The sequence below is a fragment of the Natrix helvetica genome (assembly GCF_964273705.1).
Source record: "Natrix helvetica genome assembly, chromosome: 3".
NCBI lineage: Eukaryota > Metazoa > Chordata > Lepidosauria > Squamata > Natricidae > Natrix > Natrix helvetica.
Genome location: NC_138549.1, coordinates 84,740,997 through 84,885,175, shown reverse-complemented (window position 1 = coordinate 84,885,175; position 144,179 = coordinate 84,740,997). Strand labels below are relative to the sequence as shown.

Genomic DNA, 144,179 nt, shown 5'->3' with positions numbered 1-144,179 from the left:
TTATTATAAGGCTACAGTATCAGACCCTTGCAAGTCTGAATGCACTTTCTCCCTCCCTCCCTTTTTCTTCCTGAGGGCCATGTCTGAGAAGCTTTCTCAAATTACATTTCTGCCCCTGGTTCAGATTTCTCTTATCTGGCTGTTGCCTTGCTTATGACTCTTCCTCTTTTTCCTCAAGGTTCTTTCTACTGTACTCAAGGGTGAGCTTCAAAAATTGTAGCTGCCCCATTGCTGGGTGGGCATGGCCACGGTGGACATGGTCTAGTCGGCCTCCTGCATCATAGCTGGGGGGCTTTTTTCACCCTCCCCAGGCTCTGGAGGCTTTCCTCGAGCCTCTGGGAGGGTGAAAACTGCTTCCCCCGGGCTCCTGAGGCCCTCCAGGGGCCGGAAACAGGTCTGTTTCCAAACTTCCAGAACCTCTTGTAGGTCCGTTTTTTCCCCCTCCCTGGGCTTCCATGTGGGCCCTGCACTTACCGGGCATGATGAACGAGCCGCTTGGAGACTCCTGGGAGGAGTGGGAGGGTGGGGCGGGGTGATGTGGCCAGCCAGGGGTGGCATTTGGGGAGGTTCACCAAACTGGGCAGAATCCTAGTTAGAGGTTCGCCTGAACCTATGCAAACCGCCAGCAGCCCACTGTAACTGTCATCTATCTGTGCTGCACCAAATGTGTGGGTAGTTTCTTAAAGTTCTGACTAAGAAGTCCCAAAGCTGAATTGAGAGACACTAGTCTAACATCACCCAACTGAGACATGAACTTCTCTGAATCAAATCTAAGGCATTAATGATTTCTACTGGCTCTCTTACTTCCGATATCTACAGTAGGAGTCACTGACTTGCATTTTCAGCCTTAATAGCAATCAATGTAGCAGCAAAGGTTTGTGCTGTAGAATATTTTGCATGAATATGGAGTTGAAGGTATTGGGATAACGAAGATGGGTTGCTGAATCTAGTATAAGTGGTATATGATATAAGAAAGCATGCATGAGAATAAATGAATTGCTTAGGGAATTGTTCAATATTTAATAGAAAGACTAGCATAAATTGGTTGCTTACTGTATTTATTCTGCCCCACCTTGTAGGGAAGTTGGGTGACATAAAAATTTAATAAATAATTTTGTTAAAAAAAAATACTAAATCCTTTGATGATATCAGAGGTATATTGACAGAGGATATAAATAAATGTGCAATTTTAGTATACATATATTAGGCTGTTGGTTGAGAAATGAATGATCTGCGGCAAATATTAGATTGTATGATGCAACTACACAGATAAAGAGTAACTGAAAATTAATGTATCAAAGTCCAAGAAAGTTGGGTTTGACAGGGAAAATAAAAGGTGTGATTGTAAGCTCAATGATGAAAATCTCTAACAATAGATGAATTTGGACACCTTAGTAGAAAAGAAATTGGTAAATATATGTCTATTGCAGTCAATGAGTAACAAAAGATGCCAAAATGGCTTTGTATAAAAGTATCTTTCTGCCCACATTTTTATGTAGAAGCAAGAACTAGTATACTTGGGAAAATATAAAATAAGATGAATTTCACTTAGAATGAGTTACCTTAAAAGCATGCCTGGTAAAATAGGAAAATATAGCATCAGTAATGAATGGGTAGTGAATGAGTAGGAATTCAACAGAAAACAGATAGACTAGTACTAACTGTGATGATTTGGTCATATAGAGACAACGAATGGGGACTGAATTGCAAAATAAGTATATAAAGGAAAAGTGACGAAGTCAAGTGGATGGGTTAAATCAAAAGTCATCACTAGATAAACTCAGTGACTGTCAAAAAGAGGTGAGAAAATTACAGAACAAAAAGCAGTGTATGAAGAGGGCTATAAGGGTGATAGAAGGATGATTTACAAAGTCAGAGAGGCATGGAAAAGTATACTGATTGATGGCGACACCAACTGTATCTAGTTGTATTTCCATTTCTTTCTTCTCATGCCTTATTTTCTTTGGCTTATTATTTCTTTCTTCTTTTCTGCTCTCTGCATAAAGTTGCTTCCCTTCCAAAAATGCCATGGCTGTTATCTGGCCTCATTGATCAGATAATACTCTACTCAGAAGTAGAAAGTTTTCAGGTAAAGATTCAAGGATGTAGCTATTACCAAAAAGTTAGTTTTATGGCAGCCACTAAAAAATTTGCGAGTGTAAAAATCCAGCAACTGCAAAGGGCAAGCCATGAATATGGCAGAATCAAAATTCAAATTACGAATCTCTTTTTCCCATCCATCCTTTACAGGAAAAGGCATCTTGCTTTAGCGTGGGATGAGTGGTTGACATTTGTAAATTGTTACTATAATGGACTACTACCTGCTCTCAGGATCTGGTTTGTTAACCTAATTCAATCTGGCCTTTACAGGTACCCAGGTGGTGGAATGTGCACCTGTAGGAACAGGAGCAGAGACTTTTGGCAACATACAGCTTTCTCAAAGAGAGGCCCAGATTAAAAGACTGCACAGTCCCACAGGCGTGTGAGGGTGAGTGTGTTCAGGGTAGGTACCTAGAATCTTACAGGATATTTCTAGGAGATAGGAAAGTTATAGCTTTAGTTTGTCAACATTCTGTCCATTAGGTGTGAGCCAAGGATTCCCAACCTGGGGTGCCTGAAATTCCAATGGTTTCAAGATGCAATTTCAGCAAGTGCAAGCATTAATCAAACATTTCCTAGGGATGTGGACCATAGAAAAGGTTGGGAGCTACTGATATAAGCAAATAAAGTCCAATTGGATCTCGCTGTTTTGCTGTCCATGAGCTTGGGCCTGACATCAATCTTGTCAAACTAAAGCTATAACTTTCTAGTATATAAAGTTATATTCTGAGAAATTCTAGCTGCTCTCCCTTTCTGCTCCTCCAGGCGCACATTCCATCACAACGAGATAGGTGCAGGTGCAGATATAGGTATAGGAGCTTTAACAATCTAGGTTCCTTCAACTTAAGTTCTTCTGCCAATTCCATAAAATTATGCCAACATAGCCAATTGCTCCCATAAAACCACTGTAAACCCCACCCAGCACATGCCCTCTGTTTGATTAGATGGAAATCCAAAACAACAAGGTCTCTGGGGTCCATTTTAAAGAGCAACAAACTTTTCATCACATGTTTTCATGAATGAATGAATTAATTAATTCCAAGATGGTGACGCCAGTGGCAGCCTCAGTAAAATGCTCTCTATTACTATAACTTTGTTGCTTGTATCTGTACGATTTATATTGTTTTGTTTAGTTTCCTAGCAGGATTTATGTTGATTCCATCCCTAAGCGTGGTATCCTATGATATATAATGAATGTATTTTTATGATGACTATGATCATGATTTATCACTTATAGCTTTTATGTACAATGAGAGCTTACGCACCAGCGGTGGGATTCATTTACCTTCTCTATTGGTTCACAAATGTGAGCGCACACACTGCATCTGTGCATGCGCAGTGCTCGCGCATTACATTGGGGCACAAGGGCAAAGCCTGCCGCAGCTGCCACTACCGGTTTGCCTGAACCGGAGAGAAATTACACAAATTCCTTGTGTAATCACACTTGGCCAATAAAGAATTCTACTCTACTCTACTCTACTCTACTCTACTCTACTCTACTCTACTCTACTCTACTCTACTCTACTCTACTCTACTCTATTCTCCCATTGACCTCATCAGATACAGGGAGTACAGGATGAAAATGCACCAGTAGTATCAGTTTGGTTGCTAATCATCAATAAATGCTGATGCATGTAAAATCTAGACTTGATCTCTTAGGTAGGTATATATTCAAGTATAGGTGTACAGTATTTCCCACAGAGAGTATCTCACAATAAGATACCTTTTTTAAAAACCAATTTTTCACAGAGATGGGAAAAATATAAAAACATTTAATAGGAGCAGTTGTTCTTGTCTTCCGAGCCCATCCTCGAATGAGAATACAGTATATTTTTCAACATTATATCTCAATTAGGAAGGAAGACAGGAAAAGGAATCGAAAAAAGGTTGTGGGTTTTTTTTTCTAGAAAATGCACATAAATTGGTATTTTAAAAAATAAAATAAAATTGAACAAGTTCCTATCTTTTGTTAAGTATTAAAAATCCATTATTTTGCCATGTGACCTCACTGATAAAATAGAAAGTTACATGCTGTTATCAAATATACATAATTACAAGGAAAGATACGAGGCCAAGAAGATGGAAAGCTTATTAACCAAGCCTTTTTCTTTGTTCAACTACCTCAGTGCCATGCTTTTATTAGTCATCTCCATTATTCAAGTAGTAAGAACACCTTGAAAGGTGAATTCCTTCAGTAATTGCTGTTCTCATGGGGGGGGGAAGGGGAGTCGGTACCATTAAAGTCAGCATTTGCAGTTGAGGTTTGCATCCTCCCTTGTATAGTAGCAACTGCTTTTAACTAGGTCTTCTTTTCTCTGGTATTCCATACCTCATCATATTGAAATACTTTGACCTGATCACATACAGGAACTGAAAACTCCTGTATGAATGAAACTTTCTTTTGTTTTTTCTTTTCAGATGGGAGGCAGTGGAGAATTTCCCTATGATTCTTGCACTTTTCATCAGTAATAAATGCTCCAAACCAGAGGTGGTATTCAGTCAGTTCGGACTGGTTTGGGCAAACCGGTAGCGTCAATGACCAGCTGGTCCCGCCCATCCACACCCGCCCTATGCTGTCCTTTATTTCCTGCTTTCTAGCTTATCTCAATCATGTGGCACAGCTGACTCCGCCACCCCTCACTGTCCTACTTACCCAGGGACGTGCGGTCAGGGGAGGCAGAGCCTCACCTCTCTTCATGAAATAATAGTATTTAATATTATATACTATATATATATAATATTATAATATTATATACATCCGTCCGGCTGCGCCCGGGAGCTGCGAAAGCAGAAATGTTGTCGGCGCTCCCGGATGACGAAGGCACAAAAGCGACGGGATGAGATGAGAACCTTCCTGCCTCTGCTGGATTTTGCGCGCTCCTCGCAACTGCAATATGCAGTCGCGAGGAGCGTGCAAAGTCCAGCAGAGGCAGGAAGGTTCTCATCGTTCCCCAGTCACTTTCGAGGACTGCGGAGCGCGAGCTGGCGGAGCACGCTCAGGAAGGCGGGGAATGGGATCACGTGTGCTGGAGGGTGAGGCAGCCTGAGCCTCCAGCACACGTGGTCCCATTCCCCACCTTCCTGATGACGTCACCAGCCTCACCAGCCATAAACCTCACCGCACGTCACTGTACTTACCGTTGCTGACTTGGAAGGTAAGCAGCTGAGCTTCTAAATGCTCCATTTTCAGCACTGCCCTCAATGCATGCACAAAGCATGCGCTCATCTAACCGGTTGTTAAACTGGCAGCATCCCACCACTGCTCCAAACCATTCATGAACCCACACTCTTTATTTTGAAATGTGCTCTTTTCTTTTCCCTCCCAATGGATTATTGGGGGGGGGCAGTGGGGAGGAGAGAATTTCAATGATGTGAGAACCATCTTGGAGGGAACAGGAACTCTTGCTAGGGTTATCCCTGATGGCATGATCAAAAGAGGAAGGATAAAGCTAAGGTTAATTCATAAGTTAAGGCAGGATGAGATTCTGCCTCATGAAGGAAAACAATCTGCTTATGTGAAGGAAGTTCAAAGTTAAATCCAGGAGAAGGCAATAACAAATCAAGAAAACTGTGTGGATAGAGTTGAAACATTTAGATAAATGGGCATGAGACTATACAAAGAAATCAAATGGCGATGTATCCCCCCCAAAAAAAACATGTGCGCAATTATAATGCAATAAATAGCAAGGTCATGTCTAGTGGAATTAGTCTATATCCCCCGGAGATTAATGTTATGTTAAATAAACAGTGGCAGAGAATATTGAAGAACTGTACCGCAAATTGCAAAGGGGGCTAAATGTAATATCTAGGAAGGAAGCGAGTGTACTAAAAAGTGACTTGGATGCAAAAGATGGAGAAATACAGCTAGGTTTCAGTTGGGTGAACAAAATAAACCGAGAGACAGTTCAGTAGAGTTTGTCAAAGAGATTGTTTCATCCATTGCTAACACCTATTTCATGCAGTATAAACACATAATTTAGATTTGGATAACATTGGAGTCAAATGTAGTACATGACAGGAAAGAGAAGATGGAAAAGGGCAAGCCAATCAGCCAAAATACTTTAATGTGGAGACTGTGGAAATTCTTAGTGTCAAATCTATTGGTTAAATTTAGAAATTTAAAGAGAGCAAGTATGCCAACAAAATTTGATTTGGAGGGTATATAATCAAAACAGAAAATCAATTCAGCATATTGAAGCAAGATAAACAAACAACTAGTCCTTTCAGATCACCTGGGTAAAGCAAAGGATAAAAGCTTTGGACAACAACAACAAATGTTTATAACAAGCAGACACAGATTTTGAACCACAAGGAAGAAAGGACAAGGAAAGTGAGCTTTTCAAGTGTATTTATAGAACTATCTAATCTAAAGCAAATGTGGTGAAAAGATGTACTGAAAACGTTTACAAACGGAATGAAAGAATGACAAAAATATTTAAGAGAATACATTTAGGAACCAACTTCACTAGAAAATGAGATACAGTAGGCCGTAAACCAGCTGTTAGCTAGGATTGTACCCAGAGTGAAATCTGATTCTCATGCTGATAAGGAGGCTAAATAGCCATTTTGTAAACAGTGTCCAGATGCAGGACTCCTATAAAACAGACTGGCTTACTCCCAATTTTATTACACTAGGACAAAAAAGAGTACAAGAATCAAACTGTTTTGATTTGCCTATATGCAGATTCCTCATTTGAAAAGGAAGTACTCCACAGAATGTTTGTGTTCCGGCTTTAACTATTTTTCCCTAATAAATCTTCCTAATCTGAATTCAGGGAGGGCTTTTCTCTGGATCGATTATTTCCAGTCCTGATTGCTGCTACAAAGCCTGACAACCAGTTGTGGATGAAATATGCACTGAACTGTTTAACACTGCAGTTGAAGAAGCTGTTAAAATGCTTCCAACCTTGTGATAACAAGCATGCGACAAAAGTGTGTGATCTGGACGTTGGAAAAGGTCGGTGTATATACCAATCCTAAAGAAAGAGAAATGCTACAAAATGAGCAAATCTTCAGAACGTTACATTAATACTTCCTATAAGGAAAGGTTTTTTCCAAGTCTCACAAAGAATGGACACAGACGGACAATGAACTTTTCTTTAAATTTTAGCTTAAAGGAAAGGGATACAAGATCAAATATCTAGAATATCTAGAATAAGATGGGTATTAAAGAGAGCAAGAGAATTGGCAAGTTTCCCTTCACTTTATTGGCTACCCACAGGGGTGTCAAAGTGGCGGCCTGTAGGCCGGATGCGTCACATGCAGGCCACGCCCACCCCAGCTCCGCAAAGGGGAAAACGTTGCGAAACATCACATGACGGCAACGTGATGCCACAAGTTTGACACCAGTGGGCTACCACAAGGCCTTGATTATGCATATGATGCAACACCTCACTATTCTAAGTGCTACGTTATTCATGCTGGCTGAGGAATTCTGGGAGTTGGTTCAGACATCTTAAAATGCCAGGGTTGAGAAACACTGATTTAGAAAAACAGTGATTCATTTAGATCAGGGGTGTGTAACCTTTGGCAACTTTAAGACTTGTGGACATCAGGCTGGTTGGGGAATTCTGGGAGTTAATATCCATAAGTCTTAAAGTTGCCAAGGTTGGATACTTCTTATTTAGAGAAACCCAAGGATTCCTATTGTCCCCAAACCTGTTTAACTTATATGGTAAATATAAGCATGGTAGAATTGGAAGAATAGACACTGGGAACAATAGAGGATGAAATATTGTACTAATATTTTGAGATATGCAGATGATACTACTTCCAAAGCCAAAATTTTAAAAAGACTTAAAAATCTCACTATAAAAACATAAAGTGAAAAATCTGGATTGATCTTAAATAAGAGTTTAGTGAACATACAATTGACAGGAAAGGAGATGATAATTTTATTTGGAAGGCTCAAGAAAAGATAAAAATTGATAAAAACATTACAGAGAGATTGATCCTACAGAAGATGACAAATTTAAACAAAATCACAAAGGATAAAATTATCTCTGTGACAACAAAGATCAGAAGAGCTAATGCATTTGTTTCTGGTAGGAATGAAAATAAATAAGAGAAAGAAGATAGATACTTCTGAATTATAGATTTGGCAAGGTTGCTAAGAATTCCATTGATTATAAGAATAACTGATCAGCTGGCCTCGAAACAAAGAAAAGGGTTCTCTTGCAGTGATGACCAGCTAGCAAAAATTCACATACTTTTTGCATGTGTTAAAAGTGGATCATGGAGAAGAAAAAAATCATTACACTCATAATTTTAAAAAGTGCTTAGAAGGCTGAGGGAAGTAGACGAAAGGGAAAACAATGGATAAGGTGGATAAACTGAATCAAAGAGATTATTTATTTATTTACTTAACACATTTTGAAACTGCATTATCACAAAATGTCCTGGAAAGGGCTGTAGATTCTTTTTTTAGTACAACAGTTCAAAACTCAGTTGCAAATATTTTTATTTCAAAATTCAGTTTTTAAACCCATACAGTCATTTTCTGTCAGGCACAAGGAAACAGCAAATTCATGAATTGGCCAAACCAGTTTCTTTATTGTTGATCACTTATATTACAAGAATCTTGTCAGACCTCCGACATTCCCTTGGGAACCAGTAGATAAGACTTCATTAGTCTGGTCTATGATGTGGCTTCCCATGGAGCAACTCCATGCTGGCACACCTCTATACTTCCAGCTTCCCTTGAGCTGGTGATTCCACCACATCTTCAAATTTAAATCAGGCTAAATGTGAAGTTAAAACTGGTGTGGGGGGACGGGGACCCACAATCCAATCCAGCTTCAGACATAGAAGCTCAATGGGCAATTTTGGATCCATTACTATTTATCAGTCCAACCTCACCCACAAACCTATTACTATGAAAATAAGATTGGAGAAAGAAATGTAAATTATTGAAAAAAGTGGAATATAAATTTTAAACCACCACCACCATCACTTATACATGGCTTAACAAAAGGAACAGCAAGTTGATATTTTACTTTCCCACTGAAGTGGTACCTATTTATCTACTTGCATTTGCATGCTTTTGAACTGCTTGTTTCGTAGGAGCTGAGGCAAGGACAGGAGCATGGTGCTCATGGTTTTCCAACTGACAACCCTAGCATCTCAACCACTAAGCTAACGCGCTTCCCCATTAGTATAGTGTACTTAAACTCATTCTATGGCACAATTCAGTTCTTCTGGCCTGGGATCCTGAATGAATATGTGCTTCTAAGAATTTTGCACCCTGAAACCCAGCAGGGAACTTATAAACGTATATTCCTCTGAACATAAAGGAAAGTATAGTCATTTGAATGCACATCATTCTGTTGTCCTTGTATTTATAAGCATATTCAGTTTAATACATTTATAAAGCCGTTATCGATCAAACACCTACAGAGGCAAAGACCTAACCCTAACCTTTATGCCTCAGAAAGTTGGGCATGGAACTTGTATATGTACTCTCAGCCTACCATTGTTCGTACTAGTGGAATATTTGCAGTGTACTTATAAACTGGTACTTTTAGGGTTATCAACACCTCGAGGTAAAGCCAGATCAGGAAACTGACTTACATGAACTCTGTCTTATTGATACAGGCTATAAGAACAGACTCTTGCAAACCTGATTGTGTCAGCCACAAGCAACCAGAATCCATAAGCAAAGCAATTTCTTTACTGATGGTAACCTACAACCTGACCAGACTGACTGTATTCCCATGTGAACAGTGAAGGGCTTCACTAGTCCATCCTATATTGCTTCCTCCCCACAAAGCAGCTCCATAATGCTACGCCTCTTAACCTCTCCTCTCTTTTTAGCTGGTTATTGTGATTTACCTCCCTTCACTCTGATATTCTAGTGAACCGGAGAGATGCCTACCTTCTGAATGCTATCTCATTTTCCAGGACATAAAGAATGTTTCATCCCTCTTTGTTTATCTATGCATTCCTGTTTATTTCCATCTGGAGAATCAGGGAGGTAAGAGCTTAAAATCAAGAATTCCTGCAGGTGAATACATCAGGATGAGCTAACAGGCTTCTAAGCCTGGGACGATCCTTCCAATACTCTATTGATGTATTTAACTATCTATCAACCTGCCTGTCTATTTATCTGCAACTAGTTCCCTATTGCAGTAGAGCAGGGGTGTCCAAACTTGGGAACTTTAAGACTTGTGGACTTCAACTCCCAGAATTCCCCAGCCAGCTGGCTGGGGAATTCTGGGAGTTGAAGTCCACAAGTCTTAAATTTCCCAAGTTTGGACACCCCTGCAGTAGAGAAAGGAAAGCTTCTCCCATGACTCCATGCTGCTATACAAGCCTATTCTGTCAAAGGCGGTTTGCCGTATTTTTCGGAGTATAAGATACACCAGAGTATAAGCCGCACCAAGAAAAAGCAAACGTTTTTGCACTCTGCAGACCTCCCAAAAATGGCCCGTTTTTTGTCCAAAAAAAAGGGTAGTCATAGCCTTTAAGAGGCTTGTAGAGTGTTCCTGGGGCCGGAGGGGGGGGCAAAAACGAGCAAAAAACGGTCCATTTTTTGTGAAAATAGGAGGGTTTTTGTCAAAAAAAGGGGGGCATGCATAGCCTTTAGGAAGCTTGTAGAGTGCTCCTAGGGGCTGGGGGAGCAAAAACAAGCAAAAAATGGCCCACTTTTAGCTCATTTTTGCCCTCCCCAGCCCCCAGGAGCACTCTGGAAGCCTCCTAAAGGGTATGCACCACCATTTTTGCAAAGGGGGTAGGGTTTCGGAAGGCCAAAAATTCAGTGTATAAGACGCACCGAGATTGTCACACTCTTTTTTGAGGGAAAAAGCTGTGTCTTATACTCTAAAAAATACGGTATGTGTTTGTTGTTTGTTTGTTTGTTTGTGTGTTTGTTTGTTTGTTTGTTTGTTTAAACATGTTATTCACATATATTATTCACATTTATTTATTCTATATTGACCAGTTTGAAAGCATGATTTACTATTCTCTTTCTTGTTTTAAAGTACAATATAACAATGGGTTTTTTAAAAGAAGTTTTAAGAGATGATCTTTAAAGTGCATGCAAAGTATGTAAGCTAAGCATATCTATTCCCCTACATCATAAGGAGCAACCTATTTTAATATATCCAAAGCACCCATGGAATCATTCACTGCTATATTGCAAATGCCTCCTCATCCTTGAGACCCAGCAGTTCAATTTCCCTTCTTGCTAGGCTTTCAAACAATGAATATGTCTGAGCGACGAGATTGCCATGTTATTGTCAATCCTGTAATACATAGCCTTGTACACCAGAAATCAGTATGGAACACTGCACTCCTGTAACTTTTTACAGCCTTTAAATTGCCAGTCTTCTGACTACATTTCTTCAAACAATATTACCATCTGAGTGATATCAATCAAACCATCCTGCCCTTTCACGTCAGGATTCACAGAGCCGGGGCCACTTGACTGAATTCTGATTACCTCTGTATTCAGAGGAAAATAAATGTGATTTGAAAAAGAGATCCTAGCCAGGAGTTGTATTTAATGAAAGCACTACTGATTGGAAGGAGAATAATGCCTAAAATATTATATTGGGAAGCACAGGTATTTCTGTAGGGAAGTTGTTTTGTCAGGTGATATATTATGAGGCTGTTCTTCAATTGCTGCAGCTTTGAGACACAGAATATCAGGACAATAATAAAAGTGAAGCAATTTAACTTCTGGTTTCAGTTTTGATCTGATAGGAGTTAAACCAGCTTATAAATCTTCAATACGCTACTGGTTCTCCTGGGAAATAGCCAAACGCGCAATTCCCCTCCCCTCTACTTTTCTACTATGCTGTGATAGCTTAGATCCAATCATTCATATCTAAGGTATATATACCCTCAGCTAAACATTTGCTGAAGCATGACCTCAAAAGAGATAAACTGATCTTAGGATAACATTTGAAGTTTGAACTATGCCTTTCTTCTTCAAAAGTATCCTAGCAGCTAGGTAGTCAGAGTTTATCCAGGAGTACAGGATGACTATCAGATCTATGCCGCAGAGCCTCGGATGGCCACTAGATGACAGCAGAAAGTCAAGAGTTACAGTACTGTCTTTAGGCTGCCATCTATTGGTCATTTGGCACTCAGATTTTACAGTCCCAGCAATAAGCATGAGAAAAATGCTGATGATATTGCCCTAAAACAATTAGAGCAGCACGGTATTTCTGTATAGAGGTAGTTCTCAACTTACAACCTTTCATTTAAAGATTATTTAAAGTTATGAAGGTACTGAAAAGTGATTTACGACCAGACCTCGTACTGACCACCATTATTGGTCATGTGATCAAAACTTAAGCACTTGGCAATCAGCATGTATTTACAACAATTGCAGCATCCTGGGGTCATGGGATCATCATTTGTGACCTTCCCAGGGCTTCCAATAAAAATCAATGGGGGAAGCTAGAATGGCTTAATAACCATATAATTCATTTAATGACCATAGCAAAGGGGTTGTAAAATCAGGCGTGACTCTCTTAATATCCATATTGCATAGCCTCAGACATTCAGGTGTCAATTGTATTCATAAGTTGAGGACTACCTGTGTAATCCATTATGTATCTATCAAAACATCTCAAAATAGTACACAAAACAAGATCAAAATATTACATTACAAAATAATACATTTAAGAAATTCAATTAAAATACTTGAAATCAAAGAACCACTACAACAAATTCTGAATCAAAACATGCAGACAAGGCTGTTTCCTCTCTTTGAACATTTAGCTTTGAGATAAATTTCTTGTACTCAACAGAAAAGTAGAGGTATTAGAAACTGCCGGTAAAAGCATTTCAGCAAATATACTTATTTATCTTTTTTAAAATATATATATATTATTGAATTTTAATAGTTTTTAGCTCTGTAGTTTCTAAAAACAGGCAAGTATCAATTTGGTTATCCAAGCATCACTTAAGGTAAAGATTAAAAAATCATGACAGTACATTAGGATTTATCTAGAATACTAATGTGTTTCTCAACCTCAGCAATTTCAAAATGTATGGACTTCAACTCCCAGAATTCCCTAGCTAGCAAGTTGGGGGTGAAGTGTGGGAAATAAAGTCTACACATCTTAAAAATTACGTTGAGAAACATTGCTTTAGAAAAAAACAAAATGGTTTGAATATAATAAATTTACACTGCATCAGATACTGAATCAGCATATTCTATTAGTTTATGGATGATAGCAAGCAGACTCGCCATGAAACCAAAATTTGATTTTATAATACATTCAGCATATCACTGCAGCATTCTTAAACACCATCCCATTCACACCATTAAGGTACACATCTTAAACATCTGAAAATGTGCCCAGGAATACAGCTTGAAAACTATGAGTCCTTCTCAAATCTGAGGCTCCAACATACAGCTGGACAACAACACCCAGCGTCCTGGCTTAACATGGATACGAAATGAGGTGGCCAACAACGTTGTGATTTTGCATCTTCCAGTGGCTGTTCCCTTTCCAAAGTACTAAAGGGCAGGAAGGAAATATAGTTTTAGAAATTTATAAAATATGCAGCAATTGATCTTGACTGGGCTACTGAATGTTCATTTACTACTGTCATAAACCCAGTTTTAGAACTCTTCTATCCTTCTGTAATTAAATTCACTTTCAGTGAGTCTAGGTCCTCCAGACTGATTAAAATGTAGCTGTCATCATCACAGTTTTTCTGATGAGCTTTCCCCACCCCCAAGCTTTTCCTAGCTGCATTCTCCTTCCATTGCTGCTGCTAATAACCAAAATATTCTAGACACACTACTGCAAATTAACTCCTCCCTTTGATGGCTCATTTTTCTAGGAGTGACATATGTCACAAGGCATCTTGAATTCCCTAAACTCTCCTTTCTTTTTCCCAAGCAGGAAATACATCTTTCTGCCCTTCTAGGCAACCTCCAATCCCTGATGGCATACAGAATTAATTTTCATCAAATCCGTCTTCAGAACCACCAAAGTAACTCAGCTTTCCCTTTAAAGGTCATAGCTCCTCAAAAACAATCAACTCATCTCAGATATGAAGGGGGGGGGGGGGAATAGAAGGTCTTTTCTGAAAACAAACCTGTTTTAATTCCAAGTTTCTCAAGGTAAACTGGTTTCTCCTTTCTATCTAAATTAATCACCCAGGAGGCATTTTTCAAAAAGATACAACATTTTATGAACTTTCTGGGCAGGAGCTTTTCCTTTTTGTCTGTAATTTCCTGTCTTGATATTATTTGGTATCTAGAGTTAAATGCAATGCAGTGCCACTCACCATTCAAAAAGCCACAATATTTTTGGTTCATAGTATAGAAAGTCAAGCGGTGGGGGGGGGGGGATCAGAAAGACTCTTCACCAACAATCAACACCCAGATGAGCAGAGATTAACACCAAGATTAACACTCAGTGAACAATCAGGAAATAAACAATACCCAAAACCAAGAAACTACCAACTCAGACAAACAAGCTAACAGCAAACCTCAGTCTAATCAAGGAACCATCAAGAACACTTCCACCAACGCTGAAGTCACTAGTATATAAAAAGGGAGCAAACCCCACTTCCTTTTAGCACTGATGGTGTTATCTAGCTGGTAATGAAACATCTGCAAGAAAACATCCAAGCTCAGAGATCACCACTATACGTATTCTTTTTGGTTCATAGATTATTGTTCATAGTTAGATTTTTGATGTGTCTAGGAATTTCAGCAATCCAGGCCACAGAAGAAAATTTACTAAACCAAACAATGACATTCAGAATACCAGAGGAATTGTTTTTCTGAAGACTTGGTATATATTTAATTATTGATTGATTTGATTGATCTTTTATCCTGCTTTTTTATTATTTTTATAAATAACTCAAGGCAAGCAAACATACCTAATACTACTTACTCCTTTTTTCTCCACAGCAACCCCATGAGGTAGGATGTGCTAAGAGTAACTGACTAGGTTACTGGTGGGGTTCAAAATTTTTTACTACCAGTTCTGTGGGCATGGCTTGGTGGGCATGGTTGGTGGGCATGGCAGGGGAAGGATACTGCAAAATCCCCCTTTTCTCTCGATCAGCTAGGACTCGGGAGGCAGAGAATACATGGGGGGCAGTCAGAGGTGGTATTTATGGTTCTCCAAACTACTCAAAATTTCCACTATTGGTTCTCCAGAACTGGTCAGAACCTGCTGAATACCACTGGACTAGGGCAAAATCATCCAGCTGGCTTTCATAGTCTCCTGATTTCTAGACCAGTACCTTAACCGTTAGGTCAAACTGGGTTTCTTTGCTGTTTTTCTTTTCCAATCTATATTTGCAACCTATATTGCCAGGATATTATTAATCAAGACTAAGTATGCCTTTTCCTCAAAAAGGTGCATATGCATCAATATACTTTAGTATCCCCTGATACATTCATTCACCATTAGTCCTGACAGAATGGGAAATAATATGAAACCACAACTCAATATATGCCAAGGAACACAAGTAGGCCTCATTATTCGCCCTTCATTTTTAAAAATTTGCAAACTATGTACATATAATTATGCATCTATTAGAAGGAAATGTACATGAGAATGCACTTGTTTGTGTGCAAAAAAAGGAGTCTTGGGAAAATTTCTTGTAAGTTATAAATTGGGGATACTCTATGCAAACATACAAGTTTTTTTGCAGATTTTTAAAAAATTCACAAATTGGTTTCGAAACCAGATGGCAGTCATTTGGGATGATAAGAAAGACAAATTAAGATATACCAAATTTCATTCATGTATTTGTTATTCAGATTAATAGGTCATTTAAGTAGCAAACTGATTTATCTGCCTCAACCATTTCTGTAGGAAGACAATAAATTCATTCAAAACAGCTGCCCAAATCTGATAAAATTAATGTTCTAACCTCCTAATACACCTACCTTATCCTCTGAGGAGAAATTCAAGCTAGTTCTTGCTGGATGCATTCATTTATACATTTGTTTGCCTAAAAGATTTATATGGCAACCCATCTTAATGTTAACCGGATCATGGAGTAATAGGGATTGTATCCAGTATTTGGGGGAAACACCAAGTTAGGGAGAGCTGCCATAAATTTTGTATTTAGAATAATAGAGTTGGAAGGAACCTTGGAGATCTTCTAGTCCAACCCCCTGCTTGAGCAGAAGACCCTATACCTTTTCAGACAAACGTTTGTTGAGTCTCTTTTTGAAGGACACCAGTGATGAAGCACCCACAACTCCTGAAGGCAAGCTATTCCATTGGTTGATTGCTCTCACCACTAAGAAATTTCTCCTTAGTCCTAGGTTGCTTCTCCCCTTGGTTAGTTTCCATCTATTGTTTCTTGTTTACCTTTTGGTGCTTTGGAAAAAAATTGTTTGACACCCCCTTCATCTTTGTAGGATCACCTTAAATGTTGGAATACTGCTATTATATCTCCCCTTGACTAAGATGAATGCTTTTTGCTTTTATTCTAAAAAGCCTCTCCATTTTGTCATATTGATATGTTTAGGAATAATATGGATGCCCCTTCTAAATACATTGATTGGAATCCAACCAATTGGCTGAATTGGATTGCTAAAAAAAAGGTGAAAAAGTATAAAGTATACAGTGAACAGAAGGTATGGTTTCTACTTTAGACCCAGTAAGGAAAGAAGAGGGGTGGGGGTGAGAATCAGAAGAGAGAGAGTAGGACATAAAGAACTAAAGATATTAAGAGGAAAATCATCCTGAAACCTACGTCCCTTCTTTGGACAAATTCATGTATTTGTTATTTGAAACCCCACAAAAACCTGTTCTGCACACTTGTCCATCATCCGGCAAAAATTTAAAAATAAAATAAAAATAATTTTAAAAAATATTAATTAAAAAGAAAACAAAAATGAAAACTCGAAGAGCATACCCAACAGACCGTAGGTCTTTTTCTGCAATCAGTTTTCTATGTTTCCACTCCAAACCACTTTGATAAAACAAGCCTCATCAATATGTGACAAGGAAGTGATGTTATAAGCATCAAAAAATCCTTTGATTGTGGCACTAAGTGTTAAGAAAATCTTTTATAAGATTGCTTGTACAGCCTTTCACTCTTTTGCCTAAACCGACAGTCATTTTAAAATGCTATTTTTTTTATCCCACTAACTCTGATATTATTACAAATAGTATAATATCCAACTCTTCCAACTATACTTGAAGTATTTAACTGAACATCAGGTCCCAAAGCAAAGTACAAAGTACTTTTAATTGTTTAAAAGTATAGAGCCTATCTGATTTTGACCAATATAATACTGTAATGATGCTATAGTATTTCTTGATAACTTGATGCTTCAATGTCAGTTTTACCTGAGAATTCAAAGAATTACATAACAGTCTATCTAACAGGTTTTGGAGGATATCATAGATCTATAAGCACTATAGATGGCACTTTCCCCCAACGAGGTTAGCCAAAATGTTTCCTGGGTTATCCCCACTGTGCTGGAAATGTGGAAGAAGGGATGGCACATTCTACCACGTTTGGTGGTCCTGTATTGAGGCCATGAAATACTGGAAAAAGATTCAAAATTGACTAAGAGAGGTTACCGGGGCAAATATGGAATGGAAACCCGAGATTTTTTTACTAAGCATAAAACTAGAAAACATGAGTAAATCTATATGGCATTTGAGCCTACATATAATTGTGGCCGCAAGAATAACCTATGCGCAATTTTGGAAATCTACTACCTTACTATCGGAAGATGTTATAATTAAAAAGATTTATGAATGTGCAGAAATGGACAGAATGACGGGTTGGCTGAGGGACAAACGGAACATTATCTTAGCTGGAATTTATGGTATATGTGGGCGACAAAGAGAACAACGGGGACTTAAAACTGGAAAAGTTAAATAGCAGCTGTTAACAATGGGTACTAAAAGTGAATGTGGGTATTGTAATAGATCCCTGAACTTTGTAACAAGATGATGCTGGTTAGAAACTAAAAAATGAGGAAGAAAAGAATGTTAGGCTGTGAACGACTGTCACCGGGGGGGGGGGTGTATGTTTAAAGCTGTATTTGTATGTCTTATTAAAAAGAAAATGTAAAACCAAAAAAAAATAGAGTCTATAAGCACTTTGAAAACAAGTAGAAGTCAGCATAAATTTAGGAAGAATTAGTCTTGTCAGATCTTACATTTGATCGAGAAATTTTTGCTTTTGTTCTTTTGATCAATAAAATATCTTTAAACAAAAAAGCTTGGACATCTCATAGTGGGGGGCACATATTCTATCAATTCTCCACAAGAGCACCTCCCAAAAAATCAAAGATTAAAAACAGAAGAAGATGAAAGTAAGGCTTTATTTGATGTCATAGCTCTCTTCATGTCCATAGATCCAGAACTAGCAAAAGAATCAATGGGAGCACAATTATACAACAGACCTGACCTAGCCAAATACACTAAGATCAAAATGCCCAGAATCGTGGACCTCATCAACCTCTGCCTCATTACTTACTTTCAGTTTGGTCAACAAATATGTCAACAAGTCAGAGGAATGTGCATGGGATCACCATCTTCAGAATTCATAGCAGAGACCACAATGCAAAATCTAGAAGCTATAGTACATGCAACTAGTGGTGGGATGCAACTGGTTTAACAACCAATTTGGTGAACGAACGCACGCGCACTTTGCAAGTGTGCCTGCCTAATATGTGCAGCATTGAAAAACCGCTCATTGTAAGCTTAAAAACTTACCTTCTATGTCAGCGCCGGTGAGTAAAACAGCTGATGCCAGCAATCTGCTGTGCCGCGCAAATCAGCTGAGCTAAAAAAGCAGGGAAATATAGGACAGGAAAGAGCAGGGGCAGCTAGGACGGTCGAACTATTCACCCGAACCGGTCCGCACCGGCTGAACCACACCCCTACATGCAACCAAAAACATGGATCCAATATGTATACAATACCTTTGCCATAATAACAAATGTGTAACGGCAATTGGAAAGACTTGGGGAGACAAAGTGAAGAGATGCCACCTAGAGAACCGAAGAGACAATGTAGCCCACAGTTGAACAGTGGGTGGAACAAGAGGCTGAGAAAGGATCCTCTCTAATTTCTTGGATGGCAAAGGAGATAGGAGAATTGTACTCTCAGCTTGCGAGATTCTGTTAATGTAGTTTTGCAATGAAGTAGAAATAGCTTATCTGGTTCTACATCCTGTCTGATCTACCTAGTAAGACAGACAAAAAAGAATGACTAGAGAAGACACATGAAACAATCAGCAACATCTTCAAAGAAATAATATTCACAAGAGAAGAAGTGAACAACACCACACTAGCTGTCCTGGGTCTCCTCAGCAGCAGCAGAAACTATGACAATTAGAAACACAAATCTATCAGAAATAATATACATTAACCAATGTATTACCAAAATAGAAGCCCAATTTCCCATAATAGGAGCTATGAAAGAATATTATTCAGATGAGCACATTTGCACTGCAGCAACCTGGAACACCAGAAAAAGGAAACAGACCATCTATTCAACATCTTCCAACAAAATGGTTACCCATACAATTTTATCAAAATGTATCTGACCTCTCAACATACTACAACACAACCAACAGAGTAACATTTCCATACATCAAAAATACACCAGAAACAACCAACAGACTATCACAAGGCATCACCATAGTACACAAACCAACTAAAGCCTTCCAAAACATCTTATGTAAACCAAAAGACCCAGTAGTCCAAAAGGAAATACTATATAGGACAGGCAGGGAGAATACTAGCAAAGCACATCTGTGAATACTAACTAGCAGTCAGAAGACATGAAAACTTTATCTCACAGCACATGGACAGATTCGACCACAGTTTCAATTGGGAAACTATGAGCATCCTAGACTAAGGGAAACCCAAAAACAGTAGGGAATTCCTGAAAGCTTGGCATTCAGACAAATCAGCCATCAATAGATACATAAAAAATCCTCTGCAAAAGAGACAACCAAAAGCTAAGAAGGAACTTCTTGCGACTGATTTGATGAAATGGGAAAACCTGCAACTATCAATGTTAGGAAGAATCTCTACAATTAAAATGAACATTTTACCCAGAATTCTATACCTGTTCCAGACAATTCCAATTAGATTGGGCAAGGACTTTTTTGAAGATCTAAATAAAATAGTCTTGAAGTTTATTTGGCAAGGGAAAAAAACAAGAATAAAACTTAAATTGCTACAAGATGCTAGAATAAGAGGAGGATTGGGCCTACCTGACTGGGAGTTATATTATCAAGCAACAAACCTGATGTGGATTAAGAAGTGGGTAACACTAAAAAATTTCAGATTATTGAATGTAGAAGGTCATGATTTATTGTTGGGATGGCATGCTTTTTTATGGTATAAGGGAACTAAAGCACATGGTTATTTTAGAAGACATTATATAAGGGAGGCCTTGTTATTAAACTGGGAAAAGGTTAAAAGATTACACTACTTAAAAACTCCAGCCTGGATATCAACTATTGAAGCATTTTCATATCCAATAATACATAAAAAGGAACCCTCAGTAAGATATGTTGAAATATTGAATACAGAGGGTGAACTCAAATCTATTCAAGAGTTGAAACAAGAAGGAATAGAAATGAATTGGTATTCATATTTACAGATACAATCTAGATATAAGAAGATAGAAAATCAATAGGTCTTTACAATGAAATGACTGAGTAAGATAAATTTTTAATAGGTACTGATGAAAAAGTAATTTAAAAACTATATGGATATTTAATAGAGACTAAATTACAAGAGGAACAAGTTAAAGAAACTATGATAGCTTGGGGAAAAAACTTTGGGTATGGGATAGATTTAGAAAAATGGCAGAAATTGTGGTGTCAAAATTATAAAATGACAATGTCAACTGCATAGAGAGAAAATTTGTATGATGTTTTACAGGTGGCATCTATCCCCAATGAGAATTGCAAGAATGTCCAAGAATAAATCGGAAAAGTGTTGGAAATGTCCTCAGATACCGGGTTCATACTACCACATGTGGTGGACTTGTATTGAAACTAAAAGATACTGGACTAAAATCCACATGTGGTTGGAGAAAATGATACACAAACACATAGACCTCAGAAATCTTTTTACTGGGAATCATACCAGAAATTTACAACAAAGACTTAAAATATTTGATTGTAAACGTTTTAACAGCAGCTAGAATTGTATTTGCAAAAAACTGGAAAAACGAAATGATACCAAAACAGGTATCGAAAGATAATGGAGTGCGCTGAAATGAGCAAATTGACATTTGAAATTAGAGAACAAGAAGACGAGCAATTTTATAAGATATGGGATTTGTTTTATCAGTGGCTAGAAAAAAGAGCCTGGACATGAAAAATGTTTTACTTATGTTTTAATTGAAGGAGAAAAGTGAGAATACAATAATGTTGTTAAATAGACTAATAACGATACAATGTTTTAATTGAAGGAGAAAAGCGAAAATATAATAATGTTGTTAGATTAATAATAATACAATCAAACACTGACATAAATATGAATAATTTAGAAACGTTTGTTATAAAATGAAGGACAAAGATAATAAATGAATTAATGTACATTTGATAGAGGATTGGTAATATAATATATAACTCTAAGTGCATACAATAAAGATATCCTGTTGAAAATAGTGATAGATATATAAACATAAACACTTGGTAAATTCTTTTATACTGTAAAAATATTTAAAATGAGACAATGATTGCATAAAGCAGGGGTTCCCAAGTTTGGACACCCCTAGCATAAAGGGACGTTGTTGTTAAGCAGACAATCAAGAATGTAAGAGAATTAAGTTTATTGAAAAAAAAGAAATATTAATCGTAATTGAATATATGCTGTACAATGAAAGTGAGGTTTTTGGTTATATTGGATGGAAAATCTGTGATTGTATATGTAATCGAAAATACGGATGCAAAAACACTTGTAACCAAACGACATGCTGTATGTAATGGATGAAAATTTTTTAATGTTGTCTTCTATGTTTAAAAATAAAAAAAGAAATGTGGGGAAAAAAAACAAAAGCTAAGAAGGAACCCCAAAAAAGGACTAAACCAATCAGAAGTGGGTTCTGCCCGGCTTTACTGCTGGTTCACTCACACATGCATTGGATGTGCACTGCACATGCATGCGCAGTTCGATTAAAATTGTTCTGCACATGCACAGAACTAAAAAAAGATGGCGACAGTGGTGACTGGTGAACCGGTTCGCTGGGTTCCAGCGACCCAGGCCGCCATACACTACTGGTTCAGCCAAACTGGGCCGAACCGGTAGGAACCCACTACTGCTTCCAATAGCCAACACCCATAGAAGTAAGGATTAACACTAGACAAACAATCAAGCAGAAAACAATGCTCCAACAAGAATCTACTAAGGAGAAAACTACGCTCCCATAATCACTGACAGGGCAAGCTATTGTATAGAAACAGGGAGCAAATCCCACACTCACTAACATCAATGATATTACCTAGTCGGGTTATGAAATGTCTACAAGCAAACAACCAAGCTCAGGGAGCACCAAGAACTCCACAGAAACAATTTTAGCATGTTTTAGAAATTTTATATACATAACACCTATTGATTTCAACAGAGTGTTTGGCGAAATATGCCATGACATTATAATTACCAGTAGCTACTTAGTTAAATGTGGCCTGAACGGCAATCAAAAGATTACATAACTGGCTTGAAAATTGTTATCAGAGAGTGCATATCAATGGCTTCTAATCAAAGTGAAGGTAAGTATTATGTGGGCTCTCCCAAGTTACAGTTTCTGCCCTTGCACAGTGCAACATTTTTATTCACAACTCGGATCAGGAGGTGGGAATATTTATCAAATTAGCACATATAACACATAAACCCTTAGGGCAGTGGTTCTCAACCTGTGGGTCGGGACCCCTTTGGGGGTCGAATGACCCTTGCACAGGGGTCGCCTAAGACCATCGGAAAACACATATTTTCGATGGTCTTAGGAACCGAGACACCAATTTGATGGTTGGGAGTCACCACAACATGAGGAACTGTATTAAAGGGTCGCGGCATTGGGAAGGTTGAGAACCACTGCCTTAGGGAATAGCAATAAAAATTAAAATGCACCTAATCGGTTAGAGAAATGGACTAAAATAGCAGAATGAAATTAATAGAAATGTAAATATATGCATTTAACTGGATGACAATAAATGCACATGTACAGAGTAGGACAGATGATACCCGGCTTGGTAGCTAGGCTTTGTGAAGAAGATTGTGTAATAATAGTTTATTACAAAGTGAAGAGAAACAGTCCATTAACAAAAATGTTAGGAGTAGCACTTCCACTTTATTCTATGCTTCTTAAACCCCGCTTGGATACAGTTTTTGATATTGCACTTAAGAGATGGATTTGGACCAGATGGAATAGGTCCAGAAGATGGTAACACAAGTTATCAGTAAACTAAAAAAACTATAAAGAAAGATGGAGATAACTGGAGATTTTAGCCTTAAGAGAAAACTCAGTCTTTGATTTCTGGAACATTTGTCTATATAGGATACTATGGAGCTCCAACTTTTCCAAATATCTATGATTTGATAAACATATCATTAAGGATGATCGCTCAGGAGAGCCCTACATACCGTATCTCCAAGTCTTTGGGATTTTAAAAGGGGGGGGGAAATCAAAAGGTCACATTTTGAAAGAAGCTTGAAACAGGACATATAGAGTCTGGTAAAATGTTATGGTTACTCTATTTTGAAATGGCAGGTCTCTTTTGTTGTCTCCTTGGCATTAGTTTGTGCTTTGTGGCTGGACATTTTAAAGGTGATAAATGAATGAAGGTCATTTTTCTGTCACTGCTCAAAATAGGTTTCCTGTCTACCTGTAAGTCTCTTTGACGGTCAGTTTCCAAACAACTTACCTGTCTGATTTTTCAAACTAAACACAGCACTTTTCTAACCCTTTTAGTTTCCAGCTCTGATGGTTACTTTTTCCAACCTTCTGACAGGTTTTCATTTCTGGCCCTTGGTCTTAAATTATGTTACACGAAATATTTTTTTCTTTTTTCTTTGGTATTTTCATTGAGCGTTAAAAGATATATAAATACAAGGGGATAAAAAAAAGGGGGGGGGAGACATTGACTTCCAACTCTACTTAGCACAGTACAAGATACAAATACTCCAACCTCAACTTTTTGCTTTTACACATTAATATATAACTATCCATTTCTATAACGACAAATCTTTCTGGTCAACAAAACCAAAGCCAAAGTTTCAGGGTTTTTAATCACAAGCACAAAATTCAGAAGTGGTATCCAAAGGAAAAAATATTTTCTACTTTGAATAAAATAATCAATGTAACCATTCCTGCTTTATCTTCCTTGCTATGGAAATAGTATGTATTTCTATTTGCACCTAATCATCTTTGTGAACTGTCACCATTTTTCCCCTTGTATCTCACATACCCCTTTATCCTCTGCTTCTTTTCCTTCCCTTAATGTTTTATTTCTATTTTTCTTTGTATTTGATATAATAAAACAAATAAAAAGAAGATAAAAAAGATATATAAATAAAGATAAAAATAAGACAGGAAGAGAGAATAAAAGGTTAAAATACAAGTCTTATTTTCTGTAGGTTATGCTGAGTCATTTTAAAACATGTGAATATTTGCCATAGATAAAGATTTCTGGCACCTGACATTTACTGAGAGACAAACCTACATTCACATGCGAACATATAATATGTGATATATAAGCCATATCACAGAAAACTGTTTTTCTAGGATATCCCTATTAAAGTCCATTATACATTAATGCTTCAAATGGCTCTTGAGGAGTAATAGCCAATTTTAGCAACCAAACAGATCCGGAGAATAGGGTGGTGGAAATTAATCTGGAAATTATGCTTATGTATTAAGAATCTGTTTATTCCTAAACATTTATTTTACATATATTCATACAGCTGTAGAAAGTCAGATCAAAGGATAAAACTATAGTTCATGGATATTTCAATTTACAACCATAACTCCAGTTTTGCAATTACATGATAGTATCCACATTTCCTTAAAAATCAGGTAGTCTCCTAAAATAATAAATGAATGTATCTCTCTCCCCCATGAATGAAACTAATGATTTAATTGGTGCTAGGGCTGAGCAAGAATTATATTTATGTTCTTTGAGTAATTACGTATTAATCTATGTATCAACTGTGGTAAAACATCTGTCTACTGCGGGGTTGTACAAGCAAAATGAGGAACAAGCCTCAGATTGTTATCAGTGTTTTCCCTTTGCCTTTAAATACTTGATCAAATTAAATTTAGAAGATGCCCCCCACGTACCCAGGGTTTAACTGAGAACCCCTTAAAAACTTTTGAGTTCTTTAAAATCTCTTCTCAAAATTGTCTAAGAATTTTAAATAAAAATGTTTCCTGTTATAGAATTGTCCCTTACAAAACAAATTCATAGTTTTATCTCGAGAACAAATTATATTGCCTATCATCCCAGTTCTAGCATTTTTTTTTCATTTTTGTGTCTTTCTTAATTACCTTTATGGGAAGTGATTTTGGAGGGGTTAAGAACTGTATGCATATTATTTATTAAAACTTCCCTCCAAATGGATCCTGGTCTTACCATTTTAGATGGTTTCTTTCAGCCTGTAAAAAAATCTGTATTATAGCCCTCTGTGACAATAAAAACCATATTCTAAATCTTGGCAGTATCTGGCCAGATGGGCAGACTTTGTTCCAAGACTTAAAAATTCTACCAACTTTGAAGATTGAGCCAATGGCACTGCTCCTACACATCATACGACTTCAGCTTTATGCATAGCGCTTCCTCCACAAGGGTGAGAATCCTGGTTCGTGGTTTTCGCTCCGGTATACATACATTTTTAACTAATGCTGCTTGTGTGTATCAGCAACTGGAGTTCTCAACAAAAAACCTAAGATTGGCTTCAAAATAAAGTGCATCCGAGATTACTGGTGATGATGGACCACTAAGTTTCTTTCAGATTACTGATCTTTTTATGAAGGAATCAAATATCTGACAGATTTCTGTATTCCACAGAATGTAACTTGAAAAACACAAGAGAACTTGACATATATAAACTCTGACATTATAAAACCATTGCTTTGATTTATTGGTTCTTTCCATATTACTTTTCACATTTATATAGCTACCTCATGGACTGAATTAAAGTCCCTTATGGAAATACTGAATTAAATAACCATCTTCTGAAAGCTTTCTGAATAAAAAACTCAGCAACCACATTTTTCTTTCACAGCTATATTCTAGCCAAGGTCTTATCTCATCTGGTGAACATATAATACTTCCCTTCCCCCCCCCCTTTGTTGTGGTTCTTTTTTTCACTTTCTTTTAAAGGTGCTCAATTCCTTTAAATAGATTGTCAAAAGCTGAATGTTACTTTCATTATTGTCCCTTGTGCTGGTAACATCAATCAACGTTATCATATAAGTTACTGCTTTGTAAAATCAGATTCCAGTATTACTTTATTAACCATTGAAGATATGGAACCTTACATAAATGGAATTGATTTACCGCATACAATGCTTGTTGTTGTTGTTGTTGTTGTTGTTGTTGTTTGGTATGTTTTTCTTGATGAGTTGTGAAATAATAGACATATCCATTGGGAGACTACACTTGAACAATTTTCTTTTTCTCACCGGCAATATTTTGAGATTATTTCAATCTCTTCGTCTGTTTGGTCATGTTTTTATTCCGTCATTTCCATCATGACAAAAATTGGTGAGGCAATAGAAAAGAATTGTCTTCAAAAACAGTTTAGAAATAGTGCAGCTAATAAGAAGTAGAATTGCAGAAGATGTTTTGGTTTTATCAGGAAAACCCAAGCAGCATATGTCCAAAATTCATTGTTTTACAGTATATATATTTTTAAAATTGTACACACTATAGGTGCCAAATAAAAAAAGTCTCTTGATTATGTCATAGCTATTGGTCCATTTTCCACATTCCATGCAGTATTTAAATTTTCCAATGAATACATTCTTATAAAATATTTTTAAGACCTCTGCAATTTAGGTTAAAAGAAACACTCATACAGGATACATATTACAACTGATTGGTCTTAATAAGATAAATTATGGAGATAATAAAAGACTATGCAAAAGAGATTTTATTTTAGGTAACTGACATTAATTTTAATCCACTTAAGTTTCAATGAAGTAAAAAGCCGCATTTATATCTTAAATTCAAAAGTATTAACCCTACAATACAATACAGAACTTTTAAAACTAAGATCAACTATGAGTTTTTAGTTGTTTATTATTTTGTTTATTTTAATGTATTTGTTTAGTACATTTCTACACTGTCCATCTCACCTAACTCTGGACAGTTTATACATCTCATTTAATCATAATAGTTTTAGTTTTAACTTAACTTTTGTTTAAAAACAGTCCTTGAGGCTAGTAAACTACTACATATGACCAAGTATGGTGTGAACCTAACGTTAATTTATTCAGCCAATGATAAACTGATACAGTCTGTGAACAAAATGCTTTAAAACAGTTTCAAAAATATGACATCAGAATTATCAGCAGTTTATCATATTCTGGGGAAACAAACTATGCTTGAATTATATTTTGTGATATCCATATATTTTAAATTTTAGTATAAATTTATATATTTATGATCTGATTATTAGAAAATAGAGGTTAGTATTTTCGGTTAATAATGTGCTTGTAGGTTGAGAACTACCTGCACATGTTAAAGAAATGTGGCATCCTAATGTCCAGGGGAATGTAAAGCTATTTTTAAGAGAAATTAAAACTGCATGTTTTAATTTGGAATGCCTTTCTCTTAGCTAGATTTCTTCTCAAATAGCTTGGCTATTTGCCACAGTCTATGATATCAGGAATTAAAATGAATGGTAGGTGTAAATGTAGATTGAACGACTTGGATTACAATGAGGAGGCTCTCGTGTGAAACTGCTGAGAATTGGCAGTGGTTAAATCAGGAGTTGCAGTAAATAAGCCTGATAACATAAAAATAGCCATTTATTTTTAGAATATTACAGAAGCAGAGCATGGAACTTGCACAATTCATTGGAGCTGTCTGCTGAGGAGAGAGTTAATTGTGCACAGTGGTATAGCAATAGCAATAGCATTTAGACTTATATACCATCCTTATAGTGCTTTACAGCACTCTGGGCAGTTTACAGCTTCAGCATATTGCCCCCAAAAATCTGGGTCCTCATTTTACTTGGAAGGATGGAAGGCTGAGTCAACTACAAGCCGTTCAGAATCGAACTCCTGGCAGTGGGCTGAGTTAGCCTGCAATACTGCATTCTAAGTACTGTGCCACCACAGCTCCAGATATCATTTGAAGTTTTTTTTTTAATCTATAAATTTCCCTAAACATTTAAGAACCAAAAAGACCTCCAATAAATGCCCCAATTTCACTTTCAGTTCAGCTCATCCATCTTGAAATTCAGCTTTTACACCCACTTCTATTGCAAAGCATATTTTTGTTTAGTTCCAAAAGTAATGCGATGACACAGTATTAGTTAACTCTTCAAAAATCATTCATAACATTTCTAAAGGGGAGTGTCGCGACAACATGACATGCTATCTTGGAGCTCCAGGATCGCATTTGATACTTTGTCGCCGGATGGTCCTTTTGGACCTAAACTGCCCCGCAGAGACAGGGAAGAGTACCGCCTGCTGATCTCAGGGACATCGCAAAATCCCTGATTGATCCAGGAGAACCTCTTCTTGCCGGCGATAAAAGCGCAGCCACTGAAGCTGCTGAAGTTGGGACAGCTCCGGAACAGGAGGAAAGCGGAAAGAGAAAGTGCGCCATTTGGTGAGGAAATTTTATTATTAGACAAGAGACTACCCCCAAAAAATCAAAGTTAAATTAAATTTGAAAACAGAAGAAAGTAAGCGGCGAAATTAAGCTACATTAGACAGTGTGTTATCCTTGTTTTTTAAAATCTTTTTTCATGGATGGAACTTTTGCAAATATTTCCTATTTTTTAAGCTGAATGGATTAGTTTTTCTTCTACTACTTTTTATTTCTTTTTATATACTAATGGATTAAGAATTTTTTCCTTTATTTTTACAATGCTGGACTGTATGGTTTTTTTCTCCATTTAAGAAGTTTTTTTTCTGTGTAAGTTTTGATTATAAAGAAGATATTAAAAGGAATACAAAGAGGTCTGTAACAATAGAAGGAAAGGAAGTAACCTCCAGCCACTTGGAGACTGGAGGCTGGAAATATTGTTTTTTTTTTCTTCCCTTTGATCATTTGTTTTACACTTCAAGGTCTCTCAGCTTGTTTACTGTGAGTGATAGTGGGAAGAGCACAGGTTTTTTATACAGGTGCTCTTTGGGAGCTCTTTCAACAGCTGGAGTGGAGAGAGGAGAGACGTTGACTTTGAAAGATTATAAATGAACTCGCTTCAAATCTAACAAAAAGTTTTGAATGTTATAGTGGCAGTGTTTACAAATTGGAAAATGGCGCAACAAGAAAAAGAAACCTTAACATTGCAAATGATTGTCTTTGGAATTCAAAAGATCTTAGCAGTAACAGAAAAAATTGAGAAGAGATTGGAGAATATAGAACGCAGCACAATAAAATTTGATGGGAAAATTGAGGATGTTTATCAAATGGAAAAAGTGGAGGACAGAGTTCTAAAAATTGAAGGAAAAAATAATCAAAGAAACAAGAAAACTGTTGATATTGATAGTAAACTGAGCCTGGCTGGAAATGAAAAGATGGAATATGGAAAGGGGAGATAGATGGACTGGAACTCTATCCCAGACTTCAAAGTACAGAAGAAGAAAAGAGAGAAAAATTGATGGAAGTAAGGAGAGAAATTTTATCAGATGCACGAGTGATAACTAAAGATAAGCTGATTGAAGAAGCAAATGGAGAGTTTCAAGTTTACATAAGAAATGAAATGAACAATAACTTGCGAAGAGAAGTCTATATAAGACTTACCAAGAAATTAATCAGAATGCTAATGCTACAAATGGCAAGAGACATAAGACTGCACTATTACTGGAAAGACACAGGTTGATGTAATGAAAGCTGATAATAAAATTAAGTAAAAAATTTTAATACAATTCAAGAGGCGGAAGTCTTTATTAAAAAGAATCTTTCCCCCCCAGAGGAGGAATTTAGTGGGAGTAGGGAAAAGGACAGCAAGACGCAAGATAAGGAGGGGGGGTGTTGAGGCCCCTCCGGGGGGCAGGGAAGAAGAAGCAATATTGAAAAGGCTTAGATCACAAAAATGGATGTATTTGGAATAATTGTAATTGTTGATACTACAAAAAGTAACAAAGAAAAAATAGTAGAGCACATGTTTGATAATATTGGTTAAATTTGTTCTGATGCTTTCTTTTATATTTTATTTTTAAGATTGTTAAATCTGTGAGCTTCTTGGGGGGATTCTCGCCACCAGTGTGGAAGTTGCAAAAAAATTTCTGTACACCCTTTTACCCTTCCCTATATATTTTAAAACCAATAAAAATTTTGCAATAAAAATAAAATTAAGTAAAATTTAGTTAAATTTAGAGTATTATGTATAAAATGAAGTGATAATGGTTATAGTTAAATAAATGATTGATAATGATAATAATGCGTATATATGTATTAGTTTGTTAAGAGGAAATTCTATATAAATTGCAAATGGAGACTATGAAAGGAAGTTTAGAAATTAAACATAATCAATTTTTTATTTAGAACATGTTATAAAGATGCAATTTTATTATAGGATGTTGGGAGGAATTAATGGAATGCCATTATGTGGCTTTGCTTTAAATTGGAATATTCCATATAAGAGGATGTAAAAACAATTACACTCAAATGAAGGCTGAGGTATGATGAAAGTAATGTATATAAATACTGCATACTTGATTTAAAAATATGTGATTTGATATGACTTATAGGTGATGAATGTGGAAGGGATGCACAGAAGCTTTTGTAACCAATGGTCACACTTTCTACAATTTGTAATGGAAGATGGTTTTGTGTTTTTTGTTTTTGTCTGTTTGTGTTCATTTAAAAAAAAATTCTTCAAAAAAACGATTCATAAAATTTCTTTTCCTTTTCATTCTTAGCCTGACTTTCCTCGTTGTCCATCTTATTCTTGCTGAATACTGTTCTGTATATAATATGCTACTTACTTTTCACAAATAAAAATGGAATATTGTTGGCTCATACTAATATATAGTACTGTTTGAAAAGTTATAAAGCATCCTGCTCGACCCAATTTGTTATGTATTTACTTGCAAAGTAATCAGTGATTACTGCAGATTTGTTTTCTGTTCTATAGGCTTTGCATATTTCAGTAAAAAGAGAAAAATAGCGGTGTACTTTGATGGATGTCTATTTAGGAATCATATCAAATTGTCAGGCTCTTTCTCAAGAATAAGTAGATGAAGAATTGCATCCTAAAATATATAGTTTATTCAGAATAATTATGCTAAATAAAATCATCATTTATCCTATTGTATGAAATGGAGAGAGAATGATCCTATTTTAAATTCTTTTGAACAGTCAGTGAACAAAGCATTCTGTAATCAATGTTAGTATACAAACAATGATTTCCATGTATATCTGTTTCCTAAATGTAAATAAAACAAGATTTGACTTGACCTGGGAACAAAAAATCTGCATACACCATTTAAAGGACAATATTCCTCATGGATATATATTTTTTGTTTACATTTCTGTTCCCTGAAGCCTTCTCCTTTTTAAAAATAATATCCTTGTTAAATTTCAAAAAACAAACATTAAAATACAAAGTAACATAAAGGGAAAAAGAGGAAGCGAATAACATAACAAATTAAAAAGTGACAAAAACTAAATCATGATGTTCCACTTAGCATGTGCTTACTTAATGACTAAATTGCCACTCTCAATTGTGATCGCTAAAGGAAAATTATCTGCACTGACCAACATGTGCCAAAAACTGTCCAATACAATTATTGGCAGTGAAAGTTGCATGTAGTACAGATATAGCAAAAGCTGGTAACCTAGTTGACACCTTCTCCGTCTTACTAAAAAGCAATATGTGAAAATCTCACTTAACCAAAGACATGACAGACAGTTGAGATCAACACCTGTGGAAACATCTAGTTATGACCATAGCATATGGAAGACTGCAATTTGGAATACAGGAGGAATAAGTGATAAAAAGCACAAAAAAAGAACAGAACAGAATAGAATACTTGAATATTTTTTGTGGTCAAGTGTAATGAGACACACAAGAAACATGTCTCTGGTACAGAAGCATTCAACATACAGCAAAGCAACAGAATACTAACAATACAAGGGGTAGTAAAGAAGATAAGAAGAATAAATAACAATACTACAGCCACACTATATAGGTTAATAGGTACTAGGCAGCACTGAGAGGGAGGGGAAGGAGAGGAGAGGAGGAGAAGGTATATATAGTATATATACCTAAAAAACTAAAGTAAGAGGAAAATCGATAATAGATCTGAATGAAGGCAGCATGATCTTGTGGAGTACAATTGAAAATGAACGAATGAATGAGCTAAAACATATATCGGAAAGTATGAATTAAGGTCATCTAGGTTGCTTAGAAGCATACAAGTAAAGGAATTCCTAGGTTGATGACAGCTGAAAGCTGCATTCCAGTGAATGGTGACACAGAAAGGACCTGGAAAGAGTTTTAGGAAAAATGATACAGTTCTAAATGAATGTGAAGAAAAGCAGCGGGAATTGTTCTATTGGATTATATGAATGGATAGTACAGGTGAGAAAAGTGTGCACATTAAGTGACTTGGGCCATTCAAAAATGCAGGAGAAAGTAAGGAAGGTGATTGCTTGGTGAATATATACTTAGCAACATTTTTTGAATACAAGATGCAATTTACACATGAATCTGCCTTAAAAGAAAAAAACATGATTTATTGCTTATGATTAAACACTGAGAAAATTAATGTAGGATGCAAGGCTGATGACAGGTTCTAAATATGGGAAAACCCATTTTGGGAGACTGTTACAAATGGACCTTGGGAAGTCATAGATAAAGAGTAAAAGTAAAATGGCTAAAAGGGAAAAATGTGTAAGCTATGCATGAGAAAGTGTTAAATCACAGCTTAGTTTCCCAATGGAATGAATGGAAAGTGGTTGTAAACAAAGAAGATATGCAAGCTGTTTGGAACTGGGTGAGAAAGAATTGTTCCAAAGTATCACAGCAGTTTGTGGAGTTAAGCTAATGGGAAGTATGTTAAAGAATGATTGGTGGACTACAGAAAGTGAAAGAGACTGGGGAAAAATGCAAATAAGAGAATGATTGATGCAAAAAATGAGGACAGGAGAAAGATATTGTATAATGTGTATATGGAACGGGAGATAATGTAGCTGCAAAGAATATAGTCAAACAGAGAAAAGGATGCTGAAGATTAAAAGAGGCACAGCCAGCACAGAGCAGTTTTGACAAAAATAAAAACTGTTTTGGAAGTGCGTGAAAAGGGTTAAACAAGAAATTCCCAGCAGAAGGAGTAGAAGAAAAAAGGGAAGAAATAAATCAGGATGAAACTGAAGCAAGAGAATGCCAGGAGGAGTATTTTAGAGATGTATATATGATTGGAAGAGTTATATTAAAGAGTGGATTTTTAAAAAATATTATTTTAATTAAAAATAAAGAAAAATGAAAAAATAAAGAAAAATGAATTATCAGTTCTGCACTTCTTTCCACTGAATAATTGCCATTTTAATAGAAGAGAATATTTGTAATGCAGGGTTGAACTGTGAGGTCCGTGGTATTCTTTGAGCTTGGTGATTTTCTTACAGACATTTCATTACTTCACTGATGATGTTACCTAGTTTGGTGATAAAACACCTGCAAGAAAACCACCAAGCTCAGAGAGCACCAAGGATTTTAATTTCAGTCCTTAACTTCTTATCCATACCCCACACTGTGACGAAGCCACAGTGTCACTGGTCATACTTCCAGCAGATCAGTGTTCATGAATTCATAGATGATTGTGTTATCTGTTATGAAATTCTATAAAATCCAGGCAAGAGAAGACAACCAAATATCAGAGATTAATATTTTGAATAGAAAAAGAAAATGCTGAATTAGCCGCCTCATTCATTTTAAAAAAAAAAGGTATAAAAAGAAAAATGGACCAATCAACCCTATAATAGTTTTTTGTTCCTTCCATAATACAGCTATGGATGGTTTGCAAAAGGAATTTTCAGCTGCCTCCTGGAAAAAATAGAGGAAGGTAAATATATTTAGAGCCATAAGAACAGAATACTGTTTTGAGAAGAGCAGGGTTTTTTTAGCATCACTTTTTGGCAGCTATCCTTCCCTCTCAAACTTTGCATTAAGCAAAACAAGGGCTTGTGTCGTCATTCTGAATATCGCTGGCTGGTTTTCATAGCTTCTGTTTCCCAAAGAAAATAATTTCAATAGTGCACTTGATGGATATGGAATTCCTGGCCTGTCATCCATTATGTGCTGGGGTTGCATTTGGCTTCCATTTCCATTGACTCCAGCAACTCATGAAATGGCTGCATTTTGCACCATCTCTTTCATAAGCCACTTCAATTAAAATGTTTCAGGAAGAGGAACAGCACAGTGCATTAAATGTGTGTCTAGACAATCATTCCCCATCCTGTTGCAGTTTTCACACCGAAACGCTAGACAATAAATGGGAGAAGTAAAATCACAAAGAAGAGAAGGAAAGCAACTCAAAATTTTAGGTATTAGTTGCTTTTCTGGATAAGTATTGATTCTATTAGCCTTTTTATTAGGAATAGGAGAAATAGCATATCTGACTGGTAGCTTTTGGGGTTTTAAATCAATGAAAATCTCATTCTGATTGCATACATACATACATACATACATACATACATACATGCATACATGCATACATGCATACATGCATATATTGAAATAACTATTTGCATAAAAAAGCACTGGTAAAGGCAAGGCTAATTTATGGGTGAGGGATGATAGATTAGAGAAAGAGAAAGATGTGTTTCTGTGAGAGAGGATAGATAGATGATAGATAGATAGATAGATAGATAGATAGATAGATAGATAGATAGATAGATAGATAGATAGACAGACAGACAGACAGACAGACAGACAGACAGACAGACAGACAGACAGACAAGAGAGATGACAGAGGGACAGACAGATATTCCCTCCCATACCACACACCACCCATATACTAATACCTGCTGAAAGCAAAATAAATGTAGCTCATAGAACAGGCAGGAGACCGTATAAAACTATTTAAAGGATCTACAAAAGATCAAATGCGCTTTTGATCAAAAAAATATACCAAGCACAAGAAAAACAAGCACAGAGCAGATCATCCAATATATGGTGACAAATGCAAAGAAAATAAACTATCTGTACAGTATTTGTTAAAGCCCCGAATTTGATAGGAAAGACAGAGCTGGGAAACTATGGTCCTTTTGTGACTTGTGGACTTCAATTCCAAAATTCCTAACCCAGCCATGCTGCCTCAGGAATTCTGGGAATTGAAGTCCACAAGTCATAAAGGAGCTATAGTTCCCCAACTCTGCTTTACAACATGGCTGGGTGGGGAATTCTGGGAGTTGGAGTTCACTTGTCTTAAAGTTACCAAGATGGGGGAAACCCAGGCCTAAAGAAAATTGAAGCTGTAAATAGCAATTTTGGACTTCTGAGTGCCCAAGTCACACCAATAGCCCAGCACTGGCATAGGCTATCAGTTAAGCATGAAGGCTGGGCATGTGTAATGTCTCTTCTGGGAGTTGAAATTGGCCCCTTCCTAAACTGAAACCAAGCCCTGCAAAGACTCTTTTATTAGAGACCATACTGTGACATAAAGATTAAATGACTCTTATTAGTATCTACCCACAAAAAATCCCAGGTCACAAGCTCTGCATTTTGAGTTTCAGGGATGCTTCTCGAGTATTGATAAATGTTCACAAAGGCAGGGTTCAGTGTCAGGTTAATCCATGCTTGCTTCATTTTAACCATGTTCTCCTATAAACCACATTTTACAGGTTCACACAAAGCCTGTTAAAATTTATCTAAAGCTTCCTTTCCATCTGAATCAAAGAATACTCTTCTCTCCTGGAATCTCACTGCAAATTACAACCTATATGGTGATTCATAAATATTTGCACTGCGTAATTGTTTCAGAAAGTGACTTGGCAAGGCGAACCACACAAGAAGGTTGCTTTGCCAACCGCTTCCTCCCCACCACCCTTCACAAAGCAAGAAGCTTCAGAATGTTAATTAGTTGCACACAAAGTATCTGTGTGCTCTGGTCAGTTGACAAAAGTAAGTGTGTGTGTGTGTGTGTGTGTGAGAGAGAGAGAGAGAGAGAGAGAGAGAGAGGGAGGGAGGGAGGGAGGGAGGGAGGGAGGGAGGGAGGGAGAGAGAGAGAGAGAGAGAGAGAGAGAGAGAGAGAGAGAGAGAGAGAGAGAGAGAGAGAGAGAGAGAGAGAGATTGAGATTGTTAAGATTAACTTCTCGTCCATGGCTGCCTCTCTGTTGGATTTTATTACCACTTTTCTCCATCTTCTCAATTGAATGAATACCTGTTAGCAAAAAAAAAAAGGGTGAAACCTTGGTGACAGTTTTATGGCAAAGTTGCATTTTCATTTGTATTTATGTAAGGCTGTGGTGAAATGCAATGCGTTATTCTTTAAAGAGGCTGGGTTCGCAGAGTGTGCCTGAGCAAAGGGGCAATAAAACTGGAAATCTGCTATCAAAATACCCTGCTTTCATTTTTTTAAAAAAACGCTTTAAATGGCTGGAATTTGCCAGGGGAGTGGATCAATTACTTCTACTTAACCAGCTTCATTTAACAATCCACTCACACAGAAAGAAGTGAGCCAGCTTTAGGCCAGCATTTGACTGTATGGAAAAGTAAGCAAGTCTCCTTCGGTTGCTGGGATTGGGTATGTCTAGTTTAATGAAAAGAAGGATTAGGAGTGACATGATAGCAGTGTTCCAATATCTCAGGGGTTGCCACAAAGAAGAGGCAGTCAACCTATTCTCCAAAGCACCTGAAGGCAGGATAAGAAGCAAAGAATGGAAAGTAATCAAGGAGAGAAGCAACCTCAAATTAAAACATTTCCTGACACTTAGAACAATTAATCAGTGGAACAACTTACCTCCAGAAGTTGTGAATGCTCCAGCACTGGAGGTTTGTATGAAGAGATTGGACCATCATTGTCTGAAATGGTATAGGGCTTCCTGCCTGAGCAGAGGGTTGGACTAGAAGACCTCCAAGGTCCCAATTCTGTTACTCTGTATTATTCTGTAAGGTGTGCTTGATCCCTGGCTTTGCTGTAGACTTTCCTCATATTGTTTTCTTTCATTACTTCTCAGTCTTCCCTACAATTTATGGCTTTACTGACCACATCCTGCCTCTTTCAAGGCCACAGTTCCATGTGCTTAGAAGAGCAATCCTGTTCATGTGAGAGCATCCTTTCTTCCTAGGTTCAGATGAGAGGACCAATTCCCACAGCTATTCTAAGGTGGAGTGTGAACTTTGCTGAGTGGATGTCACCGAGTATTTGTCCAAGCAGACTTAGCAGTTTGTTTTGAACTTATTTCTCTAATGGGTTCCCAAAAGTATCATCTGGGGTCCCTGGTTTGCATGACACTTAAATGACATAGAAAAGCCAGCCATAGTTAGTAAGCTGCACTTGTATACAGGACCTAGGAAATGTGATCTAAATACTGGGTTGTGCCTCATTGTTTGTTTTGTGGTTGTTATTTGCTGAGTATCTTTACTGCTTAGTTCAGGGACCGTTGTTGTTGTTTGCAGCTGGAGGTTTCCCTTTGAAAGTTGATGTTTTTAGCATTCCTCAGTGCTGCAGGAAATGGTGTGTTGTTACCACTGAAAAGACCTAAAATTTTAGCCATTAGGCATTCATTTCATTCATGGTAAACAGGATTTTTATTACTGAATAGATTGTGCCCATACCAATTGTCTAAAATTCTTCTTGGAAATACAGGACAGTGGATCAAATTTTCATTCAGTGGTGGTATTCAGCCGGTTCGGACCAGTTTGGGTGCACTGGTAGTGGCGACCTATTTAGTCACATTTTCTAAGCCGTGTGCATGCTGCAAGCTGTGCGTGCAAGCAAAACGCATGTGTCAAAAGCTGCATGCATGCGCAGATGGCAGAGGTGGGTTGCTCCCAGTTCAACCCAGATCGGGCAAACTGGTAGTGGAAATGGTGAGAGGCCACGCCCGCCCACCCGGATGCTTCTGCGCAAGCACGAGCAAACTGGTAGGGCCGGGATTTGCAACCCACCTCTGGCAGAAGGCGAACAAGTGAAGCAAGCATGCACACACACACGCCCCCAGTTTCGGTGCGCGGTGAACCAGTGGTAAAATTATGTGAAACCCACCTCTGTTTCATTATGCTAGATTTTTAGGTACAAAAACACTGAAAGTTGGCACCAATCACTATGGGCAACTACAACATGAATGCTATTTGGAAATGGATGCCAACAAATGCTGACAAATAATGTAATACATCTGAGTAAGGGTTAAAGTATTAGACTTGAACCATCTGACCCATCTTCAAATCTGCACACAATCACACAGCTAAAAAATGATCTTGGGATATCCCTTCTTTCAGCACACTTAACTGACAAAAAGTGTGACAGGGATAAAATAGGTGACATCTCGTGAAATTTGCCTGTGTTCGCCAGTCAATGATATTTTTCTGTGAGAAACAGAGTTACAAATGCCCATATAACACAATAAAGCTAATCCTTCCTTGACAAGCTCTCATTTTGCAACTGTTCAAAATTGATAAGTTACAGATATTTAAATGTGGCCTTGATCAAATAACTCTTCCAAATGAAGATGCTATTAGTGAAGTATTCTTTAAGATGAACTGCACACTTCTCCTTCTCCCCAACTTTTATGTAGTGACAAGTTTCTCAGAAAGATCCCCAATTCTGAGATACCAACCCGAACGAAGCCGTTGCTTAGCAACATCTCTTTTTATGTGCTCAGATTATATTTTTAAAATCCAGTGCACACTGGATATGAATAGAAGCCAAACTGAGGAGCTCTTAATTTTTTTTTCTATTGCTATTGAAGACTATCTAACCAAAGCACAAACAAACACATACATGGGTTTGACACTAAATTTTTAAGGTTTGATGGCTTCTTGTTTTACCTTCAGCAAAACCTCAGTTGTTGTTGTTTATGGGCAATAATCTCTCTGCAATATCAAATCTTATTTATTCCTCAGGAGATTTGAGAGTAAACGATTGCCAGTTTGCTAATGATATGATATGATGCTATTTCATTTGACATAACAATGAGTTTTTATGTTATTCATCTTTCTTGTATATCCACCTCTGCTTTAATCATTTCTTTCTCCTGAAATCCAATCACATGTCAAAACAATATTAAAGAAAGGCTAATGTTCCAGTAGATATGGAATATGACACATAGTGTCCTCCCAACATTTTAGATCAATGTTTCTCAATTTGGCCATTTTAAAATGTATGGACAGCACAATGGCTGGGAAATTCTGGGAACTGAAGTGAGAAACAAGTTGAGGAACATTGTTTTAGGCTAAAACTTCTCAAAATTTCTTGCAATTAGTTGAAGGAATTTGGAGATCACCAAGTCTCCTCTTCTTGAAAATAACGTTTTGTGTCAGAGAAGGTAGTTTGGACTGGACAACAGTGAGGTCGCAACAGAAGCTGAAAACACACATAATATAAAAAATCAATCACCTGGATCCTCAATGTAGCAATCTGCAAGATTGTTTCAACTTACACCATGCTTGAGCCTCATTCATTCACGATAACAGCAGCAAAATTTGTATATGCACCCAGGTGGAAGGACTTACAAATATCTACAATGGAAGAATAGATGCTGAAGCTGATGGAAATTTTGCCACAGATGGCAAAATTGACAGCTTTGATTAAAGAAGAGATTTTCATCAATCTGATTTGTACTTGGAAACCACTCGTAGACCTTTTGTGAGAAACTGAAAGAAATCAAACTGATTAGATAGATGATAGATAGATAGATAGATAGATAGATAGATAGATAGATAGATGATAGATAGATAGATAGATAGATAGATAGATAGATAGATGATAGATAGATAGATAGATAGATAGATAGATAGATAGATAGATAGATAGATGATAGATAGAATTCTTTATTGGCCAAATGTGATTGGACACAGAAGGAATTTGTCTTTGGTGCATATGCTATCAGTGTACATAAAAAGACAAGATACATTCGTCAAGAATTGTAAGGTACAACACTTAATGATAGTACAAATAACGATCAGGAAACAATCATAAAGATACAAGCAACAAAGTTACAGTCATACAGCCATAAGTGGGAAGAGATGGGTGATAGGAACAATGTGGGATTATAGAAATAACACAGACTATTGTTAATTTTATAGTATTGAGTTTGTTGTATTTTTTATCTATATCTGTACCAAAGAAAGTTGAAAGTCATTATTTCTCCTATTCTCTTTTCCTTGCTTCCCCCCCCCTTCTGCATTTTTATCTTGCTTTTTCTTTTTCTTCTGTCTCATTTTTCTTCTTTTTTTAAATTTCATGTAGTTACATTTTAAAAAAGAAAGAGAGAGAGGGAGGGACAGAGAGAGAAAGAGAAAGAAGTACAATATTGCGTGCTCCAGATTCTCCTGATGTTGCACCAGTCCTGCACCTTAACCTTCAACTGAAACATCTATACACAATATCAGAAGTAATCATAACTCCCTGTGGGATGGTTCTACAATCCTAATTGAATCATTGCTTATATTTCTTTTTCCACCAATCCTCTTAACCTTTCTGACATTCTATAATGATATTGAGATATGGGCTTTGTATTTCCAGGGTCAATCTTATGCTCAACTGAAGTTGTGGCTCCTGATTGGCTGGTGAATTAAATTCTGCTATTACCGGTAGGTCTTTATAAATCTTGTTTTGGTGTATGTGGTATAATCCTGGATTTCCTCTGAATGTTGCCTTAATACATTGGTGTGGTATAACTTTGGTTTATGTTTTCCTACATCATTAATACTGGTTTGGCAATTACCATGTGTAGTCCCTGCTGTTAGATTGGGTAATGGATAGGCACACACAGGCTTAATGGTAACAACAGCTCTTTATTAAGCACAACAAATGAGAACAATCCAGCGAAGGTTGAGTCTGACAGCAGCCCTTTTATAGCTTCGACCAATAGGATTAAACCTCTGTTCCCGCCAGAACAGAGGACCTTGGTGAAAACCATTGTAGTTAGAGCAAGTATCTAACACCTGCCATTTGCCTTTTAATTTGCATTCTGCATTGGGAAGTAATAAGACTTCTTCTAACACCTTGAAACTTTTCTCTCTGTCACTTTAATCACAGCCACTTTTGAGCCTTCTCTGAACCAATTGCTTATTTCTCTAATTTTTCCTTAACAATATCGAAAATTCCCCTGGCTCATTTTCCATAGAAAAGCTCAGATAGTGAATGGCCGAGTGACTTCTCTCCATGCAAATAACAGGTTGGACAACCGCACAACTTAACACACAGGAACCTCAACTGCATATTTTTAAAGCATATTTTCAACATCTGGTTTAATTGTTCTGTAGCTCCTCCTGTCTGTAAGTGATAAGGGCAAGTATAAATTCCCACTATGCCTAAGACCTCTTATAAATGTTTGAATAAAGAAGACTGAAAATGTGACCCTTGATCTGAGAAAAATCTCAGTGGGATATTCCTACTCTACTAAAGACCTTAGCTTTGTAGCCAACATTTTCATTCTTCTATTCCTTAGAGGTATGCTTCTGGATAAGGTGTTGCATAATCATAGATTAGTAAAATATATTGATGGCCTTTTGTAGTCTTGAGATAAAGGACAGAGAATATTTATAATAATTTGTGAAAAAGGAATCGGAAAAGGATACTTTTCTCTGAGAAATTATCACTCATTTCCTTATGTCTTATATTTAGCTATTCTGGATGTGACCTACAAGACCTCTACTTCTGCTGTCACTCAAGTAGTAAAACTGATTTGGCAAATGATTTGGGGTTCAACAACAGCCCTATGTACCTCCTAAGGATTTTCATGCGGTAGCCTCATTGGCTCAATTCTAAATGGTACCTCGCTTCCAACTTTTAATTTACCTTTGTTTTTCCTTGTTCTTATGTTGTTTTAAGTCTATTTTAGTTGTATCTTTTATATGGTTTATGATCTTTACCTGTAAACCACCCAGAGCCACTTAGACCATGAGACAAGTGATACCTAAATGTGATAAATACATAAGTATTGTTGTGGGACAGTGGTGCGATTCAAAAATTTTACTACCGATTTTGTGGGCGTGGCTTGGTGGGCATGGTAGGGGAAGAATACTGTAAAATCTCCATTCCTTCCCCACTCCAGGGGAAGGTTACTGCAAAATCTCCATTTCCTCCTAATCAGCTGGGATTTGGGAGGCAGAGAATAGATGGGGGCGGGGCCAGTCAGAGATGGTATTTACCGGTTCTCCGAACTACTCCGAACTCCGAACTAAATTTCCACTACTGGTTCTCCAGAACTAGTCAGAACCTGCTGAATACCACCTCTGTTGTGGACTAAAACCAGTCCCAACATTTCTTGTATATTCCTGTACACCAGTTCTGCTGCTGATGGTGGTAGTTTTTTTAACAAAAATATGTTTTTCTACTCACTTATTTTCAGCCTCACTGAAGATTACTCTGCAATTTTTCACTGTAGAGTCCTTATAACAGCGATGGCGAACCTTTTTTGGCTCGCGTGCCACAAGAGGGGGGAGCGCAGGGGGGTCGTGTGCGGGCGTGCCGTACCCATAATGCATTGCGTGACCCCCCCAGTGCGCATGCGCACACTACGCGCGACCCCCCCCCCATTTTTACATGCTTTTCTCACCCTCCCCAGGCTCCAGAGGCTTTATAGGAGTCTGGGGAGGGCAAAAAGAGCCTCCCCGCCCCCCCCCTGGAGGCTTCAGGGACCGTCCGGAGGCTTCTCTGAAGCCTTCGGAACGCTTAAAACGACCCTCCGAGCAACCCGTTCCGGTTTGCTCGGAGGGTCATTTTAAGCGCTCCGAAGGTGTCAGGGAAGCCTCCGGACGATCCCTGAAGCCTTCGGAACGCTTAAAACGACCCTCCGACCAACCCGGAAGTCACTTCCGATTTGCTCGGAGGGTCGTTTTAAGTGCTCCAAAGGCTTCAGTGAAGCCTCCGGACGGTCCCTGAAGCCTTCGGAACGCTTAAAACAACCCTCCGAGCAACCCGGAAGTCACTTCCGGTTTGCTCGGAGGGTCGTTTTAAGCGCTCCAAAGGCTTCAGTGAAGCCTCCGGACGGTCCCTGAAGCCTTCGGAACGCTTAAAACGACCCTCCGAACAACCCAGAAGTCACTTCCGGTTTGCTCGGAGGGTGGTTTTAAGCATTCCGTAGGCTTCAGGGAAGCCTCCGGACGGTCCCTGAAGCCTCCGGGCGGGCGGGGGGAGGCTCTTTTCACCCTCCCCAGGCTCCTATAAAGCCTCTGGAGCCTGGGGAGGGTGAAAAATGGCTTTTTAAAAGGTGAACTCAGCTGGCCAGCGCACGCATGCGCGCTGGCCAGCTGACAGGGCAGCGCCTCGCATGCCCTGACAAATGGCTCCGCGTGCCACTTGTGGCATGCGTGCCATAGGTTCGCCATCACTGCCTTATAACAACCCAATGTTTACTTCCTCTTTTGATCCATGGGCATCCTCTTAGTCTTATCTTTGTTCCTTAACTTTGCAAGGTTTAAGATCTACCAATAGGACAGAATGCAAAGGAAGAATTATTTAAGAATCCTCTTCCCTTCATTTCCGGATTAACTAGTGTTCTTAGAGGGAGTTGTGTTTTTCCCTTCTTTCTCTTTCCAAGTCTTACTTTCCAGTTACCAACCAGCCACAAATGGGTGCCCGGAGTAAGCCCCTGGTATAATTGCCTTAGCACTCCTATTATCAAGCAAAAATCAATTTCATTCAGAGTCTTTACAAGTACCATCCCTATGGGTACCTTCCTCATAATGTCATATGCACCTGTGAGAAAGTTTACTCCAACCTAGTATATTTTTCATCAAAGATAGGTACACCAGCATTCATTGATTTCCTGTGCCTCTCAACCCAATTATGCTCTTTCCATTAACTCTTACCCTGTCAGGCATTAACAAGCGGACCCACACATGTAGAGTATAAACTAACTACTTTATTGCTCAAGCCTATTTCACAGCAATCTTTTCCGACTTGCAGTTTGCCCTGGAAACATTAGATAGGGTTCAACAGCATTCGGGGAGGGGGAGGGCGTGTCAGACCTTGCCCTCTTGTGTCTATGTAAGGATTCTGGACTGATCCCCTGCTTGATCCCTCCTCCCAACTGGGCAGTCTCTCTCCAATCAACCATCTGCATTCCTGTGGGATGCTATTTCTGGGTAATCTTTCTGGCCTTTGTGGGACAAAATTGAGCCCAATGGCTATTAGCCAGGTGAGGTGAGGAAACAGACCCCTACAGGGACTGTTGGGACTCTGTTGTAAGCTATATTAGAATCTTGAATACTGCCAAAACTGCCCTCTGCTCCTTCTCACAGCACACAGAATTAAAGTAAGTTATTCTGAGTCTCTTTCTTATACTCCCTCAGTTTCTAAAAGTGTTGCTTCTCTTTTACCTGCTAACACTTCTTATACGGTAACAGCCAGGGGTGTGTTCTGGCCAGCTTAACTGCTGGTTTGCCCGTGTATGCCCTGCGCGTGCGCGCTAAATGCACAGTTCAATTAAAATTATTCTGTTGCATGTGCAGAACTCAAAACCAAGATGGTGATGGTGGCGACCAAGGAACTGCTTCGGGGACATGGCAGGCCTGGGTTGCTGCTGGTTCCATACCACTACTGGTTTGGCTGAACCAATAGGAACCCATTTCTGGTAACAGCTCTTCATTACAGTCCCTATAGCTTGCCTTTCTTGACATTCATATTTCTTAGGCATTCATATTTCTGACATTCATATTTCTTAGGTTTCTGACCTCTGCTAAAGTCTCTTTCTCTTCCTTGGGTTTTTATTTATTTATTTGTATTTATTAATAAAGTTTAATTTATATAGGGTTTTTTTTTCCTAAGGGGACATTCCTTCTTGGCAGGTTTCCCTTCCTACTTATTTGCTTTTACACTGAAACTTTTCTGCCTTGCAAGTTTCTAAATGTACTGTTAATATTGCTTTTGAGGTTACAGGTAGTGGTATTTTAGCTAGAGCTTTAGAAAGCATCATTTAATATGCAAATCATCACTAGTTAATACCAGTTTTAAAGTGAAGAACGGAGAATTATCAGTGAGAACACATGTTTTATTCTGGGACACCTGAAATGCCTCTAAGACAGAAAGGGGGGATATGAGTGCAAAAAATGATTTTTGCAAATTCTGTTTCAAACTTACTAGATATGCAGTTCTTATATTCATTTACCATGTTTGCAATTCTTCAAATGGTGTAATATAGTTTTCAATGACTTAAATGAACACGTTTCAAAAGGACTTTTTTTTAGTATATTCATAGAGGCTTTATGTAACGGCTGAAAATCACAATTTTCAGGAAAACTGAGATGAGGAAATTAACCTTACTACCTAGCTTTGATTCTGTTTTTAAAAGACATCTTTCTCTAGTAATGGTCTTCACTCATCCAGGGCCATGCCTTCTCCCTTTGTCACAATATACACATAATGCTTCTACAGCGAGAGAAAAATTATGTCACAATGAAGAGAAAACCGCAGGATTCCCAATTCATTACAAGTTTTGCCAAAATAAGAGGAAGATGTAAGGCTCAGTCAATCCCAGCAAAAGTTAATTGCTGCCCATTTCCATGACATCTAATTCAATTTGCTTGTGGCTCTGACCTACAATAAATCCCAACTAATACCTTAATATGAGATCTAACAATCCTAATAACAAGAAAGAAACATCTCAAAAAAAGACTTCAAATATTAGCGTGTGTGTTTTTTAGTGCGTGTTTTTTTTCATAAAATGATCTGGGACTTTTATATAAACATCTGCAACTGTATTTGAAGTAACAAAAAATTTAACCTGCTTATATTTTTGCTTGTCCCTGCAGAAAGTCTCATTCCAGGCTAACATCTGCTTCTCTCCTTAATTTTTCCTTAGCATATAAGGTATTGACTCCTACTTGCTTGTTAAATTACATTTTGTTACAGGTTGGATCTATGCCTAACATGTATTTTGTTTTAGTTAGTTGGCAATTCTGCTTTAGCAACCTGGCTGTAGTACCTAAAGACTTCTTTCAATGAACCAGGTATGTTTATAACTATGAGGAACCGAAGCACAGCTGTCGCGATAATGTTTAAACACAAGGTGAGAGAGGGAATTACACAGGCAACATAGAGGAAAATAGTTGGAGATCTGCTAAAGGAGGTAGAGAGCTGCTGAAAAGAGGATACAATAAGTATTTCAATGCTATATAAGTCAAGCAGAAAAATCAAATTATCAAGGAAGAAATTCATTGAATTCATTAAAATAGCTGGAGGGAAGTGATCATCCTTGGGAAGAGATCTGATTACATAGTTGGACCAGTCTGAAGTTGCAAGTTCAATATGGATTTTATTGAGGTCAGCAGAAAGGAAGAAAATCTCTGAAGGACACCTCTGAAAGTAGCTGATCGATATAGCACTTATCCTGGAGAAATATCTAGATACAGTAAACCGGTCCAAACTGGATAGTAGAAAATATGACTTCAACAACAGTGTGGTCAATGCCTGGAATGCACTACCTGACTCTGCTGTTACAACCCCAAATCCCCAGAATTTTAACCTAAGACTGTCTACTGTTGACCTTACCCCATTCCTAAGAGGTCTGTAAGGGGGCGTGCATAAGCGCACCAGTGTGCCTTCCGTCCCTGTCCTACGGTCTCCATTTATTCGTACACATTTACTGTGTTCATATTTATGTTTATACTTATACCTATTATCTTTTACGTTACGTTGATTATTACCTTAATTATTGTGAGGTTTGTAATTAATAATAATAATTTATTAGATTTCTAGACCGCCCCCTCTCTTCAGTCAATCAGAATAGAGCTGGAAGGAACCTTGGAGGTCTTCTAGTCCAACTCGATGCTCATGCAGGAAACCCTACCATTTCAGGTTGGTGGCTTTCCAGTCTTTTCTTAAAAAACCTTCAATGATGAAGCACCTACAATTTCTGAAAGAAAGCTGTTCCACTGGTTAATTGTCCTCACAGTTAGGAAGCTTGATTAGTTTCCATCCATTGTTTCATGTCGTGCTTCTGGTGCTTTGGAAAATAAGTTAACCCCTCTTCTTTGTGGCAGCCCCTAAAATACTGGAATACTGCTATCATGTCACCCCTAGTCCTTTTCTCTACACTGGCCATACCCAATTTCTGCAACCGTTCTTCATATGTTTTTTGTCTCCATGCCCTTAATCATCTTAGTTGCTCTTCTTTGCACTTTTTCCAAAGTCTCAACATCTTTCTTGCAATGTTGATACCAAACGTTTTGTGTACTTGCCTACACATTTTTAGAAGATCAGACACCTATACAATATCAAGTAAAAGGTTCAGACTGGGTTTGCATGTAAGCTTAAGCCTGGTAGGCCTCACCTTTGTCAGGCTTCTCTGAGGATGAAGTTCTGCAATCATTTGACGATATATAACAGCACATATTCTATTGTTACTGATCTACTCACTCACCAATTCTATAAGAGCTTTTCAGATGCATAAAGGAGTGAAAAAGCACCAAGTTGTTTCCTCCTAGATTTATTAGTCTAAGAGATCCAGGATTCTTGGCCACCATGCTCATTAGCCAAGCTAGTAAGAAATGCCAGGAACTAACACGTTCAGAAGGCACAAAAGTGGAATTGATTGATTAAGAAGAATTCAGATCCAAGCCTTGTTACCTAGCCAAACCATCTCTGCTTTTCACAACATGGATTTTACAAAAGAAAAGCAACAAGAGACAGAAACCAATCCATATTAGAGAGGAAATTTTAAAACACCATAGATCAGTGATTATTTCTCACTACTTCTTTTGATGGTACCTGTTTCCTTAAGGGACATGTATTTATGGAGAATACGTTGGCTGATTCTCCCCACTGAAGTCCCATTATGTTTTGACAGAGAGAACAGAGTAGGCCACGAGAACCAGAAAGGAGATGGAAATGAAAGCTTTGAATCATATGAGTAATAGAAGAAAGGGATGCTCTTCACAGAGAATGCTCAGCCAGACTCCGCTCGCAAGAGAACAAGGTTGTTGCTGGGCTGCCTGCATTTTTTCCATAATCATTAAAGCTGTGTGATTATATGCTTTTGATTTTAAAATTACACAATGCAAAATTCAAATGCTAAGAGTGTAATTTAGAACAAAGGAGCCCGAGCAAGAGCTATAATTAAAGATACACACAAATGCTAAAAACACAGCATAGAAAAATGATGCCGAAAGAAAAAAAATTTCGTGTTCCGTGCAGTGGGGGGAGGCAGACGGATTCCCTTAATATGAAGCTTTGAATTTCACAAGCATGTTCCATATGATGTGGCCGTTGCTATGGTAACAATCTTTATTTGCTGAAGCTGTACAGATGTGTACAATTCATGAACTTACGGGCTCTAAATTTATTGCTTTCTTGAAATGGAGGGAGTATCAATAACTTATTAAACTCACTCCCCCCCTCACCACATTTTTTAAAAAAAAGAAAATCACTTCAAGTTTGCCTCCAATGGGTGTATGGTAATTGATTCTGTTTAAAGACAAGAGAGATTCGCAGTATGCCTGCAGGCTAAGAGTGGAACCATTGAGAAATAAAGATATCTTAAGTAAAATTACTATGGCTGCAATCCTATATGTGCTTGAGAAGCAGCTACATTGAAGTCAGTAGTAATTATTTCTGGGTAAACATATAAAATGGGAAAGTGAGAGCCTTGTATTTCTTCCCCAGCATATTCTTCCTAAAAGACCAAAAAAAAGAGGAAATATTAAGTAAAATGTTATTAACATATTCATTTGCCACAGGAAAGCTAAGAACACATTATTATTTCCAGTTAATTAAAAAAGCAAAAGAAATAAGAACCAAAAAAAAAATCTCCATCTTAGAGCAACACCTTTCTTAGACCAATTCAAAGAATTCTGATATCTCTCTGTCTTCTCTTCAGGTACAATGTTAGGAAAGAGGAAGGGAGGGAGAAACGCTGCCTTGATACTGAAGTCATTAATTTTGCAATTTTAAGATGGAAGGAGAGAAGGGGGTTCAGATATTCAAATTAGGTTTTATCTGATGCCGTGAAGGTTACATCCAACTCTCTCCCATGAGACTCCTATGGAGTTGGGGGAGAATAGGTTTGTTTCATATTTTAATACAAACATACATAATTTTATACTACCAATCTAATATGATCACTACAAACAGTTATAGTTCAATCTCTGCGTTCTTCAAATTTTATGATTCCTCAATTAAAATAAGGTAAAGGTTCACCTCGTACATATGTACTAGTCATTCCCAACTCTAGGGGGCGGTGCTCATCTCCGTTTCAAAGCCGAGAAGCCAGCACTGTCCGAAGACATCTCTGTAATCATGTGACCGGCATGACTAGACGCCAAAGGCGCACAAAACGCTGCTACCTTCCCACCAAAGGTGGTTCCTATTTTTTCTACTTCCATTTTTATATGCTTTCAATCTGCTAGGTTGGTAGAAGCTGGGACAAGTAACGGATGCTTACTCTGTTACGTGGCGCTAGGGATTCAAACCGCCGAACTGCCAACCTTCTGATCGACAAGCTCACTGTCTTAGCCATTTTTATGAAAAATGCAGTTTGCATGTTATATTTTTAAAAATGCATTATACTTGCCTAACATTCATATAATAGATTGTATATATAGACAGGTATATTTCTGCATTTTAATTGATTCAAACATGGGGTCAGTCACTTTTATGATTAGTGTTCTGAGATAAATCAAGTTGACAGATTAACTGATTCTTAGACAACTGAAAAGGACAAACATCTTCCATTAAGGCCCCCTGTATTTGAAGCCTTCTCTGTCTCAGATGAAATACATGTTCCTCGTAGTTAAACACAAGAAATATAATGATTCTAGATAGTTTTGATGCTAATGAAGTGGAAGACATTTTAGATGCTATACTAGATAAAAATGAAATTAGATAAATTTACTTAATGGATTGAGACTATGAATCAGCACAAAGTCTTCTGTCTCCTGGAGTGCTGTGAAAAAAGTCTCTGAATTCCATTTAGAGCAGTATTTCGTTAGGCCAACAAAGATCACCAAAATATGCATATTTTTAAAATCTACAGATCAGGCGGACTGAGACAAGAGAAAACAAAATGGTTCTGCTAGAACGTCCATTTGGCCTCAAGACCAAAAATAGGAGAAGTCTGAAGAAACCTGGTGTGGGAATAATTTTATGTTACCACAAATTTGCCTCTGGGACAGAACATGAGACTCTGAGGAATAGACTTATATCACGTGAAACTGTTATTCATACTTTAACAGCTTGCATTAATTTTCAGCCATTAGACAAAGCTAACTAGCTAATTTGGGTTTTGTTTACTTTTTTGCCCCGTACAGTCTAAACCATCAAAATTTAATTGAGGTCTGCTAGTGTTGTTGCTTTAAAACAATTACTATTATTATTGATTCTTCATTGCATCTTTGTTGCTGTTGCTGCTATTTTAGTTGTTTTTAATTAACGTGTGTGTGTGTGTGTGTGTGTGTGTGTGTGTGTGTGTTCTTTTAAACAAAATGTTTGCAATGTTTGGTTCTCTCTTGCTTTTTAATGAATTTTCCTTGTAAGAGTTAGGTCGCTAAAAGTGGATTATAAATACAGAAATGTGCCACTTTACCTATTTACTCAAAGGCAAATCTCACAATATTCAGTAAGAGCTATTCCAAGAAAGGTTGTCACATTGCAATCTAATGAAGTAAATAGATAAACTATATCACTGAATATAGTACACTTTACGCTTCCCACGGCCCCTTTCTGATTGAAATGGGCAATGTAGAAATATGAAACACACACACACACACACACACACACACACAGAGTTTACATTGAGAAAACCAAGCTAGATATGACACAGTGATGTTTTTAAAAATGCAATTGAATCAGGAATAGAGATGAAAGAGACCTTAGAGCAGTGGTTCTCAACCGTCCTAATGCCGCGACCCTTTAATTCAGTTCCTCGTGTTGTGGTGACCCCCAACCAACGCTCCATCATGCCAAAACCCCGCCCCTCGGCTCCAATTGGCTTGGAACCCAATAACCGGAACCCAATTTCTATCCCCCTCCCCCCCTCACATATAGACTCCTTATTTTTTTTAATGTTTGTGTTTCTCCTTCCCTACGTGTGTGCCTGCGTGTGTATTTGTGGGTGTGTGCGCGCAAGAGAGAGAGCGACACAGCACGCTTTAGAGTCTAAAGAGTTAAAGAGTTCCGATGGTCTTAGGTGACCCCTGTGAAAATATCATTCGACCCCCAAAGGGGTCGCGACCCACAGGTTGAGAACCGCTGCCTTAGAGGTCTTCTAGTCCAACCCTCTGCTCAAGCAGGAAACCCTATACCATTTCAGACAAGTGGTTGTCCAGTCTCTTCTTAAATCCTCCAGTGATGAAGCACCCAGAAATATGCAAATAATATTAGTTGAAGGGGGAAGGGAACCCCTGATCATTAAAGGCCTCAAAAGCATGTATGCAGATGAATATAAACCTTCAGCCAGATTTGGAAATGTCCTGCACTGGGGGGGGGGGGGGGAATCAGACTTGTCTTAGATAAAACAGTTGCTCTGTACCTAAAACAAAACCCATTTCAGTTTCTCCTCCATAACATAGCAAGAGAGAAAGAGCTTCGTTTCACCCATCCTACCTGGATGCTGATGATTATTCGTGCCCTTTTTCCCATTTGCTGATTGTATTTGGATCTGTGAAATCCTGTATCCTAACTGCAGTGATGTGTTTAAATTAAATCTGATCTAGCTCGAACGGTTAGGGAAGATCTACCCATTTCATGGATTAAATACTAGCCCTTGATTAGAAGCTAATAATCGGGAAAGCAAAAGACAAAGTGAATTTTAATAGTGGGAGGCAGAGAGAGGAGGAACATGATGAAGAGTGAAGGAGGCAGAAAAGGAAGAAGTGGTGACTGATAGAGAAGGGTTAAAAAAGTGACGAACTGGTGGGCCACCACGACTATCCTGTCCACATATGCCAGCGTCCATTGTTGATTCTCTTGCCCATAATTACAATAGCACTATTCTTAACTCCTTTTTTCCTTCGCAGTAAGGAAGGAAGAGTGCTAGAACCAATGATAAATTAAGAGCTAGTCAGTAATGTTGGGAAATTGACAGCTAGGCTGGAAGGAGGGGTTAAGTGAGGGTCTAGCTTGAAATCCTTGCACAACTGAAAGTGGCATAAGCTTGACCTGCCCCAAGATCCATTAAAGTTTATCTGGTCGTTCTTAGCGGAAAGCGAGCAACCTGAGGAGATTCTTGTAACCTAGGCGGTAGACATTAAAGTTACTGACTTTTGTTATTCATGAGTGGCTTTGGTTGCTTACATCTGACAGATAGGCAGAAAGAAACCCAGGCCAAGTTGAGGTGACAATGGGGTCAACTGTTCTTATCTTCTTCAGATGATTTACTGAGGATGTTACTTTTTCCCCCACTGTAAAAAAAAATCATAATGCTAAAGATCCTATAGATTTTATTCAAGTCATTCTTAGAATGATATCATTTGCTGACAATTTCTCCAAGGGAAGAGAACAGTATAATCTAAGAAAATGCTCCTCTGGCTTAGTGTTTTTGAAAGTATTACACAAATTATATGTAAGTCATTGGATAATTACGAACTTTCTTCTCCTTTATATTTATATGGAATATTTATTGAATTGCGTGCTGTGCTTTTACAGTAAAATGCCTTTTACCTTGGTTCCATTGTTCAGCTCCCCCAAAACCTGACAGTTATCCTTTTATAAGCTATTCTAAGAACATTTTCTCTTCTTTGAAACTGATTGATGCACTCCTCTAAATGTTCCCACAAATATCTTTTGAATTTAAGTTCCTGCATAATGTAGTAAGATAAAAGAATTCTATACCTCAACAAGAGACATTACAAAGCAACTGAAGACATTATCAAGGACATTAACATGTTCCTAATAGCAATAAAACCTTTTAACTGTCTGATGTTGAACATGTTCTTACCAAACCACCACATATTATGGTAATTGGTTCCAATTTCCAAATCTTTCATTGCAAAATTACAAGATAGGTAGGGCCTGAGAAGTGAAACTAAAAACTCAGCTTGGCTGGTTTATCACTTCTACCTTTTTGAAGCACGCAGATTTATAACCTTTTTGCATATGTATTCAGCATTCAACTAGCATGAATCTACAATAGTTTTGCTCTAATAACAGCTGATGGGAGAAATCTACACTTTCCTTTTTTCTGTGTATATTGTTAAAATAGTTCATATTTTTCTCATCAAGATCTAACATTTCTATCCCAATTGGTATCTATTCCTTCTCTCCATCACAAATTGCGTGGAGATGAAAGAGGAACTTTAGCTTTCTTTCTTTCTTTCTTTCTTTCTTTCTTTCTTTCTTTCTTTCTTTTTCTTTCTCTCTCTCTCTCTCTCTCTCTCTCTCTCTCTCTCTCTCTCTTTCTTTCTTTCTTTCTTTTCTAACCAAATATACTTTTCTAGGATACTTGCATTCTAATATGTAAGTGGGTATGTGTCTTGCAGCAGAACATATTGTATGTTGTATTCGAGTTGGTTTGATATTTTGGGTGACTCGCTGACACAGTCCCATGCACACACAGAGACACAAATACAAATACATGCATGCACACAGGCTGGCAAGTATTCAGCCCTCGGCAAACACAAAGATATGCAAGTGCAAATCTAACATTTGCCAAGGTGATGTGTTAAGAAATAGCAAACACTCTAAATGGAAGAACTGTTTATATTTGCAGAGCTGCAATCAAGATGCATCCTAAGGAAAGCAGACTACATCTTGTTAACATGTTAAAAGCAGGAAACACACATGCTCATATAAGGAAATAGATGCTCTACAGACCAGATCATATTCTGTTGCCAGTTCATGTCCAACTTCCATGATTAATGTGCAGAATCAACAGGAGAAATGGACTTAGCTACTTTTCTTTCTTTCTTTTTCTTTCTTTCTTTCTTTCTTTCTTTCTTTCGAAACAGACAGTGCTGGACTTACACATTTTCCCTCACCAGGAGACTAGTTTTCTTCTCTTCTTTTGAGGGAAGACTGTCTGCTTCCTGAATTACTTCAAGCTAGAAAATCAGCACTTCAGTCACTTTCTACTTCACGCTAACCAGGGTTGAAATGCTACTGGTTCTGACCAGTTCGCTAGAACCGGTAGCAAAAAATGTTAAGGTTCGCCCGAACTGATAGTAAAAAAAAAAAAGCTTTAAAAAGTGAAAAAAAAGGTTCCGTGACATTCAGCTGTGCCGCCCGATCCTCTGAACCTTTTCACTTTTTAAAGCATTTTTTTTACTACCGGTTCTGGCAAATAGGTAGTAAAAATGCGTTAAAAAATGGGGGGGACGGTTCCGGCGATCGTGCGGAACAGCTGATTGTCATGGGACCTTTCCCCCCCACACTTTTTAAAGGATTTTTTTCCTACCTATTCGTCCAAACTGGCAGGAAAAATATGCTTTAAAAAGTGGGGTAAAGCTGGCCACGTCCACCCGGTCACATAACCACCACCACCCGCCCAAGCCACGTCCACAGAACCGGTGGCCAAAAAAATAGATTTCACCATTGACGCTAACATTATAATTTGATCCATGAATGGATGGGGCATTCTGTATGGTACTTTGGTCTAACAGTTAATCAAATATGACAAAGAAAATATAAGGACTTCTTTCTCAAAAAAGATTTAAATATTTTCAGAATGAAACTCTCCGTTTGCTACAGATCCACCACACAAAAAGGAATCATAATGAATAATGGAAAGATTTTGTGCGTTTGATGATTCCAAATAACATCAGCATCTTTCTGCAAACTGAAACAAATTTCTAATATGGCTATTTTCAAAGATAACTTGATGACATATTTCATTGGTCCCACCTTGTTGATTGCGACAGACCCAAATAGTTATGGCTCCATTCCCATTCCCCAAACTTTCCAAGTTTGAAGTGGATTTACTTGTTTTCTTAACATTTCCCAACCTTGGGGAAACCGAGAACAGGTTCAATCTGTTGGAGCATCCAAAATCTCCTTCACTACTTCACACAAAAGGAGAAGAAAAAAATAACCTCATGCTTTGAGCATGGGTAGTCCTCAACTTACAACCACTCATTTAGCAACCATTAAAAGGGCCACTGAAAAAAAGTGACTTATGACCAGTGCTCACACTTACAACCATCATAGCATCCCCCACAGTCAAAATTTAGGTGCTTGGTAACCAGCAAGTGTTTACGATGGTTGCAGCACTCTGAGGTCACCTGATTGCCATTTGCCACTGTCCTCATCAGCTTCCAACAAGCAAGGTCAACAGGAGAAGACAGATTTGCTTAATGACCACATGATTCAGTTGACAACTGCAGGGATTCACTTAACAACCAGGGCAAAAGGGGTCATAAGATCAGACATGACTTACTTAACAACTGCTTTGCTAGGCAGCAGAAATTCCAGTCACGATGGTGGTTCATGAATCAAGGACTACTTGAACTGGCTCTTGCCCTGCCAAAAGACAATTAAAAATTAGAATTCATGTCAATGTCACTGCTATTAAGTCCAGCCAACGTTCATCTAAAACGGGTGTCAAACTGGTGGCCCGTCGGCCAGAAGCATCATGTGCAGGCCACGCCCACCCTAGCTCCACAAAGGGGGGAAAGTCACAATACGACACGTGACGGCAATGTGACGCCACAATTTTAACACCCGTGATCTAAAAAGTCCTGTAAGAATCCTGAAGCTCAGGAGATGAAGCAAATCTTAAAGTTAGGGATGAGATAATATTGCCACCGTCCTTGACCTGGGTCTATGACAATTCACCATGGCCAACTTGCTATGCGAAAACTAATATTGAAGAAACAGGGAAATAGAATCATTAAAGAAATAATGCCAAAGTAGAGGGAAAAAATGAAATGTGAACGACAAAAATTAAAATAATTTTTAATTATCTTAAATAATTAAACTGAACTGTTGAATTGTCCCGCAACACGTTGTCCTGTGGCAAGTTGGCCGTAGTGGCAAGTTGACCATGGCAAGTTGGCCGTAGTGGCAAGTTATCCCATTCTGCCTTGAAGGGCATCAGAGGACTGGAACTATTTTGACTTGGCCTAAGTCTTCATGTAGAACACGGGTGCCAAACTCCATCGCGTCACGGGCCGGATCGTGACGTATCATGACGCTTTTAGCCTTTGTGGAGCCAGGGTGGGCGTGGCCTGCACATGACATACCCGGCCCACGGGCCGCCAGTTTGACAGGTCTTATGTAGAAGGTTCTATTGGAATTGTTTCAACCATTCCTAAGTGCTCTGCAAGCAGAAGGATATGGCTAGTGGAAGCCGAAGCCAAATTGTTTATTATTAGAAAATTTATTTTGCGCCACCATATTAGAAAGAGTTTTTTTTAATGATAATTATGGCTTTGTCTTCTACTGCATAAAATGCTCCTTCGAATTGCTGTAGGTTAACTTTTCAATATTCATTTGATTTAAATATGTGAAATTTCTGCCTTGCTGGTTTCAGTCTTAGCCCAATCAGAAATCAAATTCTTAAAACACCATAGCATAGCAGTTACTAAACAGTAATTACTTGGCTTTAAAGAAACTGAGGCTTCAAACATCATTGCGTTGTACACCTGGTTAATAGCCATTTCTCTTTTCTTCAGCTTACATATTCAAGCCTTCTTCAATGTTGTTTTAATTTTCCTTGTGATATTTTGAAAGCCCCAAATTTAAAATAAAAAGCCCTCAAGCCCATTGCACTGATAAGAACACAAAAATCCACAAAATAGAAGGCAATCCTTAATATATCCTCAGATTAAATCATACTGAGGGAAGCTTTAGGAGGAGGGGGGTGGGAAAGGAAAATGAAAAAAAAAAGACTGATGTTATTTGTCTCCTGTAAACACAATAAGGTACAGATTAAAGATAAGTCTGAACACCAGCTAAGCTTTCAAAACAGCTTGTCGGCTTTATCATGCAAGTTTAAATCATGGTATTATTATATTAGATTTTTTAAAAAGACATCATGGGACGCACTTTGAAATTAATTAAAATCCTGCATTCATTTGTTTTGGGAAAGATACATTTTTATCCACGGAGACAATACAATACATCCAAACACCCAGATATAATTTTTAAGGGGGGGGGGGGAAGACACTGCCAGTAATATTTCAGAATTACTTCTCTTCGGGCATGACACGCAGCCAATTGTGGCATGATTTCTGAAACAATTATTTGTACCTGAGGTGGTTACAAGAAAAGCTCTATTGACACCAGAATGATCTGATCTGTCAATTGTTCCTCCTATTATTATTGTTATTAGTAGTATTAGTATTAGTATTGCTGCTCTGGTCTTTTTCTTTGGAAGTTCAACAGCAGCCCCTAGTGGACACGAGGAAGCACTGCAGGAGCCAATGGCAACTGCAAATGCAAGCACTTTAAGAGAGGTTTCATTAAAAGGGGAAATTCTGCTTGTTTTTCCTCCACCCCTACGAACTGCAGCTCCTAGCTTGTTACAATCAGAAAGAGACCTGCAGGACACCGAAAGCACCAGCCTTTGTCATGGTAATCAATGGAAAATTCAGTTGCTGTTGCTGTAAGGCGGAAAGAAAGATGTGCAGGCGACAATATACATCTCTCTGTTTTGTCACCTTCGTTTTATGCAGGAAGACTAATAATTACCGCCTGAATAGTATGGCAGGGGGTGCCTTTCTGACTAATATTCAGTATCACTCAAATCAAAGCAAGAGCTTGCATAAGGAAGCAAGAGCCTATTATGAACTGAGCACCTATTATTAAGATGGGTCGCAGGTTAGAAGTTCTTCCGATATCAAAACACAAAAGAACCTTTGTGCCAAAGGAAAACGCTCCCCCCCCCAAGAAAAGGAACATCACCCAGTGTTCAAATGTATACCGAAGGGAATCAAGAAACAAACAAGTAACCTGCAGAGGTTGCCGTTATTTTCCTTTGGAGCTTAAGGCTATAGCAGTGGGGATGGGAGGGTGCGAGACTTCTTCAGATAGATGAATAGCCCAACTAGAATTCAGCATTTTTCGTAAAGGTGTTAAAGAAAATGATATTCACAATTACGTGCAGGTGGAATCTTGGACTTTCTGAGCAGAGCAGGAGAGGGGGAATGAAAAATTGCAAATGGCTCCATCCAGATTTCCAATGAAACGGATGCAAAGAGGAAACAAAGTCCGGCATATATTTTTTTCTTCTCAAAGCCTCGTCTACTAGCATTATATTTCTCCTGGAACCTCAGAAGGGCCATTGAATTTCACCCGTGGAAAGCCATTTTCTGTCATAAACCAGGCAACGCGGTTCTTAATGAGCAATCTTAGTTTCCAACCCAGGTTATTGTATTTGTGGCAGCAGGGGCTGAATAGTTCAGGGTTTGTTATCAACTCTTCCGGTAAATCTTAAGTTGGAGACTGCTGAGATAAGCTTGCAAAGCTCTCGGAGGATAAAATCACTCACTCTCCATTGCCAGCTTGAAGGCAGCTTTTACTACAAAATCTGTTGAGGCATCCAATGTACCAAGGGGCCTTGATTGTATAGGAATCGGGTTTTAAGTTTCTGGACATTAATCAGCCACTTCTGTCTGTGCTTCCTTTGTCTGCGATGTATTCTTTCAGTCCTTGCTCATCCTGGCTTATTTATGCATTCTGAGTGGAGTCAAACAATGTCTCCAGAGAAGTAGCTGGTGTGGTCCTAGCTCACACAAATGGTTGTAACTTGAGGACTACCTGTATTGTTGATTGCAGTGCAGGTAGTCCTCAACTTACAATCATTTGTTTCCTAGTATGATTTGATAGCTTATTAGTGACTAGCATTACCGTATTTTTCAGACTATAAGACGTACCTCTTTCCCCCCCAAAAAGAGGGTGAAAATCTAGGTGCGTCTTATACACGGAATGCAGCATTTTTGGCCTCCCAAAACCCCGCCTCCTTCACAAAAATGGGCGTGCAGAGGATTTGGGAGGCCTGCAAAGTGCTCCTGGGGGCTGGGGAGGGCAAAAATGAGAGAAAAACAGGCTGTTTTTGGCTCGTTTTTGCCCCCCCAGCCCCCAAGAGCACTTTGCAAGCCTCTCAAACTCTCTGCATGCACCGTTTTTCAAAAAACGAGGCATGCAGAGGGTTTAGTAGGCCTGCAGAGTGCAAAAACTTTTTTTTAAATTTACGTCTTCAAAATCTTGGTGTGTCTTATGCTCCATTGTGTCTTATAGTCTGAAAAATACGGTAAGTGTTGTATCTTTTTATTCTTGATGAATGTATTTTATTCTTCTTATGTACACTGAGAGCATATGCACCAAAGACAAATTCCTTGTGTGTCCAATCACACTTGGCCAAGAAAGAATTCTATTCTATTCTATTCTAATCTGTTCATTGATTCTTCTGAGTTGAAACTGAGAAAAAGTGACTTATGACTGGTCTTTACACTTACAGCCTCCCCCACAGTCATATGATTGAAGTCAGATGCAAGGCAACCAGCATGTATTTAAAATGGTTGCAATGTCCCAGGGCCATTTGATCATCGTTTGCCCTTTTTCCCAACTGACTTTCAACAAGCAGAGTCAACGGGGGAAGCTGGATTTGATTAACAATCATGTGATTCAATGCGGTGTTTTGCTTAACAACCATGGCCAAAAAAAAAGATCGTAAAATTGGGCGTGACTCACTGAACAAAATGCCTTGCTTAGCAACGGAAATTCTGGTCATAAGTTGTGGAGGACCTGTAGTTTGAAGAAGACGGAGTCAATTCCTCATTTCTTTTAAGGGTCGTCATCCCTCTTAGTGATCTCTGTTCATTTCATAAGTCCCATGGAGCCATGACTGATCTAGAAATACAGTTTGGGTTTTCTCCAGTGGTTCAAAAAATCTTGGCTAGTTTCTGCACCAGAACTGAAAGAATGAAACTGGTAAAAGAATTGTTTTGGTCAACTAATTATTGCTCTGAGCCATTGCTGTTATAACAGATCTAGATCTTAGATGCTGGATCGTCTCTTTGAAGCTGCTTGAACTGTCATGAATACTAGTAACAGCTATCCATGGTCAAGCCCACCCTAGTTTGTGTTCTTAATACACAACTCTGGCACTATTTCCACCTTTGATATACACCAGAGCTGTCGAACTCGATTTCATTGAGGGCCTCATCAGATTTGTGTTTGACCTCAGGGGGTTGAGGTGGACATGGCCAGTTCGACATCACTCTGGGTGCCCGAGTGCTCTGCCAGCAAAAACAGGCTCCCGAGCTCTGTTTTCAGCTGCGACAGCCTCCTGCAACCTTTTGCCAGTGAAAACGGCGCTCTGGAGGACCGCGTGCGGCCCTCCCGAGCTCCATTTTTGCTGGTAGAGACACCACGGGCCAGTCCATCATTGTTTCCAGGGCAGCCCCAAGGGCCAGAACTACGCACACCACAGCTGGGATCTGGCCCACAGGCCTTGAGTTTGACACCCCTGATATACATCGTCTGCCAAGCCATTGATTGATTTTTGATTGATTGATTGATTGATTTGGCTTAGTTGTCATGCTTTATCATCCATGCTGATTCTGAAAACCTTCCAGGTTTCTGTGTGGTTATAGCTAAGGACTTACACTCATTTGGAGGTCTGTCTTTTGATGAGCAGATTTAAATGACTTAAACATTTCCATTGTGTAATGTTTACATTACATCAATGCTTTAAGTATGTTGAATGCGACTTCCGGTTCCGGCGGCTACGGCGACAGGCAAGCCTTTGCCTGCTCCCGCTCTCCCGGTGGGCTTCCCCCGCTTCTGGGGGGGCACAGGACGCCCCGGAGAGGTGTCCTGCCGAGGGAACGGCTCGCGGAGGGTCCTGGCGTCGGCGGCGGCTGGCGGGGGCTTCTCCGCTTCGTTCTAGGCACCGGGGAGCAGTTTCGGAGGGCGCCCGTGTGCGCGCGCCTCGCCCCATGCCGATCGGAGAACGCGCTATTGAACGAAGCAGCGGCAATGTGGTGAGAGGCTTCCCTTCTCCATTCCCTCTATCTTGAATTTATGGACCTTTCAGCATTTTTTTTTAAAAAAAAAGTACTTTCGGACTTCTGCTAGAGGTGCGGCTAGAGGGAGGGGGATTTCCCCCCCTCCCTTGGACAAGCGGCTTGAGAAGATTTTGCTTTCGCCCCCAGGGGAAGGAGGAGGGGGGAGAGCCAACTAATGATGCCTCACCCTCATAAAAGTGACTTTCATTGGACTTAGCTCCAGAACCTATGGGTGAACTGAGAACTTTTTGAACTTTTAAAACTTTACTATGCCTCTGAGCCCAAAGCTGGCAGGGCAAGATGGCACACTTCCGTTGTCTTCATGAACTGTGAAACCTGACTCCACCTTTAAAATTCAGGCTTCCGGTCTTTGTCTCCGAGTCACCCAGAGGAATCTCTTCTGGATTGCTCTTTTCTGAACTCTTTGGGGAAAAAATTTTCATCTATTGCTAGACTGACTAAAGAAATCCCCATCTGTTTGGATCTTCTGCCTTCTGGACTCGCCTGCCTGCTCTACTTCTCCAGCTGCCCAGTCTCTATTTTGACTGATTTTCTTGCTTTAAAAACCATGTCTCCAAAAAGACCACCTCCTGGAAAGCCTGGATTTGCTACTTCTGCCCCAACGTCTGCAACGTCTAGCCCAGCTACACAGTCAAAGATAACAGAACTGATGCAACCCAAGACTACAGAGATAGACTTTCAACAAATGCTTCAACAAATTTTACAGGGCCAGGAGGAAATTAAGAAACAGTTAAGGGAAATGAAAGATGAAATTAAACAGAACCAAGCCCAAATCTTTAAGAACTCACAGAGACTGGACCTTGTGGAGGGTGGGGTGGCGGAGGCGAGGGGGGGGGTAGAGGCTTTACAGAAGGGGAACAAAGAACTTGACATCCAACAAATGAAAATAGAGTTTGAGAGAATGTCCTTTTATCTTAGATTTCAAAATGTAATAGAAGCAGATGGGGAAAATATAAGGGACATTATGACTAATATTTTAGCTGAATACATACACAAAGATAAACAGCAGATGGAATGGGAGATAGACCTAGCTTATAGAGTGAATTCAGCATATGCCAGAACACATAATGTACCCAGGGAGGTTCACATTAAATTCCTTAGGAAAACCACAAGAGATGAAATTCTGGGTGTGCAAAGGGGGCAAACATTGACATACTGTGACAGGGAGATAACCATTCTAAAGCAGATTCCCAAAAAAATTAGGGAAAAAAGGAAAAATTATTCGCAATTGGCGAATAAATTATACCAGAAGGGGGTGTGGTTCAGATGATTGATGCCTGAAGGTATGCTGATATTCTGGGAGGAGACAAGAATCAGAATTAATACATCCATAGAGGCACAGGCCTTTATGGAAAAAAATAAAGCCAACCTAGAAAAAACAGAAGACACCACAACGGTCATACAGGACACGGGAGGGGCCGGAGCTCTGCCAGCGGGGGGTGAAGGGTCAACACCAAGAAAGCTCAGATCACAAAAATAAATAAGAAAATCACAATGTTATAAACAGACCGAAAGTAAAAATGAATTTATAACTAGACTATATATTATAATTATATAAATTGATTGAAAATTATTCTTTCTAGAATTAAGATGCTGACTTTTTATGATTATGTATTAAGATTTGATATTTTGATGTAACCTAGGAGTTTGGAGAGAGGGGGCGTCTGCCACATTTGCAACTGCCAAAATTTGTAATTCCACCTACCCTTTTCCACATAAATGTTTTCAAAAAAACCAATAAAACTTTTTGAAAAAAAAAAAAAAAAGTATGTTGAATGCTGACTCTGTATTGTGAAATTTTGAACTTTTTTCCTTGAATTAGGATTTGATTAAATAAACGCACAAACAGCTACCTTGATTCTTAGTCCATTTCATGCTGTGTCTGGCATGCCATTAAGGCTCCCTGACAGCATGATATTAAAAGAATGCGCCTTGAAGGAAGTTAACATTGTGTGTTGCCTTGAATTCATACATTTGATTGGCATTATCAGCCCAGAGTTTTGCTCAAAAATGCCTAATTTCCCTATGCATTCAGTATAAAAGAAATACACAAGAAAGCAAAAACGCTATGAAAGATGACTCAATGGAATTTGTTATCAGAAGTTATAAGTGTTGGGGTAGAGCTGCTACCTCAGCACTGAGGGAAGGAGTGCTAACTAGATTGGGGCATTCCTAACAACGCCTTCTAAAGCTGGTATACCTGGGGATTAGATGAATGAGAGGGGAAAGGGAATTGCTGAACACAAGCTAAATAGATTTGACTAAAAAGGCTAAGCTCCGTCCTTAGAATTTCAAACAGCTCTATTTAGCCAACCGCACCCCCCCCCGCACCCCCCAAAATAACATTGTTAAGCCTGACTTGGTATCACAGCATCTAAAATGGACGCTTTGAAGCCAAAGTATTATTTGTGATCTCTCATTCATTCCTGTTCTTCTTTCTCCTTCTGCTCTTTGAATACTTCTGGCTCTGGCCCAAATACAATAAAACTCCCAGCAGGGAAGCCCATATCTCGGATCCTGGCTTATCAATTACCGGGATCGCCTCACTCGAGCCTCGGTGTAATTTGTCCTACAGAAAGAGAAAGGCTTCATAGGGCCAGAAGCGATAAGCGAAAATCAGGCAGGTTTTTTTTTAAATAAAACTAGAAATGTAACCTACGTACTACATTTGAATGTTTATTTTAAATATTGCTACGCTGGAGTGGGTGATTAGTTCTGCTTGTCCAGGGCTGAACACAGACTTGAATGATTACCCATTATAACCCAAGGCAAAATATTGATAAAACAAAAGGAAGTTTCAAGAATACAGGTAGTCCTCGAATTATGACCACAATTAAGCTCAAAAGTTATGTTGTTAAGCGAGACATTTGTTTTAAGTGAGTTTGTGACATTTATTGCCACAGTTGTTAAGTGAATCACTTAATGGTGAGTTGATAAGTTAGTAATCTGATTGTTAAGTGAACCTGGCCTCTCCATTGACTTTGCTTGTCAGAAGGTCCCAAAAGGGGATCGCATAACCTTGGGACACAGCAAAGGTCATAAATACGAACCAGCTGCCAGGCATCTGAATTCTGATCACATGATAATGGGGATGCTGCAAAGGTCGTAACTGTGAAGAATGGTCGTAAGTCACATTTTAGTCCCGCTGTAACTTTGAATGCTCACTAAACAAATTGTTTTAAGTTGAGGACTACCTATAGCAGGGGTGTCCAAACTTGGGAACTTTAAGACTTGTGGACTTCAACTCCCAGAATTCCCCAGCCAGCTGGCTGGGGAATTCTGGGAGTTGAAGTCCACAAGTCTTAAAGTTCCCAAGTTTGGACACCCCTGACCTATAGTATAATATTTAGTGACAAATCGAATTTGATAGATGTACTGATTTATGACATCACTCTATGACTCATGTCAGTCTTAGTAAATATTATTGTCAAGTTTTAATCTCATCCATTTCCAACAGGCTTGTCATTCTCCAGGGCAGAAATTTAATACAGAAAATAAAATCAGAAATAGATCTTCAGAGAACTACAATTTAGGATTTAGAATTTAGAACAGGTATCTGGCAAATCAGCAGAATTCAGTAAAAGTTCAGTAATTGCAATGTTCTCAATTAACACACACAATTCATTGCATAGAATTTACAATATAAATTACAATATCTAGTGAGATCTACTCTAAATGCTGTCAAAGCTAAGCATAAATTAGCTCGCTTCTTAGCAGAAACCTGAGAAGAAAACTAAAGTTAAATGAAATAATTGGATGGAAATTTTACACAAGTCATATGGAAGTCAATGGTGAGTTTTACCTTGCGCTTAAAAAGCTCTTGGACTACTGGAGGATAAATGATCAAGCAGATAATTTGCCCATCACAATAGATTTTCTCCAGCAATGTCCAGATGCACAAAATGAGTGTCTAAGAAATGAAAAATTAGGTAGGTGTAAATGGAATCTTGATTTAGAATATGAAAAAGAAAGGTGAAAGAAGAATGCAACAAGTTGAAATCATACCAACTGTAGCTATTCCAAGGCTCATTTGTTTGGGTCACCACATTGTCTTTATCCCAATCAGATGTCCTCCAGATGTTTTGGACATAACTCCAACACCATCTTTATCCCAACTTGATGTTCTCTAGATGTTTTGGACCAAAATTCCCAACACTGTCTTTATCCCAACCAGATGTCCTCCAGATATTTTGGATCATAACTCCACTTCCACCTGTGTACATTCTTGCTCCCTTCCTCTGCATCTTTGATGATTTTAGTTGATTTTAATGTTAATATTTATTATTTTAATATTTAATTTTTTATCTTACTGTTTTTACTTGGTTGTAAGACCCTTAGAGTCGCTCCATGGCTAAATAAGCAGCATACAAAGTTAGTAATTAAATAAATAAAAATGCATTCCCATGCTGCAAATTTTCTGCTTGAAGTTACCCCTTTTATCAACTGTTCCGGATCTAAAGACAAGTTGGTGTTTCTGTTTCATTCACTGTAATGTAATATGCCATCTGCAACTTAACTTTCTTTACATAAAACTCCTGTCCATTTGCAGCCAAGGTGCACCACAGGTCAACCGTCAGCATTTGAATGAAGATATATTTTATATGTATGTTTCTTTCTTCTCAACTGACAGCCGTTGTCTCTGGAGCATTTGCATTAATAACTACAAGCACTGATAGAGCCTTTCAGACCCAACTTATAAGTGAATGTATTGGTTCATCACAATTCATTAATCAAGACTGTGCTGAATTTAACAGGCAGCAGATTATTAGACACCAAATTATACCAACTGGAAAAGGGTGGGGGGGCAGGCACCATTTCCCTAGGGTCAGAGGTAACGCGAATGGTTTTGCACAGAACCATAAACTCCTATTAAAATAAAGGCACACAAAAAATATGTTCACTGCTTATCTAAAGTAATTTTTTAAGGATGTTACACTAATTTACTTCTTAACTGGTCCTAGTTACACAGTAAAAAGGACTAAAGGTTAAATGCAATGGTTCCTTTGATGCTTGGTTAAGCAACTCATACTAACATATCTTTAGAGAGGTGAAGAAATTAATGAAATTACTACCATAATTCATTGCTAATGGAAAACCGTCAACGCATTCAGCCAAGAGTTCAAAGAAATTCTGAATGGACCCGGAGACCTAACCCTCTGACTCACATGATTAGGCTTCCAACCCTTGTTTCAACTTCTCCCAATAGATGGATTTGCCATGTAACTCCGTAAACTTTGCAAATTGCTGACCTTGACAGCTGAGGTCTTCCTACAAGCCACAAATTAAAAAATGATCTTTCTTTTTTAATTTCCATGAACTATGAGTTTTGGTTTGCTTTATTCCTTTAAATTATATATGTAAAAAAGGCAAGAGGTATGACTGTTCCACTTTTGAAAGTAGTCAACACAATGAATATTTTAATCTGGCAATTAAAATCTTGAAAAGCAATATAATGTAAATCCTGAATTGCACAAAACCTGGATCTTGATAATGGAAAGTGTTCCTTTTTATGACTGTCCGAGAGAGAGAGAGAGAAAAAAGTCAGTTTCTGATTGAAGCAGCATGAAAGACTGAGTAATAAAATGAAATTAAAAAATGATACTTTGTACAGATTTCATTTGGATCTTTTAAAAAGTGCTAATATATCATTGTGAATGTGCCTCACATAATTCATAACCAATGAAGTTGCTAGAGCCGTGGAAAAAAAGAAATGCAAAACTGGAGCTGTCCACCTGCATATTTAAGATCTTTCTAGACAACAGTATTACTTAACTAAGAATGATATGATGATAACCTAAGCCTAAGCCTATTTCACTACACATTTGTTTCATGCTACTACCAACTCAATGATAGATGTCTAAAAAACCTCCACAATGCATAAAACTTTCTCTCTAACCTTGAATTTTCCACTCATTCTCCATGGCTTATAATTAGCAGGACATTGATGAAGTAGATTGTATTTCAGATATGTTTATGTGTTAGCAAAAGGTTGTGTAAAATTGAGGGTGTAACTATCTAACTAGTTGGGTAATAAAATGTCTGCTAGAGAACAACGAAGCTCAGAGAGCACCAAGGATCCCACAGGTTTACCCTGAGCTACAAACATCTTCTCCTATTGATACTGAAAGCAAAGGGAAGGTCAAAAGTCATTATATTACATAACTTTAGCTTATTTCTTTTCTTGCATTCTTTCTTTTCCACCTTTCTTCTTTCTTTTTGTTTAGATTTGTCTTGTAAAATCCTTAAATAAATAAAAAAGAAAGTAACAAGTAGTCCTTGATTAACAACAGGAATTGGGATCAGCAACTCTACTAAGTAACGCAGTCGTAAGGTGTGGCATCTTATGACCATGCCAACTACGTTAATAGTTGTGGAGATTCCAATTACAGTCAATGAGCAAGTCCCACACAGTTGTTAATACAATGTCATATGGTTACCATTTGCAACTTCCTGCTGGCTTCCCCAATGACTTTGCTTACTGGCAGTGAAAACTGCAAATGGTGATCATGTGACCACGGGATGCTGCAACCATTGTAATTTCAAGCCGGTTGTCAAGCACTTGAATTGTGATCATGTGATCACAGGGGTGTTGTGACAATCACAACAATGAGAACCAGTCATAAGTCTCCTCACTCAATGTGACTGCATTACATGTCATTGCAACTTCAAATTGTCATTGAATGAGTGGTCTTTAAGCCAGGACTATCTGTAACCTATTTCCCATTTCAAAAGGAGCAGATCCTGAAGAAACTGTAAGAATGCCTTTAAAATACTGAAATGCTCAATGGGAATATGTTGCTTCTTCCAACACTATTTCAGGTATAAAAAGAGAAGTCACCTTCTGGTTGGTGATTCAATCGTAAGAGATGTTAATTTAGGAGAGGATAAGGAGGTTTTAAAAGAGGTCAGGTGTCTGCCAGGTGCTACTGCCAGCAGAGACAAGAGGCGTATTCTTAAGATAGTCAAGAATGCAAGTAAGGACTGTGACGTTGATGCTATTATACATCTTGGCACTAATGATCTATCCCAGAAAGATGTACTTTCTGTGCAGAATGATTTCCAGAACTTGGGGTATGAACTTAATAGTATAGGTTGTAGGCTTATCTTTTCAGAGGTTTTACCTGTATATAAGGAACAAAAAGGGAAGGGCCAGCGTGTAGCAGAGTTTAATGTTTGGCTAAAGGAGTGGTGTAAAAGGGAAGGTTTTGGTTTTATTAGTCATGAAGCCTGTAGCTGGTCCAATGAAAAACTGTACAAAAGAGATGGGTTGCACCCATCCAAGAAAGGAACTGAGTTACTTGGCATTAAATTCACAGATTTTCTTGATAAACATTTAAACTGAAGAGCGGGGACAGAGAATTAATAGATACAGAACATCTCTGTCCCCAGCAAACTAAAATTCATAGGGTTATAAATGCATGTAACATAGATGTGTGTGTGGGTAAGATTATCACTCCTGCTGTCAAGCAAAACCAAGCATGTAATAGTGATTGTCATACCATGTGCATGAATCACACAAGTGGCAAGAAAATAGGGGCAGTCAGGCATAATACAGGTTATGTAGACAGTAAACACAAGGTCAATCAAAATGGACTCAAATGTCTATATACCAATGCACAGAGTATGAGGAATAAACAGGGAGAATTAGAAATTCAAGTAAAAGAGGGCAGATATGATATTATTGCCATTACAGAAACTTGGTGGGATGAAACTGACAAATGGAACATACAGCTAGAAGGATTTAAATTATTTAAAAGAAATAGACCAAATAAAAGAGGAGGTGGAGTTGCACTATATATAAGAAATAACTATGTCTCTACAGAAATAGAGCACAACAATAATGAGAACTATCTTGAATGCATTTGGGTCAATATTAAAGGTTGTGGGGGAAATGACATTGCCATAGGTCTATACTACAGGCCACCCAACCAAGCAGAGGAAGAAGATGAACTTTTTGCTAGTCAGCTAACTAAGGTATGTAGGAAGCACACCACAATAGTAATGGGAGATTTTAACTACCCTGACATCAACTGGGAAACAAACTCTGCACCAAGTGGAAGATCCAACAGGTTCCTAACAAACCTAGCAGACAACTTTGTTTTCCAAAAAGTAGAGAAGGAAACAAGGGGATCAGCCATACTGGACTTAATTCTCACTAACAGAGAGGAAATGATAGAAGGTGTTGAAGCCATAGGAACCCTGGGGGCAAGTGACCATGCAATATTGGAATTCAACATTATCCAAACACAAGTAGTAGAACAAAGTCAAACTAGAGTCTTGGACTTTAAGAAAGCTAATTTCAATAAACTTAGAGAGAGCTTGGGAAAAATTCCATGGATGAGAATCCTCGAGGGGAAAACAACTCAAGAAGCTTGGGAAATTTTGAAAAATGAGATTAGAAAAGCCCAGTCTAACACAATACCAATGAAGAAGAAAAACAACAGCTCCCAAAAGAAACCAGCATGGCTGCATAAACAACTATCTGACAAACTGAAAGACAAAAAAAGTAAGTATAAAAAGTGGAAGGAGGGGGACATAACTAAGGCAGAATATCAGCAAATAGCCCGAGCCTGTAAAGATGAAGTGAGGAAAGCTAAGGCTCACAATGAAGAAAGGCTTGCCACAAAAGTAAAAATTAACAAAAAAAGCTTCTTCCAACATGTTAAAAACAAGAAAAAAGTTAAGGAAACAATTGGTCCATTGCTAGGAGAAAGTGGCAAGAAGGTGACAAGCAACAGGGAGAAAGCAGAACTATTTAACTCATGTTTTGCATCTGTCTTTACACAAAGGGATAAAACAGTCCAACCTATCAAAAGCAGCACCACAAAATTCGGAACACAAATTGAAATAGGGAAGAAAATGGTAAGTGAGCACCTGTCTACCCTAGATGAGTTCAAATCACCAGGACCGGATGGATTACACCCCAGAGTTCTGAAGGAACTAGCAGACGAGATCTCAGAACCACTGAATTATATCTTTCAGAGATCCTGGAACACCGGGGAACTACCAGAGGACTGGAAAAGAGCTGATGTGGTTCCCATCTTCAAAAAAGGGAAAAAAATAGATCCAGGAAACTACAGACCTATCAGCCTAACCTCAATACCGGGAAAGATTCTGGAAAAAATAATCAAGCAACGAATTTGCGAACACCTAGAAGCAAACAAAGTAATAGCCAAAAGCCAACATGGATTTGTCAAAAACAGATCATGCCAGACTAATCTTATTGCATTCTTTGATAATGTGACAAAATTAGTGGACCAGAGGAATGCCGTTGATATAGTTTACTTGGACTTCAGTAAGGCTTTTGATAAGGTAGACCATAACCTACTACTAGATAAAGTAGAAGAATGTGGGTTAGACAGCATCACCACCAGATGGATTGGTAACTGGCTGACCAACCGCACTCAACGTGTAGTTCTCAATGGAACTGCATCTACATGGAGGGAAGTATGCAGTGGAGTACCCCAAGGCTCTGTTTTAGGCCCAGTACTCTTCAACATCTTCATCAATGATTTGGATGAGGGAATAAATGGGGAACTCATCAAATTTGCAGATGATACCAAGCTGGCAGGAATAGCCAACACTCCAGAAGATAGGCTTAAGATACAGAAGGATCTTGACAAACTTGAACATTGGGCACTATCTAATAAAATGAAATTCAATGGTGAAAAGAGTAAGGTTCTACATTTAGGCAACAAAAACGGAATGCACAGGTACAGTATAGGTGATACCATACTCAGTAGTAGTAACTGTGAAAGGGATCTTGGAGTCCTAGTGGACAACCATTTAAATATGAGCCAGCAGTGTGCAGCAGCTGCCAAAAAAGCCAACACAGTTCTAGGCTGCATCAACAGAGGGATAGAATCAAGATCACGTGAAGTGTTAATACCACTTTATAATGCCTTGGTAAGGCCACACTTGGAATACTGCATTCAGTTCTGGTCGCCACGATGTAAAAAAGATGTGGAGACTCTAGAAAGAGTGCAGAGAAGAGCAACAAAGATGATTAGGGGACTGGAGACTAAAACATATGAAGAACGGTTGCAGGAACTGGGTATGTTTAGCTTAAGAGAAAGAAGGACTAGGGGAGACATGATAGCATTATTCCAATATCTCAGAGGTTGCCACAAAGAAGAGGGAGTCAAACTATTCTCCAAAGCACCTGAGGGTAGAACAAGAAGCAATGGGTGGAAACTAATCAAGGAGAGAAGCAACTTAGAACTGAGGAGAAACTTCCTGACAGTTAGAACAATTAATCAGTGGAACAGCTTGCCTACAGAAGTTGTGAATGCCCCAACACTGGAAGTCTTTAAGAAGATGTTGGATAGCTATTTGTCTGAAACGGTATAGGGTTTCCTGCCTAGGCAGGGGGTTGGACTAGAAGACCTCCAAGGTCCCTTCCAACTCTACTATTGTATTGTATTGTATATATGAGACTCCAAGAATCTGCATGTTTTAAATCATTACAAATATCAAGTAAAGAAAATTCTAGTTTCTACAGGTAGACCTTGCTTAACAACTGCCAAGTTCACAATGATGTTACAAAAGGAAACCTTACAACCCAGTCCTCACTTTTATGACCTTCACAGTGTCCACATAGTCACATGAACAACATTCAGGAGTTCTGCAACTGGCAGATATTTATGATTACTGCAGCATTCGGTGGTCATATGATCAACATTTATGCACTTCACGGCTGGCTTCCAAGAGGCAGAGTCAATGGAGAAGCCAGCAGAGAAATCACAAATTGGGGTCTTGTGATTTCTTGCTTAATGACCAGATGGGAAGTGACATTGTGAAAGTCTATGGAGATTCTCAGTCATCCAGGTGATGGTTGTCCCAAAAGTGCTTTTTCAAAAGGCAATTGGACTTTGTTTTTTTCTTGAAGATTTTTCACTTCTCAACCAAGAAGCTTCTTCATCAAGCTTCTTCATCAAGAAGCTTCTTCAGTTCTTCAGTCAGAACTGAAGAAACTTCTTGGATGAGAAATGAAACACCTTCAAGGAAAAACAAAGAAAGTCCAGTTGCCTCTTGAAGAACATCATGAATCCATTGCAGTCACATGATGTTTTGCTAAGCAACCAGATTAGTTAGGAATGAAGTTGCCAGTCCCACTTGTGGTCACTAAACTACCTATAGACTACCTATATGGAAGCTGTTATCATAACTTTGCTATATCCTGATCCCTAAAATCCATCTAATTTGCAGTGATGGCCAGATGGCCAATGCTATATTATGCAGTGGTGCACAGAATCCTAAACAAGGTACACACTCGACCAATTGCCAATGCAACTCCCATTCTAAATGCAATTCCCATTCTAAATGCAATTCCCATTCTAAATGCAATTCCCATTCTAAATGCAAAAGGGATGATTAAAAAGCTGAGACTTTATGTCAAGCCTGGCAATGAAATAGTTAGAGATGGAGATGTTTCATCTTACAAACATATCTTCTTTCACCTACGCTAAGCTTTATGGACTCAGATTTTTCATCTCCAAGTCTGAAAAATTACTTCTGTTTAAAGTTAGGACTATTTTAGCACTACAATTTAGTTTCCTTCCACTATTAAAATTATTAATGTTAAGGCTTACTTGTCCCTTAATTATATAAAACTCTACAAGGAATAACAACCTGTACATTTACTATGCAAATGCAGTTAATTTATAACAGATTGCTACTTCAAATACAAGTATTAAGTCACTATTAGATTTGTTTAGGTAATGTACTAATATGCCTCACTAAAGTCTTAAATTTCTAAGTAGCAATAGTGTTTGTTAGATGCAAATAAGGATTATCTTAATTAAAACACCATCCCCGACATCTCAGAAGATTTAGTCCAAATCTTTATATAGAGCAGATTCATTATCTTTCTGCAGTTAATAAAAGTACAGCCTTCTTTGGTTACATTTTAGAATTTAACATTGATTATATTTTGTTACCAGAAATAAGATACTAATGACTTTTAATGCAAGCCAAAAGCAATTTTGTCAACTCAATTAAAATACTATTTAATAGCCACTCAAAGAACTTTAATTTTTATATAATTATATACTAGATAAATGTTTGGGGAAAAGTTTGGTTTAAAAAAAAATCATCAGGCTGTGCAGTAGAAAGCAAAGGCCATTGTACTTCTAATAGTATGCAGATTTGCCACAATAATGATCACAGAAAATCACAAGGATGCAAAAATAATGTGTGCATGGAGACATCAGCACTACTGCCACTATGTACTTGCATCCTGTTACCTGGTACAAGCATGTAAGATATGGCATTTGTATGATGACGCTATCTCATCCACACAATCATTTGCACCATCCTTGTGGACATACTCTTCACTTAGTGACCACATTTGGGAGCCGACAATTCCACTGTAAGGGACGCAGTCCCTAAACAAAACATCCTGTGACCAAGATAGGCTTATAACTTACTTTCCCTTCAGTTGTTAAGCAAGGTACTGCGGTTGTTAAGCAAATCGCAGCATGTCCACAACTTACAATTTCATGTCTGCCTTCTCGGTTAACTCTGACTGTTGCAAAGTACACAAATGGCATTCATGTGTCCATGGGAAGCTGCGACGATTGTAACTGTGCATTGGTTGTGAATGTTGTAAATGTGAGGATTGGTCACAAAGGTGTGTTTTTTTTTACAACGTTGAAGCAAGGAGAGAGAGAGAGAGAGGGAGAGAGGGAGAGAGGGAGAGGGAGAGGGAGAGGGAGAGAGAGAGAGAGAGAGAGAGAGAGAGAGAGAGAGTGAGTCTATGTCCCTATGTATTTATGAGAATTATTGTGGCACGTTCAACAAATTGCACCTTAAAAGTCTTGGCTTGGGATTATTGCAATATAGCAAAAGGATGAAACAAGGGCAGGGTGAATTTAGTTGGCTAAGGCGAAGAGCAAAGCAAGAACCAAAGTCCTGCTTTTTTAGCAAAGATATACATGCAGACAAAATAGAGATGGGATTATCACTAATAATGTCAGAGCTTCTCTGAACAAGTAACCAGAAATAATAAGGGGTGGGCTTCAAAAAATTTAGCAAGGGGTGCTCTGCCTGGTTGCTGGGTGGGTGTGGCCATGGTGGGCCTGACCTAGTCTGCATCCTGCACCATGGATGGGAGGGACGTTTTTGCCCTCCCCAGGCTCCAGAGGCTTTCCTCAAGCCTCTGGGAGGGCAAAAATGGCCTCCTCAGACTCTGGACTTCCCAAACTTCTGGTAGACCTGTTTTTCACCTTCCCCAACCCTCCACAAGTGCCCTGCACTTACCTGCTGTGTGGGGACTCCTGGGAGGGGCGGGGTGGGCAGGGCCAGCCATGAGTGGAATTTAGGGGTTCTCTGAACTGCACAGAATCTTAGCTACAGGTTCTCCTGAACCCCTGTGAATCCCCAGCAGGGACTTCCTCTGCACAGAATTACAGAATAATCATATTGCATTTCTTTGAACACTGACCCAGATGCCTAGTATAAAAGGAACCCCACATCAGTCCATCTCAAATAGATTATTTGAATTCAAAAAGCGAAAAATATATATAGTTGAATTTTTAGCAGCATGATAAGTATGGCACTTTGGGTTGTTTCCAGGGATGGGCTGCTGGGGCTTCCCAAGAGTCCGGGAGAACCTCTAGCTAAGATTCTGTGCAGTTCGGAGAACCCCCAAATCCCACTCATGGCTGGCCCTGCCCACCCCACCCCTCCCAGGAGTCCTCACACAGCCTGTTTTGGATGCAGGTCCTGGTAGGGTATGCACAGAGGCTCGGGGAGGGCAAAAAATGGGCTTACTGGAAGTTGGGGAAGTTCGAGGGTCTCCAGAGCCCGGGGAGGGCAAAAACACTCCCCCAACTGTAGTGCAGGAGGCCGACTAGGCCATGGCCACCTGGCCACGCCCACCCAGCAACCGGGCAGAGAACCCCTTTCTAAAATTTTTGAAGCCCATCCCTGGTTGTTTCAGACTGCAAATCTAAATTCTAAAGATTGGTTTCACATACACAACTTTGCCAGAAGGTGAAACAATATTTCTTGTCATTCTCTGATTTATTTCTTCTTGCCACCTCCAAATTGGAGATCTCAAAGTAGTCTCCATAGTAGTTGGAATCCCAAAAGTGATAGAACTGAAGCGTGTGTTTTGGAGTTCCCTTTTTTAATATTTTTGATCCACAAACGAAGGAAAGGCTTACATGTATCCAATCCATAAATACATTTTTAAAACTTTTTTTAAGAATGTTGGTACAAAGGACATGCTTCCCAGGCATACATCATAAATAATGGCTGACTTATGTCTGTTTATACATTACAAAAATTCCTCAGCTATCCTCAGTTAAAAGTCTTTCAACACATGGGTAACTTTATGCATAAATACAAACAACTTCAATACAATCAATTTCATTGTATACATGATGTACAGTGACAATAAAGGCTATACTGTACTGGCTCCGGCTTTTCCCCCTGTCTCTCAAGGTTATTCTCACATCCATTACAAGAGGCTAGCCAGGCACTTCTTGGGTAAATTGTTATAAGTTGTGGTTGCTTTAAGATTTTGCCAATAGGCATTACATGAGTTCACATCCTCAATCCAATTCACTTTTTTCCATTTGAATCCAGAGTGGTATACAGCCCTATATTTTAAGTGCTAAATGTTACAGCCTTTCTTGTGTGCACATTCAAATGGAACTATACAGTCATATTGATAAGAAAATACACTCCAGAATCCTCAAGCAATCAATATTAAACCATTAAACCTTCTATTCTCTGTCTCCTGAGTCCCAGCTGATCTGGAGGAAATGAGAATTTTGCAGTAACTTTCCTCTGGAGTGGGGTGGGAATGGAGATTTTACAGTATCCTTCCCCTGCCACGCCTACCAAGCCATGCCCACCAAGCTATGCCACATCCACCAAGCCACGCTCACAGAACCAGTAGTAAAAATGTTTGAATCCCACCACTGAAGCCCCTAATTTTCTACAGTAATTTAAAAGACTTTACAAGCTAAAAAAAAAGCTGCAAAAATCTGGTTTGAATAGTCTTTTAGCATTGTCTGAATGTTAGAATGTTTAGCGTCTAGGTGATTTTCATAAAATACTGTCCTCTGTGATTAGAAACATAAGCAGTTATGTAAAACATGTTTGACAGATAAAAAAACACATTAAAACTCTCCCCTTGATCATGTTAGCAAATAGATTTGTCCTCTTTAAATACACGGCAGACATTCAATTAATAATTCACTTTGCAAACATTTTGTAATATTCTCCAAATAAACTAATGACTAAAGAATCATACTTTGTGAAAACAACACAGAACCAAACACTTTATTCTGGGCGCACTAATATTGCTTGTTTAGAAAGCAACCATTACTGGATTTAATTCAGCTTTGCCAACTCTAGTTAAAAATTATTACTGTTTTCATTTCTCTGAAAAGAAGCAGGAGGCTCAACCATCCTGCTGTTTTGAAACTCAATATTTATGGCAAGCTACTAACAGCTATTTATCCATATATCACTAGAGTACCCACAGCAAGTGGAAATTCCCAGTTTAATTAAAGACAATGGATATCATCTTCCTATAGATCTTTAGTACTATTAATGATGTCTTCCCAAACCGGAGGGAACAGACTTCATCACAGCAACCACCGAATTCCTGGAGATCCACTTGGGAAGCTAGAAACAGATCCTAGCAAGATATAAAAGAGATATACATGGAGACATGCCTGTCCTACTATCCCACTATTCAAAGTAAATAATGTTACACAAAGAGTAGAGAAGTGGGGAGAGAGAGGGAGGGAGGAAGGAAGGGAAGGAAATCAAAAAAAATATACATCAATATCACTCACTACTACTCTTCCCCACAGCTCAGAAAAAAAAGTTCTTGCCATTTGTGAGATAGCATAAAAACTAAAGCAGCATAGACACTTCTGTCCCTAATGCCAATCATCATTGCCTCCAGATTGTAGCTGGAGGAGATGTCCTCATTTCCATTGTAAGGACATCAGAAGGTGAGTAAACTATCTACCAAGCTCAGTATTGTTGTGACTGGTGGTATATTTGACAAATGACAAGACCCACGGGTTTAGCTATCTGTCAGAACTACCCCTCTGCACCACCTCTCTCAGGGATCTACTGCCAGGGTTGGGAGTGTGAATCACCAGTCTCCAAGGCAATACTAAATAGTGGTGCAACTTTCTGCCAAACGCAGCACAATAGTCAACTGTGTTGGAGACACTTCTGAACCCAGGTTTGGTTCTCTTCAGAACAACAGTGAACTCATGTTTGAAAAACACCAGGCCACTGTTCAAAAACAAGCTGAACAACAATTGGTGGGTAGAGAGGGGGATGCAAGAACTGGTCTCTCTTTGCTACTTAGCTGCACTATGCCACCTCCTACCTGCCAACTATTGTTTGAGCACTTCTTAAACATAGTTTTAGTGCATATTGTCCCCTAGGTAAATGCAAGTAGGGACAAGCTCTTGATATAGTTCTGTCCTTGTAAAACAATTGTGGTAGAATGTAGTCTGGAGTCACAAGAGAGAGGGGATGCTTCCCAGAGGGCAAAGAGTCAGCGAAGCTTGGAATGTCTAGTAGGCAGGAAGAGGGCAAAAATGAACCTTCCTTAGCAGTTCATACAGATAGTTGCTTTAGTCTGGCAAGATTCAGTTTGCAAGCAAACAACAATAAAGAAATTACTCAGAGGTAACTATATAAGTCATTCTTGGCTCTTGGAGCCTGACATCAACCTTGCTTCTATTGTCAATCTATCTATCATATCTGCCTGCCTGCCTGCCTGTCTATCTTATCTATCTATCTATCTATCTATCTATCTATCTATCTATCTATCTATCTATCTATCTATCTATCTATCTATCTATCATCTATCTATCTATCTATCATCTATCTATCTATCTATCTATCATCTATCTATCATCTATCTATCATCTATCTATCTATCTATCTATCTATCTATCTATCTATCTATCTATCATCTTTTCGTAGATTTTCAGAGGTGTAGGTATGCTGGTCTTGTTGTATTCGGGTCTTTTCCCGTGTAAGATTGGGATTGTCTTGGCAACATTTCGGCGACGTCTCTCTCACCATTGGTCTTTCTATAAATCTTGGGGGGGGGGAGTGCTGGCGTTGTTTCAGTAAGTGGATTGATTGGCTGTGTGGCTGTATCATGATTGGTAGATTGGTGGTGGCTGTGTGTCCGTTGTTGTTTTGTGTTGTAACAGCCTGGATGGTGGGTGGGGATCGTTTGTTGACCAGGGCTGGTTTCCATATGTCTGGCAGGCACGAGGCATCATCACATTTATTCTTGTTGTGGGGGTGTTTCTCTATTTCGATAGCTTCCATAATTATTCTCTTGTTGAAGTGTTCAGTTTTGGAGATTAATTTGGTTCCTTCAAAATTAATTTCATGTCCTGTAGCTTTAAGGTGCTGGAAAAGGGAGGAAGTTTTTTTTCTTTTTTTCTTACTGCGTTCTTGTGTTCGGCAGTGTGCATTTATTCTCCTGTTCGTTTGTTCTATGTATGTTGCAGGGCAGATTTTGCATGGTATTTCGTAGACTCCTTGGTTTTCTAGATGGATCTTGTCTTTGGGGTTTCTTAAGATGTTGGCTATTTTTTGGTCAATGCTGAAGGCTGTCTTGATATTGTGTTTGTGGAGAATTTTGCTGATTTTATCTGTGGTGCCTTTGATGTAAGGGAGGAGGGCAATGCCGTTGACCTGTTCTGTTCTCGGTTCTTGGGGGGAGTCTCCCTTTGGATTAGGTTGGTAATTGTTTTTCCTTGGAATCCATTGGAGATTAATACATTTGTGAGAGTGTGTAATTCAGTTTTCAGGTGGTCTTTGTCAGCTAGGCATTGGGTTCTGGAGATGAAGGTCTTGGCTACAGAGTTGATCTGTGCAGAGTGGTGATGGGATTGTGCGTTTAAGTAGTGGTTGGTGTGTGTTTTTTTCTGGTAGATGGTGTGTCCTAGGGAGCCATTGGGTTTTTTGTAGATTATGATGTCCAGAACGGGAAGTTGGTTGTTTGCTTCTATTTCCATAGTGAATTGTATTTTGGGGTGTAGGCTGTTGAGATGTGTGAGGAAGTTGTCCAGTTTTTCTTTCCCATGTGGCCAAATCACGAAAGTGTCATCAACGTATCTAAGCCAACGTTGCCAAGACAATATCAATCTTACACAGGAAAAGACCCGAATACAACAAGACCTATCTATCTATCTATCATCTATCTATCATCTATCTATCTATCTATCTATCTATCTATCTATCTATCTATCTATCTATCTATCTTGTTCAAGGTCTAATCTACTCCATCCAATCACATCTTTCTTAGTCTTCCCCTTCCTCCTGGTCATTCACTCTTCCTTCATATATTTGTTTATGCTTAGATTCTTATTCATCTTTTCTATATAATCAAACCACTTTGTTATACTTCTGTATTGGTCACCCATTTTTCATTCAATCGACATGCATTCAGTACCAATTCATTTTTAACTTACCTTTTACCAGACAGGCTTCTTAAGTACTCCATACAACTTATGCTGACACTATCGGCACTTCCATATATCCAAGTGGGTGAAACCATGCTGTGATATACAATCACTTTCACTTCTTCTGACAAAGAAATTTCATTTTTTTTTGCAGCAAATCATATAAACCTTTATTCCAATATTTGCATCTTGTAATATTTCTGCATTCGTTTTCCCATTCATGGTGAACATTATACCAAAGTACTTCATCTACTTGCTATATTTCATCATCCATACAAAACTTGCACACATTTAGTTCATTGTCTCTGTCAAACCTGTCTGTTTTTGTCTTTGATCATTTTTAAATCTAGGGTCCTTGTTGCTTTTCATAATATATCTATTTGCTGCAAATATTGGGTTATTAAATGCAGGCTCACCTATATAGAAAAGTATAAATATATTATACTAAATGTAATAATAATGTAATAGTAAATTGAAATATGAATTGCACTCCCAGTCTTCATACTGGAAATACAATTCAAATTATAACTTGTATATCTGTATTTTGTATTATGGAAGTGCACATTTGCCAACACGACTACATCTAGGTTGTATCTTTTTCTTAGGCTAATAATGCAATAAACATAAGCATTTCTTACTATTGTAAAGATCCCAGGATTAAATTGGTTATTTCTGAAAGTCATAAATTTTCGCTTGCATATTTTAAAAGTTATATCACATCTGTCAAAGAAGTGCCATTACTCAGATATATCAATGATACTCTTTTATCTGCCTGCAATGCACAAATCCTTATTTTATTTTACAAAGGCATACTACAGATATTTGCTATAAGTGATCTGCAGCTTTAAGGCTATTATTATTCTTGTAAAAATATTTATGTTTCATAAGGAAGCTTGAAAACTAATGTCGGATGACTGATATATTAATGAAAAAAGTATCATAGTTGCTTTAAATCTAGACAGATCTTTCTATAATTTAAGCACCCTGTCCCAACAGGATATACTAAATGCTTTTGACATTTCTCTCTCTTCTTCCTGATATTTGCAAAAAAAGTATGTGAAAAGTCCTTCCATATTATTTCAAGATAGACTGTTTGAATACTTTCAGGTTTTTTTTTTATCATCTAACTTGCTTTTCATCTTTTATCACTTTTCGGAGAAATATATTTTCTCATAGCTCTTAATGGAATTCTGTATTTTGCTACTCACTTTCTCATAAGATAGCATTCCCATCTGAACTTTGATCAAAATAAGGCAATCTTATTCGATATTGCAGTGCAAACTACTTACCTCTTGAGTATGATATTCAATAAATACAACCTAAATGCACTTTATATTTGAATCTTTCACACCTGTCACATCCATTTTGCCAGACTTGATGTTGTTGTTGTTTGCTTAGCTTTTCGTTTCATTTTCATTTTATCTCGCCCTAATACAAAGATCAATAGTTTTGATCCCAGCTTCCATGAATGGAAGAAAAGTTCATATTTATGGAAAAGGGATTTCTTGCTTCCCCTATGCATCTTTTTCTGGAGTGATTGAGAGAATATAAGAATGGAGCTGGAGAGATGGAGCAAGAGATGCTGGATTTTTTTCTCTTGGAAAAAGACACCAGAAAGAATGTGGGATGCAAACCAATGCCATTAGTTCCATAGATGAGAGCTCCTGGTTTTAATTATCTTCAATGCTGCTACCATAATGGAAAAAGCTACTTGTGACGTGGCATTGAAAAGAATGGATAGGTTTGCTATTTTGAAAAATTGTAAAATACATCTGATGAATACTTGCAATATTTAGGCACATTGAAACTAGGTCTTTTTAGACCTTGCTTTTACTGTATCTCATACATGTTATAGATTTCACATCTTAACTTCACTCAATTTAAGATTGCACATTTCACACTTCACTCTTCAAGCACTTGGCCATAAATTTAGCCTGAACAGAACGTCAACCTAAATGACCAATTCTATGATAATGTATTACAGGGATTGAGAAATTCCTTGTTAAGGGAAAACTGGCACTCTAGTAAAAACTTCTGCAGTACAATTTGATTCTTCATCAGTTCTCGTATGTACTTACCGTATACCAGCAACGGCGAACCTTTTTTGGCTCGCATGCCATACGTGGGGGGAGCGCAGGGGGGTCGTGTGCAGGCGTGCCGCACCCATAATGCAATGTGCGACCCTCCCCAGTGCGCATGCGTGCACTACAGGTGCGATCCCCCCATTTTTGCATGCATTTCTCACCTTCCCCAGGCTCTAGAGGCTTTATAGCATGGGGAGGGTGAAAACAGCCTCCCCTGCCCCCCCCCCAGGGAAGCCCTCAGGAGGCTTCAGGGACCTTCAGGAGGCTTCCCTGAAGCCTCCGAAGCAGTCAAAAGGACCCTCCGAGCAAACCGGAAGTCATTTCTGGTTTGCTCGGAGGGTCATTTTAAGTGCTCCGAAGGCTTCAGTGACCGTCAGGAAGCTTCCCTGACACCTTTAGAGCGCTCAAAATGACCCCCCGAGCAAACCAGAAGTGCTTTCCCAAACTTCCGGTTTGCCCGTGGGGCCGTTTTTTTGCGCTCCAGAGGCTTCAGGGAAGCTCATGAAGCCTCCAAAGGGCCTCCAAGGGGGCGGCGGGACTCTTTTTGCCCTCCCCAGGCTCCTATAAAGCCTCTGGAGCCTAGGGAGGGCAAAAAATGGCTTTTAAAAAGGGTGAACTCAGCTCGCCAGTTCGCACATGCGCGCTGGCCAGCTAACAGGGCAGCACCTCACGTGCCCTGACAAATGGCTCCGCGTGCCATCACTGCCATCACTGCCATATACCATTTCTGCATCTATATTACCCTGTTTCCCTGAAAATAAGACCTCCCTGGATAATAAGCCCAATCGGAATTTTGAGGACATGTGCTAAAATAAGTCCTCCCCCCAAAATAAGCCCTCCCGGAAATATTGCAACACTGCAGCAGCCATGAGGTGACCACGCTCGCCGCCCCCTCACCCTCAAAAATAATAAGACGTCCCTGAAAATAAGGCCAAGCGCTTATTTAGAGGGTCAAAAAAAAATAAGACCCTGTGCAATTTTATAAAGATGTAGTGTGTGTGTGAAATCTGTGCAGTTTTCTTGCCAAAATTTCAGGTGTTGTTTGCCACTGTCTGCTTCCTATGGCTGAGAAAGAGAGGGATTGCCCCGGATTAATTAGCTGTCTTGGTGCCTAAGGCCGAACTAGGAGTTACCGTCTTCTGGTTTCTAGCCAGGTGCCTTAACCATTACACCAAGCTCTCCCATTCTCTGCTTATTATCACAGAAAAAAGGTTAATCTCTGTAAGGCCCTCTCTTCAGAAGGTCAACAATGTTGAAACATTGTCTCTTTACACAAAGAAATGTGTAGCTTAACAAAATAATGACTAGAATGCACCTTATTATAGTTATAATCTATGACTATAATTTATAATATATAATAAACAACTTTGGGTGTTTGAGAAAGAAAAACCCTAACATTGACCTTCACAGCTGATGGAGGAGGACTCGTCAAAGAACAATAGAATCAAAGCTCCAGTAGAAACTTTATCCCATTCCCCATACAGAGTTTGGGAAAGCTTGCTCTGAAAAGCATTATGAAAAAGATCTGCAGTGGTTCAGCTGCAACCAGTGATTTAATTAAAGAAAAAGAAGAGATTCACTGAATCAGACCATCTTCCTATCTGATGGAAGGGAAGTTTTTGCCAAAGACAAGGGAATTTGCAAAATTGCTGCAAACTGGAAAGGGGAAATAACTGCTGATTTAAAATATCCTAATGCAATTTGGTGCTGGTAAAAAATGCCCTGGAAGGAAGATATGAAATACAATTGAAAAGAAAGCACAATTTTGTACAGATGGAGATGTGTTACTTATGAAAAGGGTCTCTCAAAGACAGGGGCCTATTTGAAGTGAACTCTGCAGATGGGAAATAATACTCACAAAAGAACCATTTCAATTCATAGCTGAATAAGTGACTAGGTCATAGAAACCTGAATGCAATGTCTCAGTTAAAAAAGAGGGATTTGAGAAGAAGTCTGAAGAAAGAATTGTGCAAAGAAAAATCTAAATATATAATACTGTGTAACGACAAAGGGAATCAGACCTATTTTTCTTCAGAGTAAAAGAGAAACGGTAGTCTCTGGAGATAATTCACTGTTATATTTGTGGACTTATGAAGGCTAAAAACCCCATCAGGGAACAAATACCTACTAATATTTATTGATGACTTCTCCAGATATAGATTTTCTTACTTGATTGCTGAGGAAATGCTACAGGAATTTAAAGAGGTTGTTGAAACACTCAGCGATAAATTCTTGAGAAAAATGGAACACTTGGTAAGTGATGTAACAAGATACATGAGAAAAGGGAATAGTAAGTACCACGAAAGAATACCTTTGAGCAAAGGGAACTAGCAGTCGAAAGTTAATTAGCTAATGAATCTTATTCATAGGTCTGAGAAATACTCATGACTTACAACTATCCTGGATTACCAAGCAAGGAGATATAAATAATGTCATCCAATATGGGCCAAATCGAAGTGGCTGGATCCAAGATATGTGTACACTATATACCCAAATATACCAAGGGTCGAAGTGAGCCTCGGATGTAAAGAAGTGCTTGTTGAATATGCACATGGTTGTAAGGATTTAGGATCGTGGAAGTTGCCAGAGAAGCAATCAAGATATACACTACATTGTGACAATATTTGATATCAAGGACAAAGGAAATGCAAATAAAGTAACTGACAATGGACCAAGCATCCATATAGCAAGAAAACTAAGGCAGCTGCAGTAGTCAAGGCAGGGATTCATGGTAAGAGATGTGGAAACCGAAGCTGAAGTGAAATATTCAACAGAAAAATGTTATTCTAGAGGCTGTCTGGCACTGCCTGGTAGGAGACACAGGAGCCTTCCATTTGCCAAGAATCACAGAATCTTTACTGTCATTTTTATCCCACTACCTACAAAAGCAATAAATAGTTCCTTCATTTTTTTTTCCTGTTTGCCCCCCATTAGCATAGTGGCACTCATTGGAGCATGTAACTTCCTTCATAAATTTGATTTATTCTACTGAATTTAAGTAGCTGACTCCAGCTGTTCTTAATGGGCTTAATTCTACTCCTATTTTGCTAAATGTCTTAGCAGTAGATCAGGGGTGTCAAACTCAAGGCCCACAGGCCGGATCTGGCCCACAGGGTGCTTAGATCTGGCCCACGGGGCACCCTGGAAACAGCGAAGGACTGGTCTGCAGTGCCTCTGCCAGCAAAAATGGAGCTTGGGAGGGCTGTGCACTTGGGCCATCACAGGAACCCCCGACATGAGTGATGTCGAGCTCACTATGCCCATCCTGGCCACACCCACCCAGTCCCTTGAGGTCAAACACAACCCTGATGGAGCCCTCAATGAAATCAAGTTTGACACCCCTGCAGTACTGTGTTTCCCCAAAAATAAGACAGGGTTTTATTTTCTTTTGACCCCCAAAATAAGTGCTTGGCCTTATTTTCAGGGAGGTCTTATTATTTTTGAGGTGCAGAGGCGGCGAGCGTGGTCTCCTCATGTCTGCTGCTGTGTTGCAATATTTTCAAGGAGGGCTTGTTATCAGGGGAGGGCTTATTTTAGCGCATGTGCTCAAAAGCCTGGTTGGGTTTATTATCAGGGGAGGTCTTATTTTCAGGGAAACAGGGTAGATGGAGGATTGCAGCCAGAGTTAACCTCCGCATTTTGCCTGAAGACTGCATGCTGGGAAAGATTATTCATTTTGCGGGGCAGATTCTCAGGCGCCTAGTAGGTCCATATATTTATTTGTTGTTCATTAATTTATATCCCACCTTTCTGTCATTCAAAATGTAGAGGGGGGAAAAAACCCACTAAACACAACAAAGAAAACGGAGGCATGTACCAACCATTTGGATGACTCAGATCTATCAGATTAGGCATTGCACATCATTGTTTCTTCAGACTAGGAAAAGGAAGACTAATTCAAATTTTGATCACACACATTTGCTACACTCTCACCCATCCAGTCACACCAACTCTCATGAATATTAATAGTTGGCCTATTCTTAAAGTTCCAAACATTAAGGAAATGTTTTTTATACTAATCAGTACAGGAGGCAAGAAAATTTAAATTGGGACAAAAAAAAATTCAGAGTAATATCTATCTTGTATTTGATAGGAATGGAATGGATGGAACAACTGCTATTGCAGCTTCAGAACACTAATATCCCATATGAACCAATGTTTGCATTAAATTATGTTCAAGAACTACAAGCAAGACAAAGGCAAAAATGAAACCTTTATTCTCTTATCTTAAGGTTAAGCTTAATGAATATATAACTATTCCATACCAAAAAGAATGTTATTCTTATGTTATGTTATTCAAAGAATATCATAATTTAATATCAACACTGCTTTTAAAAAGAAATAATTTATTTCTCTTTATTTTTTCTCTCTTCATAAATGGGTAACATGAACTGAAATAAGTCTTTATTAGAAATATGACCATGACAAGGCTAGACAAGCAAAATATTGATTCAAAAGCACATAACGTACAAAAGAACAATAATTTTAAAAATGTAATTACCATATGTTTCATTGAAGCTTCAATTTATGTCTATAAATATTGTAATTAAATTACATAATAGGTATTTTGCTGCAGAAGATAACATAGAATTAAGCATAAACTCCAAGAAGGCAAAAATGCTATTCACACAAAACATTAAAAAGACATAAAATCCATTGCAATTCTACCAAATATATGAGATTATTCCAATCATTACAGTTTATTGTCATGAAATCAATTACTGGCCTAAATTCACAAACAAAGGCCTTACAACCAATCAGTCTTGGAAACAACTTCTTTGTACTATTTTAATTTTGAAAGCAGTATTAATCTTATTTCAAATTAAGCAGCATGGTTGTATTTTAGATTGGGCCAGATTTTGCTTTTTTGGCCTTTGCACTTTCATCTTCAATTGTTCTTTTCCCCCCAAACCTGTATACCTTCCAAATGTGACTTCTCCAAGTATTAGACAACCCACGGAGGTATTGCCAATTTTTCAGATTTTAATATAAAAAATAATTTCAGAGCATCATTTGGTTCTAATTTCTTCTATTAGAAATACTTGGATTGAAATGGCACACCAATGGATAAGACCATAGATTCTTATATATTCAATTAAAAACAAAACCAAGCTAGCTTTTATTGTGCTATTGAATCTATTATAATGCTGATGGGGTTTAAGAACTCTGCCACATTTTTCCTTATGCTTTTCTGGATAAAATGGCTTTTCTTCTGCATGCTTGGTATGGTATAGTAGTTGAGCTCTAATCTTAAACAGACACCCATAACTTTTCCTCCATATAATGATCATTTTCTCATGCATTTTTGCTCAAAAATGCCATCCCTTTCTTCTTTTCCAAGGCCAGCTATCTAGCAGCAAGGGCCAGACAGTGAGCTGGTACTAACAACATTTAGGCAAGAAATATAAAATATACATGTAAATAATTAGGAGAATGAATAATTTCAACCTAATACGAGCTTTCAGAAATTTATCTGGGGGGTGTATAATCTGGGGAACATTGATAGCTACAAAAGACAGGTGCAATTTTCTCCTGTATTTACACGCCTCTGTGTAAAATTGCCATATCTCCTTTTATTGTCTTATCTAAGGATTTGCTTCCCATCTAGATTATGTTTTTGCATAAATTATTTTACTATTGTTTTGCTTCATTTCAGCTTTTATCTGTGTGCTTATTGCTTTCAATTCCACAAAACCTCTGCCCAGATTTTAATGTGGCGAATCGGTTTCTGTTGCATTTTTTTAATGTGCTGGTAAAATCACTCTAAGGGACGTGGTGGCTCAGTGGCTAAGACGCTGAGCTTGTCGATCAGAAAGGTTGGCAGTTCGGTGGTTTGAATCCCTAGTGCCACGTAACAGAGTAAGCTCCCGTTACTTGTCCCAGCTTCTGCCAACCTAGCAATTCTAAAGCATGTAAAAATGCAAGTAGAAAAAATAGGAATCACCTTTGGTGGGAAGGTAACAGCGTTCTGTGTGCCTTTGGTGTTTAGTCATGCCAGCCACATGAACATGGAGACATCTTTGGACAGCGCTGGCTCTTCAGCTTTGAAACGGAGATGAGCAGTAGAGTCGTGAACGACTAGCACATATGTGTGAGGAGAAACTTTACCTTTACCTAAAGCCACTCTATGTTGGTGATACTATCACTACAGGACCAGGATTCAGCACTACATCTGCATTTTTGCGGTCTCTCAAGAAATGTAACAATGCCACGGAGTCGTGTTTAACTCTTGATGGCTTCATTCTTTTAGACTTCCCAGCCTATAGTTTATAGGCTTAATATCTTTTAATAATCCAAGTACTAACCAGCCCCAAGCTTGGATATAATTCACCACGTGCCACTATTTTCTGTCAGTTTTTACTTCACCTATATAAAAACTTAAATTGCCCAGTTTGCCTGCCATCACTTTACCTTCTCCTTACTGAGCTATTCAGGAAAAAAGAGAGAGAGAGACTAACATTCAGGTGCTTATTTGTTTTTCATGTTGAAGAGATGCCTTCTTTTTATCTTTTACTCTTTTATGATTTTTTTAGTGTTACATTTTCAAGAAGTATTGCATTTTTTCAGTGATGAAATTCAATTTTTTTACTACCGTTCTGTGGGTGTGGCTTGGTGTGCATAGTGTGGCTTGGTGGGCGTGGCTTGGTGAGCATGGTAGGGGAAGGATACTGTATAAATCTCCATTCCCATCCCACTCCATGGGAAGGATACTGCAAAATCTCCATTCCCACTCCACTCTAGGGCCAACCAGAGGTGGCATTTGCGGGCTCTCCAAACTACTCAAAATTTCCGCTACCGGTTCTCCAGAACCTGCTGGATTTCACCCCTGCATTTTTTAAAAAAAAATCACAGACTCCCTAAATTTAACATGTAATCTTCATAAATCAAGTGGTAAGAACATTCACCCCTATTAGGCAACCCCAGTAATCGAATGGATCAGTATAATAGAACCCAAGAAATATAACTGAGAAAGGAGTGTTGCATTAAAACATTATTCAGATTTGGCCATCTTGGCTACAAAACAGAAAAGGGTGCTACCTCTAACAGTTACCATGGCTTGTGTAAACACCAGGCATTTGCTTTCTTTTTAATGTTGACAGATGATAAATGGAAAGCAAGGACATTGGCTAGGTCAAAACTGGGTTGACCTCCCCTTTGATGTTTGCCTACAGATGTCTGAGCAACGTCATGTACCCTTAAAGTATTTCAAATTAAGCAGGAAAAACTCAAGTCATTTCTTATGCTGAATGGATCTGTCGATTTAGGCTATTTAACAATAGCGAGTAACAAATTAAGCAGGTGATAGAAGATCAATGGACAAAGCATCTGTTATTATCTGTGGGCTTGACAGATAATCAGACTTCTTGCCTAGTGAGTACAAAGATGCTTTATGGGGGTTGCAACAAGTCCCCGAATTTTAGCATCGTGGATCATATATAAATGCCGCGTCCCATATACTAACCATCTTTCATTGGTTTTCTGGCTTCAGCCAGGAGACAAGGGCTAGTTGTCATGAATGCCATCAACTTTGGCTACTGCCATTTGTACAACAGGATGTGAACAGGAATGAGATTTCAAAGTGATCTATGTGACTCACATACAATTAGTTTCCCAAATGATGGTTGTATTTAAATTTGCAGTCTTAATTCAAAGAAGTTGTCATGACTTGACCTCAGTTATGTTTTCCGAGAAGACTGGACTCTTCTGAGGAGCACATCAAACAGAGCAGGATACAAAGTGTTATTTTCTGTTTAGCATTGTTATTCTGAATAGTAGTCATCATGAATTCTTTTTTTTTCTTGGGGTAGAATCTCAGTTAGACTAGAGGAAGGTATTAAGGGAGAGCCGAACTTAAGAGACCTTCTACTGCAGAAAGCGACACACGCCTGACTGCTCCCAGAATCCCTGAAGCCTTAACTGACCATTCCTGTGGGAATGTAGACAGTGGTGAGTTTCTTGTAATATAAGTGACTAATAATAAAGCTTATGTTTGAGAGTCTATGGAGATTCTCAGTCATCCAGGTCATGGTTGTCCCAAAGGTGCTTTTTCAGGAGGCAACTGAACTTCCTGGTCTTTCTGGAAGACATTTCGCCTCTCATCCAAGAAGCTTCTTGAAAACAACCAGAACCACTATTCATGAGTGGTTCTGATTGTTTGCACCTGACATTCTTGTTGTCTACAGATAGACAATTTGTAGTGCAGATGGTTCTGAAACGAAAAAGTGCAACAGGCACACGCATGCGTTCTCCAATATTAATGTATGTCGAGAAGCTTTTTGCCAGTAAGTACTGAGAGACTGTATTCCACAAGCATCTGCTACAAAGCTAGAGGTTTACTCATTTTGAGGTTTTTCCAAAACAATTCTGAGAAACACAATGGGGCATCTGCCACTCAAGACAACAGTACCACTCCGGAAACAGCAAAAACATCAATCAGAAGTTGGGAAAATGCATAAATCACCCCTATATTTCTTTAAACTGGTTGGTACATGAATAATTGTGCATGACAACATGAACACAGGGGTAGTGAAAAAAACCTGAGAGCATTCCTGAGCTCATATGAACAGGTACAAAGTTTTGACACTTTACATCAACAAATCTACCCACAGGAACTGAGGTGTATCTTTCCCCAATCAAAATTACAGGTGATCTTAAGTTTGAGGATGAAATTAAGGAGACTTTCAAATGGGTGGTTTTAATTATCCATACACAGGATTATATGTTAGTCATAATATAAAATATAATATAAATATAAAAAAGGGGAGGGGCTTCCGGGGGAAAATGGCGGACCTTCTCAAAGCTCCGTAAACGATGGGGCTCTTTGGCAGGGACAGCAGGCGTTTTCGGCCCCCGTTGGTCATCCTGGGGGCCTAGAATTCATTAAGTGGCAACCCTGGCTATCGTTGTTAATAGCTTGGACCCTGGGCGGGGTCCAGATAGCCAGGAGGACGGAGGCAGAGGAGGAGAAGGACGGCGAAGAGACGAGAATGCAGGGAATGCAGAGGCCGAGCCGCGGCAGCGAAAAAAAAAAAGAAAAACAACAAGAGCAGAAAGGAGGAGGTCTATGTGGCTGCCAGGGCGGCGGAACAACGGGACAGCGGAGGAGCGACTCCAGGAAGATAGCGAGTCGGTGAGGAGAACGTGTGGGAGGCGAGCTACATCCTGCTATGCGGGGGCGGCGTCTGGATCTAACCGACGATGGCGACGGGGCGGCAGAAATGGCGCTGGAATATCGGGCGCCCTATTTCTCATCTATTGCTCTGACCGCAGCCTGGCTAAGAGGCCAATGGGGCCGGTGGGACTGGAGAAGAAAGCCAGGGGGTCGCCGGAGGTTCTGGGCGACCTCCAGAAGATCAATAGGCTGAGCAGCTGGCCTTAGCACCCCGCCTACCCCCCCGCCCATCCCCCACCCCGCACCCCCGCTGAGGTGCGATCCCTGTATACTCTAAGAACTACCTCTGGGCCTCTGGGCCTTAAGAACTACCTCTAGGCCTCGCTGGTGGTCTGTAGATTACTATGGATCCCTGTATACTCTAAGAACTACCTCTGGGCCTCTGGGCCTTAAGAACTACCTCTGGGCCTCACTGGTGGTCTGTAGATTACTATGGATTGCGAGGTCTGCTTCCTCTTCCATCTTATCTGCCTGTCAAATACTCATTGCTCTATTTTACATCTAGTTACATCTTGGACCTGCTGCAAAGAAAAACCCTGCCACAGCCATAGTCATGGATTGATTAACATTTTTATCTATTCAAGGTCTGACATTCTTCGACTGCGAGGGTCCCCCCTCTCGCAGGCATGCCCCCTTGCCCTGAAGAGGGCCCACCTCGATGAGGGGTTTATTAACCCAGAGAGGTGGAGGAAGCGGGGGATTAGGGGTTTTTTAATAAAATGTTTTTTAAAGGTTTTAAAGGGTTCCAGGGAGGGGGGGAGGGCTACTTTGCCTTGGGATATGGACATTGCCAGGTCAACAGGTGGGGTCAGGACGGAAGGGAGCGGAGTGAGGGGGGTGGGAGGAAACACCATTCCTACAAGGGGAATTCCAATTGCGACGGTCGTAGGGAGGGGTGGGCGCGAGGACACTAGAAGAACATATAATCGGTTGGGAGACCGGGGCCGCTGGATACGCCCGGTCGCTTGTACCAACCCCCGCAGGCTAGGTGGACAGGATCGGCAGAACCTGGGCCTTAGGCTGATGTTATGTAATGCGAGGTCCGTGATTAATAAGGCCCCCCTCATCAGTGACTTGATCACAGAGGGGGAGCCGGACCTCGCAGGAATAACGGAAACCTGGCTGGGCCCAGAGGGGGGGTTGCCCCTCAGGGAAATGTGCCCTCCAGGTTACCGTGTATTCCACCAGCCACGGGCCCAAGGTAGGGGTGGTGGGGTAGCGATAATCATCCGGGAAGATTTGGCACCGAGGGAATTCACTGTGTCGCAGATTTCTGGTTGTGAGTCTCTGGGTGTGAAATGGGGCCCAGGGAGTCAGCTGGGCCTGTTGATAGTATACCTGGCTCCCCGCCATACATCAGCGGCCCTGCCCGGGCTCCTCGAGCGGATCACGGAGATGGCGGTTGAAACCCCCAAGCTATTAGTGATGGGGGACTTTAACCTGCCATCGACGGGAGAGGCATCCGGGGCAGCCCGGGAATTCATGGCCTCCATGACAGCCATGGATCTGACTCAAGTAGTTCAGGACCCCACACACGAGAGAGGCCATATACTTGATCTTGTGTTTGTCTCCGACCAGTGGACGAGTGATCTGGGAAGAGGGAATTTAGTCATCACGCCCCTGTCATGGTCAGATCACTCACTTCTCCAGCTGGACTTCCCTGGCGCTGCTCCCCACCGCGGGGAGGCGGAACCAGACTATCCCAGATGGTTCCGCCCCAGGCGTCTGATGGAGCCAGATAGGTTCCAGGCAGAGCTTGGGCCACCTCCTGCAGACCTGCCCCACCCCCGGGCAGAGGACCTGGTAGCCGCTTGGAATAATGCGGCCGCCGGTGCCTTAGACCGGGTGGCGCCTTTGCGGCCTCTTCGACGGCCACGATCTACCCGGGCCCCCTGGTTTAACGGGGAGCTAAGGGCAATGAAACGCCTTAGGAGATGCCTAGAGAGCAAGTGGAGGTCCTCCCGCTCCGAATCCGACCGAGCACAAGTAAGAGCCTACGTAAGGACTTACCTTGTGGCAATAAGAGTGGCCAAACGTCAGTATTGTGCCACCCTTATAGCGTCCGCGGAGAACCGCCCTGCCGCCCTGTTTCGGGTGACCCGCTCCCTTTTGTCACAGGGGCAGCGGGACCCCCCATTACTGGGCCGGGCAGAGGAATTTGGAGAGTTCCTGCAGGATAAAATCGATCGGATCCGAAGGGGATGGACCCACCTCAGTGCTCCAGTGGGGACGTCTGAAGCTAGTCTTGAGAGACCATGCTGGGAGGAGTTTGACCCTGTTGTCACCGAAGATTTGGACAGGTTGCGCGGGCGACTGCGAGCCACTACATGTTTATTGGACCCGTGTCCCTCCTGGTTGGTACTGGCCTCCTGGGAGGGCTCACGAGGCTGGCTACTGGAGCTGGTGAACGCTTCGCTGGGTGAGGGCCTTTTACCAGCCGCCTTGAAAGAGGCGGTGGTGAGGCCCCTGCTCAAGAAGCCTTCTCTGGACTCAACGGAGCTAGCAAACTACCGTCCTGTCTCCAACCTTCCTTTCTTAGCGAAGGTTGTTGAGAGTGTGGTGGCTCAGCAGTTTCCGCGTCACCTAGAAGAAGCTGATTATCTAGACCCGCGCCAGTCCGGCTTCCGGCCCGGTCACAGCACGGAGACAGCCTTGGTCGCGTTGGTGGATGATCTCTGGAGGGCAAAGGATGGGGGTTGTTCCTCCATCCTTGTCCTATTAGACCTCTTGGCGGCCTTCGATACCATCGACCATGGTATCCTATTGCGCCGTCTGGAGGGGTTGGGGGTCGGGGGCACCGTATTACGATGGTTCCGCTCCTACCTCTCTGGCCGGACGCAATGTGTGTTGGCAGGAGAGGAGAGGTCGACCGCGAGGCCCCTTATCTGTGGGGTCCCACAGGGCTCGATCCTCTCGCCTCTCCTGTTCAACATATATATGAAGCCGCTGGGTGAGATCATCCGTGGTTTTGGGGTGGGATACCATCTGTATGCTGATGACACTCAGCTGTACATTTCCACCCCAAACCACCCCAATGAGGCTGTTGAAGTGATGTCCCGATGTCTGGAAGCCGTACGGGTCTGGATGGATGACAACAGGCTCAGGCTCAACCCCTCCAAGACAGAGTGGCTGTGGCTTCCGGCTTCCCGGTTCAACCAGCATATGCCATCGCTGACCATCGGAGATGATCAATTAGCCCCGGTGGAAGGGGCACGCAATTTGGGCGTCCTCCTTGATGCCCGGCTGTCTATGGAAGATCATGTGACAGCCGTGGCGAGAGGGGCGTTCCACCAGGTTCGCCTGGTGCGCCAGTTGCGGCCCCTTTTGGACCGGGAGGCCTTGCGTACAGTCACTCACGCGCTGGTGACGTCTTGCCTGGACTACTGTAATGCTCTCTACATGGGGCTCCCCTTGAGGTGCACCCGGAGACTGCAGTTGGTCCAGAATGCAGCCGCGCGGGTAATTATGGGGAGATCGAGGTTCTCCCATATAACACCTATCCTGCGCGAGCTGCACTGGCTTCCTGTGGTCTACCGGGTGCGCTTCAAGGTACTGGTTACCACCTTCAAAGCGCTCCATGGCACAGGGCCTAGTTACCTGCGGGATCGCGTCCTGCCCCATACATCCCTGCGACCCGTCCACTCACACAGAGAGGGACTACTCCGGGTGCCGTCCTCCAGAGAGTGCCAGAGGGCAGTGCCCAGAAGTAGGGCCTTCTCTGTAGTGGGCCCCACCCTTTGGAATGACCTCCCCCCAGACATCAGAACTACAACCGACCTTCGCTCCTTCCGTATGAAGCTGAAAACCTACCTGTTTCGACTAGCTGACCTGGCATAACTCTACAACCTCCCCAGCCCAGGGCATTTTTAATTGTAATTTTAGTTTTTAAGGGTTAATTTCACTGGGGTTTTAACTTTTTAAGTATTGTAACTTATTTATTTATTCTTACCTCCTCTATACGCTATATAATACCTTTGTACGTCGCCCCGAGTCCCTGTGGGGAGAGGGGGCGACTAATAAGTTCAAGTAATAAATAAATAAATAAATAAATAATGAAAAGGAGGGGGGGGGTGGATAACATGAAGTGGAATAATCTACCGAGTAACATTTATCACGGAACCAATCAGAAGAGAGATGACTTTGTTCTTAATTCTGAATGATGATCAGGACCTACTGCAACATCTATTGGGGTTTTTAATATATTTGTATGTTAACGTTTCCTGACATGAGGCAACCCTGTCACATTTATCTTTTAACAAAAAACAAATCTTCAAAGGACAGTACTGTATGGAAAAACAAACTGATCTTATCTGTTAATTGTACCATGCCTTAAAGGTCAACTTATGTATCGGAAGATTGTAAAATGGATAATGTACAGGCCAATTGGGGAAAAAAAAAACAGAATCCAGGGGAATTCAGGATATTATAAGCTAGTTGGTTTAACAGCTATTCCACTCAAATTGGTACAAAATGTTATTAAAGATTAATTGATAAGCACATATAGAATGACAAGCCTTGCTGAAGAGCCAGCAATATTACTTTAAAGATAAGGCTTCTTTTTAAGCGTTCCTGAGTATCAACATGGATGCGGACAGGGGCTTGTTTAGATTTTTAAGCAGCTTTGATGACATCTCTCCGAAAACAAATTTAGCAGAATGAGATAAATGGTGCGGCCTTCTTGTATTTTTAATAACTAGTTAAAGATCAGAAACCTACTCTCACAATGGAATACAAACATTGTAATGTATCAGCACCACTTGTTTATAAATGAGTTACAAGGCACCAGTAGTTAGCAGAAAACTTAGCTAGGTGGCTGGCCAGCTAAATTATTTTGTATGTTTATCATACGGACAAAAAGAACTGCTCTAAGAAACATTCCATGAAGAATGTCAAGCAACCACATAAGAACAGGGCAGGAACCTTAATCTCATATGCACACTTTTGGGGTCTGAACTGACAGTAACTAATCAAGAAAGGAGTTAGTGGTAAGAAACCCACTAACACCAAAAAATAGCTTCTATGTGCCCATTGATGTTTAAAAAAAGAAAGAAATTCCATGTAGGACAGGGGTGTCCAAACTTGAGAATTTTAAGACTTGTGGACTTCAACTCCCAGAATTCCCCAGCCAGCCATGCTGGCTGGGGGATTCTGGGAGTTGAAGTCCACAAGTCTTAAAGTTCTCAAGTTTGGACACCCCTGATGTAGGACATCAGTAGAACACGGATTTCTCAAAAATAAAAAAGAGAAAGAAATATTTGTTTTTACACAAATCCATGGAGAAATGGCCATACTTGGGATAACGTCCACACTTCTAAAAAGAATAAAATAAAATTTGACAGCATTTTAAAATTGTTCATATTTTGTAGTCTTCAGCTTTAAAAAAAATGCAAATGGAAAACTTAATAGAGATATAAAAAGCTAGGCACGAGGAGGTGAGCCTTTTTTATGATGCCAAAATCTGAGTATTCCAATAAAACTAAGTGGAAGTAAACTGGGTCAGACAAAATCTAGGTAAGTTTTTAAAACAGAAATTTAAGAAAGATAGTTAATCATGATACCAGAAGCACCTATTGCTGAGTGACAGTAAAAATTCTGTAATGCTCAGGATCTGTTTGAGAACTTCCCCAAAGCATCCAGTTAAGAATATATAAACATTTGGTATATTAATATAAGATTATCTTGATGTTCTTCTATCCTTTTTTCTGATAAGATAATGAAGACACTATATTCATATATTGAATTTCGCAATGAGCTGTCAGTGTTGGGTATAAGCTCACTACTAGTTGCTACTCCCAATAGGTATTAAGAGACAGTAACAACAATATCTGGATAAATCATACTGATCATATTAATTAATTTATAAAATTGTATGACGTCCATCTTCCCTATAATGCAACTCTGGGCAGTTTACAGATTATAGAAGATGAGTAGGAAAATAATTAAAATATTAAAACTAATAAATTAGCTGATTGTTATTGATAAGAATTCATATCAACACCTATTGTTAAGAGATTTCAGGATTTAGGGACATGTTTCCTTAAAGAGTATCTCATGAAAAACATAGTGTTTTCCATGACAATTTTTCCTTTCTTTTGTTTAAGGGGTCCATCCACAAGATCTTCTTGATGCGGGTGAAAAAGGAGAGTGCAAACTCAACTTGGCTTGAAACTCAACATTAAGAAAACTAAGATGATGGCATCCAGCCCTCTCAATTCCTGGCAAATAGATGGGGAAGAAATGGAGGTAGTGACAGATTTTATTTTCCTGGGCTCTAAAATCACCGCAGATGGGGAGTGCAGCCAAGAAATTAAAGATCATTGCTCCTGGGGAGGAAAGCTATGGCAAATCTAGACATCATACTAAAAAGCAGAAACATCACCCTGCCAACAAAAGTGTGTATAGTCAAAGTTATGGTTTTCCCAGTTGCAATGTATGGCTGTGAAAGTTGGACCATAAGAAAGGCTGAGCGCCAAAGAATTGAGGCCATTGAACTATGGTGCTGGAGAAGACTCCTGCAAGTCCCTTGGACTGCAAGGCAATCAAACCAGTCAGTCCTAGAAGAGTTCAACCCTGACTGCTCTTTAGAAGGCCAGATCCTGAAGATGAAACTCAAGTACTTTGGCCACCTAATGAGAAGGAAGGACTCACTGGAGAAGAGCCTAATGCTGGGAAAGATTGACGGCAAAAGAAGAACGGGATGAGAATGAGGTGGTTGGTCACTGAAGCAGTAGGCGTGAGTTTAAATGGACTCCAGGGGATGGTAGAGGACAGGAAGGCCTGGAGGAATGTTGTCCATGGGGTTGCAATGAGTCGGATATGACTTCGCAACTAACAACAATCCACAAGGCACACAGGGACCCAAAATCCTTATCTAGCAGCTTGAAGTGAAGCAGTTGCCTGAAGACATAATCTCATGTACCACAGAATACTGTCCATGCTCTTCCCATAGTATTTCTGTACAAAATGAAGACACGGTGCTGTTTTTCAGGCATGACACTATTGGATATGTTCATCTTATACAGGCTTTGACAATGTGCTCTAGATCAGATAACAATGATGACATTCTGGGATACCTTCTGAAGTCTAATATGACCATGTCAACTATTTGAAGTGACATAATTTGCCCCATAAGGCAAATGTTTTGAAGAAACCATTACACTTTGATTTGACTGATATATCCTCATTTACTATAGCAAGCACAAACTCTTCCCTTTACAGATTTTTTTACAGCTGTTTCTTCTTAGATGACATAAAGACAGATGTTGCCATCCAAAATATACAAGTACAAATTGGATGCAGAAAGTATTTTTTTAAAAAAAATCACTTCAGTTGACAAAATGCCAAAGCACACAAAGTTTACTGTCATCTCATTATATTACCAAGTGTGTATTGAAATGACAGCTGTGATGTTTTTAGCGGGAGAATATGAAAAGGAGCTCATTAAAACTGAATGTACTCCACATAAGTTTGGTTATGCTTTGCACTACAGAGGAGAATGGGTCCTCCAATTTGGAAATGGCCACTAACATAATGAAAGATTTCCATTTACAAGGTACCAGGGATCCTATCTCCTGTCTGTCCTACTAAGTCAGATAGGGTGAATTGTGCTCCAAGTTGTCAGCTGATGGGAGCTTCTTGGAGACCAACCCAGTCCTTTGGAACAACCTCCCACCTGACATCATAAAGACCTGGCTCTTCCCCTAAGCACTGGGGTAGGATGGGGTTGAGCTGCAGGGATGCTTGATCCAGAACCTGGAGGGAAGAATTCTGTTGTTTTTAACCATATTTTTAGGGATTGTTGTGAGCCACCTAGAATCATTATATGGGACCATATAAGTTAAGTAAGTAAGTTAAATAAGTAAGTAAGTAAGTACTGTAAGTAAGTAGGGATGCGGTGGCTCAGTGGCTAAGACATTGAGCTTGTTGATCAGAAAGGTCGTCAGTTCAGTGGTTCGAATTCCTAGCGCCGCATAACCGAGTGAGCTCCCATTACTTGTCCCAGTTTCTGCCAACCTAGCAGTTCTAAAACACGTAAAAAATGCAAGTAGAAAAATTTTTGGACAACAGCAATCCCTTCACGCCCGACCTACAGTTTTTAAATATCAACTACTGAAACTTTCAACAGTTACTAGCAAAATGCTGCCAGGGCACACAGCAAAGAAACATCTGTTCTACTATGAAAAGCGCCTTGTGCTTTCTGTAAGGAGATAGCTTTTTTGTGACAGTTTGCTTCAAAAAACCTTTAGGACCTGTTCATAACCAAACCTCCTGTGTTATCTTCCTCTTCCATTTGATATATTCCATGGCAGTTTAAGTCACAGCCATGTGGTCTTGCTTCAAAATTACTTTAACTGAGCTGACACAAACTCACTGAACAGTTTTGTGAGTCCTGCGGCCTCAAATTCATGTTGTAGATCATCCGACGTTGAATATTCTTTGACTTCAAATGCCTGAAACCTATATTGTACCAAAGAGACTTCGTGAATATGCCAGCTTCTTTGTCAGAATATAATTATCAATTCAAAGCTGGTTCTCTAGCTGAACGCAACTAAATCATACCTTCTGTGTTGAGCCTGTACTTTTGTTTCAAAGAGTACGCTCATCATTTTCTCTTTACACTTCTTTCCGCTCGAATCCACATCCACTTTGCTAGTTTTTTGGAAAATAAGGTATTCCTTAATCAGAAAAAAAGAATAATTCAACAGCATTAACATAACATCATCCATAATAGCCCAAGGATAAATATTATTGACAGGAAAAAACATTATTTCCTGAAAGGATTTCTAAATAGACTTTGGCTGAAGCCCTTAAGTCAACTCTTTGCATTTTATTAATGACATGATTATCCTTGCTAGTAAATAACTCTACCAGTGCAAAGTGTGACGACATTGCACTTACATTGTCATGTGACGGGCAAAAGGCACACATATGAGTTTTACAAGTTTATGAAAAACTGCACTAAGCTTTCCAAAACAGCTTCCCTGAGCATCTTTATCACTCTTACAAAAAGCAGAATTACACCTAATGCAGTTCTCTCCCAATTTACCCTAGTTCAAATGTTAACTCAGATGAAAAATAAACAGATTTATACAACTAATTTCTGAGTTACACTCCCCAGAGTCTGCTGCAGTGAATATTTAAAATGCCTCTTCACTCAGCCACTGATGTATTTCTTATACTATCTCCCAGAGCAAGGATAGGCAACTTGTGTAAATACACACACACACACACAATTTTCCCCCAATACACATTTCCCTTAGTACATCCAAGTGGGTGTAGTAGTGATGTCAGCTTAGTTTTTTTTCTACTTCAAGTGTTTGTTTTCTTCTTACATGAATTAAATCTACTTGAATATTAACACACTGGGTTTTTTCCTTGTGTTTTGTTAAAGATTAGCTCTAGGGCCTGGAGAAAAGATGAGGGTTCTTTTGCCATGACATAAAAGCTCTTCCCATTCATCCGCTCTAACAACACAAGGCTCTTTTATTTAATACTCCGTGCAAACCATGTTGCATGATTTGGCCACGTAATCTCATCTTTTTCACAAACAAGAATAACAAAAAGGCAACAAAGCTCTTACGGCAAGTCCTTCAGCTCAGGGCTGCTACATTCAATTCTGAAATGGTGAAGAGCGCAGGCTGATGTTTGTTTATTATCAAACAACAAAGTCCTTCCAAATTTAGATCTCACACACACACAAATTCAAATCTTGCCAAAGTTTTTAGGATGGGGGACCATTTATTTAGTGTTGGTTTTGCAGCCTCAAAACAGAAATAGGTCACAATAATAGCAAAAAAAAAAACCCTACAAATAAAATAAACTCTCACCGCTATAAATGTATAGAAATAAAAAAATCAAGCATGGTTATATGTAGTTCTTGACTTACAATCAGTGCTTAATGTTCATTTGAAGTTCCATTGGACCCTCCCCAAAAGATATTTACCACCCAGTACTGAACTTTCAACAACTGGGCCCTCCCCCACCGTCCCACGGCTGCATTTTGCCTGCTCAACAACCAGCCTATATTTAATAGTTATTTGCAGCATCCTGCACTCACATATTTTTGTTGAAAACCAAGGTTTACTTCCAATTGTTGGTTAAAAATGCCCCATAGCGAATAATGGGTTTGCTTATCAACCAGACAATTTGCTTAATGAGTGTGTATTCACTTAACAACTATGGTGATTGACTTAACAACTGCCACAAAAAAGGCATAAAATCACAGTCATAAACCAAGAACTACTTGTGTTTCCCCAGTAAACTGCGACTACACAGTTTACTAAGGGCATTTTAAAACATTTGCTTTAGTGTTGTTTGTTTTGTACCCTATGTTTTAACTGCATTATTTATTCTGTGTAATTTGCAGAGAACCTTTGTGATTGCAGCAGGATAGAAATAAGATACATATATATGGGAAAAGGGCGGGAGGGAAAGGAAGGAAGGAAGGAAGGAAGGAAGGAAGGAAGGAAGGAAGGAAGGAAGGAAGGAAGGAGGGAGGGAGGGAGGGAGGGAGGGAGGGAGGGAGGGAGGGAGGGAGGAAGGAAGGAAGGATTTATTTGAAGTCAAGTTCAGATCTTGGTGACTAAAGCGATACACCCATGCATTAAAATTGTGGCAACCAAAGATGAAAAGTAAAATCTGCTCTCTTTGAAGCCAAGTTCAGCTGCTTCCATGCAATTTTCTTGGAAATACAATAATCTGGACCAGGTTTACCACTGACTTGTTTTTTTTTTAAATTTGACTTTCCAGCCTACAATACAGTAATCTGGAATTCTCTGAAAATCTGCTAAAATGACAGATAAAGACGGCATAACCAATACAGACGTCTTCGTGTTTACTTAGGAGGGAGGTCCAGGAGGTTTAAAATAGCCATACTTCATTTTAAGTAAAACAGGATTGCATCCTTATGTCATTTCCTGACAGCAAGAACAATCAACCAGTGGAACAGCTTCCCTTTGGTTATTGTGGGTGCTCCGTCACTTTTCTGAAATGGTCTAAGGCAGGGGTGTCCAAACTTGGGAACTTTAAGACTTGTGGACTTCAACTCCCAGAATTCCCCAGGCTGGCTGGGGAATTCTGGGAGTTGAAGTCCACAAGTCTTAAAGTTCCCAAGTTTGGACACCCCTGGTCTAAGGCCTCCTGCTTGAGCAGTGGGTTGGGCTAGAAGACCTCCAAGGTCCCTTCCAACTCTGATATTCTATTCATGATTATGTAGTGATCAGATTAATAAGACTTGAGCAGTGCAAATTTATACCCTGCTGAGAAAGCATTAAAAAAAAAAGAACAATGGCATCCATTCTCATTAAGATTTGCCATGAGGACTAAATATACTACAGAGTTGACTGGAGAACAAAATAGTGAAACTGAAACTGCGGTAACTGAAGGCTTTTGTGAATGCAAATTGCTCACAAAATGGCATTAAACTAAAAAACAGAAAGTTCCACTTTGACATTTAGGAATAATTCACATTTAGGAGTTGTTCAATTTTCCCATCTGTCAGTTTGCATATATATTTCCATATAAAATTCCAACCGACTCATAGGACTGTAATTATTATCCAGATCTAAATAATATAATCCATTTCTGAACACAAATTTCTACCAGTTACATTTCATTGGCCATGAAGGCATGACAGAATACTAAATTTGTCATGATTCATCCATAATTCCATACATCACAATGGAAGATTCGTGTTGGCCTATGTAGAATCATCCATTCTTGGTTACAGAAATAGCATCCATTAGTTCGAGTGAAGCAGCTGCCTAGGGTAGCACAAATGGGGTGTCATAAAAGGGCAGCAACTTTTTCATGATTAATTAATGCATTAGTATTTACTTTACTGCTAGAAAGTGTGAAGGGCACTTGGGCGGTGAGGCTGCCGTATTAACTGGAAAAAAAGCCCATTTACCACTTGTATCTCAAATAGCCATTGTCTTGACCCAATTTTTCTCAATCTTAGCAGCTGGAAGATGGGCGGTCTTTCATATCCTCCTGGCAATTTTAAACTTTAAATTTTAAATTTCAGGGTATTTTAATGCTTTTTAACCTTATTATTATTGTTGTTTTATGTATTGGTAACAATTGTTGTTGTGACTTTATACCTCCTCTGTGTAATGTCTAACATGTAACATGTGATGTATTTATTGTACGCCGCCCCGAGTCCCTTCGTGGAGAGGGAGCGGCTAACAAGTCCAATTAATAATAATAACAATAACAATAATAATAATAATAATAATAATAATAATAATAATAATAATAATAATAATAATAATAATAATAATAATAATAATAATAATAATAATAATAATAATAATAATAATAATATATCTAGACCATTTAAATCAGTTTCTTGAGTTTAGCAACTTGAAGATGTGTAGACTTCAACTCTCATGCCGGCTGGGGAATTCTGGGCATTGAAGTCCACACATATTCAAGTTGCCAAGTTTGAGAAACACTAGTCTAGACTCCAGTGGTGGGATTCAAAAAATTTTACTACCAGTTCTGTAGGCATGGCTTGGCAGGTGTGGTGTGGTGTGGCGTGGTGGGCATGGCTTGGTGGGCATCGCAGTGGAAGAATACTATAAAATCTCCATTCCCTCCCCACTCCAAGGGAAGAATACTGTAAAATCTCCATTCCTTCCCGATCAGCTGGGACTCGGGAGGCAGAGAATAGATGGGGGCAGTGCCAGTCAAAGGTAGTATTTACCGGTTCTCCGAACTACTCAAAATTTCCGCTACCGGTTCTCCAGAACTGGTCAGAACCTGCTGAATACCACCTCTGCTACACTCCCCATAGAGTGCAATTTCTCCTATCATGTATCTGCTAACCCTCATGTGAGGCTAATTTAAGCAAGAGGAGAAAATTCTGTCTAATCTGCTGTGACTGCTCATATTGGAGTTCTTCACCGGAGCGGAAGGGACAGTGAAGTTGTGATGGCTGACCCTTTCTCGGTGCAAACTGTGGCTAGCCTTGCAAACCCAATATTAAACATTGCTGTGGATGTAACTTTTATGGGGGAGGGGGGACCCAGAGGACAGAGGGAGAAAACAATCAGAGGAAGATTGAATTTTGTGTGGAAATCAGCAACCAACCAGGGTATCTCTGATGGTTAATGCTACCGAGCAAAATTCTCAAATATTCGTTCTCATTCAATGGTCTGCCAGCCACATAACCAGCCACAAAGAACAAAGCCTGCACCTTAATGTTCCGCTTGTCTCCTTGAAGTAGTATGAGAATCATCTTGCCCATAAACATCAGTCTTCCCGCCAAGTCAAGATCTCTACACCATTTTTCAACCATTTTGATATATTTTCCTTTGGCTCTCATATGGTCTAAATGCAAAAGGACAGTCCAGATGTCATCATCCTCGGGTGTTTTCACTGACGGAGTATTTTGCCCACTGCAGGCTGGAATTTCAGCTTCTTTAATAACAGATTGAAAATTCTGCTCTATCCAGAGGACCAAGTCATGTACCATGGGCTGAGACAAATGACTTGCTGCTTCTTCAAGCAATCTTGCTCTCACAGCCAGACACTGTGTCCTTGTAAGTTGTTCAGAATTAAGAGAGATGCTCGGCAAGCTTGATGGGTAACTGAGTGGTAGATGAAACAACAACTTTAACAATATGTCTGTGCCCGAAGGTCCTTTCACGCTGGTCTGGATCCTGAAGGAGATTCCGTTTGTTTCTGAAAAGAATTCAAAAGCAGTAATCAATTGAGGATCAAATGAAATATTCTCAACAATTTGTTAATTGTCTGCTGTTAGGAAAGCTCAAATAGTAATCAATACTTTATGCAGCTACAGATTCTTTTGTGCAAGGCTGTGTTATTTCATTTTAGATTTGGGGATTCGGGGGTTATGATACATAAAAAGTAATGCATATAGTTAAATGATGCATTATAGTAGCTAAAGCTTATACAGAAATAAAGGTAGTCCTTGACTTACAACCGATTGCCTTGCAACTATTCAAAATTCCAATGGACCCTCCTAGCAGGTACTTACAATCCTGTTTTGAAGTTCTGATGGTCAGACCATTCTCCATGGTCATGTGACTGTATTTCAGGTGATTGGCAACCAGGCACATTTATGGCCATTTGCAATGTCCCACAGAGCCACATGATTCCATTTTATGACTTTTTTGTCGTAACCCAGCATTTAATTCCAATTTTTGGCAAAACTGATTCATAGCAAACCATGGATGCAACTTAATAACCCCAGCATTCACTTAATGCCACTTTCCGACTGTGGCATTTTGTGGCCACCACCACAAAAAAGATTGTAAAATCAGGTCAGTCACATGATTGATCTGCTTCATGACTGTCGTAAATTACAACCATGATAGGCAAGCTCCGTTACGGTTGCAAGTCAAGAGCGTGCCTGTAAGCCCTTTGAATTCAGTGAGTCTTGTCTCTGAGTAAACTTAAATAGATAACATAAAATTCTTGGCCTACTTATGGCAAGTACCAAACCAGGCAATAATACTAAAGTACCCAAATATTTGTTTGGAAAGCAGTGAAATAAAATTACTGGTTGCCAACCGGTTACTGGTAAGTCAACCAACCTTTTTGATCTTAACTCTGAAGTTTTAATTAGTTTAAAACTTGGTTTCAGACAACTTGCTTGTCTTAAGGCAAACATTCAAGAGACAGAAACAGCTGAATGAACCTGTATCAAATGGAATATCTTCCATTAGGAGTCGCACTTAGTTTGTACACTTTCCACTATTAAAAATCAAAGTTTCTTCTTCCTCTGGCGCCCTTTTGCCACTGTCAGCCATGGTGTTCTTCAATGAAGTCAAAGACTGTCCCTCACGGCCCTTGAAGGAGACTCTTCAGGCAGTAGGCTGGTACCGGCTGAAAGCTGCTATGCACTGCGCAGATATGTCCGTGGGACAGGAGTATGACCAAGCGGCCAAAACTCTCCTAGGCCGCAACGAGGTGATCCTGAGGGAGGAGCCTTGCCGGAACCCCGAACGAAGGCCAAAGACTCCCTCACGGCAATCTGCAGGTTAGGGGGAAAAGTGAGGCAACTCCAAACGGCCAGAAGCGAAAAGCATGTGAAAAATGCTTTCAAAACCACGCTTCTCAGAACTTCAGGGAGCTGTCAGGCATAAACCGGAGCCTCCACCGAGGACTTCAGCAGTCACCGATGGACGAGAAGACAGCTGGGGGAAAAGGAAGCCTCCTACCTTCCCCTGTGTTCGCCAACAGCCGCTGGACAAACGCCCCAACGATCACAGGCTCCGCAGCGATGAGAAGCCTCGAAATCCAAAAGCCTGACCAGCGATTTTAAAACAGCTTGAAAGTTTTCCTAGCTATCGTCTTTCTCAGCGAAAGACAAAAATAAGAAAAATCCTATGCTAACTAAGGAGAGTCCCAGTCTATTCGCACAAGGACCGAAGAGCTCACCAAAACGTGTCCGAACTGAGCTGGACAGAATTTTTGAACAGGACCTCAATGAGGAAAGGAGGCGTGGCTAAGAATTTCAACTCAGTCCTTGGGCCAATAGACTGAATTTAACCCATGCTTGGACTCTCCAAGCAGCGCACAGGAGAACTGCAAGTTGCACTGCATCTAACAATGATTAATTTAGGTTTCCGCATTTTCAAATGTCTATTTTAAGTAGCAACCAAGGAGCCAACTACTGTGTTAAAAATAATAAGCAGTCTGAGATTAAATAAGGCTCACTTGAACAACTCTTGATGTCTTATTATATTTAGATATACTCGTGTTTTTATCAACTGTTCTTTTAGTAGTCGGACATCAACAAACAGTCAGACCATATTTTTATTTTAAAGATAGTAAGGAGTTAGAAAAATAAATAAGTATAGATTACTAAACATCTAAAGTAATACGAAAGACCAATAGTCGCATAGAGACCAACAGGGATGGTTGGCTATAAATAAGCTATTAATTTTGTTCATACTTTGAAAATGATTGTGCAGAAAAATGTTGATAAGTATTTAGAGTATGAATCAAGAGTTAGCCCACTCAAAATGTTAAAACCTGACATCATCCAGTGAAACTGACTGACACATTCCTGACAGATAAAGTAAGCGTACCTTCATACAACATACACATACAAATGCTGCCATCAAACAGAGTGAAGGTTTCAAAGGAGAATCAGACAACTTCGTGGAGATCAATCTAGCAATGATTAATAATCATGTCAAAGTTAAGAAAAGGGATGGGAATTTTCCAGGTGTACCCACACAAACAGTATTCTTGAGGTAAAGACAATGTTTCTGAAGTAAATATTTTTATTTCTCTTAAGAGTGGCTTTAACCACCCACTTGCTATCTACAGATATTTCTCAATGAAGCATGTTATGGTTTCTTAACCACCTCAATCCCTCCTCCTTTGATTCAAGCAGGTTTTCCGTATGAGAACTTTGATCAGAACTTCCTTGATTCACAGAACTCCATCAGACAGCTTCAGAACTTCCACTTCTTGGACTTGCTTTCAGTCTAGCGAGGAAGAAGAGGGGGGAAATCACTCTTTCTCAAACCTTTGAGAAGTCCTTCACCTTTGTCAAGCTGTCCATTCTGAGGTCTGGGTTGCTCTTTCCGTACCAGCTGTTTCTTCCACCTGCTATTCCATGCCACAGATCTCATCCTACATGCTCCTGCTGGGTGCTCAGTTCCTCCCCCAACCATGTCTGGATAGCCCCTCCAGTCTACAGTATACAGCAGAAATACGACATCCACGAGGTCCAACAACTTCCTCCATTGCCTAACCAATTCGCTTTTTAGACAGTTCTCACCAATAGGCAGAAATGCCTACTCTCCAGAATCTTAATTAGTGGTGGCACAGTGGTTAGAATGAAGTACTGCAGGCTACTTCTGCTGATTGCCGGATGACTGCAGTTCAGCAGTTCGAATCTCACCAGGCTCAAGGTTGACTCAGCCTTCCATCCTTCCGAGGTGGGTAAAATGAGGACCCAGATTGATGGGGGCAATATGCTGACTCTGTAAACCGCTTAAAGAGGGCTATAAAACACTGTGAGATGATATATAAGTCTCAGTGCTAGTGCTATTGCTGTCTGCATGACACTTAAAACAGAGGCCAATTTTATACTCTGCAACAGTCAGGGTATCTCTTCCAGCCATAGCCAGTTAAATGGAAATTCCGTATATACGGATAGGAATAACCATGAATATTTGTACAGGGAGATATACTAGAGGGAAGAGTTGGTGCTTGTCCTGTTGCATGAAGAATGGCCTCAGATGGGGCAATAGATAATGAAAAATGGGATTTTTATGCTGCCTGGTCTAGAGATACTACTATATGTGTGTTTTTTCTGCAACAATAAATAGCTTGTCAAAATAGCAGCCATGATTCTAATACAAGACTTATTTCTTATTATTAGTTTGCCAGGCTTATTCCATTTTTTCTACAGGAATTTAAAGTGGTTTATATGAGAATTTCCATTCATTTTTATCCTCAGATCAGCAGTCTTGTGAGGTACCGTATTTTTCGGAGTATAAGACGCATTTTTCCCCTCAAAAAAGAGGCTGAAAATCAGGGTGTGTCTTATACACTGAATATAGTATTTTTGTCTCCCAAAACCCCGGCTTCCGGAGTGCTCCTGGGGGTTGGGGAGGGCAGAAATGAGCGGAAAACGGGCCATTTTTTGCTCAATTTTGCCCCCCCCCACCCCTGAGCACTCTACAAGCCTCCTATAGGCTATTCATGCCCTTTTGGGGGGGGGGACGAGCCCATTTTTGTGAAAAACAGGTTGTTTGGGGGAGATCTGCAGAGTGCAAAAACTTTTTTTTTAATTGCCTCTTCAAAATCTTGGTGCGTCTTATACTCCAAAAATACGGTAAATTAAGCTGAGAGGACTTACAACAGTTCATTTAGTGACCTTTCAAAGTTACAGCAGCACTGGAAAAATATAACTTATGACCATTTTTCATAGTTACGACCTTTACAGCACCCCCATGGTCATGTGATCAAAATTCGGATGCTTAGCAACCAGTTCATATTTATGCCCTTTGATATGTCCCAGGGTCCCGTGATCCCCTTTTGCGACCATCTGACAAGCAAAGTCAATGGGGAAGCCAAATTCACTTAACAACTGGGTTACTAACTTATCAACTGCAGTGATTCACTTAACAACTGTGGGAAGAAAAGTCATAAATGGGGCAAATCTCACAAATGTCCCATTTAACAACAGAAATTTCGGGCTCAGTTGTGGTTGTATGCGGAGGTCCATCTGTCTAGGCTACAAAATTAAGCAGAACCTTCCATGCTAGGAGCATATTTGAAACCCTTGCATTAGGTCACATATTAGCTGTAGTAAATAGGTTGCCCAGATTACACTTCCATGAGGGTTTCCTGCAACTAAAAAAATCTAAGTACTCTACAGGTACCGTAGTTTTTGACCTATGATCCCAATTGAGCTCAAAATTTATGTTACTAAGCGAGGCAGTTGTTAAGTGAATTTGCCCCATGTTACGACTTTTCTTTTTCAAGCGAATTTTGATCACGTGACCATGGGGATGCTACAATAGTTGTGAGTGTGAAAAACAGCCATAAGTCACTTTTTTTAGTGTAGCAATAGTGCTTAGGCTTATATACCGCTCAGTGGTGGGTTCCCGATCCTGTTGCAATCAGTACAGTGCAACGGGGCCCAGCAGCCACATGAACGCGCACAACACGCATGCACACACGCGCAGCCGTACATGTGTCCTTACCTCATCCAACTCTCCGCGACACCTCTGCAATGCTCCAGCTGCTTGGCGGAGCATCACGCAGGCACCGTACGCTGCGCTCGCATGCACAGATACCCCATTTCCTTCAAATACAGGTAAGGAACAAGGGAGGGCGGGTGGGCCCTCCAGAGCACCGTAGTAGAACGTTGCCCGGTGCTCCTGGCAGGCACCGGTACGCCCGTCCCGGGGCGTACTTCCTGCAACCCACCACTGATATCGCTTCACAGTGCTTTTACAGCCCTCTGCAAGCGGTTTACGGAGTCAGTATATTGCCCCCAATAATCTTCATTTTACCCTCCTCGGAAGGATGAAAGGCTGAGTCAACCTTGAGCCAGTTAGAATCGAACTGCTGGCACAGTAGAATTAGCCTGCAATACTGCATTTTAGCCACTGCGCCTCCCATAGCTTTTAAAGCACTATAAATAAATGAGTAAAAATGCCAAATCCAGTCTAAACATCTGGCTGATTATTCCACAAACAATGATGGACTCTTTCTCTCTCTTCCCCCCCCCCATTTCCCCGAAAATAAGACCTCCATGGATAATATAATATAATATAATATAATATAATATAATATAATATAATAATATAAATTCATATACATACAGTATATCACAGAAGTCAGTACACCTCACAGTTTGTAAATATTTAAGTACATCTTTTCATGTGACAACACTGAAGAAATGACACTTGGCTACAGTGTAAAGTAGTGAGTATACAGCTTGTTTAACAGTGTAAATGTGCTATCCCCTCAAAATAACAAACACACAGCCATTAATATCTAATAATGCATTTATTGTTGTTATATGCAATGAACCAAGGATAGTCCCATTGACCCTTGGGGTCCATATTGACTTTTTTAGAGAAACCTGTGAAGTTATTTAAAAATGACTTCAAAAGTAGACCACAATCAGATAAATCCATACAAGCAAGAGACAACTTTTTAAAAGCAGATCACAGTACATGATTTTTAATGTACCATTTTCTGACAGGGATGTAGCTAACGTAAAACAATGCCGTAAGAGTCCTTTTGTGAAATTAAAAGGGGACAAGGGACCTCATCTGCTTCTGACTAAAAGAGAAAAATAATTAGGGAGTAAGATGAAAGATGCTCTTTTTTCAGATCCTTGCTGTTTTTTGTTCTTTGATGTGTTTCAACTACTTCACCCCATTTCTTCAAAAAGTTGCTAAAATGTCAAGTTGATTCATTCTTCGGGGAGAAGACAGATTTGAAAGATTCAGTGGAGCTGTCCCGAGCTTCAGATGAGTTCTTTTGAAGTGGCTTGTCTCTGCCCTACCTCCCAAGTTTTATCCTTTTTCCACTGATCTCAGCCCCCCCCCAGCCCCCCCATAACTGCAACCTTCAATGCCCTCTATAAAACAACAGACAAAGCTATTTAATGAGTGACACAAACTGAAATGATTTAGGCAGCTCTGAGAATGATTAATGGGAGGCAAGGCAACATTTTCAAAGAGTCTTCACAGTCATACCTTTATATATTATATAGGGGTGCAATACCGCCAATGAAAAAAGTCCACTGATCTATCAACCAGTCTTCCCTATCTTGATACGCTACAGATATCTTTGAACAACCAGTCTCCAAATCTCCACCCAGGCTGCAGAAGACTGCTTCAAGCACTATGGTAGAAGCATATTCATCTTAGATACTTGGTTTGTCCAAAGGGATTGGGTCAACCAACTTTCAACTACCCTGTTGCCCTGAAAATAAGACCTCCCCAGATAATAAGCCCAATCGGGCTTTTGAGCGCATGCGCTAAAATAAGCCCTCCCCGAAAATATTGCAACACAGCAGCAGCCATGAGGTGACCATGCTCACCGCCTCCTGCACCTCAAAAATAATAAGACCTCCCTGAAGCCAAGTGCTTATTTCAGGAGTCAAAAGAAAATCAGACCATGTCTTATTTTCAGGGAAACACGGTATTTTTCAATGCTCTATAACAGTGGTTCTCAACCTGTAGGTCGGGACCCCTTTGGGGGTCGAACGACCCTTTCACAGGGGTCGCCTAAGACCATAGGAAAACACATATTTTCTATGGTCTTAGGAACCGAGACACCAATTTTATGGTTGGGGGTCACCACAACATGAGTAACTGTATTAAAGGGTCGTGGAATTGGGAAGGTTGAGAACCACATAAGAAGCAGATCTAACTCACGAGGAGGTCCATTTTCAGTTCTACACCAGGAAGAGGAGGTAGTAGGACGCTCTGACTTCCTCTACATAGTGATGTAACGATAGACCTGATCTTTAGTAAGGCAAGATGGAGTTCACACACAGGCATGGACCTGGAAGGAAGCTGTCCTCTGTCCATATTCACTCCTTCTGATTATATACAGATAATATAGAGAATTGGAAATAACTGTAGTGATTTGCTGATTAACTTTTCAGAAATGATATCAGGATTGCCTTTTTCACAGCAGCAAGGTTGTCCAACTATAGACAGTTTATCACACAATGTAGTATTAAAGTGCAGTATTTTTCAGAGAGGGGAGCTCACCCTGTCCTATGAAGCTGGACTCGAACCACCGGAGTGCTGGCAATTGCTCAGTACATCGAGCATCATTAGGTTTCTGTGCCCTGGGAAACCAAATAATCCTATGGTCTTTAAGAAATCAAGGTGGCCAGTTATGCCTATGTTATTGTTCTTTTTTTTTACTTTACCAATGATGATGGTACCACAATCCCATTACTGTAAGCAGCAAATAAATTAAGTGGATCTAAGAAATTACAGTCAATTTATAATGGTTAAGGCATCGGACTAAAAACCTGGAGCCTATGAGTTCTAGTCCCACTTTAGGTGCGAAGCCAACTGAGTAACCTGAAGCCAGTCAATTTCTGTCAGCCCTAGGAAGGAAGCAATGACAAACTACTTCTGAAAAACCTTGCCAATAAAAAACTTCAGGAAAGAGAGAGGAAGGGAGGGAGGGAGAGGAAGAATAGAAGACACTACAGCAGCAATACCTACTGAAATTATGGCAACCCATAAAATGGAAAAAAATTGGGGGGGGGAATAAAAATGCCATTGCACCTTAAAAACTAAAACTTAATGATATGAGCATTTGATAAGTGCCTTGAATCACATAACCTCTAATCTATGCGGGCATATTATTTGGGCCATTTTTAAGATGATACAAGAGGCTTCAATGTTCTTATCACAACGCATTAGCTTATTTTATCCCTTGCAAACATAAACAGCTATTGCATTTTAAGGTGGCTCCATATTAGTAATATTTAAGGTTCTAAGAAAAAGATATTTCTTCCTTTTGGGTGTTCTGTAGTTTTATATTTCTTTGTCACTGTATGTTATCAGACTTTTACAGTATGTGCAAATTATAGTATACAGTATATAAACAGAGTCTGAATAAAAAAAAATATTAAAGCATTGTGCTTGTTTTACTTATTTCATAAATAAAGTCATTCAACACATATTATTATTGTAATGATCCATTAAAACAGCGATGGCGAACCTTTTTTGGCTCACGTGCCACAAGTGGGGGGAGCGCGGGGGGGGTCGTGTGCGGGCATGCCGCACCCATAATGCAACACGCGATCCCCCAGTGTGCATGCGCGCACAACGCGCCCCCCCCCATTTTTACATGCTTTTTTCGCCCTCCCCAGGCTCCAGAGGCTTTATAGGAGCCTGGGGAGGGCGAAAAGAGCCTCCCCCGCCCCCCCGAGGCCCTCCGGAGGCTTCAGGGACCGTCCGGAGGCTTCCCTGAAGCCTTCGGAACGTTTAAAACCTCCCTCCGAGCAAACCGGAAGTGACTTCCGGGTTGCTCGGAGGGTCGTTTTAAGCGCTCCAAAGGCATCAGGGAAGCCTCCGGACGGTCCCTGAAGCCTTCGGAGCGCTCAAAATGACCCTCCGAGCAACCCGGAAGTCACTTCCAGTTTGCTCTGAGGGTGGTTTTAAGCGCTCCGAAGGCGTCAGGGAAGCCTCCGGACGGTCCCTGAAGCCTCCGGGGGGCGGGGGAGGCTCTTTTCGCCCTCCCCAGGCTCCTATAAAGCCTCTGGAGCCTGGGGAAGGCGAAAAATAGCTTTTAAAAAGGTGAACTCAGCTGGCCAGCGCGCGCATGCGCACGCTGGCCAGCTGACAGGGCAGCACCTCGCGTGCCCTGACAAATGGCTCCGCGTGCCACTTGTGGCACGCGTGCCATAGGTTCGCCATCACTGCATTAAAACAACTTGACTCCTGCTTGACCTGAACAACTGTATTATTCTTAGTTCTATTTGTCCCAAAAGTACTTTTTCAAAAGGCAACATGAGTTTGTTGTTGTTTTTTCCTTGAAGACATTTTGCTTCTCATTCAAGAAGCTTCTTCAGCTCAGGGGGTGAAGACACCCCCTCCCTAATAGTTCACAAACTATATTGTAGATGTAGAGGCCTCAATCTGACAAGATCTTGTCTGTAAGTGTGAAAACAATAAAGAACTCAACTTGGAAGGATCGTGGCGTGTCATTCATGGTTTTGGCCTGACAGAAATGTATTTCACTTTAATAACACATTATATTGGCCTGCTCTGTCAGCAGACGTGCTATCTGAGATAGAGAGCAGTATATTATCATACTGTTGACATTTATTGTGCTAATAAGCTGAATTCTTGCACACACATTCACACTGCCGCAAACACGTGCTTATCCCAGCAAATAGTGCCCGCACACTTAAAATGGTTTCCCTTGTTTAGTGTCGGCTTCTGATTTCACATCTGCAAACTTTCTGTGTCATGTATTCATTCTGCATTGCTCAGAGTTATCCACAGAAAGTTTTGATGAACATTTTACATATATGACAAGCTGGATGAGCAAACCCGAGCAGAGAAGAGAACAGATTAATAAGTAAATTATGTCATTCTATCTGCAACATTAATCTTGGGGACTAGGCAAATAAAGAAAAACAAGTCTTCGTTAATTAGCTTATTTAAATTCATGCACACATCATTTTCAATAAATCTTCTTCTGAATGTTAACCATGTAATTTTAAGCTTTGAGAAATTCATGTTTTTATATACCATGAGTGGAAGGGGAAAAGCCCCTCACATCCCCATCCAAGTCAACAGTCCTCAAGACATCTGTCCTCTGGTCTTCCAAGGTCTCTTTATTTAACTCAGCCATCTTTTAGAAAAGAATCTCCCAAACATAAGCTGACTTTTAAATAAAACAGATTTTCAAGATACCCGTTTCAGAGCAGTTGGCAATATGGGGACCTAAAGAGATTAGAACAGAGATCCCTTGATAGCTAAGGGAAGTCAATTTCCATTTCTCATTTCGCACGTACGAACATTTTGATCTACTTGGCTGGTCATAAAATAATCTTTTTACCAGCAGGAAAATGAAAGAAGCTGCTCTCTATCATCCTCTTTAGCTGCTGGAATGTTCTCTCTCTAATTTTGGAGAGTGGAGGGAGCGCAGAAGTTCTGAGCTAGTGGACCCAGCAAAAAGCTACACCGCCTGTATTTTAGTTTCTAAGAAGGTCTCTGATCCCATAATGCTATTAAAACATGAATAAGTGGAAAGGTGGACTATGCTTAAGACTGCTCCTTAGCAATATGCTGTCTTTCCACTCATTCATGTTTTAATTTAATGCTTTAATTACACGAATCTTTAAAACTCTAGTGGGGGCAGGAAACCTGGAGAGCTTCAAGAAAAATATCATCGGTACACAGGCGCCTAAATAGCCAAAGTGGGAGTTATGTGGGAAACCCACCATTACTGTTCTACCATCTCCCTCCCTCTCAATGAAGCCCAGCAAATTGCTAAATTGGTTCAGACAATACTGGAGGCAGAGGCTCTTTATGGCGTCAACTTCTTATGCCATTTCTTACTTATTCATGAGGTCCATGGAGCTCCCTGAGCTCAGTTGCTTTCATTATCCAACTGGATAACACCATCAGTCCTAGAAGGATATTACAGTGTTGGGTAATGAAACATCTGCAAGAAAACAACTAAGCAGAGGGAGCACCAAGGACTCCACAGTTCAATTCTGAACTATAAATATTCTGTTCTATCTCCTTTTTTACGACTTTCTAATCCTTTAATTTCGGGGTAGAGTCAGAGCGACTGGATGGAGTGAATGCCCTTCCTGATTCCATGTCTGTCTGTCTGTCTGTCTCTCTCTCTATAGATAGATAGATAGATAGATAGATAGATAGATAGATAGATAGATAGATAGATAGATAGATAGATAGATAGATAGATAGATAGATAGATATAGATATAGATATAGATATAGATATAGATATAGATATATGTATTTGTGTTACAACCCCTGGTATGACTAAATATGGGAGGAAGGTCACTACTCCCTCTTTCTGTCCTTCGGCTCATCACAGAAGACCATGCAAGCAGAAAACCATATTTTTATTTTTAATGTTGCCTTTTTATATTTGTGTTTCACCAGTCCCTCTTTCTGTCCTTCGGCTTATCACAGAAGACCATGCAGGCAGAAAACCATATTTTTATTTTTAATGTTGCCTTTTTATATTTGTGTTATATTTGTACTGATAAATAAATAAAGGGAGACTAGTATAGATCTATTTCGAGCTAATTAGCAGCTGATGAGAGCTAATTAGCTCGAAATAGATCCATACTAGTCTCCCTTTATTTATTTATCAGTACAAATATAACACACACAAACACACACACACACACACACATATATATACATACTATATCTAAAACTATGTATCCATCCATCCACCAATAAGTACACACACACACACACACACACACACACACACACACAAATTGGCTAACTATTCCTTACTTGAGTTATATTTTCCCCTGCATGTCGCAACAACTTGAAGTGGAAGGACAATTTTGAACAGGCTGAGGGAGATGACTAAATATACCGGACTGCTGTTTAAGAAGATTAACAGCTCCTTTCACCTGTACAACAATTAAAAACAAAAATCTAAGAAAACAATCAAATTGCCCATATAATCTCTAATTTACAATCATCAGGTCCAAAGTGCATATGCAGTTCTTGCACCCCAATTAAATTGGTTGAAATGTGGTTCTTGTTTCTAGACCTCATGACTGGGGTTTATAGCAGCAAGGTTTTAACTCTTCCATCAGTGATTCCTAAACTGGCAATAATTAAGCCCAAGAGAATAATCTGGGATAATATTTAGAAATCGGACAAATGTAATAGATTTTAGGTTTCTAAATCTACAGGTATTTGTGATTTTTTTTCCATTCCTAAACATGGATGAGCATTGTTCCATCTAAATTGCATTTTAAGAGAAAGACGTTTCATAAATTATTCACATCTAATTGAGATGCTACAAAGATGCTTCTGGGATCTACAGCTACAAAATTATTGTTTTGCAAAATCAAAATATATATCATAATTGCACATTTGCAGTATTTGAATCTGCTTCCAGAGATTTATTTATGCACTGCAACATACCTCATAACTGGATTGGTAGCACTTGGGGGCACACAGTTGGATATTCAACATCCTGATAGCGAAAAACAGAGGTAAACAACTTTTTGGGTGGTTGGGCATTTTGAGAGCACATCATTAAGTGCTTTCAGAATATGATTGCCATGGTGAGTATGATTATTCATAAAACACTTTCTACAAGCTCTTTATGTCAAACACTCATTTTACATTTTCCAGAGTTATCCAGAGAAATCCAAGTTCAATGAATATTTAGAGACAGTCCTCAATTTAAGACTACAACTGTGCTCAAAACTTCTGCTATTTTACGACCTTTCTTGCTACAATTGTTAAATCAAACTCTACAGTTGTTAAGTCAGTAACACGGTTAAGGAAAGCTAGCTACCCCACTGACTTTGCTTGTCAGAAGGCCGCATAAAGTGATCACATGCCCCCATGACACAGCAACCGTCTCTGGAACTAGGTGGCTTTTGTATCAAGGGTGAAATTCAGGTTCTGGAGAACTGGTAGTGGAAATTTTCAGTAGTTCGGAGAACCGGCAAATACCACCTCTGGCTGGCCCCAGAGTGGGGTGGGAATGGAGATTTTGCAATACCCTCCCCCCAGGATTGGGGAGGGAATGGGGATTTTGCAGTATCCTTCCCCTGGAGTGGGGTGGGTGTTGTAGCCCAGCAGGTTCCGGTTCAGCTGATGCTTGACTCAGATAGTGAGGGATCATTTGAGTCTGCTCTGGATGATGTAGAAGACCCTGTGCAGGTTGCAGATTCAGAGCAGGGACCAGAGGGACTGGTTGGCCACCAGGAGGCGCCTGAGGCATGGAGCAGTGGGGAAGATCAAAGGCAGTCAGTCCCTGATGCTAGAGTAAGACGGGCTGAGAAACGAAAGCAGCAGCTTTGTAGGCAGGCTTACAGATGATAATTAGCACAGGTGGTTGTAGATTGGCCCCTCCCAAGAGAGCTTATAGGTGAGGCGTTGGGAGGGGACATTTGCAGGAAACAACCGTTTGAAATTAGCAGTGAAGAAAGTCGATGTCTTAGAGCCGTGTCTGAATATCTGGTTTGTTTCTTGTATTCTGAGTTATCTGGGCCTTCGGCCAAAAGGTTTGTTATGTTGCAATTAAACAGTGGCAAACAGCCAAGCCTGTGTTTTGGCTTGTTCACAGGCGTGGAGAGGGGGGTCAGAACAGGTGGGAATGGAGATTTTGCAGTATCCTTCCCCTGCCACGCCCACCAAACCACACCCACAGAACCGATAATTTAAAAAAATGAATTTCACCACTCTTTTGTGTCCTCTGTTTTGTTGGGATTGAGGTGAGCATATTTCTTCCCATTAACCTAACACTTTCCAGGCACCAAAACAAATCCCAACCTTGTCTCTGCCCCATCTGAAATGAAGACATACAGGTGGTTATCATTGATACATTGATGATACTTGATTCCATAAGTATGACTTACCCAAGTAACTTCATGCAAATGTTATATAATGAGAGAGAGAATGCTGGCTTTTGTGGCACCCCAGAACTACAGCAGCACAGCTCCCCCATTCCCACAAGTATAGGTAGTTCGGAAGAAGGTCATTGTGAGATCAAACATGACAGGAGGGTCACATTACCCATATCCCAATCCACCATGGGGATTAATGTGGGTTTAATCTACAATATGGATTCAGGGTTCAAGTCCACATATCTGGAGGAACCCCAGGTTGGGAAACACTACTTTTAACTCCTCTTCCATTATACATTATTCTTGACTTACAACCATTCGTTTGGTGACCGTTCAAAGTTACAACAGCACTGAAAAAAAGGACTTATGACTGGTCCTCACACTTATAGGAGCCGTGGTGGTGCAGTGGTTAGAGTGCAGTACTGCAGGCTACTTCTGCTGACTGACTGCAATTTGGCAGATCGAATCTCACCAGGCTCAAGGTTGACTCAGCCTTCCATCCTTCCGAGGTAGATAAAATGAGGAGCCAGATTGTCGGGGGCAATAGGCTGACTCTGTAAACCACTTATGAGAGGGTTGTAAAAGCACCATAAAGCGGTATATAAGTCTAAGTGCTATTGTTATAACTGTCACAGCAATCCCATGGCCACATAATCAGAAGTCAGATACTTGATAACTGGTATGCATTTACAATAGTTAGTGTCCCAGGATCAAGTGAATGCCTAACCCCAACCCTAACCCTAGCCCTAACCTTCCCAGATGGCTTCTGACAAGCAAGTCCATGGGAGAAATGAGATTCGCTTAACAACTGTGATTCACTTAGTGACCATGGTAAAAAAGATCATAAAATAGGGCAATGTTCACTTAACCGCCTTGCTTAGCAACATTAATTTTGGGGCCAATTGTGGTTGTAAATCGAGGACTACCTGTAAACATGATATACCGGTAAATGAACGATCGCAGTAGGTTCATGCCAAAAATAGAGATGCTGGATTAGAAGAATCGACAGCACTGCAGTACTTTCCCCCCATTTACTACCATCTTAGTAAAAAAAAAAAAATTAGGTACCAGTTTAAAGTGTTTTCCTGGAAGGAAAAAAGTAACTATATTATTCAATTAAATTAATAATTAAATATATATGTCTTTTAAGTGACATGATTGCTCACTATATGGTTAGTGTCACATGGAGCTAGTCTCTAACAATGCAAAGGACTATTTACAAAAAGTTTTTTGATAAACTACGTAAGTAATATGAGGCATGATTGATATAAAGCAACAATAAAGCCTCATTTTAAATAATCTAATAGCCAGAGTAAGGAATTAACACTGTATTATTTCTTTTTCTTTCTTTTTCAATCTTTAGAACTTACGCTTGGAATGACTATTGCAGATTTCCAGCTCTCTTTTAGCAAGCCAGTTTTTCTGACTAGCATCATTCATTCGACCCATCGTAATTCCCCATCTTCGGTTGAAGGAGGTTAAAAAAAAATAGTGACAGAAATATGACACCCATTAGAATCGGCTGTGTCAAAAGCTGCCAAGGGTAAAGATGTAGGACTTTCTGAAACTGTCAGGAAAAAGATGCTGAGTGGAATTTGCCCCTGCTAATACAAATGCAAACAGAATAAAATTAGATATTCCGAACGACTGGTGAGGAGTGTGAGAGTGCGTGCAATACAGAGAGGCACACCTGGATAAACTGTCACAATATATTGCACATCAGTGGTTTTCAAACTGTTTTCAGGGATAGTTTTCCTACACGTACAAAATTCATTCTCTACACCACTGTATCAAGTCCTTTCAACGATAGAAGATTTATTTTAACTAAACCTCAAGAGTGAGGCATCGGAACTGTTTGGAACTTTCCGTGTTTAATTTGTTAGGTTCTTTGATAAATTCACTCATATTTGCTGACAGCGGTATCCACATTAAGAGTGGCTTCTACTGAAGCATCCAAAAACCCTTTCTGATCCAGTTGCATGAGATTATCTTTCATAAATAAAGCTTGAGGAGTTAGACAGGATACTTAAGGGCTGTTGTTCTACTCCAGCACGCTTGGATGAAACCAATTTTTCTGGGTCTATTGCAATATAATGTTGGCACCAGAATATCCTTGGTTGATAGCCGATTAGATAGCTTCTGTCAGAAAAAAGATGTTGGAATACAGCTGATGGTGTTTAAGCCCCCTCTGAAGATTTGACACCATCAATTCTCTATCCTGGGAGCTAAAGAGAGCACTGAAGAAGCTTACATTCCTATCTGTGGGTCGTTTTCAATTTATAGCACTGGGGCAGAGGTGGGTTCCTACTGGTTTGCACTGGTTCGTCCGAGTACGTAGTAGCTCTGCCTGCCATGACCCCGAACCGGTTCTATCGGTGGCGCTGCCATCTTGATTTTTGGTTCTGCACATGCACAAAACAATCTTCATTGAAAAAAAATGTTTTTTTTGTCCTTCTATAACATTGTGTGCACGTACAGCCCTTTTTAGGTGCAAGTGTGCACGCGCTTCGAGCTAGCAGTAAAGTCATTTTTGCGCGCCAAACCGGCAGTAATGCCGGCAGGAACTCGCCCCTGCACTGGGGGATTTCAGGCTAAGTATAAATGCCTGGAGATCCCAGAGATCTTTTTTCTCATGCTCTTCATTATCCATTCAATACCACCATGGAGAACTTTGACAGGATTTCTGCAAGGCACCAAACCTAGTTCTGCTAGAGTCTCAAATAGAGAAAACACCCTCAAGGCAATAAAATGTCCTTCAAGTCAAGGTTGACTTCTAGAGGCTTTATGAATGAATCCATGCAGTCATCTTGGCAGCAGGATGGAGGTGGTTTTTACCACTACCGCCTTCTGAATTATTTTTTGATGTTCACAGCTAACCTACAGCCCTGGAGGCACACTAGGCAATTGAACCACTTCCACATGACCTGCCTCCATAGAATACTGAGGACACCGACAAGATGTCAGACACAGAAGTCCTCTCCAGAGCAGGCCTGCCATCAGTTCACACCCTGCTGATGAAAGCCCAGAAAGCTGGGCAGTGCTATGTCCTGAGGTCTCAAGAAAGAGATGCCAATCAAGTGGCAAAAGTTGTTCATTGGCTATGGCGCAGCAGCAGGCTCGCGGAAGCAAGGCAGACTCCTTATTGGTTAACAGTTTGACAGCTAGCATATAAAAGATCTGTCAGTTAAGTTCGTTGGTTGTTCGTTGTCAGTTACATTAATAAACGGTTATAGCTTATAGTAGTCTCCTGGCGTTACTTTAGGCGAGTATTTACCAGGCAGGCCATGTTGCAAAGATGCCAGACCATCCCATCCCCAAACAGCACCTCTATGGTGAGCTGTCTCAAGGAAAGCGATCGCACGGGGGACAAAGGAAGCGATACATGTAAAGACATGTTGAAAGCCTCCTTCAAGTGCCTGGAAATTGACACCACCTCCTGGGAAACCCTGGCACGAGATCGATCGACATGGTGCATGCTGATCCATCAAGGCTGCCAGACATCTGAAGACAGAAGAACAACCATAGCACAAGAGAAGCAAGCATTCCGCAAAGCCAGAGTTGCAAATGCTGCAACAATGGTGCTCACATGTCTACCCGACATGTGGCAGAACATTTCCTGCCCGTATAGGCCTTACCGCCCCCCTGCGGACTCATCGGGGACAGCCCACAACCTGTTAAAATTTCAAGGTCCTGTTTGAACACGATGGACGAACATCATCTCAGCCCTGATAGTATCTGGTTGCCTCCTATCCAAATACTAATCAAAGATCCTGCTTAGCTTCAAAATGAAGACAATATCAACCAGCCACTGCTGCTTGCTGAGGCCAGTGTGGCAATGATCACTTTTTCTCACCACGACCCCACTAGAAACGGAGCTACTTTTATGATCCTGTTGCTACTTAAAGAAGTTTATTTATCTACAGTTTCACCAGAATCTACAACAGGCCTCTGAGCAACCCCCAGTTCCCACAAATGTATTTTAAAACCATTGTACCATGAAAATAAAATTATGACAGAAAGTACGCCAATAGCATCCCAGGCTAGAAGAAGCTAAGGTGTTTTGTTTTGTTTTTGCAACACACCAGAATGCATATTTAATGGGCATTAGTGATATTTAGCAGTCTGATGGTGAAGTCTTGTAGAGCAGTCTTGGGGCTTTCAGTGGCTACTGGCAGCAAAGGAGGCTGTTTGGTTCAGCTTACCAGCAGGTGTTGACAGTTAGACAGGGTGGAAGGGCAATGCTTACAAGAGGAAAGGGAATGCGATGGGAACATTTTACATGTTTACAGATGCTTGAGCTGAGAGCAGGGGAAATAAATAAATAAATTTTACATCGAGTAATTTATCCCCATGCCAGGGAGAGAGTGTGGGGGGGGGGGGAGAAACGGTGAGAAAACACATCTCAGAGGAAACTGGTATTACCTCTTGCTTGACATAAACGACGCAAGCTACGGGGGATATAAAAAAGTCCTCACACCCTGTTAAAATGCCAGGGTTTTGAGATGTAAAAAAAAAAAAAATCAGACTAAAATGAATCACTTCGTAATTCTTTTCCTCCTTTAATATAACACATAAGCTGTACAATTGAAAAAGAAACCGAAATCTTTTAGAGGAAAAAAGGAATAAAAAATTAGAATAATGTTACATTTCAAAAACCTGGCATTTTAACAGGGGTGTGTAGACTTTTTACATCCCCTGCATACAGCTAAAAAGGAGAAACAAAACAAAACAAAAATGATTGAGCTGGCAGTATTTTCAAAATATGTTTCAGAACTTAGCCTCCTGATCAAAAACTGAGCTGTTCTAAAATGGCTAAATGAGGTTTTACAATGCCAGTCAATCATCATAAAATATAATGCTGTACAGATTACGTATCTCGTAAACATTGTAACTCTAAGAGCACCACCACTATAAATATTTTAAAAACACAACACAAATAGTCCTTATTTATTGATCACCTTGTTCAGCAACTGTTTGCAGTTACAACCATGATGAAAAAATAACTTTGCAACCCGCCCTCATATTGTGACCTTCACAGGTCTGTATAGAAAACTGAAGTAAGATCATATATAGTCACACTTTCACTTAGAGACCCTCTTTGCTTAACGACCAAGTTGCTGGTCCCAACTATACTCACTAAATAAGGACAATAATAGTTGTTCGCGCACACACATACACAGTCTTTCCAATAGTGCTTTCCAATTTGCAGGAAACACTGCAAATCCATCAGGGGCAACCTGCAGCAACAATGGTTCCAATTTTAAAAAGCCATTGACTAGAAGAAGAGTGCAAGAGCAGAGAAAACAGCTTTACTGCTTTTAGAAATCTCACTTCTTCCACCCCAGAAGGCAATCTTGCTATCCATGGAGAGATTGTGACCTTCTCTAAATAATTAAATTAAATTAAGTTTTTACAGCCCTAACGTCACATACAAACAAAATATTGAATAAAAGTAGTATGGCGAATAGAATAGAATAGAATAGAAAAGAAAAGAAAAGAAAAGAAAAGAAAAGAAAAGAAAAGAAAAGAAAAGAAAAGAAAAGAAAAGAAAAGAAAAGAAAAGAAAAGAAAAGAAAAGAAAAGAAATTCTTTATTGGCGACAAGGAATTTGTCTTTGGTGCATATACTCTCAGTGTACATAAAGAAAAATAAAATAGAATACATTCATCAAGAATCGTAAGATACAACACTTAGTGAGTGTTATAGGTTACTAATAAGCAATCAAACTATACTAGGAAACAAATAAAACTATATACATTTTAAAGATACAAGCAACATGATTATAGTCATAGGTGGAAAGAGATAGGTACTAGGAAAGAGATAGGAACTAGGAAGGAAGAGAAGAATAATGTTAATACAGTCTTATTAGATAAATTGCCAGTGTTGTGGGGATTAGTTGTTTAGCAGAGTGATGGCATGCGGGCAAAAACTGTCCTTGTGTCTAGTTGTTCTGGTGTGCAGTGCCCTGTAGCGTAGTTTTGAGAGTAGAAGTTGAAACAATTTATGTCCAGGATGTGAGCAGTCAGTAGATATTTTCACAGTCCTCTTTTTTTTAAATGATAGATAGATAGATAGATAGATAGATAGATAGATAGATAGATAGATAGAGACAGATGGATGAGAGAATGTGTGTGTATGTGTTAAAGAAAAACAATAGATATAATTGAATCTAAAAATAATTCAGAGCATACAGTAATTATTTTAAAAAATCCAAATAAAATACTCTAATAAGAACTTCCAAACCTAAGTAATGGTACTGCATATCGTACAAATGGTAGCCGAGAATTGGGAGACTTTAAAGTTATGTTCTAGTCCTGTCTGATAGTAGCACCATTAAAAATAAATCACTCTTATATACCTGGGAATTCCTTCAGGACAGAGTATATAAGGATCTGTCTAGAGTCCTTGTATTAGGAGAAGTGTAATGAGATATGTCCTAGATCTAGAGTCTCATTCGAGACAATGATGAATCCGCATACAGACAGGAGATTGAACAACTAGCCTCATGGTACAACCGGAACAATCTGGAACTGAATACACTCAAAACCGTAGAAATGATGGTAGACTTTAGGAGAAACCCTCCCATACTACCACCTCTTACAATGTTAGACAACACAATATCAACAGTAGACTTTCAAACTCCTAGGTTCCACCATATCTCAAGACCTAAAATGGACACCTAACATCAAAAACGTCATCAAAAAAGTACGACAAAGAATGTTCTTTCTGCGCCAACTCAGAAAGCTCAAACTGCCCAAGGAGGTGCTGATATAGTTCTACGGAGGAATTATTGAGTCTGTCACCTGCACCTCTATAACTGTCTGGTTTGGCTCTGCAACCAAACAAGACAGACAGTCTTCAACGGATCATTAGAACTGCAGAAAAAACAATTACTACCAACCTGCCTTCCATTGAGGACATGTATAATGAGTCAAAGAGGGCTGTGAAAATATCTCCTGACCCCTCACATGGACATAAACTGTTTCAACTCCTACCCTCAAAACAATGCTATAGATAGAGCCCTGCACACCAGAACAACTAGACACAAGAATAGTTTTTCCCTGAACGCCATCACTCTGCTAAAGAAATAATTCCCTTAACACTATCAAACTATTTACTAAGTCTGCACTACTATTAATCTTCTCATTGTTCCTATCACCCATCTCCTCCCACATATGACTGTATAACTGTAACTTTGTTGCTTATATCCTTATGATTTATACTGTTTCCTAATATGATTTGATTGCTTATTTGTACCTTATGACTATCATTAAGCATTGTACTTTATGATTTGTGACAAACGTATCTTTTAGCTGAGAGCATATGCACCAAAACAAATTCCTTGTGTGTCCAATCACACTTGGCCAATAAAGAAGTTCTATTCTATTCTATTGAACCCTGGCCTTCAGATGTTTTAGGTTCTTTATCACTGGAGGTTTTTAAGAAAAAAACTGGAGCGCCACTTATCTGAAATGGCATAGGGTCTCCTGCTTGAGCAGGGGGTTGGACTAGAAGACCTCCAATGCCCTTTCCAGCTCTATTCTGACTGAACCTATACACCGTAATTTAAACTCTCTCCTTTCAAAATGAGTGAGACGAGTCAGGTACAAAGCTATAAACTGGAGTCCCTTGGCTTCACGTCACTGATTCTTCAGAGGGAATTCAACACACCCACCATACAAAGAATCAAATGCCAATTAGAGGGAGAAACGAGGAGCCCGCTTGGGATTTAAAAAGAAAATAACTATATTTGTAAGTGCAAAGCTGGAGGCAACTACTGATGTGGCTCTTGTGGGGTAGGTTGCCCTAACTGGATCCCCCAATATCCCCATCCCGTGTTGCAGATGATGGGGCAGGAATATCTGGGAGCCACAATATCTGGGAGGCCCCGATGGTGAGCCTTGTTTTAGGGGAGTCCCGGTTCTTTTTTCCTCGATGCAATCACCTGACACTTCCAGCACCTCGCATTCTTCTCGCCCGCAGTAAATAGCTGCAATGGCAGAAAGCTCCTCCAAAGCTAACGCCGACATGGCGGCGAGCGACTTCTCGCTGCCGCCCCGCTCCGGCCGCCAAGCCACAGGCGAGAAGCAGCGTTTCCACTTCCGCCCGCGGGAAAAACCAGGGCGGAGGGGAAATTAAACCTGTCTCCACCAGGGGGCGCTGCGCTTTGCTTTCAGTGCTGGAAACGGCAAGAGGGTGTTTCAAACGTCTTGCAGCTGAGGACCGAGTCCCACGTTGCAAAACAACCGATGATTGCAACTGGGACACGTTCATCCCCACTGACTGATGATGTCCCCAGGGAAGAGACGAGACGGATTATGAATTATATGTTTTGCTGAACTCTACGGATCCTAAAGTTTTGTCTAGTGACACACCAGGCTAGAGGGGGGAAGACTTGTGATTTCAGGTTCTGCCTTAGCCATGAAAGATGGGCTGGGTGATTTTGTGCCAGCCACTCTCTCTCTCAACCCAACCCAACCCAACCCAGCTCGCAGAATAGCTGCTGTTGTTGTTGTTGTAGGGAAAATAGGAAGAGAAAGGAGTATTGTGCATTGTCTGTGTTTTCCTCCTTGAGTTATTTGTAAAGGTAATGTTGGAAGAAATGTCCCTCTGGGTTCAGTTCCAAGTGGGAAGAAAGACACTGGAAACATGGAGACTGTTTGGAAAGATGGCTTAATGGTGGACAGTGTTAGATGGGGCTGAATGAAGAGGCAGGTCAACCAGTTTCCGAGGTCGGTTTATTTACATGCTGGAGAAATAAAGATGGAAGAACTGCCTCTTTTAAGGAAGCTGTCCAGCATATTCAGCCACTGACAGTTCTGTGGCTGTCATGGTGGCTTTAACTGTTCCCCATTATTTACATATGTAACAGACAAGATCACATGCCTTAGAGCTCCTGGGTGAAAAGGGAAGAGATGCTGAGAGTCCCTGGGTTTTATGCCCTTCTCTGGGCTTTGAACTTCCTGGGGCACAATCCTGATTGGTTGCTGTTAGAGGTCATAGCTAGCTTTGTAGGTTGTCTGTGTGCTAAGTTTGGTTGAAACTTGGGTGATGCAATGAAGGGCAATGAAATGGATCTGATCTTTGTTATGCAGAATAGACTGGCTCAGGCCTTAATGGTCCATTGACAAAGAGGGCTACTGAGAGTGAGTCTTTTTCCTGCCTAAAAACATGTTTCTCCATTTCTCATCCAGATTAATATAATATTCTGCCTTTTTAATATTTCCTAGCATATTTCATTTTTCTAGGAAAGGGGTGGGAGCTAGCTTCAGTAATAAAGGCGAGGTATAAATAAATGAGTAAATATGTTTAAAAGTTGCAAAATGAAAAACACTGATTTAGTGCATCGGTATTGGTACAGGTAGTCCTCAACTCACAGCAGTTTGTGACCATTCAAGTTACAACGGTGCCGAAAAAGTGACTTATGACCGTTTTTCACACTTAAAAGCCGTTGCCACATCCTCACAGACACGTGATCAAAATTTGGATGCTTGGCCACTGGTTCATATTTATGACGATTGCAGTGTCCTGAGGTCATGTGATCCCCTTTTGAGACCTTCCGACAAGCAGTCAATGGGGAAGCCAGACTCACTAAACAACTGTGTTCCTAACTGCAGTGGTTCACTTAACAACTGTGTCAAGAAAGGTCGTAAAAAGGGGGGAAACTCACTTAACAAATTTCTCACTTATCAACGAAAAATTGGCCTCAATTATGGTTAAGGACTACCTGTATTCTTTATTTTAACATCTCCTAACGAGGTCCTTGAGAGGTGTTGGACAACATTCCATAACATTTCCAACATCCAATGCAGCTGGATTATGGATATTGTAATCCTACCCATCTTTGGGGTGGGGGGGAAGGAGGCTGGAACAGTGCTTAGAATAATAGGATTAGTACATGAGATATGTTCAGATTTCAGCTATGCAAAGTAGCTGATCTTTCTTTAAAACTGCTTTCCCTGGTCCACATCCACCTAACAGGGGTGTTGCTGAAAACTATCTTCATTCTGTTGGATGAAGAGGAGAAGAAGCAGGCTGAACCTAGAGCTACCTGTTGTTGAGAGGAGATGGGAAATTAAGAGGATAATGTTCATGAAGTGTTGTTAATGCATCAAGTAAATAATTATCTGCATAAAGTCTCTCTCTCTCTCTCTCAACCCAATCCACCTCGCAGGGTGGTTGTTGTGGAAAAGGTAGGAGGAGGTAGAAGGATTATGTACTGGTCCGGTATGCTTCTCACCTTGAGTTATTTATAAAAATAATAACGGCAAGGTAAAAATAAATAGTCATACAGCAGGGGTGTCCAAACTTGGGAACTTTAAGACTTGTGGACTTCAACTCCCAGAATGGCTGGGGAATTCTGGGAGTTGAAGTCCACAAGTCTTAAAGTTCCCAAGTTTGGACACCCCTGTCATACAGTATGAGGCATCTTGAAATATGCTAGAATAATACAATATTAACAATCTGAATAAAGTTGGTATGTTAACAGCCACTGCCTTATTTTACATTTCAAACTATAAGAATCTTTGAACAATGTGATGTGTTGTTGTTAAATTACTAATTGTCAGAAACGATCATAAAGCGGTTCTCGAGGCATCCTTCATCTTGGATAATTCAGGGACAGTTACAAAGATTGGGCTTGAAAGATATTTTCACAAATGTAGAACTTATCAACGAGGTTGCCCAGAGACCACAAAAACCAAATTATTCCATTTCTTTCGTTAACCCAGAGAGGTGGAGGAAGCGTAGACTTAGGGGGTTTTTAACAAAATGTTTTTTATCCGTTTTAGGGGGCTCCAGGGTGGGTGGGAGGGTTAATCAGGCCAGGAGGGGGACCAGTGCCAGGCGAACAGGTGAGGTCAGGAGGGGAGTGAGCGGAGTGGGGGGGGGAGGGAGAATGATATTCCAATAGAGGGTTGTTTTATTCCAATGGTCGTGGGGAGGGGTGGGTGCGAGGATGGAAGAAAATCTCGTAGTCGGTTGGGAGACCGTGGCTGTTGGACACGCCCAGTCACTTGCACCAACCCCCACAGTCTAGGTGGCCAGGACCTATAGAGCCAGGGCCTGAGGCTGATGCTTTGCAATGCAAGGTCCGTTGTCAACAAGGCCCCCCTCATTAATGAGTTTATCTCGGAGTGGGAGCTGGACCTTGCAGGGATAACGGAGACCTGGTTGGGCCACGAGGGTGGTTTACCCCTCGTGGAAATGTGCCCACCGGGCTACCGTGCATTTCATCAGCCGCGGGCCCTGGGTAAGGGTGGTGGGGTGGCGGTAATTATACGGGAGAGTCTGGAACCGAGGGAGTTCACTGTGCCACAGATATCCGGGTGTGAGTCCCTTGGCGTGAAATGGGGCCCAGGGAGGCAGTTGGGCTTGCTGATTGTATACTTGGCTCCTCACTATGCATCAGCGGCCCTGCCTGAGCTCCTCGAGCTGATCGCAGAGACGGCGGTTGAGACCCCCAAACTTCTGGTTATGGGGGATTTCAACCTGCCGTCGACGGGTGAAGCTTCCGAGGTGGCTCGGGAGTTCATGGCTTCCATGACAGCCATGGACCTGACCCAACTAATTCAGGGCCCCACACACGAGGGTGGCCACATGCTGGACCTTGTTTTTGTCTCTGGACAGTGGACGAGTGATCTGGGAATAGGGGATTTGGTTATTACACCCCTGTCATGGTCAGATCACTCATCTCTCCGGCTCGACTTCCCTGGCGCTACCCCCCGCCGCGGGGAGGCGGAACCAGATCGTCCCAGATGGTTCCGCCCCAGGCACCTGATGGAACCGGATAGGTTCCAGACGGAGCTTGGGCCACTTCCTGTAGCCCTGACCCGCTCCCGGATGGAGGACCTAGTGGCCGCATGGAATAGGATGGCTGCCGGGGCCTTGGACCGGGTTGCGCCTTTGCGGCCTCTCCTGCGGCAACGAACCACCCTGGCTCCTTGGTTTACCGAGGAGCTAAGGGTGATGAAACACCACAAGAGACGCCTAGAGAGCAGGTGGAGGTCCTCACGCTCCGAATCTGACCGAACACAGGTGAGAGCCTATTTACGGATCTACCTCGTGGCACTAAGAGCGGCCAAACATAGACATTATGCCGCTCTTATTGCGTCCGCAGATAACCGCCCTGCCGCCCTGTTTCGGGTGACCCGCTCCCTCCTATTGCAGAGGCCGCAGGAAGCCCCTTTGCAGGGTAGAGCAGAGGAGTTTGGGGAATATCTGCAGGACAAAATCGCTCAGATCCAGAGTGGATGGGCCCCCTTCAGTGGACCAGGGGAGACGTCAGAAGCGAATCTTGAGGGACCATGCTGGGAGAAGTTTGACTCTGTTGCCCCCGAGGATTTAGACAGGTTACGTGGGCGGCTGCGAGCCACTACATGTTTATTGGACCCATGTCCCTCCTGGCTTGTACTGGCATCCTGGGAGGTTACACGAGGCTGGCTCCTGGGTCTAGTGAATGCTTCATTGGGTGAGGGGTCCTTACCGGCCGCCTTGAAAGAGGCGGTGGTGAGGCCCTTACTCAAGAAGCCTTCCCTGGACCCGGTGGAGCTAGCTAATTATCGTCCCGTCTCCAACCTTCCCTTCTTAGCGAAGGTTGTAGAGAGTGTGGTGGCACAACAGTTCCCACGTCACCTGGAGGAAACCGATTATCTAGACCCGTGCCAGTCCGGTTTCCGGCCCGGTCACAGCACGGAGACGGCCTTGGTCGCGTTGGTAGATGATCTCTGGAGGGCCAGAGATAGGGGTTGTTCCTCTATCCTGGTCCTATTAGACCTATCAACGGCTTTTGATACCATCGACCATGGTATCCTATTGCGCCAGCTGGAGGGGATGGGAGTAGGGGGCACCGTTTTACGGTGGTTCTGCTCCTACCTCTCCGACCGGACGCAATGTGTGTTGGCAGGGGAGCAGAGGTTGACCCTGAGGTCGCTCACTTTTGGGGTGCCGCAGGGGTCGGTCCTCTCGCCCCTCCTGTTCAACACATATGTGAAGCCGCTAGGTGAGATCATCCGTGGTTTTGGGGTCGGGTACCACGCTGATGATACACAGCTGTAAGTTTCCACCCCAAACCACCCCAACGAGGCCGTCGAAATGATGTCCCGGTGCTTGGAAGCCGTTCGGGTCTGTATGGGGGACAACAGACTCAAACTCAACCCCTCCAAGACAGAGTGGCTGTGGCTTCCGGCGCCCAGGTTCAACCAGTGCATTCCATCGCTGGCCATAGGGGGCGAGCAGATGCCCCCCGTGGAGCGGGCGCGCAATTTGGGCATCCTCCTAGATGCCCGGCTGTCGATGGATGACCATGTGGCAGCCATGGCGAGGGGGGCGTTCCACCAGGTTCGCCTGGTGCGCCAATTGGGCCCCCTATTGGACCGGGACGCCCTACGCACAGTCACTCATGCGCTGGTGACGTCCCGTCTGGACTACTGCAACGCTCTCTACATGGGGCTCCCCTTGAAATGCACCCGAAGACTACAGCTAGTTCAGAATGCGGCCGCGCGGGCTATCATGGGGAGTACCAGGTACTCCCACATAACACCTCTCCTGCGCGAGCTGCACTGGCTGCCTGTGGTTTTTCGGGTGCGTTTCAAGGTGTTGATTACCATCTTTAAAGCGCTCCATGGCACAGGACCTAGTTACCTGTGGGATCGCATCTTACCTCATACATCCCTGCGACCAATTCGCTCCCACAGGGAGGGACTCCTCCGGGTGCCGTCCACTAAGCAATGCCAACGGGCGGCGCCCAGGAGTATAGCCTTCTCTGTGATGGGCCCAACCCTCTGGAATGACCTCCCCCCCCCCCGATATCAGAACCACTACCGACCTCTGCTCCTTCCGACAGAAACTCAAGACCCACCTGTTCCAATTAGCTGGCCTGGCCCATTTATAGTCCCATTTTTAACCTCCTGGCAAACATTTTATTCTGGGGTAGCTTTTTTAGGGGTAGTTTTTAATATATCTCCAATTTTAATTTTAACTATTATTGTACAGTTTGTATGTTACCTCCTCCATCTATATTTATCTATATTTATCTATATTTATGTATTTATATTGTGTTTTAATATGACTGTACACCGCCCCGAGTCCCTTCTGGGAGAGGGCGCGGTTTATAAATTAAATAAAAGTTAAAGTTTCATTCTGAAAGAAATGTATATATAAGTAGCTAGCTCTCAACTCACAACCATTAAGTTAGTGATCATTCAAAATGACAATGGCACTGAAAAACTTGACTTACAGTCCTTGCACATACAACTTTCGCAGCATCAGTGTCAGAGGTGGTATTCAGCAGGTTCTGACCAGTTCTGGAGAACCAGTAGCAGAAATTTTGAGTAGATCAGAGAACTGGTAAATATTCACCTCTGACTGGCCCTCCCCCATCTATTCTCTGCCTCCTGAATCCCAGCTGATTGGGAGGAAATGGGGATTTTGCAGTAACCTTCCCCTGGAGTAGGGAGGGAATAGAGATTTTACAATATCCTTCCCCAGCCACGTCCACAGAATCAGTAGTAAAAAAAAATTGAATCCCACCACTGATCAACATGGTCGCTTGATCAAATTCAGGCAACTGGCATGCACCGTATTTTTTGGAGTATAAGCTGCACCTTTTTTCTTCAAAAAAGAGGCTGAAAATCTGGGTGCATCTTATACATCAAATATAGCATTTTTTTGCCTCCTGAAGCTTCATCCCCTTCACCAAAATGGCCGTTCATATCCTTATGGATGCTTTCAGAGAGCTCCAGGGGGCTGGGGAGGGCATAAATGAGCAGAAAGTGGCCCGTTTTTGCCCCCCCCCAGCCCCCAGCAGCACTCTATAAGCCTCCATAAGGCTATGCATGCATTTTTTTGACAAAAAATTGGGCTGTTTTGGCGAAAAAAGGGGCGTTTTTGCTTTTTTGCCCCCCCCCCCCCACTCCTAGGAGCACTCTGCAAGCCCCCGCCCCCCCCCCCAGGCTATTCATGCCTTTTATTTGAAGAAAAACGGGCCGTTTTGGGGAGGTTTGCAGAGTGCAAAAACTTTTTTTTTTCCTTTCAGAAAGCTCTTCAGTTAGAGTGATTGATGAGAATTAGATTGACCAAGTGCTGTGCCAGCAGAAACAAAGTCTTAGGTGCTGCAGGTTGTCAGCAATTTCCTTCTCCAGCACATGGATAAATACACCTGGAAACATCTACCTACCTACCTACCTACCTACTCTCTCTCCCTATCTACCTACTGTATTTCTCTCTCTATCCCTCTATCTACCTACCTACTCTCTCTCTCTCCCTCCCTCCCTACAGTATTTCTTTCTCTCTCTCTCTATCCCTCTATCTACCTACATACTCTTTCTCTCTCTCCCTACCCACCTACTGTATTTCTCTCTCTCTCTCTATCCCTCTATCTACCTATCTACTTTTTATTTTAATTTGCCTCTTCAAAACCTCAGTGTGTCTTATACTCTGAAAAATACGATACTTACAACAGTTGCAGCATCCCCAACAATACGATGTGATAAGGCACCACTGAAACGTGATGAAATGATTATCACGATTGGCACATAACACTGTAAAATTACTATTATTCAAAAGGAACAGGATGGGGGTGTTGCATTGTATATAAATAAAATATGCAAGAACTGGACAACTTAAATCGTGTTTAAAGTGTAAGAGTGTTACATCAGAGTAAAAGTGATACATCGGTGATACAGTACGTGGGCAGGGAGAAGTTAGAGATAACAGAAGTTCTTTATGTGTCAGATGAACAATTCAGAAGTAGATGTAGGAATAAGCAGAATTAAGTTTGTAACACAACAGGAAACACAAGCAGTAAAAGCATTCATCTTCGGTATAAAAAAGAATTGAAACTTTCACGACAAACTTTTTTACTGATGCATTCCTGCTTTTCCTTTCTGTCTTTCTTTTTTTTAAAATCCATTTCAATATTTTTTAAACCCAGCCAATGTAAATGTCTTTTAAACTGACACTATCTAAAAATACTGAGGTTCCCGTGCGTAAGTTCCTGCACTATGACATTTGGAAGTCATCAAATGAGACAGCATAATGTCAGTTTGATATTTGTCACCCTATGCAAATATCAGCTTTGTGTCAAAGATTAAATCCCATCTAAATGTAATGCATTTTCTTGTAGTCACCAACTTGTGAAAATGTTAAATATTTAAATTTGAGATGAATATCTATTCTTGATCTTCATACTGAATTATTAGTAAGTAAGTCAAAATCCCTTTTCCATTAAAATAATAATAATAATTCCCCTAATATTATTAGCGGTTCAATTTGCTGGCCTGTCAGAATAGTATTGCCTGGCTCACCAAATCCTATAATGCAAGGTGTTGTTGTTGTTTGTAATAAACAGAAGGATAGATTTTCCTTTCAACCATCTTCACAGAAAAATGAGGGCCGTGTCACCCCCAAATCCTCATTCTCTACAATGTTGTTTTTTTTTTGTAGAAAATATGAAATGGGGACCTTCCTGTAAACTATTAATCCCATAACATGGGATTCTGAAGTCATCACATGTTACCCAGAAGAAAATGGCTTATTCTATCCATGTTTCCAGAATTCAGTTTATTACAGGTAGTGCATTTGCTTAGCGACCATTCAAAGTTATAACGGCTCATTCCAAAAGAGGCGTAACCCTTTTTTGAAGTTCTGACATCAACCTCCCCCCAGTCATGTGGTCAAACCTTCCAGTTTTTACAGCTGTTTGTATACGTGGTCCTGTGATCATGGTTTACGACATTTTGGCTGGAACCAGCATTTGCTTCCAATTTTTGGTAAAAACCATCCCATAGCAAACAATTGGTTCACTTAATGACCACTGTGTTTGATTAACGATTGCCACAAAAAAGACTATAAAAAATGGTTCCAGTGGTGAGTTTCCATTTTTTTTACTATCTGTTTTGCATGCACAGAAGCGTCCGCGCAGGTGGGCAGAGCCTCCCACCGCCGCTACTACCTGTTCGCCCAATCCAGGTCAAACTGGGAGCAACCCACCTCTGGACTGGTCATGTGATGATCCAACTATAAGTTGAGAGCTATCTGTGTTGCTGAATTGGATGTTGTAATCTTACAATTTAGGGATACTAGCCAAAATAATTTGATATATTCTGGGTATACGTAATAGTCAATGCAAAAGTGTATATATTTTTCACTATAGGCAACAATACTTAACATTGTGGCTAATAAAAGCGAAACAGAGTACAATGGGACCTGTTTAATAATTAAATGTGAATTCATAAGGAATTAGGATCTAGGGTTAGATTAAATGTGAATTCATAAGGAATTAGGATCTAGGGTTAAATGAGACTATTCTGGAGCAGATAAGGGCAAACCATTGTTGTATTGTTACCAAGGCAATATATAATCATGTATGTACATATATAGTTATTATAAATCAAGATCAATTCAGAGAAGAATTTACTTTTTATCAATCATAATTCCATATTTGTATTACTGAGCAAAACAGTCCAAAAAGACTTGCTATTTTATTTTAATGTATCAAAAGCCAGAAGAATGTGACTGAGGATAGTTCCCTTATTTTTTAAAAAAGTGTTGGTAAATATAATGGATTTTAAAAATATAGATATTAATCTTTTACATTTGGGTGTTTTGGAAGAGGAAATTAAAAAGCACATTGATTTGTGAATAGTAAAATACAATTAGTATTTTTAAAACTAACAGAATGCTGTCACTACTATTAAATTGCCATAAGTAATACTTCATATAGCATTAATAATTTATTAATATTAATCATTAATAATTTAAATTAATAATTTAAATTATTAATAATTTATGATCCCATCAAATGTGTGTGTGTGTGTGTGTGTGTATGTATGTGTGTTACAACCCCTGGTATGCCCAAATATGGGAGGGAACTCACTACTCCCCCTTTCTGTCTATCGGCTCACTACAGGAGACCATCCAGGCAGAAAACCATATTTTTAATGTTGCCTTTTTATATTTGTGTTGTATTTGTGCTGATAAATAAATAAAGGGAGACTAGTATATATCTATTTCAAGCTATTTAGCTCTCATCAGCTAGCCATACCCTTAAATCCCAGGTTCAAATCCCATTAAGGGTATGGCTAGCTGATGAGAGCTAAATAGCTTGAAATAGATATATACTAGTTTCCCTTTATTTATTTATCAACACAAATACAACACACACACATTTGGGAGGGAGCATACTGCTTCCCTTTTCTGTCTTTTGGCTCACCCTAGGAGCCAGCCAGCCAGAAAGCCATTTTTTTTGTTGTTGCCTTTGTTGCCTTTGTGCTGATAAATAAATAAAGGGACATATATATGTGTGGGTGTGTGGGTGTGGGTGTTTTCATAGATTTCCACTGGTACAGGTATGCAGGTCTTGGCGTATTCAGGTCTTTTCCCGTGTAAGATTGAGAGTATACCAAGATACTCTCAATCTTACACGGGAAAAGACCCGAATACGCCAAGACTATCTATCTATCTATCTATCTATCTATCTATCTATCATCTATCTATCTATCTATCATCTATCTATCTATCTATCTATCTATCTATCTATCTATCTATCTATCTATATATATATATATATATATTCATCCATATTCATATTCTTCGGAATAAACCCCATTGCATCTTCTCCTGAGTAGCCTTGAATCAGATTTTACTACTAATACACAGTGGGGTAATTTACTCATTGCATTGCTGTTGTAAGTGCAATTCTGAACTTAAGCTTTAATATTCTACTAGAAAAGTTTTAGAATACTGTTTTATAGACCTACCCATAAGCATCCATTTTAATCAAATGTGTGCTTGTCACATTAACTTTCTGTTACTGCAAACTCTAAAAAATTAATGGAGACTTCTCACTTGCTGCTGAATACAATTTTAGAGAACATATGGTAAGCTTATACAGTGGTAATTTTATTTGCAACGTGAGTCTCATTACTTAATCATTTCCTTCAAAGAAAATATCACGATTTCCACACAGAGAAACTTTCAAATTCTGCTATCATTAAGATTAGTACTGTTATTTCAGGGTAATCAGTTAAAATTTCCACTAGTCGATATTTTTAAAGTCTTTGATAGTAAACCTTACTAATACTTCAAAGAAACATACACTATAGGGCCATTTTTACTTGTGTCAGTATTTGATGTGTCTATAACAGGAAATTGGGCATAGAGGATTAATAGTGAAAAACAATATTTCCAGTCTTGCCCAGAAAAATCTGGGAATCACCTCTTTCCCTATGGAAGTAACACTGTTAAGACCTTTCAGAGGTAGCTTATGTTATTTTATTTCCCCACCAAGGCACTGTGATTTAATATGGTATGCCAGATCAATAAAGAAAGCATTAAGCAATCCAAATGCAACTTCAGTCATTCCCCTTTTATATACATTTTATTTCTAAACATATAAAACAAAGAATGTCAGGTCCATGCAATCAGAGCCACTCATAAATAGCTAAAGCAAGCAACTTTATTATCCGCCACTTAAATTATAAGAATCTTCCAGATTTCTCACCTTGCCCTGGGAACAACTGATAAGACTTCATGGATCTTGGGAATAGTCAAGCTTATGCACAAAACAAAGACTTCAAACTAGGCCCTTGCTTGATTCTCCTGCTTGCGGCCTAGCTGGCTGTTTCCCAGTATAAAAGTGAAGGTAAAGGTTTTTCCTTGTCCGGTTGAGTCCAACTCTTAAGGGGAGTGCTAAATATGAGCTAGTAGTGTGCAGTGGCAGCCAAAAAAGTCAATGCAATCCTAAATTGCATTAACAGAGGGATACAATCAAGATCGTGAGGTACTAATACCACTCTATAAAGCCTTAATAAGACCACACCTAGAGTACCACATCCAGTTTTGGTCACCACACTATAAAAAAGATGTTGAGACTCTAGAGAAAGTGCAGAGGAGAGCAACCAGGATGATTAGGGAACTGGAGACTAAAACACATGAAGAACGGTTGCAGAAACTGGGCATGGCTAGTCTAGTGAAGAGAAGGACCAGGGGAGACATGATAGCAGTCTTCCAATATTTGAGGGGCTGCCACAGAGAGGAGGGTGTCAAGCTATTTTCCAAAGCACCTGAAGGCCACACAAGGAATAATGGATGGAAACTGACCAAGGAGAGATTCAACCTAGAAATAAGGAGGAACTTTCTGACAGTGAGAACAATCAACCAATGGAACAGAAGTTGCCTTCGGAAGTTGTGGGAATTTCATCACTTGAGACTTTCAAGAAGAGATTGGACTGCCATTTGTCAGAAATGGTGTAGGGTCTCCTGTTGAGTGGGGGGATGGACTAGATGACCTATAAGGTCCCTTCCAACTCGGTTAATCTGCTCATCTCCATTTCTTAGCTGAAAGAGTTAGCATTGTCCAAAGACATTTCCGTGGTCATGTGGCTAGTATGACTATACACCAAAGAGCAGGAAACACTGTTATCTTCCCACCAAAGTGGGATGCCAATTTATCTACTTGCATTTACACACTTTTGAATTGCTAGATGGGCAGAATCTGGGGCGAGTAACGGGAACTCACCCTGTCACACAGCGCTCGAGTCTCGAACCTGAGCTTTAACCACTGAGCCAGGGGTGGGTTCCTGCCAGTTCTAATCTCTTCTATAGAAGAGGTTCCACAAATCTACAGTGCCGTTTAGAACTGGTTCCAGCTCTCTCCCACCACCCGTCAGCACATCATCAAGATGAAGAGTGAGAAGAGGAATTCTGGGAGTTGAAGTCCACAAGTCTTAAAGCTGTCACGTTTGAACACCCCTGGGGTGTTTTTTTTTCTAAAGGATTAGGGGTGCAAGGGTCTTGTAACTTGACAGCTTTAAGACTTGCATGCTTCAAATACCAAGTTTCTGAGCCAACATTTTGGTTGCTAAGCAAGAGCGTTGTTAAGTGAGTTTCACCACATTTTACAAGTTGGCCACTCCTACCCAGTCACATGGCCATCAAGCCACTCCCACCCAATCACATGGTTGGCAAGCCACTCCCACAAAGCAGGCCACACCTATAGAATAGGTTCTAAAAAAATTTGAAACTGAGATAGCTGTGATAAAGATAGCTTTATGGAAACTATAAAGCATGACTAACCTTTCTCATAAGCACGGTAATCATAATGATAAATACTAGTTCCTTTTCCTTCACCCATTCATCAATAATGCTTGCATCACAGGTATGCAAAGTAGGTATGAGGTCAGATGAAAAAGATGAGCTTATGTACAACTACACATAAATGGAGCTTTTGCGCTGATGGTCTGATGAATTCTTAAAGAGTTTATTTTCTGAGTATATGTATATAATTTTGCCTGTTGGCAGTCTGAGGAGGACAGTTTGTTGTGAGCAGCTTCGTCTTTTGTTGTAAGAAATCTGCCGTTGCTATTGTTGTCTGAGAGAAGCCTTTCATTATAACAAATTTCCCTTTTTGATATGAGAGCAAACACTGTCTTCATTATTGCTTTTGTCATTCTCTTTTACAAGATTCTGAAACGGTTCCTTCTTGTTGACATGCCTTGTTATCAGCTCCTTGTAATAATCTGAGACAGGTTTTGTTGTTGACAATCCATTCTATCACTTTCCTTGCGTTGACATCCTCTATGCATGTACTGACCCAGCCTTTTTCTTATTATTATTCCTAGTTTTTGGTGTTTTTTGTTATCTGGCCAGCATTGCTCCAGCCATTTGCAGTGTTCCATGATTCCTCTTAACCAGCATAATGGCTACCAATTATACCTATTTATAGAGGCTTTTTTTTAAAAATCCAACCTTTTTTTCATATATAACTAAAGGTGGTGAATATACCTAATACTCATTCCTCCTCCTGTTTTCTCCATAATAACAACTCTGTGAGGTGAGTTAGGCTGAGAGAGAATGATTGGCCCCAAATCCCTCAGTTGGCCTTCAGTCCTAAGGCAGACAAGAGCTCAGTCTCCTGGCTTTTAAACACTAGATCAAATTGGTGCAATGTTACGTTGCATATAGTGTAATATAATATATAATGTAACACAGGGGTCTCCAACCCCTGAGCCATTGAATGGTACCGGTCCATGGCCTGTTATGAACTGGGCCACACAATTGGAGGTGAGCAGCAGGTAAGCGAAACTGCTCATGTGCGGGATCTAGGTTGTGTGCTCTTCTTCTCCCCCCCCCCCCTTGCATGGAAAAATTGTCTTCCATGAAACCGGTCCTTGGTGCCAAAAAAATTGGCGACCGCTGATGTAATATAATGTAATGATGTCTGACAATCGATGGGACCTATTGGCCAGTGACGTGCAGTCAGGTGAGGCAAGTGAGGCACAGCCTAACCTCTCATCATCAGGGCAGCGAGTCATTCGATGGGAAACTTGCCTTTTGGGAGGAATGACCCAGCTTGGCTCCCGCTTTCGAACTGCCGCCCAACGACCGAACGGAGAAGCGAAGAGGCAGGAGAGACAAAGCAGGAGCCAAGCCGAGTCATTCCTTCCAAGAGGCAAGTTTCCTATCGAATGACTCGCTGCTGTAGACTCGAGGGGGGGGGAGAGGCTTCCTCCGCTCCGTCCGCTCCCCATCTGCACTGCCCTCGCCCGACAAGCGCGCCCTGGATTCCGTGCAGCTCTGGCAGGCGGTGCCGTGGCCGAATCCCAGGGCGGAGGGCGGCAGGTCGCAACTGAGCATGCCTGACTGTGGAATTCTGGTAGTTGAAGTCCACAAGTCTAAAAAAATTGCTGCCTCACCAGATATAAACCTCACCGCACGTCACTGCTATTGGCTATATACATGGAATATTTGATCAGCCTTTCTCCCTTCCAATCCTTCTAATTCCACTTTAAAATACTTATGAGAGAGTGACTGGCCCAAAGTCAGCCAGGTGGCTTTCATGGTTAAGGTGGGACATGAATTCACAGCCTCCCGCTTTCTAGCCTGGTGCTTTAGCCACTAGACCAAACTGGTTCTAACAAGAAGGTTTAGTTCTTACACCCCGGCTCTCCTCATATTGTGGGTGCTCGGCCATCGGCCCCCATTTACAGCTGCTTGAAGCATCCTGTCGTTATATTACTGCAATCTGTTATTGTATTGTGGAAACCAGCATCTATTTCCAGTTTCCAGCAAACAAACACAACAAAAAACCCCACCTCACAGAGAACAATGGGTTAGTTTAACAACCACAGTGCTTACTTTATGTACTTTATGCAGTATTCACTTTACAAACATGGCATTCACTTTATGACCGCTTTCAAAAAGGCCATAAAATCAGGCATGGTTACACACAGTGACCCTCTTTATGACCATCACAATCAAAATTGTGGGCTCAATTATGTTCATAAGTCAAGGTTTACCTGTAATATACATTCTCACCACACACCCTGTCTTTTTTTTCCCCTTAAGGTAATCAAGATATTCAGGAACTGTTAGTAGCTTAGTTGTTAGCTAAGCTCTATTCCTTATCTTCGGTTTGATATGGAGCATATCCAAATTGTGCAATTACCTCCAGAGCTGTAAGAGTTGAAGGCAATGTAAATAGTGTCAAAGGAAAAGCAGAGCCGGGACAAAAGAATGTATTTCTGTAAAGAAATGACTGGAATAAAGAATTAGAGTTCCTATATTGCCTAGACAATGGAAAAGTGTTTTAACTTCTATCCCTAGAGTATCAGTGGACCTTCAACTACAACTTATGCAGCCACAAATAATATTTAGAATGTATTGGATTCCATTATATTTGTATAAAAAAGAATTGTCTAGGACAGCATTTTGTTGGATATGTAATAATAATGCTTCTTTAAAACACATGCTTTTGCAATGCCCTATTGTTTGGGAGAAAGCAGTGGATTATATAAATGTGACTGTGCGACAAAAGCTAAAATTTTCGGAGGATAATATTCTCTTGAATTACATACCATGGTACATGCAATTTGACAACTGCACAATGTAAATAGATTATCCGTGACCTTATTATGTCGAAAAGATTGATACTGCAACATGGAAAAGATAAACGTATGGGCCCATTTATTCAATGGATTGAAGATCTGATTACACTTTCTACTTATGAACTTTGTATTGATAAATATAAGGAAATACAGTACGGGAGTTGTTTATAAAAAGTAAAGCAGGTTAAAAAAAATAGTATAGACCAGTGGTCGGCAAGCCGCGGCTCGCGAGCCACATGCGGCTCTTTACACATTTTAATGCGGCTCTTCTGTGTGCCGGGCGCCCGCTCCCCTCCCTCCTCTCGGGCACTTCAAAACAAGCGCCCCTTTCCCTTTTTTCTTTTTGACCCACAATGATTAGGGAGGATCTTGAAGTCGGGCGGGGACGAGAAGCGAGGAGGCAGAAAAAGAAACGGAGGCTAAGGAGCTTCCCCCCCGCCCCCTCCCAGCAAAAATCTAACCGGGGAGCCAGGCGGGCAGTACTGCCCACGCGGCGTGATCGGCTAATTTGCTACTGCCCGCCCGGCTCCCCGGTTAGATTTTTGCTGGGAGGGGGCGGGGGGGAAGCTCCTTAGCCTCCGTTTCTTTTTCTGCCTCCTCGCTTCTCGTCCCCGCCCGACTTCAGGATCCTCCCTAATCATTGTGGGTCGAAAAGAAAAAAGGGAAAGGGGCGCTTAAAGGTTCAAACAGTAGAGCAAACGCTTCAGAGGCAACAGTTTTCACGGGGAATTAGAACAGAGAGCCCTGGAGTTTCGCTGCCCACCCGGTCAGACCTCGCTTTCCTCGCATGATTGGCTAATTTGCTACTACCCGGCTCCCCGGTTAGATTTTTGCTGGGGGGGGGGAAGCTCCTTGGCCTCCGTCTCTTTTTCTCCCTCCTCGCTTCTTGGGGCTCCACCAATGGGGGAGCAAGGCCCGCCCAGCGCCAGGCTTTGGGCTAACACAGAGGTCTGCAAAGTTGGCTGTTTTAAGACTGGTGGACTTCAATTCTCAGAATTCTGGGGATTGAAGTCCACCAGTCTTAAGAGCCAATTTTGCAGATCCCTGGGCTAATATGATTGATGCCCTTGGTGGACTTCAATTCTCAGAATTCTGGGAGTTGAAGTCCACAAGTCTTCAAGCTGTCAGGTTTGAAGACCCCTGGGGTTTTTTTTCTAAAGGGTTAGGGGTGCAAGGGTCTTGCAACTTGACAGCTTTAAGACTTGCATGCTTCAATGCCAGAGTTCCTGAGCCAATATGACTGGAGGAGGAATTCTGGGAGTTGAAATCCACAAGTCTTAAAGCTGTCAGGTTTGAAGACCCCTGGGTTTTTTTTTCTAAAGGGTTAGGGGTGCAAGGATCTTGTAACTTGATAGCTTTAAGACTTGCGTGCTTCAAATGCCAGAGTTTATTGAAACTAAAAACAGTGTACCATCCTATGTATTTTCGGTTTTAAAAATGTGGCTCTCAAAATAAATTTCAATCGTGGTTTTGGCGAGATTTGGCTCAGTTGAAAAAAAAGGTTGCCCACCACTGGTATAGACATATACCCTATTTCAGTGGTGGGATTTAAATTTTTTTACTACCGGTTCTGTGGTCAGAGGTGGTATTTACTGGTTCTTTGAACTACCCAAAATTTCCGCTACCAGTTCTCCAGAACTGGTCAGAACCTGCTGAATACTACCTCTGCCCGACTTGTATTAGGAATATTATATAAGGGAAGCAGTATGCTCCCTC

The 144,179-nt window shown here is 40.2% G+C and overlaps 1 protein-coding gene across 4 annotated transcripts; it reads right to left on the bottom strand.

Moving 5' to 3' along the window:
* Positions 1-53,654: 53,654 nt before the first annotated feature.
* Positions 53,655-126,668, bottom strand: RWDD3 (RWD domain containing 3). 4 transcript variants are annotated; one of them, XR_014174907.1, is made up of 7 exons: positions 126,524-126,668; positions 104,201-104,688; positions 99,562-99,677; positions 99,374-99,459; positions 65,079-65,186; positions 55,681-55,763; positions 53,655-54,154 (listed from the first exon to the last, which is right to left on the bottom strand). XR_014174907.1 is itself a non-coding variant. In XM_081947204.1 (6 exons), exons 1-5 carry the CDS (start codon positions 126,606-126,608, stop codon positions 55,729-55,731), a joined length of 810 nt encoding a protein of 269 aa, XP_081803330.1. In that variant the 5' UTR covers positions 126,609-126,668; the 3' UTR covers positions 53,655-54,154; positions 55,681-55,728. The 4 variants fall into 4 exon arrangements, 3 of the variants coding, with proteins under 3 accessions (XP_081803330.1, XP_081803331.1, XP_081803332.1); XM_081947204.1 differs by lacking the exon at positions 65,079-65,186; XM_081947205.1 differs by lacking the exons at positions 53,655-54,154; positions 65,079-65,186 and having other exon boundaries at positions 55,542-55,763.
* Between the last annotated feature and the right edge of the window lie 17,511 nt (positions 126,669-144,179).

What these genes read in the sequence shown, in the direction of transcription:
- RWDD3 (XM_081947204.1), bottom strand. Translation starts at nt 126,608, where the DNA reads ATGTCGGCGTTAGCTTTGGAGGAGCTTTCTGCCATTGCAGCTATTTAC. An exon ending in GAGACAAGCGGAACATTAAG is followed by an intron (nt 99,678 to 104,200) that starts GTGCAGGCTTTG and finishes TTTCTGATTAAG; the next exon opens with GAATACCTTATTTTCCAAAA. An exon ending in AGGACTCACAAAACTGTTCA is followed by an intron (nt 55,764 to 99,373) that starts GTGAGTTTGTGT and finishes GTCTTTTGGCAG; the next exon opens with GGCAAGAGCCAGTTCAAGTA.